Genomic DNA, 144,179 nt, shown 5'->3' on the forward strand with positions numbered 1-144,179 from the left:
CAGTTTTTTAATTCAGCTGTCCATTCTTCTTGGCTGTGTATATATGGCTTCATCTCAGCATCCCCTTCTTCTCCACATCCCTCTATTAAATGCCGGTCTACTTTTGAGAGGCATGAGCTTTCAGCTGCTGTTCCATTGTACAACAGAATCCATCGGCCCTCTGCCTGTTAAGCTGCCTTCGAAGAAAAGGGCACCGTACCTTTTCCGGATGCGAAGGCCACTTCAGGGATGGGGCCATATTGTCCTGGCCTCAGAAGATGCCTTTTGATAAAGCCATAACCACACTTGTTTTGGCAAGAATCAGTAGTTCCTTGTTTCGTGATCTGTCTGTCCATTTTGTCCTGTTGATTCGAGGATACTTTGTTGTCCAGTGGCTAACTTTTGCCAGAATGAAAGTTGACTCCATATGCAGTTTCTTCAATGCCCATATTTTCTCTAAAGTAGATTGGTACTGCCAGGAGCCGACATGTCTCAAAAAAGAAAAATTTTCTAAGTTATTAAAACATTTTAAATGCCATATTCTGTAGATCTCTGAAGGGTTTGAAGATGACCTGTCTAAAACATCTCTGCTCAATTTTTAAAACATATCTAATATGACTACAAGTTCTATGATAATGTCTAACTACTAGCTTTCATTTCTTTATATCCTAATAGTTAATAATAATAACATTCAAGGATCAGAAATTTGCATTACATTGTTAAATGGATGGAATAAATACAATTAGAAATATACATATAGCATTTTCTAACAATATCAGTTTCAAATTTGTGTACAATATAAAACAATTCAATCCAATGTAAAGTATTTAAAACTAGTAATTGTCTTTCTCTTTTCTTTCTTTTTTTTCTTTCTTTCCTTCTTTCTTTCTTTCTTTCTTTCTTTCTTTCTTTCTTTCTTTCTTTCTTTCTTTTTTTTTTTTTTAAACAAGAACCTTAAATCTAATCTCCTTTGCTTAGCCTTTTTCCTAACCCTTGACAATAACTTGTAACCAACCCCCCTAAATACTGAAAATTATCCCAGACCCAGAACCCATTAAAAAGACCAAAAAACCACCTGCCCCACACCACCTCTTTGGGAATGTGGGCGTCGTATTCTTAAAATTGCTTCCTGCTGGGTATGGGCGAAGTTTTCTTTATCCTGAAAGAAAAATTTTAGGTTAATTGTCAAATTCTAAGAGAGGTAACTATATCCTTCACTATCCAGTCTGTGTATAATGCCAAAGTTCAGGGTTTATCTCAAGTCCTTATTCAAGTAGTCTTTGAGACTGGATCATCTCAGCTAGTCATCTCAAATTTGCTCTGAGCACCTTGTAGTTCAAAGCTGATCTATGGATGATGTTTGTCAGCTTAATGATATTATTATTGTCCACGTGGAATTGTTGTTGTTGTGGGGCCCCATCTTCTTTCTGGAGACTTCAGTTGATGTTAGGCCTGGCCGTGATTTCCTGCAGAAAACTGATAAGAGACTCGAACACAAAAACATATATATGCAGCTAGCCTTTTTTCTAGAATTAGTTAGTACTCTATGTGACCATTCATATCTTAACAAAGTTTAAAATGTATATATATATATATTAATCTTGTAAATTTTGATATAAAATTTATACTTTGAGAAAAGTTTAAAGAATCAGAATAGAATCAAAGAGTTGAGATTAGTAATAGAATAGTCCCTTAATTAATTTTGCTTTTGTCCTGTACCATAGCAGAAGATGGCTCTTATTCTGGCATGATACAGGGAGTTTGCATTTTCCTTTTAACAACATGCTTGATTTTAAAGAAGGAGAGAGCCATTCTCCAACTCCAAAGTCAGCTTTAAATTTTAATTGAACTGGGACTGTTAGAAGACCAATAGTGTTAAATCTTTAGAGAAAAGCAGAAACAAACATTTAGGAAGACATAAATTTTTTTTTTTTTTTTTAGATAATATATACCCATACACCGTTTCACTCTGTTTCTTGGGATAGATGATTTGTCCCTTTTCTTCAGTTGTCTCATTTGTCCAGTGTTCTTCAGGTTCCTTAACCTTCATTCTCCTAAAAGACAAAAACAAAAACCTTTCCCCAAGACTAATTTTGGGGATGTTCCTTTTTGGCAAGTTATTATCTGATGAAATGAAAAGGCATGTTTTATTGATACAAGTTAGTTTAAATTGGATGTTCATGCTGGTTGATGAACTATCACCTCCTCTAATTAAGAGGTCTCTCTTGTTCCAATCGAACCTTTATCAATTTTGATGGTACCCACAGCTTATCTTCTCCTGTAGAAACAAAAGCAAAACCACGTCCCCAATGTAATACATACCCTGGTTTCCATTCTGAGGTCAGCACATCCTTAAAGTATATAGGCTGATTTAATTCTGTAGTTTTTTCTATTATCCAATGTCTCTCTGCAGCTGTTGTTCCTTTCTCATTGGCATTCAGAAAATTCAAAGTTAGAAGAGCATTATGTAGTCTATTTCTGGGGGTTTTTGTTACCCATTTCTGTTTATTTAGCATATCCTTTAGAGTTCTGTTTGATCTTTCTATAACTGCTTGACCTGTAGGATTATGTGGTATGCCTGTAATATGCTTTATATTGTAATAAGCAAAAAACTGTTTCATTTTAACAGAGACATATGATGGAGCATTGTCAGTTTTGATTTGTGCAGGTATACCCATGATGGCCATAACTTCTAGCAAATGAGTGATTACAGAATCAGCTTTTTCAGAACTCAAAGCAGTTGCCCATTGAAATCCTGAATAAGTATCGATAGTGTGGTGTACATATTTCAATTTTCCAAATTCTGCAAAGTGAAACACGTCCATCTGCCAGATTTCATTTCTCTGAGTACCCTTTGGGTTACATCCTGCTGGTAATGGCGTCTGATTGTAGAAGGAACAAGTAGGACATTTCTTTATTATTTCTTTGGCTTGTTGCCAGGTTATGGAAAAATCCTTTTTTAAACCTTTACTATTAACGTGATGTTTTTTATGAAATTCTGAGGCCTCCAGCACATTTCCTATCAATAATTTATCAATCTCTTCATTGCCTTGTGCTAGAGGGCCTGGCAGACCAGTATGGGATCGAATGTGAGTTATATATAAAGGATGATTCCTTTTCCTGATTGTATCTTGTAATTGAATAAATAGTGAAGTTAATTCTGAAGCATCAGGGATAAATTCTGCAGTCTCAATATGTAACACCACTCTTTCAGCATACTGAGAGTCAGTTACTATGTTGAGAGGTTCTGAAAAATCCATTAATACCAACAGAATAGCATACAATTCTGATTTTTGCACTGAATTATACGGACTTTGAACCACTTTACTTAAATTTTCTGATTTGTAACCTGCCTTTCCTTCTTTGTTGGCATCTGTATAAAATGTACGAACTCCAGATATGGGTTTTTGCCGTACAATTCGAGGCAAGATCCATTCAGCTCTCTTTATAAGATCAATTCTATTGCTTTTGGGATATTTGCTGTTAATTTCTCCCAAAAAATTACTGCAAGCTCTTTGCCAAGGTTCACTTTCTGTCCATAATTTTTCAATGTCCTCCTTAGTTAATGGTACGACAATTTCTGCTGGGTCTATGCCTGCTAATTGACGAAGTCTCATTTTTCCTTTGTAAATCAAGTCAGAGATTTTTTCCACATAAGTTTTTAATTTTTTATTTGGTTTATTTGGTAAAAATATCCATTCCAATATAATATCTTCCCTCTGCATTAATATTCCAGTAGGAGAACGCCTAGAAGGTAAGATAACCAAAATGCAATCCAGCTTTGGATCAATACGATTCACGTGTCCTTCATGCACTTTCTTTTCTACCAAGGCTAATTCTTTCTCAGCTTCAGGTGATAATTCTCTTGGACTATTTAAGTCCTTGTCACCTTCTAAGGTTTTGAACAAATTAGTCAGTTCATCATTTTTTACCCCAACAATAGTTCGTAGATGAGAAATATCTCCAAATAATCTTTGAAAGTCATTAAGAGTCTGTAGTCTATCTCTCCGAATTTGCACCTTTTGGGGTCTAATTTTTTGTAGCTCTATTTTATATCCTAAATAATTAATAGAATCTCCTCTTTGTATCTTTTCAGGAGCAATTTGTAATCCCCAGCGAGGCAAAATTTTCTTTACTTCTTCAAACATTATTTCTAAAGTATCTGCATTTGAGTCAGCTAGTAAAATATCGTCCATATAATGATAAATTATAGATTTAGGAAATTTTTTACGTATCACTTCCAATGGCTGTTGTACAAAATATTGGCACAGAGTTGGGCTATTCAACATTCCCTGTGGGAGGACCCTCCATTGAAATCTTTTAACCGGTTGAGAATTATTATAAGTAGGCACTGTAAAAGCAAATCTTTCTTTGTCTTTTTCTTGTAAGGGTATTGAAAAGAAACAGTCTTTTAAATCAATAACTATGAGAGGCCATCCTTTTGGTAACAGAGTAGGCAAAGGCATCCCAGATTGTAGAGAACCCATTGGCTGAATTACTTTGTTAATTGCCCTAAGGTCTGTTACCATTCTCCATTTACCAGATTTCTTTTTAATAACAAATACAGGAGAATTCCAAGGGCTGGTTGATTCTTCAATATGCTGAGCATTTAACTGTTCTTCTACCAGCTCTTCTAAAGCCTGGAGTTTCTCTGTTGTTAAAGGCCATTGCTGGACCCATACAGGCTTGTCTGTTAACCATTTTAAAGGTAGAGCTGTTGGTGTCTTTGGAAGATCATCAGTTATTGTGCCCTGTTCTTGTATAATATGGATGGCTGGTGACCACTCATTAGAACAGTATCTTCTAATATTTCTCTCAGTAACATGTGCTAGTTTATGATTTGTTTCTGAGATTGGAGGGATGTTAATCTGAGTATTCCATTGTTGCAACAAGTCTCGACCCCACAGGTTCATAGTTATGTTAGCCACATATGGTTTTAATTTTCCTCTCTGTCCTTCTGGACCTATACATTCGAGCCATCTTGCACTCTGTCTCACCTGAGATAATGTCCCAATTCCTAACAGTTGAACGTTTACCTCCTGAAGAGGCCAAGTTGGATGCCAAAATTCTGGTGCAATTATGGTAACGTCCGCACCTGTGTCTACCAGACCAGACAACAAAACACCATTTATTTTTATCGTTAATTTTGGTCTTTGTTCATTAATAGAAGTTTGCCAAAAAATTTTCTTTATGTTTTCTCCTGAATTTTCTATTCTCTCTGTTTCATCATTCTGACCAGCATGATTTATTCCAATAGGCATTTGGTTATTTAATCGCTCTCCAGAGCAGGCATTTCCTCTATGGCTGCCGGAAAGGTTTGAACTGGATTTGCACTGGGGGCCTGCCTGAGGCCCCTCTGGGAGTTTCCCGAAGACTGAGGCAAAGGATTACCCTGTCTGTCCTTTGTTGATCTACATTCGTTGGTCCAGTGTTTTCCCTTACCACACCTTCTGCATACTCCAGAAGGAAGGGGCATTCTGTTGCCATTGTTCCTTGAAGAAACATTGTTTCTGGAAATGACCTGTCTACAGTCCCTTTTCAAATGTCCTTGCTTTCCACATCCAAAACATCTAACACTCCTCAAACCTTTTGAAATTACTTCTCCTACCCATGTATCATCATGCTCATCAGCTTCAACATTAATTGTTTCTCTAATCCAATCTTCCATAGGTGCGGATCTTGCCCTTAATGGCCTGATTATTCTTTTGCATGCTGCATTCGAATTCTCAAAGGCCAAAGATTCAATTATTGCCTTACCAGCTTCTGAATCCGAGACCGTTCTCTTTACTGCTGAAGCCAGTCTTTGTAAAAAATCTGTAAAAGACTCTTTTGGGCCTTGCTTCACCTTTGTAAATGACTCAGATTTTTTTCCTGGTTCCTCAACTTTGTCCCATGCATTCAAGGCTGCCGTTCGACATAAAATTAGGGTTTGGACATCATATAAACATTGTGCTTGTGCTGAAGCATATTGGCCTTCGCCCATAAGCTGATCCTGGCAAACTTGTACTCCTTTATCCCTCCATTGTTTTTCTATGTTTTTAGCCTCCTCCTTAAACCAAGTCAGAAATTGAAGTCTCTGGCTGGGTTCCAGAACACCTTGTGCGAGGTCCCGCCAGTCCTGTGGTACTATCCTATTATATGTTGACCAAGTGTTTAACATTTGCTTTACATATGGGGAATGCATGCCATAAGATACTATTGCCTCCTTAAACCTTTTTAAATCCAACATTTCAATTGGAGCCCAAGTATTTTGTGTAGCCATTTGATCAGGCATCTGCTGTACTGTTACAGGATAAATTAAGGGTGACTGTGTGAAAACAGGCTTTCTTTCTGCAACCTTATGATCCCGACTTGAAACAACTTCACTGTTAATTTCTTCTGTCTGAATTTTTACAGGTTTAACAAGTTCTTCTAACGCTGTTATCCTGGCACTTAAATGGACTATCTTTTTAAATATTAAAATGTGGATTATTATAGTGATGAGGTGCATAATTCCACCAATACTAATATTATATAGTTGTTCCATTGCCAGACTGCCTAAAATTTCGAACAAAAACCAATTTTCTTCCAATGCACACATAAAACCCATTTGTTTTTTAATGTGGAAAAAAAAATCTCTTTTAGATAGTTTCCTTTAAAATATCTGATATATTATGACTTACCAAATCTGCGTAGAACAGTAGAAATCCGAGGGGATTTTCAAAGCAGCCACCTAGTGTCCCAGGTGTAAATCCAGAGAGAGAGAGAGAGAGACAGAGAGAGAGAGAGAGAGAGAGAGAGAGAGAGAGAGAGAGAGAGAGAGAGAAAAGAGAGAACGCACAAGAAAGCGTAGCCGGCTAAAGCTTAAATGCAGCCACGTGTTCCCTCTTGTGCCGAGTCAAGGCTTGGGTCTGGCTTCCTTAAGCTCCGACCACGTGCGTTGGCTTTACAGGCAGGACCCTGTTCGGCAGGGCAGGTCTGAGTTGTTTGTAGCACCGGCTTTAGGCAAGCTGCTCACAGACCTAGGCCTGGGCTAGAAGTTGCTACCCGGACTAGGACGCCAGCAGCTCGGACTAAGAAGCCGATCGCCGCCGGCCGCCGTGTGCCGCCGCTGCCGCCGCCGCCGGCCGCCTGCCGCCCTTGCGGGAAAGCGGACCTGCCGCCAAGCCAAGCAGTTTTTAATGGATTCTTGTCACGTTGGGCGCCAGATGTAGATGTAACCAACCGTCTTATTAAATAAGAAACACAGAAACAATGTAAAAGAGAAAGCCGAGAGGTCAGAGCTCAGAGCTAAAATCTCACCCTTCCTCCTGCTGTCCCAGCTTCACGAAAAGAGAGACCTACCTCCTGTCGGTTCGTATTTTTAAAGTATGTTGTTCTGCCTTCTCATTGGTTGTAAACCCAAACACATGACTGCCTCGTCACTGTCTGAATGTACAGCCCCCTAGGTCTTAAAGGCATATGTCTCCAATGCTGGCTGTATCCCTGAACGCACAGAGATCTTATGGGATTAAAGGCGTGTGCTGCCACCGCCACACTCTTGCTATGGCTCTAATAGCTCTGACCCTGAACACACAGATATCTATGGGATTAAAGGCGTGTGCCACCACCGCCACACTCTTGCTATGGCTCTAATAGCTCTGACCCCCAGACAACTTTATTTATTAACATACAATCAAATTAATATTTCAGTACAAATCAAAATAATATTTCAATACAATTAGATTACCACCACACTAAACCATAAACAGTAACTATTTTCTCAGCTATTTTATAAAAACACTTAATACATATATTATATTGGAGGTCATTTTACCTTATAGAATATATAACCTTACTTTAGAAAATGTGACCTATTGTAAAACATTCAGATTAGCAAGTGAATAACATCTTCTGCATTGTGTGACTTTAGTTCTATCAATGACATTGATTCTTAAAAAAAATAGCTTTATCTGTTGGCATTATTAGCTAGTAGCACTATGGGCTTATTATGTAAGTAATAATTAATTACATTTGTTTACAAATCATAATGCCAACGACTCTAGGGAGAAATACAACACTCTATAAAGAACACATTAAATTAATTTTATTTAATATTCAAATCTCTGGGCTTACGAGCTAACATGCACTGCTTATTACCCCTTTGGAATGAGTATTGGTATTCCTGAATGGTCCTTCTCTTCTTCCCTTCCTCCCTAGTCCTTACCTCCATTTTATCATCTCTGAGTTTCTCAGTTTTATCTTTCAGTGGTCCCAAAGTAAAAATGAGGTTAAGAGTTGGTCCAGGGGGCTGGAGAGATGGCTCAGAGGTTAAGAGCATTGGCTGCTCTTCCAAAGGTTCTGAGTTCAATTCCCAGCAACCACATGGTGGCTCACAACCATCTGTTATGAGATCTGGTTCCCTCTTCTGGCCTGTCTGGCATGTAAGCAGGCACAACACTGTACATATAATAAATAAATAAATCTTTTTTTTTTTTTTTTTAAAAGAGTTGGTCCAGAAGAAGCATTTCCTCAAGTGAGCAGAGGGCATGGCCAGTCTTGTGTTGGCCCCGGTGCTGAGACAGTCAGCTAGTCACTATGCTCGCTTGAGTAGTCCCTCCTCTTTGGAATTTGCTTCTCTTCTCGGTTCACAGAAGCCCAGGTCCCTGCCTCTTGGGACACAGTTCAATCTTTATCTACTTGGTCAGTTATTTACTTCATGATTATTGAGGTTATGGTTAATGAATGATGCCATCTTAAGCATTTGGGGGACTTGTGTTTGAATCTACAGTCTACATGGTAGATAATAGATAAATATTTATACTTCATTTTAAGAGATGGGATGTTGGCCTAGAAATTTGCCAGCATATATTTTATTTAGTTTTGAAGCAACATTTCACTCTATTGCCCATGTTACCTAGACTGTCCTGGAACTCATAATTCTCCTGTTTCAGCCTTCCCAATAGTTGGAACAAGTAATTATTAGTCATATAATATTACTGTCTATGTTTTGGTTTCATCAAGAGAATTTGGTTCATCTTAAAGCTTTGATTATGAACCTGGAGTAATTGAAAAGGCAAGGTAAATGCCAGGACTGCTAGATGTAGTGAGGGGGAAATGTCTTGTCTTAATGGCTTGTAAAATGTTTGGGAGATCAACTCACATACAACACTTCCTTTCCCCCATGCAATGACTAGAAGCTTTGAGATTTATTAAGATGTTTGGAATATATAAATAGGAACCTCAGCTGGTGAGACAGTTTGGCAGGTAAAGGCACCTGGTACTTCCTGAGCACAGTGAGTTCCGTTTTCAGTACCCACGTGGCCAAAGGAGAGAACTGGTGCCTGCACATTTGTCCTCTGATCTCTATACGTGTGCCATATTGTGGATGTGTTTGCCCAGTCATAAAACACAAAATAAATAAATTTTCAAAATAAATAAATAAAAATCCATCAGGAATGACACCCAGTTTGGGGGCTGTTGGAGGCTTAGGAACAAATGAACACCAGGAGAAATCCTGATTTTCAATTCCCTGACCAAAAGCCTCAATTGAAATTGACTAAGATTGATATGGATTTTATGCTCTAAAAGTTCAAAGAATAAAAACAGCAGTGTGACTGAAGTAGCTGCGGATTCACTAAGAGTAAAGGCATTTTGACTATTGGTGTGTTTTCCCCTCCTTGGCAAGTGCACATTAGTACACTGCTTTCTTTTTTTTTTAACTTAGAAGCCTTTGAAATGCCATGTATCTTTTGAAACCTGAACACTCTACTGATCAACACCATACTACATAAGCAATGTGTCTATTTGGCTCCATTTGATTACAATCACAGATAAGCAGAGAAGACCCATTGAGTATGTACTTATACCCAGAACTTTGCTAGAGACATGAGAGGTAAATGAATCCACCCCAACCCCCACTCAAATGATTAACAGTCTTACTGAGAATTTAAGAATCATTTGCATTAGTAAAATTACATATAAAGCTAACTAAACATGAATAGTCTTAAGACTTCTTTTGGTCCAGTGTTATAGTCATTTTCATTTAGGTCAAGCACTCCAGGATACATGGATACTTTTAGCCTAAGAGGCTTCCTCAGATGGATTTGTAAAGTAATGGATCGGGGACTTGGGCACAGATTGGAGTTATCATTATAGAGAAGCAGATTGGACATGAATCAGTAAGATCAAATTTCAAGATGGGTGGGATTGAAGGAGAGAAGAAAATCATTATTCTTAACAGGAAAGGCTTGAAGGAAAGCACAAATTTGACAATGAATATGTCATAAAGGAAAAGACAACCATAAAACAGGTATGAGGGAAACTTACTTCTACTCTGTTGCCACTGATGGTCTACACAAATATGATGGGCAATTGAAATGCCTTAAAATAGAAGGGGGAGGGGATTCTTCCATCTGTGCTCAAACCTTTCATATCACTTATGTTATCCATAATGCCCAAGAGTAAATGACAAAGATATGATCCTTAAGCTTATCAATCCACATACAAAGTCTATATTTGTTAATGAGTTGAATAATTAGTCAATATTGTAGATATATGATATAGTTAAAAAAAGAAAGCATTGCTTTAGGAGTCAGAAAGAGTTGGATTCAAGTTGTTATTATGTCACTTAATTGCTGGCACATCTTATCTGACCTCTTTAATTCTGAGTTTCCACAAAAACAAGTGGTAATAATAACAGCAAACAGCAATACAAATGTCATGACTTGTCTTTGTGTTTGTTCCTGTTACTAGAGACGGAACCTGGAGTCTTACACTTTCTAGGCAAGGGCTCTACCGCTGAGTTATTATTCCACCCCATTCCTCTTTTTTGCTTTTAAATACTGAGACAGGGTCTCACTAAATTATCTTAAGCTTACTTTGTAGCTCGGAATGTCCTTGAACTTCCAATCTTCCTCCCTGAGTCTCAAGAGTAGCTATATTTATAAGCCTGCACCACCTGCCTGCATTATATTGGGTTTTGAAAATTAAATGGGGTAGAAATTGCAAAATCCCTGGTGCACAGAAGACGGTGTGCAAGGCAACAATATTATTAATTTTTATATTTGAACAGAATGTGTTTTTAAATTAACTAATGTTCACCTGATATTACAACTTAATTCATATACAACACAACTGTTGTATGTTAAAATAACACAAATATAGTATGTCACAGAAGTTTCAGTGTGTTTCATGGGAATTACTTTGCCAGCTGGTTTCTGTCTGTGGCAGCCAGAGAACACAGCTGAGATTAGGTGAATGGCTGTGTGGGAGAGGTGAGGCAGAGGGTGGACACTTTGTAACTGTGGGCTGAAACTTCTTGTGTGGACGCCCACAGGGGAAAGGTGGAGTTGTAGCTTCAGGCCACAGAATGAGTCTCCTGAGAACCTTCAAGTGCTCTCCTCGGCCTCTGTGTCACTGAAGTGCCGCCTCGCTGAACACCGCATAGGTCCTTATTTCAGTTCAATGGCACACGAATGCCTTTTCCTTTTTTGATATCATTTCACAAAGTAATATCCTCTAAGATGAGAAAGTGAAGTTCAAATGGTCGCACCAGGTGGTCTAAGAAAATCAGAACAAAAGTTGGCTTCAAAAAATCGAAAAGAAAAAGATAAAGGAAAAAAAGCATGTGATGAACTAGTCAGTGACTTAGTGGGAAAAATAAGTATAATTCTGGCAACTCGGCTCCTTTAATCTGTTCTTAATGTTCTTTATTATTGCTACTTTGTGGATAGTCACTATTATATTACTGTCATTATTCAAATGGCAATCACCCTCTCTTTCATCTGTGAATTTTTTTATATGATGCACCATTCTTATCCAGAAACTTTTTTTTCTGTTTACTTGTCTAGTTTTCCTGAATCACTGTGTGTAATTTGCCTGGAATGTATTGTTTTAGCGGGAAAAAAAATTCTTATTTACATCAATACAGGGACTATTACTGAAATTTTTTTTTCCTTGACAGAAAGGTAAAGCAGAGTCAACACTAATATGTAATTAGAAGTCTGGTCTAAATAATAACCATACATTATATAACAGTGAAATCTGTATCAAGAGAAATTCACTATAAATTATAGGAGGTCTGGGAAGCGCTTTCTTAATATCTGGGGCTGAGTGCACAGGTGCTTAGTTGAGCCTTAGTGGATAATACATTTACAACTCAAAACACACTAGAAAAACCCTAGTCATTCCCTATTCCATGTTGTAACAGTTTTCGTCAACACACACACACACACACACACACACACACACACGTACACGCACACACACACGCACACACACACCTTGAATGGCCCCAGTGAATGATCTCTGTACAGCTCCCTTGATAATTATACAGCTAGTGCCAGGGCAATAATACCAATTCAAACCCATAAAGATCTTAAAGGTGAGGGTTTATATAAGGCTCATTTTTGTTTCTTACCAAAAAGAGCTATTAACATCTCCAAGAGGCACAGAGTACTTTGCTTTTATCAGTTTTTCCTAATGCTGACTCAGTACAGGACCTGAGAAGCCCCCGGAAAACTCACAAGCACCAAACACCCTTTCTCTTACCCACTCCCCCCCCCCCCCCCCCCCGCCTCCCCGCACTGAAATCCCTGCTGTTGGTGTTGCTATTTCAACTTAGTCTGTGGAGAAATACGGAAGGTATCACCACGATGGTGACAATTCCTGCTAGGAGAAGCCAGGCATCTTGCAAAGGGGGAGGGGGATAGAATGTGGACAGACTCAGTTAAATTCATGATCTTACCTTCTCCTGGTCACTCCAGGCTACAGTCCAGTCACTGTGCACTCAGAAAGAGAGGAAAGGAACCAGTATTTTTTTTCCCCCTACAAACCACACAAGCAAATGGTCTTTGAGTACTCAAGCACTTTTGGGCTTATCTCTCTGTTTTAATTATGATAGTAAAACAATAAAAATGAGATTTAATTTTAACTAACATTGGTGTGTCTGAGGCAGTAAGTAAAGGTGATAGGGTAGAAAAATATTAATCCAGGCTGGTTATTTAACATCTGCCTGAGCGTGAGGAGGACACTGTTGAACTACCTGCTCAGGACAATGAAACTCCTCAATTATGCTTTGGTCTATCGCCGCTTTCTCATTGTGGTTCTCAGTGTTCTCTTTTTATTGCCACTACCTCTCATCATCCGCACCAAGGTAAGTAAGTCTGGAGCACAGACTGGCACATTTCTTGAGCTATTTAGGTTGTCCTTCAGTATTGATAATGGTCTGGTTCAAAACTGAATGAACAGTAACAATCTATGCTTTGCTAACTATTACATTTGGTCTATTTTCTTTGTTTTTAATGGTTAGTCTTATTTGCTTCTCAGCATTATTAACTGGAATAATTAAACATAATGATCAATGAGAATTGTTCCCCACCTGTCAACTAGATGAAAGGAAGAACAAAAGAGACAGAGCCCTTTAGGTCTGATCTTTCAAGTTATCAACCTGTAAGGAGCACCATGGATAACAGTCCCTTCCCCTGAGAATAGGCAATAATAAATTTCTGTATAAAAGACTAACAGGGATGTCCAGTCTTGTGACATTGTGACAGGATGCTGTTGTCAGCTACAAATGTGTTGTGCTGTATTCTTAGTTATCCGAGGATACAGGAGGCCTGTGGGCTGCGAGTTAGACAGCCCTGGGCAGAACAAACAGCAGTGTAGGGTGTAGGGTCAGCCACAAAACTTCCCAGAAATTTAATTTCCTCCTGGAATAGCGACACCAAAACTGTGAAGTTGTTTTCCAGGTTAATCAGAAAATGTAATAAATCATCGTACCATGCTTTGATCATTTCAGATTTTAGCATACTTACTTCAGTGTGCTGATGACTATCTTTTCAGCTGGCTTTTTGAAAAGAATCAGTCTTTTAAGTCCAGAATATTAATCTCAATGAATTCCCCGTGTTTTGGTGACGTGATCTGAACTAGCAAACACTCAGCAAGCACCTCCTCTGTGCCAGACACACGTGTGATTTGGTGGTAGGAGAACAGGTGCTGGAGACAGGCTCTCTGCTTGAGATGCCGTATTTAGCATTTGCAAGCTGTGTGACCTGAACAACTTACATAACCTTCCTGTGCTTCTGTTTTCCCATGAGAGCAGAGTCACAGTGGGCTTGTTGTGAGGATGAAGTGAACAGTAAGCAGGGGACTCCACGTGTCCCTTGCTGTGTTGCCTGCCCAGGTAGGGTGATCCTTACCTCCTGTGTTGGGCGGTCCCTCTACTCAGTAGTAGAGAACCTACCTGATGCTCTTTTCTCATGAGTACCATTGGATTAATAAAACAGAGTAAGTAATTGCAATATCCTGGGTGCATCAGCTTCTCTCAGAAGTCTTAGCCACCTATTTGGAAATCTCTGAAGAAAGTTCATATGCAGTAATAGAGTATTTTATACTCAGCCAAGGCTCTCTTTACCTGCAAAGCCAGCAGAGCAACGACTGTTCCTGCTTCACAGCTGTGGGTGCTCCTCTGCCAGGCATGATCTTTCTATTGCAGCTTCCTACACTTAATTTCCACTCATGAGCATAGGCAGCTGTGTGGCACTGGTAGACAAACCAGATAACAGAACCGCCTCCCACACACAGAGCTCTAATTCAGCTCCTCCCCATTGCATTTGTAAGTCTGTCGGTCTATCTAGCGTACATAATAATCTCTTTTTAAGCCCCCTGATCTTACGACTCTCCAGATGTGGCAGAATCTTCTCATGGGCACATTTTGATTCACACATTGGTACTTGCCATATTTTAACATGTCTGCCTTTAACATTTCTCGACATAGGCCCTTAACTCATTGCAGAGAACACAGGAAATTAAACCAGAGTCAATCTTGTGCCATGGCTACACATCATCTGTGCTGTACTTCTGATGTACAAATGAATCTCACTCCATTTACCATCTATAATTTTAGGGGAAATAAATATGAGCTCACTGAGAAAGAAAACAAATACATAAATAAAAAGCAATAATATGAGTTCATGATTCACTAACTGGAAAGTGTGTTATTGCTAAGAAATGTACTCATTGATTTTTCTTTTCCAAACATGCAGTGATAAAATTATATTACATTTATACATTAGCCCAAGTACATTGAGTGCAAAGTGAAGAGCCCCATATCACACTGCCTTTATGAATGTATTCCTCTTTTGTTTCCTTCTAATCAACTCATTTGTTAAAATTCAATTAATGTTAATGAAAAAAATTTCCCAACAGTATTTCATTTTTTGGCTATTTTGAACAGATATTTTATCATTAACCAATTGCTAACTAAACTTAAAAGAGCATTATTTTAACTCTTGAAATGAAAGCAGGAAAAAAGGTATGAAATTTAATAGAGGCTTATATTGACAAGGATGTACATCAATTTGCTGTTAACATTTTGTTACTGAAGTGAGGAAGCCTACACTTGTAGAGACACAACAATAAGTTAATAGAAAAATCAAGCAAAACCAAGTCCAATTTGTCCTTTAAAAATACAATGAATCTATGTGACATAGAACCAAGAAGCAATGAAACACTGACTGATATTTTCATTCTTCTACTGGTTACTGGTGCTTTTAGGGACTGGCCTTGTCTCCTATCTCAATTCCATCTATAGCCAAGAAAGTGTCATCAACAAAGGGACCCTCAGAGAATTTTGAAGCAACGTTAAGAGGGAAAGAGAAAGGACATCTTTACAGCACACTCCTCTCTTCTAGGCGTTCTGCCAAATGCTTTGCTCAAATTGTCATATTTAACCTTCTAGCAAACCAACAGACGATGGCTGACATGCCAGCATTCTCATTTCACATTTGAAGGAATCTGTGCTCAGAGACACTGAATACAACAAAGGCTGAGAAACTTGTTTTGAACTTGGGTTTTGTCAAAACTCAGAATTCAAGTGTTAACAGGTGTTTCGGACTCTTCTCAATTTCGTGTTTTTGAAGGCTTATTCCCTGTGGATTGTTAATCATTTATCAACAGCTCAGGCAGTTCTAAACATGATAATGCTCCCAATAAGTCAAAGAGCAAAGGAGACTTATCCTAGCCATTTCCTTAATTAGCGTTATGCTATTTAGAGGCTTCAGGTAGAAAAATGTCATTGCATCCCAGCACTGGTGAAAGGTCTTTTGAGAAATGAAGCAATGAGCCCAGGGTGTGCCAGTTTCTGATGTCACAGAGTCCTGGCTGTATCACATGATTATGTCTGCTTGTTAGGTTATGGTGACCCTTTTCTTGGCAGTGCTCACTGAGTCATGGCACTGGACTGGTATCTTCATGCCGTTTTGTTGAAGAGAACTCGGGCCCATGTTTTTCAATGCTTTCACTGGAATGGTATTTTATAAGGGAGGAGATTGGGCCTTAATCCTGAAGCTTCTGGGCCTAAGTCAAATAGACGACCAGATTTAATTTTTAACCAATTGGGTATCACTATTATTCATTCACTCAAAGTTTTCAGATTAAAAATAAGAAAAAAAAATGTAAGGAGTTTGCCATAATCTGGTTGCTTGTGTTTCCAAATACTTGTCAGAGTCCATTGTCTGACAGCAATGTTAATTACAAGTGAATTTCTGCATCTCTATTACTTCTGTGTTGGTAAGAAGTTCAATTCCAATGCATTGCTGTAGATGCTCCTTTAGTAAATTATATCTTCTTATGAATCTGAAATACCAGAAACACTTCTAAATTCTCACCTAAACACAAAGGTACTCCCATTTCTTCCCCAATTAGTAGTCACTGATCAGTAAACAAACTTCGAATGCAACTGCTATTTATTTAAATTAAATAGTCACAGCAAATTTTTCTCACTTTAAAGGAGAAATTCCCTAAATATTCCCATACAGAAGTCTGTTAACACTGAACTAGGTGGTGTGCCACGGTTTCATTTATTTTCTCTATGTAACTGTATTCATTTATGACTATTTCTAGCCATTTGCTAATTTTAAACTCTTCAGTATGTGTTCAGTTTTATTTCCATTCTTATTTTTATAGTATTTTGGCTTTTCTTGCTATTACTATTTATGAAACAAACAAACAAAAAGATTAAAAGGAAGATCAGCTAAGGACATAGCTCAATCAGGGCAGTTCTTGTTTATCATCCATAAAATCCTGAGTTAAAGGCTCAGCATTTTTTATACAAGGTGTGGTAGTCCATGCCTATAATCCCAGTACTTGGGAAGTAGAGGCAGGAGGAGTAGAGGTCAAGGTTAAGACCAGCCCTGGCTTCACTAGATACTGTCTCTATAAATAAGTAAATAAATAAACAAGCCCAGATTGTTTGAGAAGCTGTAGGAAAAGCCCAAGCTACCATATATTATCCCACTGGGTGTATTTCTCCAAAGTATGCCTCACTCCATCCAGCTGATGCACTGGCTATTATTTTCACAATAAGGAGACAGGGAAACAATCATATGGGTACTGAGAAACATTTACTAGTTGATGGATTGTAAAATGCTGGTTACATTTCAGTTTTAGGTACTTCTGGCTTTTTTGTTTTTTTTTTGAAGAAATATTTTACAGCAAGATAGACTCAAAGGGAGAAGACAGTGGGAGGTCATGATACAAGTAGGAGCCCTACACCCACCCGTGTGTCCACTGATGCTTTCCCCTCCATCATTCTTCCATTCCCGAGGATGTTGTCTTTCCATCTAGACTTTCCATTCTCCGGTCTTGTTGTACTTTCATTGAGATGACAATCTCCATTTCTCCTTTTCATATATCATCTTTTCACACCCACTTTTCCAAATATCTCACCAGAGTACTAATTTCAAAATACCTGCTTGATCCAGTTATGATATCCAGTCAAGCATCTTTGACATTGGTGGAAAACAACTTCGACATGTGTCCTAATAACCTCCCAGATCCATCTTTCACAGTCACTATTTGCAGTCCCTAGAGTACCAGTGAGTATTCCTGACCCTTTCCCTTTGCACACGTTCTTCCTGGAATGCCCTTCTCCTTTGTCCTGCCCCCCTTGAGAAGACAGGCTCGGATTGATGCAAACTAAAAAGAATCATCATGGCTACTCTTCTTTTAAACATAGCTAAGTTGGCCCCTTTGTAGTGTGTATTCATGTGGCAGTTATCTTTCCTTTATAGACTGTAAGTGCTCTAACAGAACCATGCAGATTGTTAACCTGTGTCCTCTAGCCTCAAATACAGGGCTTGTCACACAGATAGTAGATGGCAATGTTGATTGAGATTTTCTTATGTGGCAGAAAGATTTGAGATTTAAGTTACATCTAATAGTAAAAATAGGATTCACATTTTCCCTATGAGCTATAAGGTGAGAGAGGGTGATGAGAGGAGAGGGTTTCTAATACAGAGAAAAGAGTAGAAAAGAGACAGAGCAAGAACATGGCTCTAACAGGAAGATGCCTGACCCATAAAGCTCATTTTGGGGTATTATGTATTTTTAAATTAACATACAATATATTAAACACACTATGGCATTTTCTTCTATTAAAATACACTTTGTTGCCTGGTGGTGGCAGCAGCGGCACACACCTTTAATCCCAGCACTCGAGAGGCAGAGCCAGGTGGATCTCTGTGAGTTCGAGGCCAGCCTGGTCTACAGAGCAAGATCCAGGACAGGCACCAAAACTACACAGGGAAAGCTTGTCTCAAAAAACAAAATAACAAAAACCAGAAAACCACTTTGTTATGAAACAACACTGATGCTGAATAGTCTTTCTATCAGATCTTGAACAGGTATGTTCACTTTGATTTAAGCCATTGTGTCCACATTTAAAACCAAGCAAGTACTCAATAAGATGCAGCTTCCCTGGACCTGTAGTAGTTGCTTGCACCAGAAACTTGACCCATGATGGACACTTAAGATGCCAAGAAATGCAGGTCATTTGCTTTAAGCTTCTGAGATAAGTGTAGCCTCACCTGTCTTCCCTTATCTAGATAATTCTAAGTTTTCTAAGAAAAAATTTTAAAAGATTTTTTTAAATTCATTTTACATACCAACCACAGATTCCCCTCTCATCCTTCTTCCTGCTCCTCCCAGGCTTATCCCGGCCCTCCTCAGTCCACCCCCCATCCCCTTCTCCCAAAGGGTAAGGCCTCCCATGGGGAGTCAGCAAAGCCTGGTACATTCAGTTGAGGCAGGTCCAAGCCTCTCCCTCCTGGCATCAAGGCTGGGCAAGGTGTCCCACAATAGGTAAAGGACTCCAGAAATCCAGCTCATGCACCAGGGATAGATCCTGATCCCACTGCCAGGGGCCCCTCAAACAGACCAAGCTACACAACTGTTTCCCACATGCAAAGGGCCTAGTCTGGTCCCATGCAGGCTCCACAGCTGTTGGTCCAAACTCTGTGAGCTCCTGTGATCCCAGGTTAGTTGTTTTTATGGGTTCTCCTGTGATGACCTTGATCCCCTGGCTGGTACAATCCTTCCTCCCTCTTTTCAACAGGATTCCTTGAGCTTGGCCCAGTGCTTGGCTGCGGGTCTCTGAATCTGTTTCCATCAGTTACTGGATGAAGGCTCTTTTATGACAATTGGGATATTCACCAATCTGATTACAAGAGATGGCCAGTGTAGGCTACCTATCCACTATTGCTGGGAGTCTTAGCTAGGGTCATCCTTGTAGATTTGTGGGAGTTTCCCTTGCACCAGGTTCTATCTGACCCTAACTAGATATGCCATGCTTTTTTGTCACTGTGGGAGGCCTGTATGTGGTGATATTTTATTTGTGCACCCCAATAAAGCTTGTCTGAGGTTCAGAGGAAGAACCAACCACTATATTAAGCATCCAAATCAGGCATTGGCAGCACACACCTTTAATCCCAGGAAGTAATATTACAGGACACAGAAAGGTATATAAGGCATGAGGACCAGGAACAGAAACTGAAGAGGAATGGATGGAAGTGGGGAAGGAATGGGAGGGGAGGAGGGAGAGGAAACTGCAGTTGGGATGTAAAACAAAGGAATAAATTTAATAAAAAAATAGTTAACTGCAGGACAAATCAACTTACCAAAATTAAATATATTTCGTGAAAAAAAAAAACAACTTGCCAAATGTTTCCAGAAGCTACCATTTAATGTTCAGACAATATTTAACTGTAAGCAACTGATGGAAACTATGAAAAATGAAAGTAAATAAAGAGAGCTCATGTGCTACAAATTAAAAAAAAACACACAGAAGTACAAGTAAGAATAGAAGACTGTTTAAAAAAATCCTAGGTAGATATGTTAAGCATGAATAAAGGTAGTCATAGAAACTGAAAACAACAAAAATAAAAAATCTTAACTGTGTTGGGGGTTTTGAGTTGTTCTAGGTAGCCAAATTCCCCAGAAGAAACTCCTCTTTTTTTGTTTGAATCCATTTCTCATTAAGGATGAATCTTACATATCAACTAATGTTTAAGCAACTTACTGTGACAACATCACACATGGTAAGATAAATAGCATGACCATATCAATATCATGGCTCAGGTTCAGTCAGGAGACACACTGATTAGGGAGTTATTTATTTGGAAGATTCTCCCTTCCTTATGCCTGAGTAAGCTGGGGTAATTTTGCAGTTGTTTCTTTAATACAGGGAGCTTAAGGTATTCTTTTGAGGGTAAGCCTTTTTCTAACTGTACTTTGTTTGCCTTGTCTCCTTGTCACCAGTTTACAGCAAGATTGGTAATAACAGCTCTACAAGATGTCTGAATTGGTCTCATGTCCATCATTAATTTTATATTTTCTTTTTTTTTTCTTTTTTTGGTTTTTCGAGACAGGGTTTCTCTGCGTAGCTTTGTGCCTTTCCTGGAACTCACTTGGTAGCCCAGGCTGGCCTCGAACTCACAGAGATCCGCCTGGCTCTGCCTCCCGAGTGCTGGGATTAAAGGCGTGTGCCACCACCGCCTGGCAATTTTATATTTTCTTAAGGTATACTACATTCTACATCCTGACCTTGAAGAGTCAATACACCAGTCTTCCAGTACTTGAAAATGTAGCCCAGTGGTCTGCCAAATATTAAGGAATAGATACCAGAAAGTGAGGAAATCTTGCTCCAAGGGCTCTGAGTGCAAGTTTTAAATGTCCTGGAGGCCATGGGGTCAATCAAGAGAGCAAATCAAGGGACAGATAAGCTTCTTGGGTTAGATAGCTTTGGTCTAGGTTTCTTAAGTATCTGGCAAGAATCATCTACCCACCAAGAGCAGAAGGCAAAATTCAAGGAACAAAATTCTCCAAGAATGTCAAAAGATAGCTAAGAACAATAGAACTATCTAAAACTATGACCCCCCCAACAACCAATGAGAGGGCAATGAAAATCTCAAGAGCTTTGTGTGTCAACTGTAGCAGGTAGGGTATTTCTCTTACCATCGCTATTCATGGACTCCAAGAATTATCTTTTTCTCATATAAGAAACATCTACTGTCCCCTAAGATTAGTCTCCATAACAACTACCACAATTGTCCTACCATACTTCTATGAATGGGAAGTGAAATAGTAAGGGCCTGCCTGCAACATTGGCTACACACATGCAAAAGAACTCAAGAAGAGGCAGGGTTGAGAGAATGCTCAGGAAGCCACAGTAGAGGCTCCAGTCTGAATTAGAGTATCCTGTAGGTTAGGGTATACGATTCCAGTGCTATCAACAGAGAAATGGTTATGATCCATAGAACAATCTAGTGGGACTAAACTACACAACTGTCATGGAGAGCAAAGTAGGTCCATCCAGCTGAGCACCTAGAGGACATGAGAGTTAAGCTCAGCTGTGGATCCAAAGCAGGCACCTGTGGTGAAGGAAGATCTGTTAACAGGCAATAAGCAGTTGTTTGGTTTGGGATATGGATGGAGTGTGACTTTCTTGGCCTCACATACTGGAAGGTTGGCCCCAGTGTGATGACATTAAGAAGTGATAACACTTTTAAGATGTAGAGACTAGTAGTTGATAATTACAAGGGCGAAGTCATATGAAAAGACTATTAATAGTTCTGTGGGGCCCTTATTAGTTCCCACAAGAATGAGTTGTAAAAAGACCAGGTCTGGACCCTCACTAGTCTCTGGTTTCTTACTTGGTCACATCATTTCCCTTTCCATTTGTTTCCCTATTGTGATATTAACCATCACAGGATAATCATGGCCTCCCAAAGTAGACCATCAATATTGGGTATTTCTAGTATAACAATGGAAAACAGAATAACACACAGGGTGTAGACCAGTGAGGGAAGTACAAGAAGGCCTAGCATGAACATATGATTCTAATTTTTATTTTTCAAGTAAAGCTCAAGCCTATTAAGGCAAGTTTGAGAAAAATAAAGTGCTTTACCACATAGATCAGAGCCCTTATTGAAAAACCATAGAAATTAAAAAAGAATGATAATATTGTAAGAAAGAATTTGAAAAAAACAGCAATAGAAAAGGAGGCTGGGATTGTTTTACATTGTTGTACCAACAACAATACTATAAATTAGCATAACCATCTTTTTAGAAAATAGAAATACCTAATAAATTTTAAATGAGCTTTTCCACCAAGAAATTTTGCTACTTGTTTTCTGTTCTAGGACTGAAAATCTTTTGCCTATGTCCCTATGGAACTTAGGCACAAAGATGTTTTTCAGCCATATATTATTGAAAAATTGGGAAGAATTAGAAATCTGTACACACAAATACTATTGTATTCTTTAACAGGAAAATTTGACCCACTTAAAATAAATTTAACAATAGTTATACATGTCAACATAAATGCATTTGCAATGTAAAATATTGAGTGAAAATGATACACAAGTAAAGCACTGTTTAATTTTAAAAGTGCATGTTGGGGTTGGGGAGTATCATTGGGTGTAGTGTTCACTGCACAAGAGTGATTATCTGTGTTTGGGTATCCGCACTCACGTGAAAGCCAGGTGTAGTGGTCTGTATCTGTAACCCCTGTGCTGGCAGGTGGAGACAGGAAAATTCTAGGGCTCACTGGCCATCTAGGTTAATTCAGATGTTGAGCTCTAGGTCCACTAAGAGCCTGTCAAAAAAACAGAAGAGAAGTGTTTGAGAAAGACATTCTAATGTGAGCCTTTGACACCCACTCCCATACATGACTACACAGCAAAGTGTACTCATACACAAATATGCAGACACCACACACAAAGAAAAGAAAAAAACATAGTTATTACAATATTAATAGTCTTGCTGACCTTCATTTCCAGCTGGAGCAAGCCTTCAATTCTAGCACTTGGGAGGCAGAGGCAGGTGGATCTCTGTGAGTTCGAGGCCACCCTGGTCTACAAAGCCAGCGCCAGTATAGCCAGGACTGTAAACAACACAGAGAAACCCTGTCTAGAAACACCAAAGAAGAAACACGGATGGAAAGTGACAAGCCATATGGTAGGCAGGGCACATCTCGGGGAGGAGTCCAGGGAAAGGGTACAAAGGAGCGACTGACGAGTTTTTTCACAGAAACATTCTGTATCTTAAAAAATAAAGTAAACGTGGCTGAAAGTCCATGCTTCTTCAATGTGATAAACAACTGCATCTGTTATGTAATTTTTTAACTGTTCTAAATATTTTAGAAACTTGAAGGCTCTTTTAAAACAGACTGTGCCAAAGCTTTAGCTTGATGTTTTTCCTGTAAAGGAACAGTGTCTTCCCATAACACTTCCATCACCCTTAGTGGGAGAGAACCTTCCTGCAGTAGGAAAAGGTAGAGGCAGACAAGAGCAGGCAAGGGAGACGCACAGGCAAGCATCCTAGGTTATGGGAGAGGGCGTCACTTCCATGTGATCTCGTGGAATGTCTTATGAGCGTATAATAAACAGCTTCCTCTCCCTGAACAAGTGTCATTTCCTCAAACCAATTATGTCTATGGAATCTAGAGACTTGAACAGGTGAGCGGCATTTTTAGTCCTGAGGAAGTTCATGAGCGTTTTCTGTCTTCCTTTTCCTTCCCTTCCTCCTTTCATTCCTTCTCTGCCTCCATTTTGCTCACTTCACATATGACATTTTGAAAAACCCATCATGGATTTTGAAGGCATTTTGTAACGTCTGTGATAGTCATAATTCCAAATAGGTCTTTTCTTCCTGTATCTTCTGTCATAATGTATAAACAAGATAAAAAGAGCCACTATGCTGGTTTCTGTCTCTCCGTTGAAGAATTTATAATAGTAAAGGACTTTTCTTGCTACAGTTGCAGTTTATTATAACAGCATCACAAGCATTGCACACTTCTGCCAGACTGTGGAGGGTGGCTTCAGGTGGGGAGAATAATTCCCTCACTCGACCTAGACAAGAGTGACTCTGTTCCCTCCTTATTCAGACCTTCAGTTTCATTCAGTCATGGAACATTCCTGTGATCAAGGAAAATTAGCTAACAGAGACAACAGAAATAGGGTACAATTATAATTCCATTAATTACTCACATGGAAAAATTAATGTTCAAATGCCATTGTGGGAAATTCCATGAATGAGATACAATTTTGAACTGCACATTGCAGGATAACAAGACTTTCCAAACAGCTTATAAATTCAGAGATTTCACCTGACAGAGAGATATTCCCTACAAGCAGGATTCTGGACCAAGACGTAAATATGAGAAGAAAAGACTGAGTGATCATATATCCCATAGCTTTTGAATCTTCACTCAACAAAAATATCACTTGGTTACCTTGAAATTGCTCATCTTGCTTCAGTATATCCAAGAACAAGCCAGCATTCTACATTTCTTGCAAATTCCCAGATAATCTCAATATTGCTGGTCCATGGATTATATGGGATATATGCAGAGAAAGCCAATGAGCAAATATGAAAACTCAGGGAGAAGGACACAAGTAGGAAAGTCAGAATGAAGAGGGAATGGATTGCTACTAGACATTGACTCAAATACTAAGGCCAGAAGGGAAGCAGATGAGTAGGCAGTATGGAAGTGCTATGTGGAACTAGAAAGCAGCTGTCACTCTGTAAGATACAAGTTCTTTTTGAATCTGGAGAATTGTTGCCATGTCACAATGTCATGCTAACATTACCCTGTCTCTCACTTGCTAAAATCATAAATTAACTGTATTTTAAGATAAAATCTACTTATTTATAAATCTTGAGTCAAACTTTTATATATATAGAAATTTATACATATATAGAGAAAGACACAAGTATTGTGAGGCAAACAAATTGAATTTGCTTGTTAGACTTTCAACTATTTCAAGTCATTCAATGAGGTCAAGAGTCCATAATTCAAGCAATGGGTAAAAAGAAGCACTTGGGGAGGTCCTGACTCTTCCCAGGAGACGACCTAGCTAAATGTTGTGAATTAGAGTTTGATGAAAAGTGAGCAGCAGGGATCAGATCCATACATCAAAATGGTCTAAAAAGGAGACTATTTTGAAACAGTTTTGCTATGTAGACCTGGCTAGTTTCAATCTCATGGTATCCCTCTTCCCCATGTCTCAGTCTCCCTAATGCTAGGACTAAGAGTGTGTGCCACCATGTCAAGAAGCATCTTTGCAAATAAAGAATTGATGTCAAGAAGTATTGGGATAAGTCTGATTGTTAAGTAAAGGTGATTGTAAGTTGAAAATCCTGAATTATCAAAAAAAAAAAGCAACTGAAAGGTGCCAATTCAATGAAGTCACAGCTGTGTTAGTTAAAATATAAAAATCTCCCCAAAAAGGTAATCATTCAGCAATTGAGATTTTGCTTATTGTTCTGTTACCAAAGCTGCCCCATCTGAGTAGATTGGGGCGGTTGAGGTAAAATGTCAAGCCCATGGCACAGGTTAGATGTGGTGACCAGAACTTGTCAGCCTCCTTTGGCTTTTCCTTTTATTTTTCTGATGCAGACTGTTATATGTGGATGCTTTAGAGTGTTGTCAGGGTGAATGGGCCTAAATCTAGCTTTATCAAAGAGAGTGATCAAATCAAGCTGAGTTCTTAGATGACAGTCTGGAAGCTTGCTTCTAATGGACATGGGTGGAGGCAGAGGGGCAGAGTTGAGGCTTAGTGTAAGAACAGTGAACAGCACCAGAAGACTGGTTGGTGGGAACTAGAGAGCATATGATAGTCAAGGGGTCCATGTTGTCTTTGAAACCTATCTTCTTGCAAGTACGGCAGAAAACATAAAGTTGTAAGAAAAGGTTTTGGGGCCATCTAAAACGAAATACACAGCCTTCCCTCTACACTGGCATTTTAAACTAAACTAGTGCCCACAGATTCTCTCTAGACCTGTTTAGAAGGATTCAGTCAAGGCTCTGCTTTATTTTGTTGTTTTTATTGTTTGTCAGAACTACAGAGGCAGGCCCTGTAAGAACTGTCAACATCAAATACCTTTATTCTTCTTCCTTTAAAAATGTAATGCAATGAAGATATGGCAGAGTCTGAGCTTATTAAGAATCTCTTAGATTCACTGAAAGAGCAAGGATGCTGGGGAGCAAATGCCCAGTCCAGAGGATTCAGACTGATGCCAGTGCATCATAGAGAGGAAAGCCACATAGTGCACAGGCCTGAAGAAAAGACCTCATCAAAACCCTAGCCACAGTCTCTCAGTAAATTTCCAAACAACTCTGAGTTCTCAGACAGCAAACAGCACTAGAACAAGCAGCAGCAATGTAATGGATGACAACATTTATTGATTGTTCAGCACGTTTCAGGTGATTTCATACCAAATTATACAGGTTACAGATGGTTATAAATTTAACCACTTCCTTTTAGTGCCCTAAAACAGAAACCTACAGTTTTCAACTAAGCAAAGCAACAGATTTCATTAAGATTAAGATTCCCTTTGAGCTTTCCTGTGCTGTTTGTAGTAACTCAGCTGCTTTCCTCAAAAAGCAAGTTTTTTTTCTAAGCACACGATCCTCTGCACCCCCAGATTCATGTGCTTAGAAACTGTATTCAGGCTCATCTGAATCAGCCACATATCTCATGTGCTTGCTCTGAGATTCACTACAGGAAGTCTTTTCTTCTAGGTTGATTTTCCACTTTTGTTTAGAAAGTATGGATGCAGTTCCTAGCCAAACACACACAGTTAAAAGAGAAAAACAATACAATTAAAAGAAAGACATATCATGAAGAAATGTCTACAGTCTTCCTTTTTCTGCACCCCAACAATACTCAGAGAACATTTGAGATGCCAAATGAGCGTGAAGACAGACATCTATATACACTAATTAGAGCACAGAAAATTGACTCTAAGATATTCTGTTTTGAAAGAAATATGAAAGAAAATAGGGAACTTTTTCTAGGTTTCCAGTTTTCATGTTTATTAACTTTTGCTCCAAAACCTTTAAAAACAACTATCTGGTGGAAACTTAACAACACAGAAATTTTCACAGCTCCCTCTCTCTCAGCTCCATCCAGCAAATGTGGTCATGATTTGAAGGGTAATTTCAGAGGCTACTTTTTTCAACTTATGCCTTGTCTTGATTCCTTGCAGGAAGCAGAATGTGCCTATGTCCTCTTCGTTGTTGCCATCCTTTGGATCACAGAATCCTTCCCACTGTCAATCACAGCTCTACTGCCTGGCTTAATGTTCCCCATGTTTGGGATCATGCCTTCTGCACGTGTAAGTTCCCCTTCAAATGTCAGAATTTGATTGCTTATTTTATGTGGTGACATGGTTTGAGAAAAGTTGCCTTTAAAAGGAGCCATAATCCTGAGGTAAAGGGGTCTTCATAAGTGCCCCAAATCTTCAGGTACTCCCTCTCTGACATTCTGCATGTTTTTTACCTCTAAGGGACCAACAGGTCAGAACTTCTTGAGTCACATGTGTCTGTAGAAGAGATGTGTGCCCATCTTCTCTTGCTGACATTTCTAGCTTGTGCCTTCCTCCTAACAAAAGGGGCTATTCATTCACATCCTGAATAATCTTGTACTATTCCTCAGAATTTGAACTGACAGCATCAAAAGAAAAGAAAAGAAAAGAAAAGAAAAGAAAAGAAAAGAAAAGAAAAGAAAAGAAAAGAAAAGAAAAGAAAAGAAACACTTTGTGCTTTTAATGAAGAAAAGCCTTCCCTGTTTTCTTTTCCAGAAACCTGGTATTTCAGAAGATAAAGCCAAATTAACTTTCATGGGTATTTCTGTTTTGTTCTTGCTGAGAAGAGTTTATTCATGCTGAGAGCTGTTTTTTACCTTTATGAAGTCTAAGAGTTCCCATATAAAGAAAAAAGATTCAGTTTTCCCTTAAATTCATGAAACACTCTGAAACCAAAGCTCTTATCTCCATGTAGTCTCCAGGCAGCATACAATTGCCTAGAGCAGCACATTCAGCAGAAGGAGTTCAAGTTCAAGTGGTTAGTTGGTGCCATCTACCTTTTCTCCCATCTTCTGCTTTGGTCCAAGGCTACTGTCTGGTCACTCACACATCTTTCATGTGGACAGAGGTTTTTTTCTTACTAGTCTTGGTTAAGTTCTTCCTAGGAGAGAAGTTGTTCCTACTTCATTTTCACATAGTTCTCTATTTTGGAGCCCAAATCTTTCTGTTCTTATGACCCTGTTTGTCCCTCTTTCCATATCATGTTTGTACCTTCCTTCTGACTGTTTCTGTTCTTACTCATTATGATTAGTTTGGAGGAGAGTGTGGCAAAGGTTAGCCTTCAATTCCTCTTACCTCTAGGCTGAGGTTCAGCTTTTAAGGAATTCAAGACCCAAGATCTAAGTTTCTTAAATGGTCTAACATGCTGAGGGGTGTGTAAGACCAACCAGAGACAGAAAATATGTTGTAGAGTTAATCTTATCGTACCACTGTGGCTGGCAGTATCTGTCCAGAACTCTTTATTCTCTAAGGTGACATCATCACCAGTCCTAGGGTCTGAGAGATGGAAAAGAGTTCTTCTGGGACAACTCTCACAGAGCAGGCATCTCCTCTGTTTATGACCTACAAATGACATCACTCCATGTCTTTCTGATTGTAGGTCTTCCGTTACTAACAAGGAGGGTAATTTTGACTTTCAAGAAATTAAGCTTCATTTAGACCAAGTCTGATGTTCAATTAAATTGACCCATGCAACTTTTACTTCACATCTATTCTGTAAATAAACGCCATCTTTCTTTTGCACATAACATTTCTTGGATTTTCAATTAATGTAATCCCTACGTCCAGTCTTTATGAGTTCTAGACTATAACTCTTCTTTTCAAACCTACCACCTTTAACTCTATCACCACTATTACCCCATATTCTTTTCTCATCCCAGAACTAACTCTAGTTTGTCAACAATACAGAAAATTAAGCCACGTAATGAATTAGCTATGTTTCCTATTGCTGTGGTTACATATCCTGACACGAGTAAGTTAAGGAAGGAATGGTATACTTTGGCTCACAGTTTGGATGCACAGTTCATCATTCTGGTGAAATATAAGCAGGAGGAATTTCAGGCAGCTGGTAACATTTTATCTGCAGTCAGGAAGCAGAGAACAATGAGTGCTAGTGTTCAGCTCATTTTCTCCTTTGTATTCAGTCCAGGATAGAAGTCCATAGCATGGTGTAGCCCATACTGGGCAAATCTTCTTGCCTCAACTAACTCAATCTAGAAAATCCCTCTCAGGTATGTCTAGAGGCTAACCTAACCTAAATAATTCCTTATAGGCATCTCCATGGGCTTTTATAGTAGATGAATCTAGATATCAAATTGACACTATTAACTACCACAGTTGGTAAATGTAAAATCTGCTACAGAGTAATTACTAAATAAATACTAGTTAATGTAGCTAGTAGACTGACAAAAACAGACCATTTTAGAAATATCTGGAGGGTTGCAAAGGCAAATAAATGTACCCTCTACATTCTGGTCTGATGTATTTCAGTCTTTTGAATCTTTTCACCTTGTAAGCAGAACTGGAGCCTACAGGAAGTAAAAATACTTAGGACTTTGAGTGGTGGTGTCTGTTCTTAATCTCATGGTACTTTTTCCACAAAGGACAATTAACTTTTAACAAATAAATGTCTGACCAAAGCTACTATGAACAGAGCTACAAATTTAGTAAAAAAGAAATAAGGTGAGTAGTTGATTTCATCCTATATAGGTGTATAATCTTTATCACGTCTCTTAGTTACTCTTTTTTATCATTTGTAAGTAGAACATGAAGCCATATGAGTAAAGGTTGTACAATCAAATAAAATATGTGAAACAGTGTTCAAATACTGATACAGCACCCATGAGTTTTCATATCAACAGTGTTGAGAGTGTTAACTATCATTGTACCCATACTGGCACTTTTAAATATCAGATCTATCATTGAATATGTGAAGATCTTCATCCAAGTGGAAAGCTCTAAGAATTTTTTTTTGGCAACCATAGTTATAATCTTACTTACACACTTTAAGGCCAACACTGAATATCTATATCTTGCTATGCATATGACTGTAACTGAAAACTACCAACAACTACTGAATTTTTTATACTCTTTGAATTACATCTAAACAGCTAAATAGTTTGGTGCAATCAATTTGATCTTCTATAATAGATACTAGTATTACTATTGTTGAAAATACTTTTTAAAATAAAATATATGAGAAAAAAATCTATGCATATGTAGATGTTATGTTATATACTTATTAAGTCATCCAATAAATATTTATGTGGTAGGGCCTGCCAGACACTTGGAAAACACTAATAAATAAAACTTGGGGACAATTTCATGAATAAAAATAGAGAAAAATTCCCTATTTTTAGGAGACTGGAGAGAGTGAAGAATATATCTGATAAATAGATGAGCTGAACAGTTTGTTAGAGAAGTAATTGATGTAACTAAAGAGATGGCCCAGGGTTCCATGTACTTGCTATGCAAACACCAGATATGAGTTCAGAGCCCCAGCACCCACACCGAAAGCCAGGTGTGCCAGCATCAGCCTGTCATGTTAACTCCAGGAAGGTAGGAGATAGAAGGCACATGCTGGGAAGTCAATCTACAGAGACAACTGCTGAGCCAAAAATTCAGTGAGAGAACCTGTCTCAGAAAATAACTTAGAGAGTGATAAATATATGGATGTCCACTTCTTGACTCCATATATGAATTCTCAGGCACAGGCACCTGCACACTCATGTGCACATACATGGATACATCATGGACTCTCTCCCACACACACCAGAAATGTAATTGATAATAAGGAAGATTCAAAAAGTTAATGAAGATGAGAAGGAGTGGCAATTTTAGATAGGGATGTCTACTCTAATAAGAGTTTGTTATCAGGGTAGAACAATCTATTTAACTGAACAAAGAGTCACTGGAGATGAGGAAGTTAGTCATTTGAGTATTGGGGAATGCCAACTTCTTAAGGGAGAAACACCAAGTACAAAGGCCTCAAGTCAGGCCAATACCTACAGTATGACTGTAGCCAAAGTAATAAGTGGGAAATCAACTACAGTGTTAGGGAGGTAATGAGATAAAATTTGGGCTGGCCATGATCAAAGGTCATAGTAAGCTTTAACCAATTGAGGAAGTAGAAACTTAATGGAGAATTTGGAGCAAAAAAGTAACATGATTAAACTGACTTTGATTTTCACAAAGTAATTTGAGAAATTAAACAGAAAGGAGACAGGCAAGCTACTGCAAGCTAGGTGGAGATCATGATAATGTAGGTGTCACACACATTGACTATCTTGATAGTGAAGTTTGAAAGAAAAGCCAACTGACTTCCTTTACTTGTTAGATATGGCATATGATTGCAAGAAAAGACTCAAGGATACTTCCCAGGTTTTTGACCTGTCAAGTGGAGAAATAGAATTGCATTCCATGAATTTGGAATAATTATGGGAGAAGCAGTCTGGCTGTGGAGAAGGGCTAAAGCATGGGGGTTCAGTACTAGATGTGTACATTTGAAATTTCTGTATCTAAGTGAAGAGATTGAGAATGGATATGCATATAGCTCAAAAGAAGTTCAGAGTTCATGAGAGATGGGCTCATATGGAGTTATTAGTTATCTAATAGTAATCAGCATATAGACATTTTTTAATGTTGATGACATGAGATCATTTAGGGAAGTAAGTGAAAACAGAAAATTAAAACAGAATCTTGGATGCTGCTACCTCCAGGGGTCGGTGAAGCTGGGTATGGATGGGACCATGAGCCTGTAATCCAAGCACTATGGAGACACTTTTGAGGCCAACTTGAGCTACCTTGTGAATCCAAGAGCATTCTAAGATGAATAGGATAAGCCAGTCTCAAACAGAGCAAAAGAGAACAACAAACGGTTAATGAGAAGAGAAGGAACTGGGCAAAGAGACCAGAAGAAAAGGTTATTGAGATAAAAGGGAAACCAGAATGGTGTGGAGTCCTAAAATCCAAGTGAAGTACATGTTTCAAGGATAAAGCAGGGATCAGGCTGTCAAGTTTGCTGGTAAGTCAGTTAATAAGAAGACAAGAAATTTTATCATTGTATTTAGCAGAACAGCATAAATATTTTTAAATGAACTATATAGTCATATTAATTTTAACCAACAAGACACATTTTTAAAAAACATTCTTATTTAGCTCACAGACAATGTGAAGAACTACTTCTTAAGATTTTATTGATTTGTGCAAAGGTTGCTCAGCTGATAAATTATATGGTTAGGCAGGAACCCAGGTGTTCTGATTGAAAAATTCCATATTTTTAGATGAAATCCCATTTAGGGGCAGGAATGGAACTATCTTGATCTTGTAAATAGACTTTAAATCTCATGAATTTCAATTGACATATCCATTTCTTCTCTCCAAATAGTTATATTTATCAGTGTCGTTTCTAAATCACCAGCATTTCCTCCATTTATTTATTTATTTATTTTACTGACTCATGCATCCAGTGTTGGCCTCAAGCTTAATATGTAGCCAAGTATCACCAGAACCTTCTTCTTATCTCCCTGTTTCTACATTCTGAGTGCAAGTTTGAGACTATAGGCATGCACCAGGCTCTGGTTCATTTGGTGCTAATATTAAAACCCAGGACTTTGTGCACTCCCAGAGCTCTGTGTATGCTAGGAAAGCACTCTACTGGATGAGTTATATCCCTAGTCCCTAAGATCATACTCTGCTATTATCCCTTGGGACAGTTAGTCTGTATACAATGTTCTTCCTCAAGTCTATTTGATCCTTATGAAAAACTAAAGAGTACAGAATCTACAATATTGAACAAAGAATATGAGCCTCCTAAATTAATCTCTAAGTTTGTTTACAAAGTATACCACACTTTCCTAGTAAAGGATTGGTAACTTATAGACCTGAGGGCAAATCCATCTTGGTACTTAATTTTCAAACTGAAGTTTTATTGCAATACCACATTGCCCATTTATTTATATATTGCTTTTGGCTCTAGCACGCCACAATAATTGTTATAGGGACCAAATAACTCCAAAAATCTAGAGCATTTACTATCTATCCTTTTAAAAGTATGACAGTCCTTCAAGAAACTAAATAGGTTGCAGGAATATCTTTCTAGACATTGGTGCATATCATTAATCTCAGCACTCCAGAGGCAGAGCCAGGTGGATAACTGTGAGTTTGAGGCCAGAATGGTCTACACACAGAATGCCAGAACAGTCAGGTCTACATAGAGACCCTTCTCAGTGCCCCACTTACCCATAAAAAAAAAAGATCATCTCATAGTCCTGAACTTGTGCTTAATCACTTATTAATGCAGTATTCCCCCCTCAATTTCAGGTATATATCCCAAGATGCCCAGAGATTGCCCTCAAACTGTTGGCAGTACTGAACCCCTTATGGACTATGATTTTTCCCATGTGATCTTCAGTGCTGTCACATAGTTCCAGAGTTAATCTGCCCTTTTGTATTTGATGCCCTGATGTTTTCTTTTGCTTGAGATCCACTAGTAATTAAAATACGAATAACTTTATATGAGTACTTTTGGTACTATAGTTATCAATATGATAACCAAGAAGGCTACTAATGACTAACTTGGAGGTAATATACATCATGGATACATTACAGAAAAGGTTGACTGATATCCCTATATGAATGGAGAAAGATAGTGTGAGATTTTATTATATATCTCTGAGCAAGAGGATAGTGTTAAATTTATGAATTATTCATTCATGCTTCTAAAACAAAATAACAAAATTCTCTTAAACTGGGAACTTACAAACAATTGAAATTTAGTTGCTTGTAGTTTTGGAGGCTGAAAATTACAAAACCAAAATACCAGTAAAGTGGCTGGAGAGATGGTTCAGCAGCAAAGAGCACTTGTTGCTCTTGTAGAGTTGAGAGTACAGTTCCCAGAACTGGCATTGGATAAATCACAATTGCTGGTAAATCCAGTTCTAGGGAAAACAACATCCTCTTCCAGCTTCTGTAAATACACACACACACACACACACTAAAATTTAAAATATTAATAGATTTGGTGTCTTTTAAGAGTTAACTTTCTGCCCTGTAGATGTTGCCTTGATGTTTCACTTACACTGAAGGAGGAGGGAGCTTCCACTGTTCTCTTTTATAAGAAAGTAGAGCTAATATTATGTTCATGTTACAATCCAAAATATACAGTTTGGGGAGCAACAGCATTATGCCATAGCAGTCACTGAGTTATTTCTATAAGCCAAACTCAAGAAGAGTTAAGAGCATCTTTCCAAATTTGAGTATCAGGTCTTGCAGAATGACTTCCCACATTTCCTAGGGAAAAGTGGTCCTTTCTTAACTTACTCTTTGAAAGTTAATTATACCTTGAAGAAGTTATCTCCAATATACCCATGACACGGTCTTGCTTTCTGTGCTAACTTGCTTCTTTTCATTTAATAACTTACAAGATTCTTGAACCTAGGGACTTGGTCATTAAATACCTATTAAACACAAACAATATGTGCTGTGTACATGCTAAATTCGTAACTACCTGATCAATATAATTCATTCTATCTTCAAAATTATCTGGTCAAATGAAGCGGACATTAAGTGAAAAAAATCAACATAATAGACACTGGTTTTTGTCATATCATGAAGAAATATGATGTAGTCCAACTTAGGGTCCCAGAGAAGGAATCTTTGGAGAGTTACCATCCATTTTAACACATGAAAGAAGATTAAGAGTTTGGAAGAAACATAAAAAGGCTATTTCTGTTTAAAACGGAAACAAATACCAAATTATTTTTGTGTTTGGGGAAATCTATACACAGAAAGCACTTGGGTGAAGGGATAGAATATTGAACTGGGGAGATAAAATGAACCTGAAGTTTGATGGGTTATGTATGTAGAATAAAGGATTTGGTCTCAGATACCATAGAATTAACTGAAAGGGTGTAAAAAAATCAATAACACAAACAGATTCACACTTTAGAAAAGTGAGTAGTGGTGGTTTAGGGTGTGTGAGAAAAAGAAAGGTGGGGGCCTTGATTAAGGTAATCATGTGTGAATGGAGAACACTCAATGCATTTAAAAATATAGAGAATATAAAAAGAACAGGGTACATATATTGAAAATGAAAAGTGAATCACAGATAACTCCGAAATTTGACTTAGGCAACAGAATAGATGTAGTTTTATTCTTCATGAAACAGGGAACAAGAAGAAGAAAATGTAGGATGTTTGAATTGAGAAAATGGGTGTCATTTTGCATTACTGTGATTTTAGGTGTTTGTGGAAAATAGAAGTGTCTGTTGGGTTCCTATTCTGGAACCTGGACTTCTCTATCAGGATACAAAGAGCATAGTGTTGTTCTCACTACTCATTCAGTAAGCATGTAGTTGATCTATCTCTACTATGCTAGATAGTATGAATGTTAGTCATGCAGAAAGGAATTTTATCTCCAGCATTTGCCATTGGATGTATGAAACAAGAAGAGCACACATGGAACCTTCTGGAGAAATGCAATTGTGAGATCAGATTTTAAACATTTCAAAGTAGGCAAGAAAAAAACTTGCCAATGAGCAAGGAACAAACTATTGAGGGAAAAAGTTGTTCACAAGTACAAACACACAAGAAAGTCAATATACTAACACAGTTATGTCCCAGAGTTAGGTGTCTGGAAGGCTTAGAACAGAATAACCACATTTGGAAGGGAGGTGGGAGCTTAAAAATCCTTTCCTTCATTTCCTCTTTAATTTATTTAATATTATTTACTGTTTTTACTTTGTGTCAGGACATATGATGATCTAAAAACATCAAGTTTCTGAAGCCTCAGGACATGTGGTTTCAGGGGTAAGACAGGGAGCATGGAGTTAAGAAAGCAGTTGCAAGATATGGAAAAGAAAAGAAGCAAGGTGGGTCAGAAAGACAGCATGATTTACGTAGAAATTCCAGACATTTCATCCCTGAAGACATTTAGAGGGGGGAGAACCTATTGAACGTCTTTCCTTTTGTCTCTGATGAGAGCTTCTCCAGCTCCTCAAATCGTTGTCAGTTCTTTGTGAGGTGAAACCTTGAATTCTTCTCTTTTAGTTTTTCTTAAAAAGATGTAATCAGTTATTGTGAACTCTAGTTAACCTTTTGTGCTTTAGAATATTTAAGTTTAAACCTCTATTCTAAAAGTTCTTGGTACCCAGCCTCTAACCCTCCTTCTTCCCATTCCCTATTGTAACTTCTAAGGACCACCAATCTCTGCTTCGATGAAATCATGTCTTAGCTTCCACCTGTGGGAACTCACACATCTTGTCTTCCTGTGCTTGACTTAGTTCCTTTAACCCGCTTTCAGTGCACTGATGTCAGACATTAACCTCCAATCCTCTGCTTCTTTAACACTATAGGATATACGACAGATACACTTTCAAGGTTACAGTAATACATAAAATAATACTATTATTTTTATTGCCTAATTACTACCAAATATAAATAAGTAACATACACTAAAATGAATTTTAAAAGTCAATGTTTTACAAAACATTATAAAGGTTTCTGCTTGTCTGCTTTTAATTTCAAGAATTAGCATCAGCTTTTTATTTTACTGAAATCAGGTCAGTTATAAGTGAAGACACAATTCAAAATAGCAAAATCATCACCAGAATTCATTTTTTGCTCTGTCCTTCATGGCATTGTAATCATTTTGCTCTGTCCCTCCTTTTCACATTGCCAGGGGTGTGAAAGGATATTTCCTCTGACAATCCCCTCCTTTCTGCACAGTTTGTGATTTAATTTTATAAGGCATTTCCTAATGTCAGTTCTCCTAAATATCAGTTGCATGAGAAGTTTCTTTTAACACATTTCAAGTTAATTTATTAAAAGTAAAGACATTATGAAAATGGGCAGTAAGCTATGCCACTTTTTGGGGAAAAAAGAGATAAATTATCATTTAAAGGTTTTATGAAAGCCTTTTGGGGGAAAATCTAGTATTTTAAGAGTTGACTGAACACACAATTCTCATGGAGTGGGAAGATTTGTACTTAACATATTAGAAGTTCTTTGGAATTACTCTGGCACATGGTCACTCAAAGTGCCTGGACAGAGTTCCTCTCTGAGTGATATTAAGTAAAAGTGGTTTAATGAAGCTGGATGTTTTCTTGTGTCCTGTCCAGTCCTGCAGCTGCTCAGACCCAAATAAACACATGGAGGTTTATATTATTTTCAAACTATATGACCTAATGACTCAGGCTTTTTGCTAGCTAGCTCTTAATTCTTAAATTAACCCATTTCTATAAATCTATACTTTGCCACTTGACTTGTGGCTTACTGGTACTTTACATCTTGCTTCTCCTAGTGGCAACTAGTAGCATCTTCTCAGCTCTGTCTTTCTCCTTCCTCTCTCTCTAGTTGGGATGTCCTGCATAACCTTATTCTGCTTCATCATTGGCCAAACAGCTTTATCTATCAACCAATCAGAGCAACATATATTCACAGCATACAGAAAGACATCCCACAGAGGTTTAAAGTGATAGCCTTTAGGTAAGGACTTTTAAAATATATAATAAATAATTTTGAAGATGAAATCATTCAAATATGCAGGAGGACTACAGTGATCAGAAAGCAGGTAGTAATAAAGATGTGTATTTGGTTGGTGAAAAAAAAGATTTGGAGGGGTGTGTGGCACAGCTATATCTGATGGGAACCACAAAAGTAAAAGGCCAGCACAGCTGCTTGACAAAGATCCAGCAAAGCTGAGTCGCATGATGGCCACTGTGCCACCTTTGGTTTTCATCTCCACCTGCTGTATACTTGGGGACTTCCAACATTTGTACAATTGAGGATATTGGATTGGTGGAAATTTTCTTACAATTCATTTATGCCTTCTCCCAGGAGTACTGTTTCTAAGCTTCCCCAGGAAAGTCCTGAGCATAGCAGACATCCTTTGGGAGATATCCTTATTTACTTGAAGGTCTTCCTTATGCCTTGGAGGTTGTGATGCACATAAAGAAGCCAGAGGTCTCTTTATGAGGTTCTGAGATATTCTTGAAACATCTGCCCCTGTACCTATTCAGGAACAAAATAATCAAAACAAAGTAAACTTAAAAAGGTCTACAATATTCAGTGGGCTAGAAGAGTTGGCCACAGATCAGATTACAAGGCTCTTCCTAGTATACACTCTGGAGATTACATGATATATACAATAACAAAGTTATATTAGCTACAGTTAACTCTACCTTACACAGGGACTTACATTGATGGACAAAGAATGATATAGAAAGATGATAAAAGAATGAGGTGTCAGGACCTCCCTTTCTTAGAAAAGTTAGCTTATGCAGGGCCACTGTAGAGTCTTATGGCCAAAAACCGAGATAGTGCCAGGATTAGACATATAAATAAATTCTATAAAGATATGAAATATAAAACATTATATTATGCTAGAAATTGAATAATAACTAAAGCACCTTTGGCCTGGAAATTCTTCTTGGACACTCATGCTTGAGACATGGCAATTTTCCCCCGGCTGGCTTGGAGATTTCATTTTGGTCTAGCCACAGAAACTACCAGCCTGAGAACAGGCTGTCATATGCTTCTAGATTCTTAAAAATTGGGTTATGGGGTTGATGAGTAAAAATGATTATAAAAGATAACTCTATTCTGTCATGGTTTATCAATGACAACTAAACTTATAACCCCAGATGTGCAAGAGAAAAAAGTTACACACATGTTCAGAAATAAAAGTGATATGAACTATGTTTTGGAACAACATGAATTTATTCCTGTTTACTAAATTCTATATAAATAAAGAAGCACTCTGTCTGCTAGTCAGTCATGCTGTAAGATTCTCTCAACCATCATGCCTGACTTATCCTTATCTTGCCTACTCCTTATCTCCTCTCTGGGACTTTGCCACAACCAGGGCTGACTCCCAGAAGGTGGAGAGTGATGGTGGAATTTCCTGACATTTCAGTTATTTGCACTCCACTATAGGATATTTTAAAAGTCACATCAGTTTATAGGAGGAGAAATTATAGCATAGGACCACTTGTATGAAGCAACTCTTATTTTAAAATCTAGCGTTCTGTGTACACATATTTCCCTGTATCCTTTTAAATAGCACTATTTCTGAATAAAATTATAGTTCATATTTGCATTCAAACACATTTTTGACACAATAGAAAATTACATAGTTTAAGGTCATGGTTAAGAATAGTAGCCTATGAATGTCTTTGTTGTACATCATTCTCCCAACCATGATACATAATCATGGGTTAAATGCAATTCCAGGTGGCCTCTTCTTATTTCAAAGACTTTCACCTGCTGTTAATTGGAGTCATCTGTTTAGCAACATCAATAGAAAAATGGAATTTACACAAGAGGATTGCTCTGAGGATGGTGATGATGGTGGGTGTGAATCCGGCTTGGTAAGTACTGTGTTCACTTCTTCCAGACTATATCCCAAGCAGACCATTTCATGTAGAGGAAATAACAAATAAGTAATGCAGACATGACTTGGGTAGCAGGGTGACTGAAAATATGAAAGGGATGTGAAATGTGCTTGAGGGGTAGGAAGAGAAGAAAACAGCTTTCCCTTCACTGCAGGTCAAATTTCAGGGAGATTGGAATAAATGCACACAACTCTCTCACCTTAAATGCACCATTGGAGTCAAAGATGAGAGGAGCCTTGAACCTCAACAAAGGAGACTGATATCTTCAGAGTAGATTTCAATCCCACTTTGTTTATTTGGCTGATTACACATTCAAAACTCATTCAAGAGCATCCTTCATCAACAGGGAGGATGTTCTGAACCAAAGACAAAGACATTACTGACAGAATACAAATCTGTGCAGAAAAATTTCAAGGTGAACACATTTTTCTTTTTAAATCAAGTATTGCAAAGAGAAACAATCAATTGAAAATTTTCTTCTAGACATGAAATTACTCATTTGACTGATTTCCCTTCACTGAAATGGATGCTTTTTTAAAATTCCATTAAATTAATTGGCTATTTGGGTTCTACTCCACCTCTTGTTATAAACACGAACATCAGCTAAGGAACATTTCCAGTGTCATAATCATTTGCATAATGTTTTACTTTAAAGCCTTAGGTGGTTTTTCTCCTTATCATTCTTTGGAAAATAAGAAGAAAAATTGACTTCTGTTGTGTAATTTCTTGAAGGGCATAGCAGATTCTCTGTTTACCACTGTGGAGTAAGTTTCTTTGCTAAAATACTAATACTATGTATGTATATTCATGCATACTTCTCTGTGTACATATGACACGTATGAGACAAATTTGACAAAATATCTTGCTTAGAAAATTTATTATACAAATGTATTTATAGTATATTTATTATATAAATACAGTAGAATAGTGTCTCTTCCTCTTGGGTACCATAGACATCTTTTCCTTGACTATCTGGCCATTGCTCCGGGAGAAAGGTTAGCACACTGCACAGTAAAGCAAGACTCCTGTCTGTTACATCACTATATGGCTCTTTTGTCTGAGGCATTTCCACCAGCAGAAGTTTTACCTGATGCTAATATTTTTGATATGGAATAACTACTTATTATACAGATAGTATATATTAAAAGTTTTCATTTTTAATTATTTCTTGTTCAAACAGATTTCTAAGATGTTTTATGTTGTTTCACAAATAGAAAGTATTCACCATACTCGAGTCTGAAACATTGTAAAGAACGGTTTATATAGATCTATTTTCAAAAAGAAGAGTCTATAATTGGCACTTCATAGAAATATCTGCTTCTGAATGATTTGGAGGGTCTCCTATCAGATCAAACTTCCCCCCAAGTATTATTTTGAAAGTTTATAGAAACGCTTGAAGTCCCAAAGTCTCAGATTTGTTATTTTAAGGATAAATTACTCTGTTTATAAGAGAAGACAAGTAATAAATCTAATTCTTGACAACAGGAAGAAATGCTAGGTTCAACAGAGCATAAATAATAGAATCTATAGAAAATTCTGAAACTTCATTTTATCAAGGGACTGTAACCATTTTCTCCACCCACTATATATTGAGCCAGGAGAGTGAATGAATGAATGGAAGATTTATAAATATTAATCCCGTTCCTGGTTCTGTTTGCTGCACACACTAACAGAGAAATGGTCAAAGGATGAAATAAAAGCAAGGGACTCTCATAGGTTGGCTGCACTGTCATTTTACTTGTGTCTAAAGATAACTAGCCATTCAAAGGAAAGTACTCAAGTATTGGGGTAACTGCAATCTGTTGTGCTATATGCCAATTTGCAGTTAGGTGTAAATTTAATCATTTATCTAATTTTTGGAAGAATGTTCTTCTAGTACCCTTAAAGGGATATATAAATCTTAATAACATGACCCTTACATATTTTATGTTGATTCTACCTGTCTATATAACTACACTCAGAGTTCCCCATCTGAGCAGAAACTTTATCCTCTGTGTTATTAAACACATAGTTTACAATTTGCAAACAATATCCTTTACAGTTAGAGAATATAGAGAGCTACATGAGCTAGACAGCACAGGTCCACACTAAAGACCCTCTCATTTCAGGCTGACGTTGGGGTTCATGAGCAGTACTGCCTTCTTATCTATGTGGCTTAGCAACACATCTACTGCTGCCATGGTGATGCCCATCGTGGAGGCTGTGGCACAGCAGATCATCAGTGCTGAAGCAGAGGCCGAGGCCACTCAGATGACTTATTTCAATGAATCTGCCACCCATGGACTGGAAGTTGATGGTATCATGTATTGATATGGCCACAGTGGGGTCCAATCATTTGGGCAGTAAGCATAAATTCAAGAATGCTGGGTTACATTCTGAATTAAGTATGCATAAATGCATGAGATGCATTTAGTCTCACTATTTTTGAAGTCTCCAGAACCTACAAATAAATTCTACAAATATTTTACTTTAAATTAACTGCTGAATATATTCTCTGGCATAAAAAGGAAGGATGCTTTTGTACCCTCCAGCTAGTCCAATGGAACACTCTCATGCTCTCATGTCCTATCACTTACATCCAGGTTAGTTTCCTTTTACCTGAATGGCTTTCCTGGATAAATTATAGATCTTTAAGTCCTATGTTCTACTTGGGTACAATACAGCATTAAATTCCAACATTGGTATTTCTTACTCTGATGAACTTCTCTGATGCAATGGAAGATGTTGCAGGATATTTGCACTTATAAAAGAAGAATGTTATATTGGTATAAGCTGAATTTGTTTACTTTTAATTTCAAATAAGCTTCCATCTTCTATTGCATACATGCATACATATGTAATACGTACATATTACACATGCACACATACACATTCATGCATACGCATGCAGACTCAATGATAACTCTTTACTTAAATGTTTTTTCTTTCATTTAATATTTTACAGAAACTATTATTGGACAAGAAACAAATGAGAGAAAAGAGAAAACAAAACCAATTCCAGGGTAAAAACTATTGATATTTTGATAAGGATTTTCCAAATTACATTTTAACAAAATTACAAACTGGGTCAATTTATGTTTCAGAAGCAGTAACGACACAGGGAAAGTTTCAAGCAAGATGGAGACAGAAAAGGTACATTACATTTGATTCCTTCTAAGTACTTATACATGAATTATATTAGAACTGTAATTGGTTACATATCTATTACATAAAATTACTTTGTATGACTACAAGTGTGGTCCAATGGTTTGATAAGTCTTTTTGGATAGGCACCCAGATAAGAATTACTTTAGGCTCTATAAACCAACATCATTACTTTTTTCCTTTTGTTAGAATATCAGTTGGCAATTATCCAACTGACTTTAAAGAAACACAGTTCTAATTGCAGAATACTGCTTTGGTTCTTATTAAATGTTGTTCACCTGGTATGCTGGTTTTCATTAGCATCATCCATGTTTCTTCAGGTTATGGGTTTAGAACACCTTTTCCCATATAATTACAAGTGATTGTGTAATTTTAGTTTTCCTGTTGTCACTAAAAATTCAGTGTGAAATTCATGAGTTGCTTCTGAAAAATACAGGCAAAGGAGTTGTAGTTGAAGAAAGGAAGGAAATGAATGGCAACATATAATTCATTTCCTTAGAGTAAATCAGTATGAAAACACTATACTGCATTGCACCGGCAGCAGAGTTTCTCAAGACTGCTGAAAATGATCCTACTTAGAAATAGTCCTACAGTAGCCATGGCATTAGGAGGAGGAGAGCAAGGTATATATTCCCTCTTTGGGCTGTATGATGTATTGGCATACAGCTCAATGGGAAAAGGAACATCATTGTTCATAGAAATTTCAAGGAAAGAGTGAGTTCTATGGAAAGAGGAAATAAATGCAAGATAAGGAACGATTAGTTATGTCCACCTGAAGATTTTTATGAGAAAATTTCATATATATTTGTTAAAACACTATTATCTTTGAGGATAGAACTATTCCTTATAAAACATTAAAAATTGAGAGTGAGGCTAGTGTGTTATAGAACCATACATTGGAAAATGAAGTTTGCATATGCTCCTGAAAACTGGTAAGTCTAAACAGAGGAATAAGAATAAATAAATAGCCTGTGAATTGCTTGGAGATATTTTTAGCAAGCTGGGTTTCTGGCACCATGCCTAAATTTTGAATTCAAATTGATTTGCTACCAGTTGTGTCCTGGGCCTTGTAGGGAGAGATGTTGAAAAATAGATTGCTCTTTATTATAACATTGCAGAATCTAGTGAATGTAAAACAACAAACAGGCACAAAAAAAGCTACAACAAAATTTGCCTTCCAAAAAGGCACAATTAGTTTAATATAGGCATGTCATGGAGAAGAGTAGGAGGTAAAGATGCTTGAGTCTGGGGAGATGACAGTCTGCATGAGAAGAGTGTGAATTCCTTGTGTTGAAGGATGGGTCTACTTTATTCTAATTTTGACCCCAGAATATCTCACAACCTGAAACACAGTAGGTATTAAATACTCCCCAATTCAGGAATAAGAGAATTCAAAGCATGAAAATAGGAAAGACACTCTAATTAGAGAGCATATTCATTAAAAGCTCAACTCAGCAAAACTCACTGGACACCTCTGCAGGACAGATGCTAGAGATGAGTGAAATGAAGGGGGAAGTTCCTTGAGCCTGTAGTGGAGCTGCTGAATCCTCTGTGAGAAGAAGCCTCAAAGCTAGTAGGCAATATGGCAAGTTCTGCTTTGGGATGCATTTTTCTGGTAATATTGTGAAAGGCAAGGGGGTATGGACCCTACTGTTTTTTGATTAATCACACCCTGGGAATGATAAACTTATTGAAAATATCTCCACTCTTCTAAACTAAGTAGGGTAGACTGGAATACAGAACACTGGGTTAGAGAGCATAGTGGGAGGAAAACCTTCCCATGGAGAAAAGTGAGGTAGTTGGAATTATATTGTAAACAACAAAGTCTGATATCTAAGTTTGGGAGAGAGAAACAAAACTTGAAGTGCTGATTCTATGGTCTCCTCAGACCCTAGTACTTTAAAATTCAAATATAATGGAAATAATTTCTTTTTTCTTTTTGCTGTAGAATGGGCTTTTAGAAAAAGAGAACAAATGTTTCTTTGTACATATAGAATATATTTTTATTTATCCTTTGAGATGGTCAGTGTTCCTTCTGTGTCTATTTTTTGGAACAATTTGAGGAGTATCGGTATTAGCTCTTCTTTGAAATTCTGGTAGAATTCTGCACTGGAACCATCTGACCCTGGACTTTTTTTGGTTGGGAGACTTTTAATGACTGTTTCTATTTCTTTAGGGGTTATAGGTTTATTTAAATTGTTTATCTGGTCTTGATTTAATTTTGGCATGTGGTACCTATCCATAAAATTGTCTGTTTCTTTTAGATTTTCCAATTTTGTAGAGTATAGGTTTTTGAAGTATGACCTAATGATTCTCTGGATTTCCTCAGTGTCTGTTGTTATGTCTCCTTTTTTATTTCTGATTTTGTTAATTTGGATATTCTCTCTCTGCCTTTTGGTTAGTTTGGATTAGGATTTGTCTATCTTGTTGATTTTCTCAAAGAACCAACTCTTTGATTCATTGATTCTTTGTATTGTTTTCTTTGTTTCCATTTCATGGATTTCGGCCCTCAATTTGATTATTTCCAGGCATTGATTTCTCCTGAGTGAGTTTTCTTCTTTTTGTTCTAGAGCTTTCAGGTGTGCTATTAAGTCACTAGTGTGAGATTTCTCCAACTTCTTTATGTGGGCTTTTAGTGCTATAAATTTTCCTCTTAGCACTGCTTTCATCATTTCCCATAAGTATGGATATATGTGGATTCACTTTCATTGAATTCTAGGAAGTCTTTAATTTCATTCTTTATTACTTCCTTGACCCAGTGGTGATTCAGTTGTGCATTGTTCAGTTTCCATGAGTTTGTAGGCTTTCTGTAATTTGTGTTGTTGATCAATTCTAACTTTAAGCTATGGTGATCCAGATACAGGAGGTTATACCAATTGTTTTGTATCTGTTGAGATTTGCTTTGTGACCGAGTATACAGTCAATTTTACAGAAGGTTCCACGAGGTGCTGAGAAGACGATGTATTCTTTTGTGTTTGGATGAAATGTTCTATAGATGTCTGTTAAGTCCATTTGAGTCATAACATCTGTTAGCTCCCTTATTTCTCTGTTAAGTTTCTGTCTGGCAGACTTGGCCATTGGTGACAGTGGGATGTTGAAGTCTCCCACTGTTAGTGTATGGGGTTTGATTTGTGATTTATGCTTTAGTAGTATTTCTTTTACAAATGTGGGTGTCCTTGTATTTGTGGCATAAATGTTTAGGATTGAGACTTCATTTTGATGGATTTTTCCTGTAATGAATATGAAATGTCCTTCTCCATCTCTTTGTTAAGTATAGTTTGAAGCTTATTTTGTTCAATATTATGATAGCTACCCATCAGCCTCTTTCTTAGGTCTATTTGGTTGGAAAATCTTTTCCCAACCCTTTACTCTGAAGTAATGTAAGTCTTTGAAGTGGAGGTGTGTTTCTTGTATGCAGTAGAAGGATGGATCCTGTTTTCATACCCATTCTGCTAGCCTGTGCCTTATAGGTCCATTGATGTTAAGAGATATTAATGACTAGTGATTGTTAATTCCTATTATTTTTTGGTTTTGTTAGTTGTGGTGATAATGTGTGTGTTTCCCTTCTTTGGGGTTTACTGGTGTGAGATAATCTATTGCCTGTATTTTTGTGGGTGCAGCTAACTTCCTTGGTTTGGAACTTTCCTTCTAGTTTTCAATAGGGCTGGATTTGTGGATAGGTATTATTTAAATCTGGTTTGTCATGGGATATCTTGTTTTCTCCATCTATGGTGGTTGAAAGTCTTGCTGGGTATAGCAGTCTGGGCTGGCATCGTGGTCTCTTAGTGTCTACTGATCATCTGTCCAGGACCTTCTGGCTTTCATAGTCTCCATTGAGAAGTCAGATGTAATTCTGGTAGGTCTGGCTTTATATGTTACTTAGCTCTTTTCCTTTGCAGCTCTTAATATTCTTTCTTTATTCTGTATGCTTAGTGTTTTGATTATTATGTGGTGAGGGAACTTTTTTTGGTCCAGTCTATTTGATGTTCTGTAAGGTTCTTGTATCATCATAGGCACGTCCTTCTTTAGGTTAGCGAAGTTTTCTTCTATGATTTTGTTGAATATATTTTCTGTGCCTTTGAGCTGCAATTCTTTTCTTTCTTCTATCCTTATTATTCTTAGGTTTGGTCTTTTCATGGTGTCCCAAATTTCCTGGATGTTTTGTGTTAAGAATTGGTTGGATTTAACATTTTCTTTGACTTATGAATTTACTTCCTCTATCAGACCTCCAACACCCAAGATTCTGTCTTTCATACATTTATGTAAAATATTTTGATCATATTGACTGCCACTTCCCCCTATTCCTTCCAACTCTCAGCCCAACCAGGTCTCTTAACCAATTTCATACTCCCACCTTTTAAAAATAAACAATTGAATCAAATTAGTGCTGCCTGTAATCATGAGTGTAGGATCATCCAGTGGAGCTGGAGCTACGCAGAAGAAAATTCTCCCTTTCTAGCAGCTATCAACTGTCAAGAGTTCCTCAGATGGTGGTTGGCCTCATGAGCCCCTCCCCCATCCATTCTGGAACTTTTACTGCCTTGATCTTTTACAGATCTTACATAAGCAGCTACAGCTATTATGAGTCCCACAGTTCTTTGCTCTGTTTACATCCAGAAAACAGTTGGGCAACAGTTCTCCCTAACCTCTGGCTCTTCCTTGATATTCACTGAGACTTTGGAAAAGAGGGTGGTGAGATAAAGATGTCATATTTAGAGATAAGCACTTCACAGTCACTTATGCTCTTGCCCTTTGGCCAGTTGTGAATCTCTTTATTAACCATGGTCCACTGGGGGTGGGAGGGCTTCTTTAATGAGGGCTGAGAAGTACACTTCTTTATGGGTATTTAGAAGGTAGAAGTTTGATACTATGTCTATTTAGCAAAATAATAATAGTAGGTCCTTCCTTACAGACTATAAACTGCCCAGCCATGCTGGTTTGGAGTACCATACATCAGTTCTGTCTTATGAAGTGAGCTTTAAATTCAACCAGAAAGTGGTTGGCTATCCCCATACTATACACACCACTCTTAATCTAGTAAGCATACCTTGTCAAACATGGTCATTACTATAGCTCACAGGGTTGACATCTGGGTAAGCCTTTTTGATTTTTCTCCCCAACAGCCTGAATAGCACCTTTTACCATTATGACAAATAGACAGTAGGGAGGAAGCTTCCAGGTCATTATCAGCTTGGTTTCTCCATGTTCTGTGCCCCAGCTATGTGGTATCTTCAGAGATAGGGTCTTACCTTCAAGTTCTGTTGAGTAACCAGGAGCAATGACTATAGAGTGAATTGCTTTGGAGGTCTATGACATGTTTCTGACCAACAAATCAAAGGGAGCCACACATGGTACTGGGTTCTTTGTTTGATAACCTATTGTATCTCGGAGAGCATCATCTCCCGTGTAGGAGAACTCTAAAACCTTTTTTAAGACTCATTTTTATTATGTTTAGTTATGTATATGTGTGTTTCTGTATTCTGTATATGGATATGCACACATGAGTTTGGGGCCTGAGGATACCAGGATATTGTGTCAGACCCCCTGGAGTTAGAGTTACAGGCAGATACATGCTGCCTGATGCTGGTGCTAGGGAAGAAACTTGGGTCATCTGCAAGAGCAATGTGTGTTCTTAATTGCTAAGCTCTCTTTCTAGTGCCCATTTACAAACACACAAACACACACACACTCTCTCTCTCTCTCTCTCTCTCTCTCTCTCTCTCTCTCTCTTTCAAAACTCCTTAATGTTAGTTTTCCCCTTCCCACCCCTTTGTCTGCCTTACTCCTCCTACCCCCTCTCCAGTTTATCCACAACCTCCCAATTATTCCACTTTCTGCCTTCATACCACATGTGCTCCACTGTTCCTACCCTTAAAAACAATCTTTCTTCACCACCCCCCATTAGCCCTCCCTTGTCTCCTGGGCACTAAAAATAAAACCTACAAATGTGAATTTATTTTGATTCAACAAATATACCTCTCTTTTAAGAATAAACAGGTCATATGGTTTATGTAGCAATTATAAAGAACTGCAGTTGTTCTTCATCAGGTTTACATTAGGCAATTTAACAGTAACGGATTATATGAAAGAATTTATTCCTAATTTATCTAGTTATGAAATATAAGGCATATTTGAGTTCATAATGTTTTGTTTGTCTGCATTCTTCTTGATTAAAATAAACCTAGTATAGTTTGACATTGCATTTTATCTACAAACCATAAAAGATGTATTTATTACTGGAGATGGTGATTACAATGAGCTGGAATTGAGGGTGATCGATATTCAGTTGTCCCTTGGGTTTCAGGAGCCGATTTAATAGTGCTCTAATCTAAGGGACACTTTCCTATGCTGCATACATAAGAAGGGAGAATTTTTATCCTATCAGGTTCTCCTCTCACTAGCATTAACAGGTGTCCTACTGATGCCTAGAAGGAAAGTGGCTGGCCCACGAATTCCACACTGCTCTCTAAACACAGTTGTCATATTTTTAGAGAAAGGAGCTGGAAAAAGAAATGGCGACCCCAAAGAACACTGGAATACATGGGGGATGATATTTCTCAGGTTCCACGTGACAGCTAGAAGACCAAACATCCCTTATAGGACTTTCATGAGAAATGAGTTATAGGCTTCCAGAAATGAAATCGTAGTCACCAAAGGAAGAAGCCACTGGTTCTTTTGCCTCTACTACAAGCATTAGCATTATTCAAAGAGACAGTTCAGAGTTTTATGTTCTCTTCAACTCTAAACCTTCAGGCAGCTTTGGATAAACAAAATTGGAAAATCAGTATGTTTTATGAAAATTTTGAGATAATTGTTTTTTCATTCATTCAATATAACTTGTTCCTCAAAGGTAAAAAAATAGTTTAAGAGAACAATATCATTGAGCAAATTGCATCAAGCTTTTAATTTGGTGTTGTTTGGTCTAGGGGTGAAAATCCTTATGGCTGAAAATTAAATTCTAGAAGGCAACACGTCTTAATACTTGCCAAGAATTTCAGAGTGGGTAAGCATAGTAATAAACAGTTCTTAACATTAGGAAAGAAGCACATTAGTTCTGCAAAGCAAGGCAAGAGCAATTTAGAACACCTGGCCCTAGACTAACTATAAAATTGGTACTTTAAGTTAAATTACAGTTGCTGAGTAGACATAACTTCTTCTTCGCCATCTCTTGACTGGATGAAATTCAGTCACCAGGTTAATTGTTGGACTAGTCAAGTCCTGCTCCATTCTCATTTGACTCTACTTAGATATCTCCCTTTACTTTGGAAATCTCATGGCCAAGAGACAATATTAACAGAGAAGGTGAGCATGCACAGAGGGAATAACCATGACCCTTTAGGAATTGCATCCACCATCTACAAACTCACTTTAGATATTTCTAAAATCTCAACCAAATTCAAAGTTCCAGATCCTTTGGTGGCTATACTTCACTGTGTTTCAATAAAATATTTTCTTGTTAAATTATTGCTGATTATATATTTTCCTAAAATTTTTCATTTTATGAATTTCAAAAATATTACTGAGTAGAGAACATAAGCACAGCCATATTGAAAGAATTTGCAGGTTAATTTAACTCACAAGAAGTCCTGCACAGGGAATCATTCACTTTAGAACTGTTACTTGAGAACAGGAGCAAAGAGAGACTGCTCATCTGCCTAAACCAGGCCTAAGTTTACTTCATTCTCAATTTGTTTTCTTTTATTAAATACATTTTGAGTAAAATGTTTCACAACTTATAGATATCTTTTAAAGTAATGGAACCTTTTAAATGTCAATAAAATAAATTAAATGACACATATTACATGCCAGATTTAGAAATCGTGATTAAGAATTTTAGAAGTTTCTGTGGACCCTTTATCTGGTTCTGCTTCTTCTTTACACAGTCACCCCTATGCCTTCGCAAAGACAGCTGTAGTCCAAAATTGTGTGTTTTTCTCGGTTTTCTCATGTGTACTAGTAAGAGTAAGGGTTTGAACACTACAACAAATCTCCAAAATACAAAGGGTTGCAAGAAGGTTGAAATAGGCTGCAGTGGTGGCTCCATGTCTACTTTCTGCTTTTCCTGCCCATCCTCAGCACCAAAGCTTTTCGTCTGTTACAGGCTTCCTGTCTCCCTCTGTTCTGTACTGTCGCTAGCAAGGACAAGAAAGAAGGCAAATGGATTCTTTTTTTTTCATTTAACAAATGGATTCCTATGATTGTCCTGGGCCTAGGACTATTCAGATTTTTCTATTTCATGTTTAATTAGCTATAGTTTACTACAAATAAATGCAAATGTGAAGTTATTCATAATGTCATTTATTTTCTACAATATTTGTATTTTTGTACACTATGTATATCTTTTGTCATTTCTAATATATTTCCCTTGTGCTTTTAAGCCTTAGTTTTTCTTTGAGATCTATTAAATTGGTCTTACAAAGTTAGCCAAGTTTAGAACTAGATTATACTTCAGAAGAGAGTTTTTGGTGTTGAATCTCTACTTTTTTGTTTAATAGAAAGCTATTTGAAATATATTTTAGTAATTATTCCCATACTTTAAAATTCTATTGCCTTTTGACAATTCTGTAAGAAGTCAGCTAGCTATCTGTCAAATTATCATTACTTTTAGCCAGTCTTTTGTCATTGGTTACTTTAGAGGTGTGTGTGTGTGTGTGTGTGTGTGTGTGTGTGTGTGTGTGTTAGAGAGAGAGAGACAGAGAAAGAGAGAATGAATGTGTGTGTCTTTAGAACATCATTTGGTATCTATATGAATATATGCTTCCTGTGTCTGAGCTGTCTCTTACAAACACAGTCGATCGTCAGTGTTCACTGGCCTCACCCTAGTCAGGCCAACCTCTAATTAAACACTCTCAGTAACCTTGTTTCCTAATGTTCTCTTTTGTTTTTTATATTTGTCTGTGGACTTGTGGATTATTTACAAATAATTTAGGTAAATCCTACTATAGTTCAGCAATTCTTCTTTAAAAATTTAAAAACTTTAGTTTCTGGTCCCTCTGTTGGTCACTTTCTGACCATTTTTGTTTTCTGGTCCTTCTCACACTGCTGCCCAATTTTCTTACATGTTTCATGCTTCCAAATGATGAAATGCTAATTTTCCTTGAAATCTCCACAGGAAAAATATCTGAGTTCAGGGTTGCAGCTGCCAACAGGAGTTTTCAATTATAGTACCACATTTCCCTTAACTTACAAGTAATGACAACTTATGTTTTAAAGTATGTATGATAAAAAATTTCAGGATATTTTATAGTTTTCTTTAGCTTAACTTGACATTTCCTTCTCTCTATAGAGGTTATAGGCATCACAAATGTTTTCCTATACTCATCCCCCCACACAGCTGGCCTTGGGCATTATCTTCCATTCCAAATTCCCTTTGTAACAAGATAAATGAAATCTCTTGAGCAAAGTCAGACATGTCACTCCCTTACACTTTATTTTATTTTATGGTTAATACAGATTTCTTCTTTCATACAGTTCAGTGAGATATTTTTCAAAATGATGTTTAATGTTTTTAATTTAAAATTGTTAAACAAGGAGCTTGATTTGCTATGATACTAAATAAATAATATGCTATTATCTATTTATTATTTCAGGCATTTTACCACTACAGAAAGAATATCTTTTATCTAGTACCACATATATTTTCCCTTAGCTACAAAATTGCAAAGAAAGCTTCCAAATAGTTAGCATTTAACTTAATACAAGTTTGTAAGTAAATATTGTATTGTGAAAACACATGGTTTTAAAAGAATTGCTGAAAAGCAGCATCTTTTCACACTGAAGAGCCTCCACACCCTGAATGCTAAATTTTAAAAACTGTTCTGTGCATCTCCCTATTGCTTTGTAAGCTGGTATTCCCATTCACAATGTGAAGCGTAGTCCTTTAGTAGCTTCAAAAGATGGAAACCCTATTCCAAAGACTATTTCGATAATTTCAGTTTTACTGAAACCCTGAGTCCCTCAAGTACTGCTGACTAGATCTTCAATAGATCTTCATGAAGTGTCCATTCCGTAGTTGGGGAAAGAATCCTCTCTTACCTTTCATCCTGCTCACTTGCTTATTAGCTACATGCTGTGATTTCTTTGCAGAAACCATTTCCTTACAGAAATTATTTCAAGCTATATGCACATTATGGAAAGTCAAGCTTAATTAAAACTAAATAACAGTATCTGATATTCATTGAACTGAGCACATGGAAACTCAATGTGCAAACAAAATGAGGCCCGATGTTTTCATTCTTCTGTGCCTTTGAACTTTCACTCTACCCGCGCTTCATTAGTTATATCATCCGCTGACATATGGAACATTAAGGCACCAAAGTTAATCTGTTCATTCATTATTAGTAAAGAGTAATTCATTAAAACAACAGCAACTAAGGGATTGCCCCAAGGTAGTGCACATAGTAAGCACACACTCTACCAATGAACTGTATCTCCAGCCTAATTTTTTTCTCTTATTTCCACACAAGGTCTCACTAAATTGCCCAGGTTGTTCTTGAACTTATTATGTAACCAAAGACTTGTCTGCCTCAGCCTTCTAGGTAGATAGCTGTCCTTGAACTCACTTTGTATAACAGAGACCTTCCTGCTTCAGCTTTCTAGGAAGATAGCATTACAGGCCTACATTACATTTTTGTTGTTGTTTTAATAGAAATATATACATCAGAACTTCATTGAAATGACATGTTAAACAATTCAGTTTACCTCAACTTTATCTGAATCTCCATTAAAATAAGAACAAGTAGATTTTTCAGCCATAATCACGATCATTTTGTAATTATAAAGGTAAGGGATAACAGCAAAATTATTCCAGAAGCTGGAATGCCAGTGAATGGGTGGGAAAGACTTGGCTATCTGTGGGCATGGAATTGAAAATCAGTAATGAAGAAGGCCAGTAGATCAATTTAAACAGTGCATACATCAAAGTATTTATGTTGAAAGGGGAGAGGGTTGACAAACCCTCTTTGCTTCTGAAGCCATTAAGATTCCAAATATCTTCCTCAAATCCACAAAGATGCTGCTCTTCCATCAAGGAGAAATGTGGTCATTGGATATGGCAACACAGAGAATAAAGAGAATCATAGATGGCTGTAAGTCAAGGGAGAGATCACAATGAGACTAAGGCCACCAAGTGAAAACTCATGCCAAGGCCATTAAGTAAAAGCTCATGCCCTGGGTGCAGGGAACCTGCAGTTCCAATGACCTCCAGAAGAGCAGGCAGTTGAGACCTGCTTTCTGTTCTGCTGGAGCCAGGTCTTACTCTGATGCCCTCCAGATGTCAACAGGCAGCAGTCCAGAAGATCTTCCCTGGGGAATGCAATCAGCACAACAGAATAAACATCAGCACCCTGACATTAGAACTTTCTGAGAAAAAGCCTGCCAGTGAAGCTCACAGCCAAGAGCGAGCCCCAAAGCACACATGCCGAGCTTCGGAGCAGTGTTTCACTGCTTTAAATATGAGCAGGCAACCCCAAATTCCTAGATGTCTGAAGAAAGCCTGAGGCATGAAGAAGAAGTTCCAAACAAACAAAGAAATCAGCTATGTGCAGGAAACAGTCAGTGCAAGGAGAGGAAAATATGAGAAAGGAAAACATCATTAATATGTTTAGAGAGGCAAAAGAAAAAATTGCATTTATAAGATATAATCAGCATTCTGGAGAAGAGAAAGAAGAGACAAGAATATAAAATATAGAAATATACAGTGCAAATAAATGTATAAAGTATAAATAAAAATGAAGATTTCAGAGCATACTGTAAAGGGAAAATTCAGATGATGAAATATGAGAAAACAAGAATAGGAAAGCAATGGGAGACTCAGGAAAAAGGTAGAGAATAAAGAGAGGAAGAACTCTGAGAAATTCAAGAGAACTTCCAGGCTGGAAGAACGAAACATTTATCATTAAAATCCCACTGATGGTAGCTCAGAGGCAGACCTCACAGGGCAGATCTCATTTGAAATCTGAGAGCTTGCAATACCATGGGTAGGAAGAGGACCCCACAAGCTTCCAGCTTTCAGAAAAGTAGAGGGACTGGGGACTGATTCCTTTTAAAAGACTTAAAAATATATGGTTAGTTAAATACCCCTCTCTATTTACACAGAATATTCAGAGACAGTAGAAAACCAAATAGTGCCTTCAAAATTCCAAATAATGCTTACTTCCAATCAGCACCAATGCCCAACCAAAAGAACAATGAAGTAAGAGTTACCTAGTTAACTCTGGTAATTCTAAGGGGGAAATAACCAGATGAAAATGTCCTGGCAGATATAATACCTAGACAATGAAAATGGAGAATATTTGATGTGTTTTAAGTAGCCTAGCATTTGATTGTAATGGGAGGAAATTTACAGAAGGGAATATTTAGAATTGAGTGGCTTGTCCACAAAATCCTGAGCAACTGAGTCTTGTATATCACTATATAAACTCCTTTGTCTACATCTATCTATCCATGTATCTATTCTTATTCAGCTATTTTCCTATTCACTGAAACACTGAATTCTACTTTCAGACAAATTATGTTGTTTTAATGTTAGGACCATGGAAGTATAGAAAGTCTGGGTGTGTTAGGAAAGGAAGCTATAGGAAAAGTGTTAAATGTTGCTTATGTGGTGTATAAAAATTGAATTGCAAGCCGGGCGATAGTGGCGCACGCCTTTAATCCCAGCACTTCGAAGGCAGAGCCAGGCAGATCTCTGTGAGTTCCAGGCCAGCTGGTCTACAGAGTGAGATCCAGGACAGACACCAAACTACATGGAGAAACCCTGTCTCGAAAAACAAAACAAAACAAAAATTGAATTGCAATTCTTGCATCTGAGAAACTAAGATAAGGCCTGAGTAGTGCAGGCATGTCTACTTGGGAAAATGAAGCAGGAGAATTTCCAGGTCAACGGCTGCCTGGGTGGGCTACAGAGTGACTTTAAGGCCAGCCTGAGTAGCTTAGTGTGACCTTGTCTCTAAGTAGAGAAGTAAAAGAGTTGCAGATGTATGGTCAAGGCTCTAGGTTCACTCTAGTACAAAAAGAATTGACAGTAGGTGAACACTAAGGTGAATGCACATCTACACAAAGAGATCTGCAAGGTTACAAGCTAGCTGTTGGCAAGCTGAAACTGCTGGGCAAGAACTAATAGCCTTCAGAATCATCCTTTTATAATGATGAAATATAAACAAAAGCTATAGTGTGTTCAAAACATATTCAATCCATTCTAGTAAACTGACTTGTGGGGCCTCTAGAGATGATTGGCTGGCTGTTGGTAATTCATACCTGTAATTTCAACATTCAGAGTTGGAAATGTGCATCTTGCCTCTGACATTTACCATCATTGCCACCAGGAGGCGTCACAAAGTGACACCTAGGCCTGAGGTTTCTTCTGACTTGTCTTTGATCATGTCACAGATTTCTGCATTTGGTCATGATCGAATTGAAACTATTTCAGTTACTCAGAAGATCTAGAAAAACACTAGCAAGTTCTTAGATGTCGTATTTCAGTGTGTATGACACTACTGTATGTCAATTATTAGAATTGGGTCAAATTCTTAGAAGTAGGTTTAAAACCTTACACAAATAAAAACAAATAACAAGGGAAGGTAGTAAAAAGGAAGTCACCGATAGGGAACTATGATGAAGGAACTGTGGCTTCAGTTCTGTGGTGAATGACTGTCACATTCAAGGCTTGTTTAAGGCTTATTCTGAAAAAAAATTGATGTTTGTTCCATATCAAATATAAATACTTGTCTGCTCTAGTAGTCTATAACCCTTTTACATGTTAAAAAATACATGTAAATTATTTATATAATTACAGAGGATACAAAATATATCAAGAAGGCAGCAGATACTATAATTACATTATCAAGAAATATATATCATCATTAACATTTTGCCATATCCTTTTAGCATTGTTTCTAGTCACCTATGCACATGTGGATATGTTATGTGTTTGATGACACACATCAACCTGTCTATGTAATTTCACAGAAGTCTTCACCTTATGACATAAGCAGTCTCCCATTCACAACACACTCATGGTACAAGAATCACCTGGCCACCCTGGTACAAGAGTCTTCCTGGCCACTTGTACCTCATACTTGTAGATGCTTCACATTTAATTTAAATCCTGATATTGGGGAAAATTATAAAGGCCACTCCACGTAGTTAAAAGGAAGATTTATTTAGTGGATGACTTACAAATGAAGGAATGGATAGGTCGCGGGGGTCTGGGGAAGGCGTATCGCAATCCAGCGGTGTTCTCTGGAGCTCTGCACAATCAATCTCCACCATCCAGGGTCCAGGCGCAGAGAGCGCACCCAGAGCGAGCGCTTGCCCATCCAGCTCTCAGGTTTCCAGCACCTCCCCTCGCCCCGCCTCGTAGGCGTGACAGTTGCCAGAGTCTCAATGGGGGTTGGAGCTTCCAGATCCAAGCTGGAATGGCTACCCACTACATCTCCCCCTTTTTGTCTAAATAAGAAGGTTCTAAACTAATACAAGACTATATACAAAGGAATGGTTATCAAATATTGTCCAGAAATAATGAGGGATAATGACCTAGATAAGATGTAACTACAACCAATGCAAACAATATCAAGCAAGAAACACATTCTAAAATCCAGAGAAGTATAGAGCATAGGTAAACGGCATGTTATAAAGATCATTCAAAGGTGTCCTATCCTAAAGAACCTGAATCTAATACTTAATATGTTCTATCTAAGATATTATATATACTAAGTTGTAACTATAACTGCTAGTCTTCAATCCCATCAAAGACCTGAGAAGGAACATTTCTTTGAAATGCTTATATTCATACTCTCCTCCCCCAACACCTGACTCAGTATGTAAAAAACATATACACAACACTTACCCAAATCCTCCACTATGAAGCCACACAGTGATGGTTTTCTCATTCCATATTTACAAACATGTGTATCCTTCTGGGCAGGGTCTTACTGTCTGTCCCAAGTGATCTAATCCGGCTTCTTCTTGCTCTGGTGTCAAACATTTCATTCTAGATTCAAACTATTGTCTTAAAAGGACACCAAAGATTTATTGCTGTGAAACTTTCTTTTTATTCATAATTTCTGTATTAGCAATTGGCGCTCCTTGCTTCAGCAAAACTACTTAACCTCAGCCTCCCATGCCCACCCAAAAAGAATGACAATAAATCTCAATTATGAGGATTATGGTCACAGGATGGGAAAAATATGCATCTCCCATTCTACACCAAAAATATTCTATGAAACATTTGATTAGTGTGATCAATTGATGTATAGATCTACTTATTGTGAAATTTGAATTGACCCTAAAATTTCTGTCTGTCTAAATCCATCATATCTACACGAATATCAGTTTATGTGCTCACACTGGAATTAATGCTGTTTTTACATTCTTTATGTAGAAAAAGACTCTGGCATCTCAGTATGAAGTTATTTTTATTACAAACTTTCCAGTGCATTTTAATCATTATGCCTATATATGCAAATATTTATAGTTCGTCTTTCATACAAAATCTATATTTTTATTTGTTTTTAATCTGTAAGCATTAGTGTCAATGGGGAACAATACATAAACTACATTTTCAAAAACCTACATCTACAGTTTAATAATGTCCAAATTATATATCACTTCTTGGATTGTTGGATGTCTTTTTATGTAGTAAAAATATTTAATGTGTAAGCTATGTTCCAAGTTTTACTTAGGTTCACTCATGAAATTTTTAATGAAATTTGCCATATTTTAATACCCTTTTGGGTAACTTTTAAATAGAAAAAACATAGAAAATACAAATCATTTCCATGTAGAAAACATAAGGCAAATGGAATCTTTATAAATTTCTTTCTTTTGGGTGAGGAGTAGATACCTGTGGGTGCTGACCCTTAAATTAATGAAAAAGTGTGAGCTAAATTATAGTCCATGGTGCTCGACCCTGCCATGCTACATGACATTTCTACATCCATGATGACTTTTAGAGAGCAGCAACTTTTTCCTTATCATCATTTTGTGAAAAGGCCTTACCTTGCCAATAGTGCAGACAGCATGCATATCTGCATGGAATACCAATGTACCCTGTTGTGCTTGGTGGGTGGGAATATACATTGTTACAGCATTATATAAAATACTATAAAGGTTATTTACAAAATGAACTGTAGAACTAACCTATGATCCACCAATACTACTTCTGGTCACGTATAAAAAAAATGCGATTCAGGTTAGAGATAATGTCTAGTCCCCAATAGTCATTATAGCACTATCATGACATGGATAAATGTATTTTTAAAATGTGTTCTTGGTTACCAAAATAACCCATGGATATCATTATAGCAATTCTTGACTATTTACAATGTGTCCCATATACTACAGATTTAAAAATACCCTTACATGTTAAAATACATGTAAATACGGCATGATAAAAGATGTCAAGTGCTAATATAGTTCTTAGATTTATTTGAAGACTGGAACGTATAGAACAAGTGTGAAACCATCAATGGTTGATCCATGGAGTCTCAAAGATATTACTAGATCAGCATAGGCTAGAGATAATATTGACTTAGACCAAGATGACATTATGGCTTTGGATATGGAGGAATCTAAACACATTCGTGGCACTTTAAGTAAAAAGAGATAAATGGAATTAAGTGAGTAGAGCAAAAGAATACTTTCAGGAGGACAAGTCACACAGAGTAAGGGCTGCAGCTCTGGGCTTTAAAGCACAACAACAATTTCATTGTCCAGCTTTGCCACTTTTAGGCACCAACACTGGATAATTCATTTGACATCTATGTGCCTTATGTCTTCATTAGTAATTTGGTATAATATTTCCCAGCTCACTATGATAGAAAACTTTCATGGATATAATGTGGTTCGGGGAATCCTGAACTGTACAGTGTGGAAAAGTGATGTTGAGCATAAACAAGTTGGATGTGACTAGCTTCTGCCCTGTGACTTCCCGACCATGCTGGACCGTAACCTAGAATTGTGAGCTGAGTCAACCCTTTCACTTCCTCCATTTTTGTCAGGATATTTTCTCACAAAACCAGAAATGAAACTACAGCATATGTTTTAGGCAAAGTGGAGAGACCAAGCAAGACAGAAGAATTACATGAAAGCACTAAATGACTACTTCAGAATATCATGGTCAAAAGTAGAGGGGAAAAAAAAAAGAATATCCAGTTTACATGATCCAGAGAGTGTGAGAGAGAAACAGTGTGTGTGTGTGTGTGTGTGTGTGTGAGAGAGAGAGAGAGAGAGAGAGAGAGAGAGAGAGAGAGAGAGAGAGAGAGAATGTGTGTGTGGACATGCAGGATGTTTTGGAAGATATAGTGAATAACAAGGATTCTGATTCCATCTCTCAATACTAAAGATCAGGAAGATGAAAACATTTGTTTGCTAGAGAGATGTCTTATTTACATCAACCATCAAAGGACCAAGGAAGGAAAATGCTCCCAAAGATGTTGAGGAACTTGCTGATGATGTGCCATCAATAACAGCAGGAAGTGATAGAAATCTTTGGAAGTTGTGATGAGAGGGAAGAGATGAAGGAAGAATTGGCTCAGAGACAGGAAAGAAGTATTAAAGAATGACTGAAATTATGTTTGGGAAGTATTTCAATGTCTTGCTTAAATGTTTATTGTATTGTTACATTTCTATGGACAAGAAGGTATTATGTTATTAGTTAGCCCAGGCTGCTATAACAAAATTCCACAATGCCCCATTTGTCACACTTATGTCTAGGATTCAAGTCTGGCAGGGTAATGGTGAAGGCGGCTTCCTGGGCACAAACATGGCCACCCCCCTGCATTTCCACTTGGTGGAGAGAAATCTTAATGTCTCCTTTTAAAGGGGCTTTGATCTCACTTTATGACATTAACTCTAATTAGCTACCAAAGATTCCATCTTCAAACACCATCATGTATATAAAACAGGAGAGTTGGAACACATTCATTATATAAGAAATGTAGCTATGACTGCAAATAGACTGTTCTCATAATGTATTTTTTTATTAACAGAACTCAGTTACAGGAACAAAATATCGGTCAAAGAAGGACCACATGATGTGTAAACTCATGTGCTTATCTATTGCCTACTCTTCAACCATTGGTGGGCTGACAACACTCACTGGTACCTCCACCAATCTGATCTTCTCTGAACATTTCAATACGTAAGTAATATGAGATTGGTGATTTAACAAGTGGACAGCAAATAAACCATAGAAATTGTTCTTACCTGACTCTTCAAATCCAGAAACTGAACTGTTACGCAGGATTTACATATATTTGCTTCTTATCAGGATTTCTCTAGATCTAGAGACCTTCCTTTGGATTGGGAATGAACTATGCAGGATCTAGTAAATTAACGTGTACTTGAAGATTCATTCTTCTGTTAATCTAAGATTAGATCATGTATTTGCAAAATGACCTTATTCTGCCAATATCACTGACAACATGCTTGTCTTCATGGGATGGAGCAGCATTCTGATCTGAGCCTCTTACCAGAGAGAGAAAAATTTTCATTGCGAAATAATTCAATAATGTGATAATGAGCAGACATGAAAATACACTGTTGCATCAGACAATTTATTCAGAGTTTGGTACTGAGCATTTGAACTTAAATGGTGAACTGTGAACAGAGGCTGAGGTTGGCAACTCCAAAAAAATCTGAAGAATTTGGTAGCTGCCAGAGATGAAAGCACTAGAATATCTTACTGGTGTATAGATGATTAAAGTTTATTGTTGTGATACCAGAACATTACAAAAATTGGGGAATCTGCAATTTCAGCCAAAGCAGTGTTTTAGTTAAAACTTCTACAACTTTACTTACTACTTAATAAAATTTAACTAAAGAATATTTCATGATGTAATTCTTCCTACATAAAATAGTCACATTTTGAAAAAGTACTATGAGAATTAAATGTGTAAATAATGCTAACATATTTTGTATTATGTAAAACTATTGAAGCAACCATTAGAAATACATGTTTTTCTTTGAGTTCAGAAACAAGGTCTAGTTCGAGTATTAAAGGTGCATTTTATACTTGCCATAGTATTAAGAAGATGTATGGCATTTAAGAAGCCTAAGAAGAGGAGATAGATTTTTCTCATAAAAAGTAGGGTTCAGAATTAGGGAATTAATTACACTTTAAAAATCAGGACCTCAGATTCTTTGGCCCTTCTTAAATTATTTGTAAAACATTTTTCATGCAAATTTTCTCCAACAAATCCATCACTAAGAATGCCATTTTCCATTCTCCAAAGAGAAGCATCTTGGGTACAAAGAACAATGATGTGGAAGTACAGGCTCAATATTAAAGACCTTCATGTGTATTTAATGTTTCTGGGAATACACATCCATTATACATTTATTTTTACTTATATATTATATATATATATATATATATTATTTTTATTATTTTAAAAACACTGTATTTTGATCATTTTTCCCCTTTCTCAACTCTTTTCAGATCCTTTCCTTCTCCCTATTCTCTCTCTCTCTCTCTCTCTCTCTCTCTCTCTCTCTCTCTCTTTCTCTCACCAAAATAAGACAAAAATGAAAATCAAAACAAATAAGCACACAAAAAGATAAATAAAAAGCCTTTAAAAATATGTAGTACATTCTTCATTGGTTAACTATACCTGGGTATGGGGCCTGCCCTGAAATACCCAATGCAATCCACTGGAGAAAATTGATTTTCCCTTTCCCCACAGGTATCAATTGCAAATAGCTTGTTGGTTAGGCATATAGCTTTGTGTCCACTTGCCCTTTTCAGTGATGCCCCATAGGTTTAAAAAATCACTTAGGAAGAAATGTTTGAAAGGTAATTGATTTATAAATGGAGGACTTCTGAAATTCAGTGTTGAAGGGCTATATTACATGAACAGCTAAACTCAGAACTAGAATTGCACCTGAATCATTTCTACAAGCTAGAATTATATCCACGGTTAAGAAAAGAGATTCTGCATCTCAGCCGGCTCTTCAGAATCCTCTTCCTAATGTTGAGACCCAATTCAAACAGTTTTACTATTGTTAGTGTCAGAGAACTGCTGTTATGTATAGAATAGTAAGACCATTCTAATGAAACCACTTTATACATTGAATCCATGCAGAGTTTGCCCCCAGCCTTCATATTCCTGTGTAGTGTATCAACCAGTTTTAAAAATTATTTTTATTTCATGTTTCTTTTGATTATTTACATGTACTAATCTATTTTTTAATACCAGGTCAAGAGCATTTTGACCATTTAAACAAATGTTTCAATAACTTTTCATGAATCTAATGTTTCTAATTGTGAAATTTGACTAAAATTTCCTTTAAATTTAGAAACTATTTAATGTATACCTGGAGATGCAGTGTTTTTCTTCAAAATGTTGCCTTTACATTAATAGTATATAGAAATCAGGATTAAAATAAAATCAGTTACACCATTTGATAAAAAAATGCTGTTGTAAAAGAGAAAAACATGTCATTTAAAAAATTTAATTTATATCATTAAATAAAAGTCACTTAGTAAGCTTTTCTTTGAATGCTTCTTTGCAAAATAAAGTAGTATCGTAAAACTATGATGGGGCAATGTTCACTCAATTTCATTGGAAAAATGTCAGACGCTTAAAGCTCTCCAATATTTATTATTTTATCATGTGTTTAGAGCTATAGCGATATTCTGCTTTATTTAGGAATTCACTAAGACAATACAATTTTTTCCTTTTTATAAGGCTTGCCATTGTTTTGAGAAATAATGAATTTGCAATGACTTTTTTCAATGCTGAAGGCTACAAAGTAACTTAAATATCAGCAATTTCTGTCATTGATATTTAAAGTAAAAGGCCATCTTCCAAGTGAACTATTGAAAGGAAAATATTGTATAACCTATTTTGAACCTGTCTATTTAATCTTCTAATTATTATCACCTATCTACTCATAAATCTGTATGTCATTTTTATAGATAGGTTGAGAGATAATGATAGAACGTCATCATAATAGAAATACTTCAAAAACTGCCTTCATGAAAACTCACCTCCCCAGAAACTGAAGGTGTGTTCTAAGGGAGGACTTTGGTTACATACTACAGAAAATTTGGTAGTGAAAATTTGACATGATTCAGAAAAACTTTAAAGGCAAACAGTATGTAAAGTGATTGAATTAGTGTGAATAACTCATAAACTAATGGAGCAATGTATGCAACATCTTTTTTGAGGACTGGAATAGGATCCATTTTTTTTTAACACAGCTTAGCATATACTATGCTCCCAGATTGGCTTTCTAAGAGTCTAGGGAAAGGAAACCAATTAGGAGTGCATTACTAATGTGCTGACAAATGATGAAAGGCAATTTCTGAGATGTTACGATTTAAATCTAAGACGCTGTACAGCCAGAAGGTCGTTATAATTAATCATGAGAGTTCCAGGTTAAAGCAGCTCTGGCGACATCGGACTAGAGAGTGGCGCATGAATTTCTATAACGGACATGGCAGATCCACTGGAAATATTAACAGACTGGATGTGGACAGACTGATGTGTGTAGCTGAAGCTTTCCTGTGTCCCGCCCAGTCTGCAGCCACTCAGACCCAAGTAAACACACAGAGGCTTATATTAATTAAAACTGCTCAGCCATTAGTCATGCTTACTACTGACTAGCTTTTATATTCAAACTCAGCCCATTTCTGTTAATCTATATGTTGCCATGTGTTCCATGGCTTTATCTGTGTGCCATGACATGCTGCTCCCTGGATGGTGGGCTGGCGTCTCCTGACTCAGCCTTCCTCTCCCAGAATTTTCCTTGCCAAGTTATCCCACCTATACTTCCTGCCTGGTTACTGGCCAATCAGCATTTTATTTATCAACCAATCAGAGCTACACATTTTCATAGCATACAAAACATCCACAGCACCTCCCCTTTTCTGTCTAAATGAAAGGAAGGTTTTAACTTTAACAGTAAAATTGCACATAACAAAACAGTTATCAAGCAAGAATTATAGTTATAATATCTAGTCTATTTATATTTGAAAGACAATAAAAGATAGTCTCTGTTAGTAATAGAAGTTAGGATAGAAAGTGAATCAGGTATATTTTTGACTTACCAAAATAAGATAGATAATGGAATATTTTCTCTGAGTTTGTCAAATGCAAATGGACTAGACAATGTTGATGTATTTATTGCTTATAAATATTGTATATAGTTTTTCTTATATTAGTTATAACTTTTTTATTTTTTTTATTTTTATTAGTAAAAGGGGGAAAATGTGGTGATATTTTATTTGTGCTAAAATGTGGTGATATTTTATTTGTATGTTAAAAATTAAAGTTTGCCTGAGATCAGAGGTCATAGCCAGCCATAAACAAAAGTCAGGCAGTGGTAGCACATGCCCTTAATCCCATCACATGGCAGGCAGAGTCTCTGTGTGTTCAAGGACACAGTCAAGCATGGTGACACGAGCCTTTAATCCCAGTACAAAACAGAGACCTGGAGGTCTGTACAGACAGGCAGTGACAAGGAGGTGAGGTGGCTGGATTAAGATCCAATGAGAAGGCAGAACAGCAAGGTGATAAAAGTGCAGGTTAGACAGGAAGAGGCTCTCTTGGGAAGCTACGGCAACGTGGTGAGCTAAGGTTAGTTGGTGGCTATCACTCTGATTTCTATGGCTTTCACCCCTGTATTTGGCTCTGTGTTTCTTACTTAATAAGACTGTTTAGAAATTTGTCTATAGACATGGCCTACTGAGAACCTATCCACAAGGAGATCTGTAGCAGGATTTGTAAGTGTATTCTCTGAGGTAACTATAAGTCAAATAGTATATCTCTAAGAGCAGAAATTATATTCTTGAACATGGAAATAGCCACAAAGACAGAAAAACATTAAAAGAATACAAATAGGAATATACTTCTGGGAAGTACTGTCAATAGAGAAAGGGAAGGAAGTTAGTTCAAGTAGGAGGAGAATCAGAAGCACACGTGTTCTGAGAGCCAAAAGTGAAGTCCACCTTCAAGTGAGGAGGTGGAACAGGGGCTCCTGAAGTGACAGAAGAGGCAAGAAGATGGCTGAGCAAGGCACAGTTCCCCTTGATGTGCTGGAAGAGGGTGGGTTCAATTAAGCAGTCAATGGTGCACACAATTCAGACTGATAAAAAGGAGGAAGTCCAGGGGTGGGGGGAGGCAGAAATTTGAAATTATTCAAGTTTGAAAAAGACAAGAATAAGTTTTGGCCTGATCAAAACTCAGGGGGAATTTTTTTAGAACAAAGGTAAGATGTCAGGCTGGTTTTAAGAGCTGAAAGAAATAGAAACGCTTGTAAATGGGAGGTTGAGGGGAGAAGTAAGGAGGAGAGAGCTAGGAGACAGGCATTGCTTGAGATCAACTGTGTCAAGATGTGCATGGAGTCCATAAAGTACTGGGAATTCTTGAGGAGTCCATAAAGTACTGGGAATTCTTGAGGCTTGTGCTAACAATGAAATAATCTTTATATCAAGATAAACTTGTGAAAGGAAATACACTATTGAGAATAATTGTTATTTTCATAGTAGTAGGGTGGTTTGATGTATTATTATCACAAAAAATATGACAGCTATTAGTCAGGAAAGAGCTAAAGAAATAGAAAATGGATTGTTATCCTAAGTAAAATTACATAGCTTGATAATTATAAAAACATATTATTCGGGTTTTAAAATTTAGCTGTAAAATTATGGGCATAGAAAGGAGTGTGGAAGGAAGCAGATTTTAAGATCATTACAGTCATTCTTACTAATTGTGTATCCAGTCGTTACAGCAGTCACCTTATCTACACAAGATAGGCTCCAAAAATCTCAGTGGATATCTAAACCTATTGACAGGATCCAACCACACATGTAGTATTTGTTACTACACATATATAGTACTGAATTTGTAATGTAGTCACTATAAGATATTTACAATATGAATCAAAACTTAAAAGAGCAACATCCTGTAATAAAGGTTAGAAAACCATAGCTAGTTTCTTTATTGAAAGAGTCAAGGAAAATATGATTATTTTTAGGTTGTGATTGATTGCTGACAGCTGCTCTGTAGCAAATGAAACTGTGGCCAAGGGGGGAGGGGAGTGCTCTGCATGGGCCAAGGTAGAGTAAAAGAAATGCGTTTGTACTTGCCTTGGTTCCAAAGCCTCCCTGGCTACCTTACTGTCTTTACTAATCAGAGATGAAGCAAGTAAACTTATTCCCTCCCAATACAGTACTTCAACAACTACCATGGCTCTCACGTTGGAAATGAGCAGTATCTCTTAGAACAAATTCCCTGACAACTATCAGAGAAGAAATGTGGGGACCATTAAAATGCCTAAGCAGGCAAAGGTGTTTGCCACCAAGGCTGGCAGCCTGAATTTAGTCCTTGGGACCAATGTGATAGAAGACAAAAGCCAACTGCTGTAGGATGTTCCGTGACCTCGATATATGCTCTGTGACATGAACACACACACACACACACACACACACACACACACACACACACACACACACACACACACACAGGCATGCCATGCATGCATGCATGCATATACAAACAAACCCCTCACACACAAATACAGAATCAATTTTTTTTATTTAAAAATGTAGTCATCACAGAATTTGGATCATATGTTGGTTCAGATTTTAATCCTGTCTTATATCAGCTTAACTTCTTTGAACACCAGGGTTCTTTTTATCTAAATAGGAGACATATTATAATTTATTATCATAAAGATTAAAAGTGTAGCTCTGCATAGAACCTGGGGATGGCAACACTGTCTACTACTCTCATTTGTTGCCACCTCTCTTCTGTCTCTCTTCTCTCTCTCTCTCTCTCTCTCTCTCTCTCTCTCTCTCTCTCTCTCTCAGATTTTCTTGAGAATTACATATACCTTGTTTTTGTCATATTCACATTCTTTCCCCCAACTTCCCCACATCTATGTGCCACATTTTGCCCACTCAACTTGGTGTCCTTTAAGTTTTTCCTTATCAAGGTCACTTTGTTCTACCCAAATATTCTAGGATGCGTGGTCTTCCACTGAAGCATGGTCGACTTCTCAGAGGCTACACTCCTATAAAGAAAATTGACCCTTCCCTCCAAGCAGTTGACAATTGCCAACAGCTCCCCAGCTAGAGCTGGGACTTCATGCTCACCCCCCCCCCATGCTGATGATGCTGGGATTTAGTCTGGCTTGGACTTGCCCAGGCCTTGTGTGCATGCTGTCACACCACTGTGCTTTCACATGTGCTGCCTTGTTCTTACTGTTAGAAATCATGCCTGACTTACGACAACAAAAAGAAGTCAACACTTTCAAACGTCTGTTAAAAATAAGTATCTCTCAGAGTCCTCAAATCCAAAGTGGAGAATTAACTTTGCCTCACACAATTGAAAAAATTCTAAATCAAATAGATTATAATAAAAAAGGATTATAATCGGTGTAGACACCAACTCATTATGACTGTTAATGATCCAAATCTTTAAGGCTATGGATTTCCATAACTGTGTTTCTTTTGAGGCTGTTTCTGTGTATTTTCCACTGGGATTAAAGTTGTTCATCTTGCTCGTAGTTGGGTCATAAGAATTGCAATAACAATGGTATCTTCTTCACTATCAGCATTTGGGGATATACATGTTTTAAGTCCAGGCATATCTGTTTTAGATGAAAAAATTGTGGCTATTTTAAATTCCCTTAAAATAAAAAGATTTCAAAAAAAATAAAAAATAAAAAGATTTCATGCTAGTTTATGGATATTTTATGATATATACAGAACTTTCAAGTTTTAGCAGGGAGCTGTACTTGAAGACACAGTGGATTAGTGATAAACAGTTTTGTTTTAAATTAAATTTCTCCTGGGTTGAAAATCCCACTTGATTACGCAATCTACGACCTTAAATAATACACTTAGTCCCTGAGACTTCAGTCTTTCCCCTGTAAAATAGAAGTTTAATGCCCTGCTTAGGGGATTTCAGTCAAATTGAAAGTGCTTCGTCTACCTGCTCATTCTTGCACATTTTCCTGACCTTTTCAAACACTGAGATTCAGTTTCACATCTAAATCACCATTTCATCCTTCACTGGTAATCCCTCCCTGGCTTAGAATCCCACCTAGGCACTAATTGCTCCCCATTTATGTCTGCATCTCTGCCCTCTCCACTTAACTTTAGCCTCACGTGTATAGAGGTCTATCCAACAAGATGACTTGGAAAACAAAAGGACATGTCGAGTCATTCTGAATCAGCTCCCCTCATGACCTGTTCCTCAGTCAACCTGTCCCGCAGAATTCACCATCTTAATATGCGGCACATTTTCTCCATATCTATAGAAAAGCTTCTTATGTTCATGGTTGGTAGAGTTAATATGGTGAAAATTGCCATCCTGCCAAAATCATTGTGTTTATTCAATACAATTCTCATGAAAATTCCAATGCAACTATTCACAGAATTTATTTTTTTGAAAATCTTAAAATTCATAAGGAATCACAAAAGACACCAGACACACAAAGCAATCCTGAAAAACAACAACAATCAAACATTGCTGGAGGTATCACCACACCTTGCCTCAAGCTAAACCACAGAGTCCCAGCAATAAAAATTTGCATGGAGGTGGCACAAAATCAGACGCATTGGTCAGTGGAACAGTGGCTACAACTGAGGACCCAGACACAGTCCACACACCGGCAACCACCTGATTCTCAACAAAGACACCAAAACTACACATTAGAGAAAGGACAGATCCTTTAATTTTTTTAATTAAAATATATAATTTTTCCCTTCCCTTTCCTCCCTCCCAACCTCCTCATGTACTCCCTCAAATTTATAGCCTCTATTTCTTTAATTATACATACAAAATATATTATAATTATATTCATAATATATAATATATAAACACATTCCTAAATATATCAATAAAACATGCTCAGTCAATATAATGTTACTTGTATGCATATTATTTCAGGGCTGACCATGTATTGGATAACCAATTGGAGGCTCTTCCCTGGGAAAGACTTTTTAGTGGCGTGCATACCTTGGAGGTAACCAATAGCCCTCTACTTGGACTTGAGGCCTACTCAGCAAGAGGGGAGTCATGCCTGGTACTGCAAACTTATCCAACCTCTCAGGGCTAGTGAAGTCATGGATCTTGGAGAAGAAGCTACAATGGCCACTTTACTAAGCCTGCATAATTCCTTACTATATTCTAAATATTTATCCTCATACCCACAGGTGAGACAGCACCTTTCACAAGTACTGCTGGAAAACTGGCTATTGATTGATATTCAGATGAATGAAATTTGATCCTAATCTCTTACCTTGTATACATTTATATAAGAAAATCAATTTATAAATGGATAAAGCCTCTTGCTTTCTTTTTATCTTTACTACCACCAACTAAAACATTAACTTGACAATTAAAATATTCTTTATATTTATGGGATGCAAAATTATGCTTCAGCACATAGTTTCAAGGTTCAAATTAGGGTAAACACCTCAAACATTTATCATTCTTTGAAGTGAAACATTCAAAAGCATTTCCTTTGTTATTATTACTTATATTATGATTGTGGTTATTATAGTTTATAATTAATAATAATTATTATTAGTAGTAGTAAATATAATCTATAATACAATGGACCAGAATTTGTTCCTCCTATCCCACTGCAGTTTCACACCTATAGTCCAGTCTTTGCTTATCTTCCTAACTCTCACTGTCTCCAGCCTCTGAGAACCATTATTCTGTGTTTCTAGGTTCCAAACGAGTGGGATCAGGCAGTGCTGGCTTGTCTTTTCGTGCCAGGAACATTTCACTCACTATTATATCTTTTATGATTATCCATAAATAAACTTTGTGGAAAATGAAAGGATTTCATCCTTTAGTGGCTGAATACTACTTCATTTGCATATCTGCCATATTTCCTTCCTTCATTCACTAGCTGGCAGACAGCTTGACCACACTTCATGGCTAGTGTGAAAATAAGAAGTACAATAAACATGGAATTTGTATTTTTTTTCTACTCACTTCATTTCTTTTGGATGTCTGTCCAGTAGTGAGATAGCCAGATCACGTAGAAGTTGTACTTTCAGCTGACTTAGAGGGCTCTATCATGTATGCTGTCATTTCCATTCCTACCAACAATGTGTAAGGGCTCCACATCCTTTCCAACACTTACCATTTGTCTTTCATCCTTGCTAATTCAGTTATACCTTAAACATCATTTCTCCACTTTTTATTTCACTGGTCAGCTTAATTCTCCACTTGTTGCCTGTATGTCATACTTTAGTGTGAGTTTCTTAAGAGCTTGGACCCCATCATGTTAATTTATCTTTGTATCACCAAGAGCTAGAAAAACTCCTACCACTAACACCCATGTTCAAACATAGCTCTACATCCCATAGTGTGAGGTAAAAATAAAAGAATTTTATCAAGACTGATTTTTTTAGCATAATCACAATAGGAAAAGATAAATGATTACTTTGGATATAAATTTGAATTTATCAAATTATAGAATATGAAGAGCCACAGGAAAACGAATGCCATAGGAAAATAAATCTTTGATAGTATATATACTATTTGGCATATTCATTCTAGGTATGTGTTACAGTGATGTTAATAGGGCCATATTCCTATGTAGTTATTTATAGCCTTCTTTACTACTCAAGAAAAGAAATAATCACAACAAATTTAGCTTTTCAGGGTTCCCTTGATTTTTCTTAATGAACTATCCCTCAAAGCAAACTTTTTAAAAGCTTATTTTTAGCCAAATATTCTCTATAGAAGTCTATCCAGTGGGAGTGGGAAGCAGCGCAGCCTGATTCAGGGTGTTAGGACAGACGGTAAAAGTGAGGTGAGGCTTTAGAGGGCATTACTCTGATCCTGATACATACAGTGCATACAAGGGCCAAAGGGCTGGACAGGAAAAAAAGTCATTCTGTAACCCAAGTTAAATACAATGTGAGTGATGCAATGTTCAGCTTGAGTATGTCTTCACATGCTTTATTTTCCAATTGAAAGCAATAGAACCTTCTGGACATGGTAAAGCATTTTCTTTTCATCTAGTCCTATATATTTTTAGACATTTTAAAAATTATCACTGGTCACTTTCTAATTATATAAACATAAACCAATCCTTGAATTTCTTCAAGGTAGATAAAAATATAAGTTGTGATTAAGTTGATAATGCTAGCTCCAGAGGTCAGAAGATTCAAGAGTTTTTATAAGCTCAAAGAAAACTAGGGGAAAAAAATCACAAGTCTAAAGTTGTGAACACCTAATTGCTTCATGGTAAAAGTATAGATTTATTAAAATTCATGGAAGCAGCACAAGCAAGGTGCCTCTGGGTCTTTACTTAGAAGCTATCTTCAAGAAAAAACTGAAGTATGTAACTTTACTACATACATATAACATAAAATATTTCATTTATTTATGTGTTTTATTTAAATTTTTTCATACACTATATTTTGATCATATTTTTCTTCTCCCAACTCCTCCCTGATCCTCCTCTCCTTACCTATCCAACTTCAAGTTCTTTCTGTCTCTCAAAAGCAAGAAAAAATCAAATCAAACAAACAAAAGAACCCAATAAGACAAAAGAATAACTTAGAAAACAAAAAGTCCACAGAGAACAAAACTAAAACCAAAACATGGAGTCCGTTTATGTTGGCCAACTACTCCTGGGCCCGAGGATGCCTTGTGGTGTTGTTGATATGCCCAATGACATTCCATTGGAAAAGACTGATTTTCCCTTTCCTAGCAGGAATCACTTGCAAAAACCTTCTTGGTTAGTTATGGGACTCTGTGTCTACCCCAAACAGGATGACCAAGATAAAAATTTATATGATTTTTTTTCTATTATTAAAAATAGATTTTTTTTCATACAATATATTCTGATTACAGTTTTCTCTCCCCCAAGCCCTCTCAGTTCCTCCAGATCCATACCCTTTCTGTCTCTCGTGGGCATGTAAGGAATAAAAACAAAATAAGATAAAACAAAAACAAACACATTAGAATAAGACAAACAAACAAATAGAAAAAAAAGAGACAAAGAAAAAGCATGACGAACACATATAGACACAGACACACAAGTTCACATACACAGGAATGGCATAAAAACACAAACTAGAAGCCATAATATATATGCAAAGTACCTGTAAGGTTAAAAAGAAGAGAAAAGAAAAGAAAAAAGAAAAAGCTCCAACACAGCACTATGACACAAAGACCCTCCAAAGATGCCTTTGAGTTTGTTTTATGCTGGCTATTTACTGCTGGGGCCTATCCTTAAGAGTGGTTCATTTCTTCAGTGAGACTCCCTTGGAGAAAACTAAATTTTCATTTGCAAGTGCATATTAATTGAAGCAGGATTCTAAGTTAGGGATAAAAGCATGTATCCACTTTCCTGCTCATCTCAAGTCCCATCTGATCCAGACCTAGGTAGGCCCTGGGCAGGCTGCCTGAATCTCTTTGAGTTCGTATATATATCAGTGGTGCTGTGTTTAGAAATCCTTGCCTCCTTGGTGTCCTCCATCCCTTCTGGCTCTTATACTCTTTCTGCCAAAGGGGTCCCATGGGAACCCACAACCAGCCCAGACTATTGCCAAGGCTTTTGGTTGCTCTCCACAAATTGATAGCAAAGCCCCATTGCTGAAGACAACACCTATGCAACTCATTGAACAGGGAGAAGTAGAGCTGGTGGCTCCGCAGTTTTCACTGCTATGGCTAGTGTTCATGCTACTGAAGGTCCTCTGCAGGCTACCAAAGGAGAAGGGTAAACACTAACACAGCTACAAACCCATCAGTCTAGAGTGATAATCTATACGTAAGATAAGCTGGTACAATAGTGGCACAAAGTTTGTGGGAGCAATCAACCAAGATCTGATTTTATTTAAGGCTCGTGCTGTGAGACAGAACCCATACCTGACATTGCTTGGGTGGCTAGATAACCAAGAGATCTAGAGTAAAACCAAAGTTTCTACTAAAGGACCATAGTAGTAAAATGACTCCTAATGACATTCTGCTATATTCACAAATCAGTGCCTTGTTCAGCCATCATCAGAGAAGCTTACTTCTGCAGTAGATGGGAACAAATACAGAGACCCACAGCCAGGCAATCTGCAGAAAGTGAGAGATCTTGGAACATTAGGCCCTAAGTGGGATGTCTCCATCAAAATTCATATGATTTTTAAAAAGTTATGGTCTTACTATGTAACCCAGACTGGCCTGGAACTTGAAATATTCCTATTGCAGCCTCTCAAGTGCTAGCTTATAAGCAGGCCTCTATGCCTGGATGTAAAATTTTCTTAAGCAACAAAATGCAAACTGTTATTTAAATATGTTTTGTGACTTTTCCTGAGGAGATCTGAACCAATGTCTACTCACACGAAATAGGGTACCCAGAACAGGCCAAATAGACAATTCTATTGAAGTTCAATTTAGAGAAACATATTGGAGTTACTTACTTATTGGAATTTACTCAGTGACAGCTGCACCACCAAAAAGCTCATGCTAGCATAAGTGATAACTCTGAAATGCTTCAACTCCAGAGATCTGGGCTGGATTTGCATGCAGCTCATGGGGTCCCAGAACCTCTCCCTGGCAACTGTTTTCCTGACCATAACCTTGAAGAAGGGCTCTGTGATTTAGTTTCAGTTTTCTGGATTTACATTTGTTTACTTTCTAAGTCCCATGAACTTCACTCCTCCCTTCAGGAAGTTATGCTTCAATTTGAAGGAAATTGCTATGAGACAATTATAACAAAAACTGAAAAATCTTTACTTTCACAAAGATTTCTGTATTTTGTCAATTCAATAAGCACTAAAAACAGATTGTTAATTTTTTTGTATATTTAGATTTTCAATGGCCTTTTGTTATTACATCAAGAGCAAATTAATCAAAACCAATTATTTTTCAGATTTCCAGATGTTCTTCTGTAGTTATAATGTAGAAATGATTGTGATATGATAATTTATTTTGTATTTAGGCCATATTTTAAAGTAATGAATGTAAAATCACCAAAAGAAGATGTTTGTTATCTTAGCATGTTTAATGGCTGATGTGTTGTTATTATGTTCATTTGAAAGTAAAAAAAGCTAGAAGATAAAGAAAAAATCAGATGTCTTACACAAAATATTTTCATCTGTCTCATTTGACTGAGCAAAAGCTAGATGAAATAGCCTCTTACATAGCCAAGATGGTACTATGCCTTTTGGTTAAAAAAACAAAAAACTGTAAAACACTGGAGGAGACAGTCTGAGCAGAGCATAAGTTCTTCATAGGTATGAGGATGCCTACCTACTACCTATGGGGAATGGTCCTCAACAGTGAGTTCTTCCCACCTCATCTGTTCCCAGCCTAGCTGATTAGTCTTTGCTTATTCCTAGTCTGATGACTTGAACAACAGCAAAACACACTGCTTCATGCACACTTGTTCATTTTGTATTTAACAAATATGAGCTACAGTGATAAGCATTTTTCACAAGTATTTCATTAGAGATTGATTAAAAAGAATAAAAATTAAAACATAACCATCCTACTTTTGTGGAGTGTAGTATAGTTATGTAGTTACAGAATGAGGGCAGGGAATAAAAAAGAATACTAGTTAGCATACATATTGTGAGTGCACTCCAGGGCAGCCTTCTCTGCCCGGAGGACAAGAATGATGTAGACTGCTGCTCCTTGCCTCATGACTGTCGGTGAAGACTCCCATGTCTCTCCTCCCTAACCCAGCATCCTCTTTCCATACAGACGTTACCCTGAGTGTCGTTGCCTCAACTTCGGATCCTGGTTTTTGTTTTCCTTCCCAATTGCTGTTATCCTCTTACTCTTGTCCTGGATCTGGCTTCAGTGGCTTTTCTTGGGATTCAAGTAAGTAGACATTTTACTGTCACGTGATAAAGGTTGTCTGTGACCCTTGCTTTTAGCTCTATATCCGGTGCTCTTTCTCCCCTATGCTGCACACAGTGTGTCTCCACATTTTTCACACTTAAAACATTAAGATACATGAACATATTTTTAGGATAGGCTGGGATAATTTAAACAATGTTGGCATTGGCAGATCCTACTAAATACAGATCCAATCGGGTGCCCTTTGAATCTTAAACCAATGGCATAGTAACTGCTCAGAAAGGCATAAGGAACTGATTACATTGTGGTCCCAATCCAACTATCACAGTGAGAAGCCATGGATGGCCTCTACTTGTTTTAGGATGAACGTCCGTCCTTGGATTATCAAGTTAGTTTCAACTATTCACATGCAGAGTCTCCTGCTTCATGCTAGTTCCAAAGTTGGTAATACCTTCAAAATGTAAAGTAAAATAAAACTTGAGAAGATTCTCTGTGAGGAGCTAGTAAGTAGGAGAAGTAATGTGTCTTTTTTTGTTTTTGTTTTTTTGTTTTTTGTTTGCTTGTTTGTTTTTTTAGTTTTTGTTTGTTTGTTTGTTTGTTTGTTTGTTTTTTGAAACAGGGTTTCTCTGTGTAGCTTTGTTCCTTTCCTGGATCTCACTCTGTAGACCAGGCTGGCCTTGAATTCACAAAGATCTGCCTGCCTCTGCCAGGATTAAAGTCATGCGCCACCACAGCCCAGCAAAGTGAGGTATCTTTATCACTGTTCTACTGCTATGTAGAGACACAATGACCATGGCAACTCCTAAAAAAGAAAGCATTTAATTGGTTGCTTACTTACTGTTTCACAGGTTAGTCCATTATCAACATGGTAGGAAGTATGGCAGCATGCATGGTGCTAGAGAAGTAGCTGAGAGCTATGTCCTAATCTGTAGGCTGAGAGAGAGGGAGAGGGAGAGGGAGAGGGAGAGGGAGAGGGAGAGGGAGAGGGAGAGGGAGAGGGAGAGGGAGAGGGAGAGGGAGAGGGAGAGGGAGAGGGAGAGGGAGAGGGAGAGGAGAGAGAGAGAGAGAGAGAGAGAGAGAGAGAGAGAGAGAGAGAGAGAGAGAGAGAGAGAGATTGGTATGGGTTTTTGAGAGACTGGTATGGGCTTTTGAAATCTCACAGTCCACCCCCAGTGACACATTTCCTTCAACAAAGCCACCCCTCCTAATCCTTCTAATCCTTTCAAAAAGTTCTACTCCCTGGCAACCAAGTTTTCAAAGATATGAGCCTATAGGGGCTGTGGTAGTTTGAATGTAATTATCCCCATAAGCTCATAAAGAATGGCAATATTAGGAGGTGTGGTTTTATTGGAGTAGGTTTAGCCTTGTTGGAGGAAGTATGTCACTGTGGGGGCAGGCTTTGATGTTTCCTATGCTCAAGATACCACCCAGTATCAGAGTCCATTTTCTGTTGCCTTCTAATCTAGACATAGCCATCACCATGTCTGCCTGCATGCCTCTATGCTCTCCACCATAATGGTAATGGACTAAACCTCTGAACTGTAAGCTGCCTCTTCAAGTAAATGTTTTCCTTTATAAGAGTTGCTGTGGTCATGGTGCCTCTTCACAGCAATAAAAACCATAATTATAATAATTATGACCATTATTATTCAAACCACCACAAGAGGTAACTCCAGCTTCTCACAGGACAGGTAACTTAGCTCTGCAAGCTCAGCCCATGATCAGTCTCAGCATCTCTCACTGTAAACATCAGGAATTACCTGTAAGTTTGGTAAGATCACTTCCAGCACCATGATGTCAACATTTAAGACTCCAAATTGAACATGAAGCAACCAAAGTAAGATGCACTGATCAATAAAGAACCACAATTGCCACTAAAATGTCAAATTCTGAATTCAAGAGAATTCTAGTATGCTGCTTTTCTAGGATTGAGGCTGGTAGTTTGGTAAACACTCAGTAGTTGTATGACTGCGATGACAGCCACCGTGAAAACCCCAAAGGGCTAAACAACAAAGCCTAAAGTGCAGCCTGCACTTTCAACTCCTTACACTCCATCAGGAATTAGTGTATCACAAATCACGAAAATACTTTCCTCAATAATAAAATATTTAAAATTCATTTTTATGGTTTAAATTAAATAACCTCAAGGACCTATGAACCAAGCAGCATGCTATTCTCTAAGACAGCTAAGGGGAGCTCTGCCACTGGGACTTCTTTTGAAAAATGCACAGTACGGTAGGGTGTGGTGTCTCATCAGCGGCTATAGTTTCCAGGTCTATCCAGGTAATGACCAACATTTTTCCCCTCTCCATTTTTCATCTTATTTTTTCTTCATAACTGCCCAATTGGGCTAGTAGTTGGGAGGTAGGACCGATGATTTTTAAAATGTTCTATCCAGATTGTGGAAGCAGCATGTGACAGTCCTCCTGCTGAAGCAAATGTGTGGAATGCCACTGACTTCAGCAGGTGGCCTTCAGTGTGACAGGCCAGCTGCATACTAACTGCCCCTCCCTGGAAATCCAAGCTTTGGGAGGCTGGTTCAGTTGCACAGGTAGCAAGATTGGAAGCAGGGAGAATGATCCCCACAGTGGACATGGACACACTGTCCAGTGACTAGCCACTGCTGCTTCATTCTTTGTTCTGATTTTAACGACTTTAAACAAATACATAGGCAACCTCCATTATTATTTTAATACAGCATGTCACTGAGGATTTAAAAAATTAAGACAGTAAAGAGCAGAAATATTAGTATGTGCTCCCAAAGAGGAACCAAAAAGTCTCTATGAAATGCACTCATTAGGCAAAGTCCATAAATCATGATCAGTGTTGTATTAAACAGTCCTCTTGCTGTCCACTACTGGTTAGACATGGCAGTTTCATGTTGCAGTTAATTTTTCAGAATCCTTTTCAGTTTGCCAGAGTGTTTACCTCTAAAGACTCCAGATTGACAAACAGAAATGAGCTGCCACCCCCCTGGCAGACTACCATACATTCTGATTAGTGCTCTGGCTGTTAGCACAGTTAACTCACTCATTGTAAACAACTCCAACATATAAGAGGCTCATCCATCAGTCTTCTGCATTTATTTCAATGGAGATGTAGACACATCCTCAAATGCTTTATTTGTTTCTTTGTTTAATATTAACTTTCATTTACAGCAGAGCAAATTTGGCTTGACCTAACTGTTTACCATCTGCAGCTGAAGGGACAAAGGATGTATGCAGTGTACGGGGTGGAAAGGGGTTTCTAAGGAAAAGTTTTATTTTTGACTATTGTTTTCTCTTCTACAGATAGTTCTCAAGGGGGTCCTCAGATTTGTTTCTTGGAATAACAGTTTTTGTGTTGTGATTAGGGATAAAAATTTGAGACTGGCATTAGAAACTTGATTGAAATGAAAATTTGTTAGCCCTTCTCTGATAATAAATGAAACAATAGCCAACCAATTACAGTCAGAGGTCATTGCGCTCGCATGGAGGTAACTGTGAATGCTTAGGATGGGTGCCTTAAGAATCACAGAAATACTGTTCACCCAGGTACTTGAGAGGCAGAGGCAAGTAGATTTCTCTGAGTTCAAGGCCAGCCTGGACTACATAATGAGTTCCAGGTCAGCCAGGAGTATTCAGAGAGACCCTGTCTTAAGCAAACAAACAGACAAACAACAACAGAAAAAAAAAAATCAAGGAAATCCTGCTCCTTCAAAAAGGAAGCATGGAACAATGTTTTATAACAGAGTGACATGGAAAATGATGACCAAGCATGAACTCCATCTGCGTTGGTAATTACTTTCTCACTGTTTCATCGTCCTTCTCACTTTCTCCGAAACTACAACTTTGCAGAAGATTGTTTCTGTGTTTACTGCTCACACAAAAGGACCTAACTGAACTCATCATCATTCCAAGAGATAATCCCTAAGAATCGATTTCCCCTTTTGATTCTTCCTCCAGGGGGATTTAAAAAATATTACATCTAGAGTTATGTCCCACAAATATTGTTTAAAGTTTTAAAGATCCTAGACCTTGAGACTAAATCATAATGATAATCACAGTGAAGAGAGGCTACAACTGCAAGCAGCTAAAGGTAGAAATGGAGCGGTACTTAGGCTGAAGAGAACATCTATGTTTCTTTTCTGTCCCTGCCCTCCATGCCTACATAACAAGATGGAACTTCCATGTGTTCAGAACGTAGCCACCAAGATGCTCCCTAAATACACATTTTAATGTAACAGAATTATCAAATATATAGCACATACTTATATTTATCATTGTACAGAGACTGATAGAGGTGAGTGGTACACGGAAATGTGTGAGTAGTACAAGAGGTCTTTGAAAGGGAGTAGATGGGTAGATGTCACAGAAAGCAAAGCAAAAATCAAACATCTAGCAGTGAGCAAGCCAGACAATACAGAGAACAGTCAATGAAATAGACACAGGCATGGGCACAGGACAAGGGCTCCTGGTGTCAGCAGAGAATCACAGCTATGAAACCCTCACAGACGTTCCTCCATGAAGGAAGGTGATGATAGAATAATTTCCTTAACTCAAAGTTTTCTTACCTGTTTCAGCTTTAAGGAGATGTTCAAATGTGGCAAAACCAAAACACTCAAAGAAAAGGCGTGTGCCGAGGTGATCAAGCAAGAATATGAAAAACTTGGGCCAATTAGGTAAGAAATGCATGAGTGCCCACCACACACACACACACACACACACACACACACACACACACACACACACACACACACACTACATGCATGCAAACTCACACAGATAAACACAAGAAGTTAAAGCAAATAATCACATATTTGCCAGCAAGGATGCCATAACGCTTGCCTAAGACCACAAACCTGTAAAGTTCAGTGACTATAAGCCACTAAAATGAAATACATACCAGTGCCCAAGTAAAATTTGCTAGGTAGAAAAACCAAAACAAAATCCAGAGAATCTGAGGAGAAAAGGTTTCTTCTAAGAGCACCCATACTCTCCAAGTAAGAACGTATCAAGTTCCCATAGCGGCCATGACCTGTGAAGATTAGCCTGACAACAAACAGCTCAGAGTTTTCCCAAATGTTGAGAAAATAAGAAATGACCGCAGCGGGTTTTTCTACAGGTATCAGGAAATCGTGACCTTGGTAATCTTCATCCTAATGGCCTTGCTATGGTTCAGTCGGGATCCTGGCTTTATTACTGGTTGGTCAGTCTTGTTTTCAAAGTAAGTATTAATGTGAGTCTGGCAGCCCTTCCTTCTGTTCAGTGCCGTGTCACGGCCACATATGTCCTACACCTTTGAAAAACTGCATGAGATGCTTTGTTCATTTCTTTGAAAAAAATATTTTTATGTCTAATCTTCTTGGGGGTGAGGTATTAAGGATAAGGTAAGAAAGCAAAAAAGGATGACCATCATACCCTGTATACATATGAGGGTCCATTAAACATGAGGCTATTCCCTCAGGACAAAGTTAGACATCTGAGCTGCATAGAGACGAGAATCTGCTCTGGTTAGGATGGTGGCTGTGAAACCCCGCACGCACCTGACTATGCTCTGGAAACTTCTGTTTATTCTGCACAAGCCACTGCACATGCTCTCACTTCTTTTACCTGGAAGTTGGAAGTTACAGTAGCACAGAGAATACTGCTATTTTTTTCTAGTAAAAGTGATAAATAAATATTGTGTGACATAAATGCTACACAGTGTGTTCTCAGTCTATTTTCAACCAATATGCTCTGGTTCTTAAATCTAGAAGAGTTTCATCTTGGACTTCTGGTCTCACACCCCCAACAAGAATCCATTTAGTTTGGGAGCACAAATCAAAACTGTTTGAGTCAGGTGTAATTTGGCCTGATGGAAGAGAGAAACACTACCTTATCTCAGCCTGAATTTTCTGTTTTCACAGGCATTGTCAGTATTTTTTTTAAGGTGCAAAGGATGAATTCAAATTTCTTATGACCAGCTTGCTCAAGCAATGCATGAGGTAGATAGTTTGAAAGATCAGCTTGGTCCTTTTGATTCCTTTAGGCAAAGAACTTCTCGTTTTGATGCAAAAGCATCATCAAATTATTTAAAACAAGCTATTGTCCAATAGAAAATTAGTACTTTGTATTTTTCTAATAGGATTTAGAGCAAAATAAATAAATAAACAAACTCCACCTCCCTTTAAAATCCAATGTCCACAGCATTATTCTCTCTCTCTCTCTCTCTCTCTCTCTCTCTCTCTCTCTCTCTCTCTCTCTCTCTCTCTCTCTCTCTCTCTCTCTCTCAACAGTAATATATTGAAAACATAGCAAATAATAGCAAATAAAAACTAGGAGAAAATCCCAATAGAATATTCAGTATAATCAGCATCTAATTTTTCTTCCTTACAGAAGGATACCGTAATTCAGGAGATGTTTTTTGTTTGTGGCAGACAAACAGGGCTGCTATGAGCAGTTGCCTCTTCTGTCACCCCGCACTGTGAGAGTCAGCAAAAGGAAAGGGGAAAGGCTTGAAAGAGGATAGAGCTTGAAAATATAAATAAAACAATCACAGTAAAATCTGTATAGGATTAATATTCGATAGTGCTGAGATAACCCAGTTCATAATGAATCAAAATTCAAAGTAATAAATAAAACAATTATAATTTAAAATGTTTTATGAAAATGTCTGTCAACATTTATACCTGGATTTATCTAAAGTGTGTATTCTGTAAAATATATGTATGACGTGCAGATTTTAGGCAGTAACAATTTCTAAAGCTGATATGATATATTAAGATTTATTGCTACCACCTAATGTTTTCATTCCATCTGTTTGAATCTGGACTGATTTCAATATGTCTTTTCATATAAAACAAAATTCAGTTACATGACACCTGGCCCAGTTTGGCAAAAGCTTAGCCAAGAACTGTAACTAAAATAGAATAATAAGAAAACAATATATTTAGAAGGATTGGTCAGGATTTTAGAAATAATTAAGCCACTGTAGGTTTTTAGTCAACAAGGAAAGAAAGTAAGCCTGTATTTAAGATAATTTTAAAAAATTATCAAATTGAGAAAAATAATGTACTTCCTTGATTATTTAGATTTTTTTATATATAAACTACAAGAGCATAAACACTTGCATAGCAAATAAGTAGACTGAGTTATAAGATAGAAAAACAAGCCTTATGATGTACATATTTCTTCAGGCTACAAAAATGCACATAGTTGATACTGCTGACATCTAAAGCTGTATTCTAATTATTTGTGTCTGTTTCATTTGTATAATATCCAGGTGCCTCTTAACTGCTGAGCTTCCAGGAACCTGTCTTTTTGCTAGAATGGTCTGGCAATTCTTAGCCCCATCTGTTCCCGAATTACTCTTAATTTGCACAGGGCTCATTTGTGAGCATCTCGTAAGCCATTCTGATAATTAATCTTCTTAAGTTTCTAGAAGGCAAAGTATCAAATGGGGTTGATTTCCTTTGTATGTAGGTCTAGTGCCCACTGCAGAAGCAGGTGTTTCATCCCAGAAACCAGATCAATTTGCTTTCACAGTTTATAGAGGAGTTTGAGGGGACACTAGCAACAGCATGTCTCCCTAAATTCAATAGAATGACGTTATAAATCAATTACACGGGTCTTTGCCAAACTCCAGCAACTGTTTAAACCTCAATTCTCTGACATTATAATAAAAAGCAATATTTCAAAGAGAAAATTGGTTAACACACCTGAAGGTTTACCTGAACATTTTGCTCTGTTGGTCTGATAAGGTGTCATCTGTTTATTTGGTATTGACAATATGAGAAATGTATTGAATTATTAGGAATGCATTCTGAAATGATTGGGCCTTATATGTTGCATCACTTCATTGGGAATCTGTGTGTTTTAGAACAGATTTTCCACAGTAAATGACCTATATTTATTATCACTTCTATTTAATTATTATTAACATAATTAACTGACATCTTATCTCATGTAACTTCTTCATACCATTTTTAATGTACACATTTGTTCATGTTTTTTAGGTACCCTGGTTATGTTACAGATTCAACTGTTGCTTTAGTTGCAGGACTACTTTTCTTTCTAATTCCAGCTAAGGAATTGACAAAAACTACATCTACTGGAAAAACTGGTTGAGTATCATTTCTAATACTGAATTTATAAAAGACCTTTTTGAAGAAATTAAAATTCCACAAGCTTCAGTTAGCACATAGGATATTAAAATGGCCATGCCAGCATAACCTCTATCTTAGCATATCTCACTTACATCCTGAACCCCCTACTTAGCCAGCCTTAATCTCTACCTACAGGAAGATTTACTAGAGTTTGCAGAAGTGAAAAGTAGATTTCCTTTTATACCCAGGTTCCAGTTCTTCTATAAGGGATACTACCACATACCCTGCCAAAATCAGAATTTGGCTAACAAGGAAAGAAGGATTTAGAGTCACTTTTTTTGCGATGTGACCTCAGTAATAATTTTGAGGACCCAGAAAAGGGTTTCATGAGAAAGATTACTTACAGTTTCACAGAAGTCCTTGAAGAAACAGAGAATAAGTCCCATGTGGACATTAACCTGGGGTCACAACTGGAAAAGTTATTCAGTAGGAGCACTGACTGTACTCACAACCCATGGACAAGGAAGTGCACACATCTGCAGAAGCATGCATTCTCCTACATGCACTGCTCATACACAATTCATTCATGCCTGTGCTTTATGTTAACATCAGCTTTCAGGAGCTGTATTCTTATGTTACATACATAGGAAAAATGGGTTATAACAGTTTGGAAATACAGTTTCATGTTGGCTGCTAACATAAATACCCTGACAACAGAACAACATAAAGAAGGGGAGGCTTTGGCTTACTCCCCTGGGTACAGTCCATCATTGAGTAGACATGAAGGCAGGAACTTCAGTCACATCACATCCACAGTCAAGAGCAAAAATACATTCATGATTTTGAAGCTTCTTCTACTCTTATAAAATCCAGGGCTCATCACATGAAATGGTATGATGCACAGTTGGCTGGGTCCTCCCACATCAATGAATGGTCAGGACAGCCCCCTACAGAAATACCCAAAGGCCAAACCAATCAAAATAATTTTTCATTGAGTCTCCCTTCTCTGCTGATTCTACATCATGTCAACTTGACAGATTTCAATACATTGTCCTATAGTAAGAGTAGAAAGATGAGTCAATGAATGAATGGCATTACTAATGACATCATAATAATTTATCTAAATGTACCTCAAATATTATCTGAAGCATTTGTCCAAGTTACTTTCTAATAGTTTATTGAAGTATTTTTTATGTGTGTTAGTGTCTCCCTGCACCTATGTGGATCCCTTGTGCCTGTAAAAGTCTGAAAAGAGTGTCAGATCAGTGTAGAATCAGAGTTACAGACAGCTGTGAGCCACCATGTAGATGCTAGGAATTGGACTCATGTCCTCTGGAAGAAGAGCCAATGGGCTTAACTGCTGAGCCATCTCCCCAGATGCAAAGTTATAGCATTTTTAATACAATATTCCACCTAAGGTCAGTGGAAACTCAAAGTCGAGATCTAATTGCTGCCTTGAAAACAGCATCATAATATTATAAGTTTCTTGTAAAATGACTATTCAGGATACTGATAAAATTGTCAGATTTTCTTATTTTCAACAATATTTAACTGTAGGGTTTTTGTTTTGCAGTTGCTTTTGATTACTCTCCCCTGATTACTTGGAAAGAATTCCAGTCATTCATGCCCTGGGACATAGCCATTCTTGTTGGTGGAGGTTTTGCCCTGGCAGATGGCTGTCAGGTAATGCTCAGTGTGTAAGATACTTAACAATTAACTAGGTGGTTGAAAAGAAGAATACAGACACACTCAAGCTTTGGGCATATTCACCTTTATCCTCTAATTTTAATAATGCAGAATTCAATAGCCATGCAGTATCCCACACAGAGGAGGTGAGTTCATAGTCCAAGAACTTTTACAGGCTGTAAGCATAAACATTAATGCTATGGTGTCTCATCATGTCAAAAAATAATGCAAAGAAGATTTAAATTTTTATTCCATGATATCATATTAGTAGCTTAGTAAGAGCAAAAACAGATTAAAAAACATGATTCCTAATGGAACATGTTTATTTGCTTGCTTATATTTTTACATTATTTCATTTGGAATTTGTGTGAATCTTGAGTTTCAATTCAATAAGCCATAATTTTGTCATTGTCAAATAAAGAGACTAAAACATAACACCATAAATAAATATATCTAGTGAATGAAGTCCAGAAAATTAATGTGACAATTTCTAATATATTATATCCACTGTGAGGAAGGAATGAAACCATCATGAGTTAGAGAGATGGCCATTGATCTGTTCACCAGCCGATAAAAAGCAAGCGCCTATCCCTTCTCATTGCCCTGGTCATTGTAGATATGCTAGAAGAAAATTATCCTCTCTAAAAATTCTTGGGCACATTTATATACAAACAATGTCGAATGGACTCAGGAAGTTGTATATCTATGTATATTTAGAAAAATAATACATATGAATAATAATACATAATTGAAAATGAGACCATGAATTTAGTGGGGGAGATATGGGAGAAGCTTGGGGAGGGGTGTGTAGGAGTGGTATTGATGCAGCATCATGTATGAAGCTCTCAAAAATTTTTCTGAAAAAGCCAAGAATATCCTTGTGTCTGACTACAAACTGTTCACTCACGGGTTTCATAGCTTTCTTTAAATACTCAGAGCTTGTTTGCATTCATCTCCATACTCAGTCACAAACAAGAGAATGGCAAGGGAGGAGTTGTGAAATGTCCCCTGGCCTCTTAGAAGTCATATGTTTATGTATTTATTTCAATTCTCGGGACAAATTGTTATCTTTTCTTCTTGATAATTTGTTAGGAGAATATCATTTGCTTCTAATTTACTAGTTTCTGTATAGTATTTAGATTCTGAGCTTTAGCAATAGGATTTAGTCATAACTGTAAGTTTTGGAAATCATCTCAATTCAGAGAGCCTTTTGCAAAATTGCTTTAGGCTTAGATTTGCCTTGCCTCATAACCTGTCCAGATAAAAATGGTAGAAATATAAGACAATAACAATTTTCTTTTCTACTATTTCAGCAGTAATGAGATCTGAATTCTCAGAATAAATAACTGCCATCTCTATGTCTGCTGATTTGAACTGTGAGGAAAGCAGAATCAGAAAGTCTGGCATTCATAAGAATTTTGCTCATCTCTCCTCAAAATATGTCTAGACTGGATTCTAGACACTCAAAGTGGCTTTGAAAGCATCGACCAGACCCTAGAACAGCCAAATCTGAGGAAATGAAAAGGTGTGGACTTAGTCGGATGCACATGGCTCTCTCAGTGGAAAAATTAGGGAAATCATGGAGGGAGGACTAATTCATTATAAAAATCCTAGTAACCAGAATCTGCATTATACAAGACTTTCCAGAAAAAACTATTCCTGAGTAACCAAACTGAAGTCATCAGTTTCCCAGAAAAAAGTCTGTACACAAATATGACCCCAAAGATTGGTTTTTTTTTCTTTTTAATACTAGGAGCCAACTTGAAAAACATTTGTTCAAAGTTATAATTTGTCTGGCAAGTGTCTCAAGCCAGGGAATATTTCTAATTGAAAAAAAAACATGAGATAGCAATTATGTACTATTTACCTCATGCTGTGACTCTCTCTTAAATGCCCTGATTTGTTTTATTTAAGATGATTGATGTCCCACAAAGTGATAGACACGGTCCAACTCTAACCAGTGAATAATTTCTTTATTATTGGTTTTTTACATATTCCTCAAATGCTTTTTTGAAGATAACTCTGAAAAATTAAATACTGTTTTCTCAAATATTCCTAAGCTCCCAAGAACATAATAATAATAATGACACAACTCCTACCAGTCTTTAAAGGTTAAAAACTCTATAGCACAGTCAAGAACAGGCAAAAGGTGTTCAAACCACACACAATAGAAGGAAAGTATTGTAGGAGTAAATGGTTTTGTGCAAGCAGATGAAGTATATAGGTCAGAAAATGGAGGAGTTCTCAAGAAATTAGGTGATTTAATAGTAAGATCCTGAAAGTGAGAAACAATTGTAAGCAACAGATCATATTGTAAGCATGGAAGAAGCCAGAGCTGGATATTAAAGATGGTTTTAAAAGCTTCCAAGGCTATGCGATTTCTTCAAATCTATCCCCACTCATGAAGGGCTACACAGCCTTTAGAAAATTGCCTTATTCTGTAGCAAAGTTGAAGCATCGTCTTCATCAACAGTCCTTGCTTATCACCAAGAGCTTTAAATCACCGCTTAATGATCTCTTTAAATAAAAATGAGTAGGTAGTCAAGAGTCACCAGATAGTTGGGGGAAACCCCACATACAATAACCAAAGACAGAAAAATAAAATGAACATAGAAACAAAAAGAAATGAAACAAAGAAAAGGTGAAGTAAATGAACAAAGCAAAAAACACTTTAAATTTTGTCATTGGTGCCTCAAAGAGATGTAAGAACTATTAATGATATGAAAAGTAAAAGAAAATATCATTTAAAAAATAATCACCAAGTAATCCTCTAAAATTTAGAATTATATCAACTTTATATTTAAAAGTCAGCAACACTGTTCAAAGATAAAATTGAAATATATCAGAAATACAAAAAAGGTATAAAAGACAGTAAATACTAAAAGGAGATGACTGTCCAGTGCCAAGTGATCAGCCTACAACATATACACACAAGCAACACTAACACTCTAATATATACATGTGTGTGTGTGTGTGTGTGTGTGCGCGCGCGCGCGTGTGTGTGCACCCACACACGCACGCAGTCATGTATGTGAGTCTGGGTATGTGTGTGTATAACAATAATAAAGAAGGGGGCATGGGAAGGGTTACAGAGAAGAGAGAGGAGGAAATGATGTAATTCCATTTTAATTAAAAAATAAAGTAAAATTGTGAAAAGATAACTAGAGCACTAGTCTACAAACTCCTCAAGAGTCTGTTTAGAAAGAGAAAAAAAGTAGAAAGGAAGGCCATTTCTAACAACAACACAAGTAAATTCTCAGAAGCAAAGCCTCCAAGATGCTTGGCTAAGAGCGCTATTAAGAGGTTCATGCTGGAGGAATTCAAGAAGAGTCTACATTTTAGATCTCAGAATCTTGAGGTGGAGATAGAATCATAATGGACTCCAGAAAGAATCCCAAACAAGTGGTGAATTACTCTCAATCAGACCTAGATAAAACACACTCTTCCTTCATCTGCTAGGAATCTATGTCCTTGTACTTCAGTTTTTATACTTCTAAACACTATATTCAGTATCTATACCCATATATGTATAAATCTATAAAACTAATATCCAAACCCATCTACAGCTCATTGGATAAAATGCTTCCTCTATGAGCTTGAGGAACAAAGTTCAAATCCCCAAGACCCATGTAAATGGCAGGTGGGTGTGGTAGCCCTCTGTAATTCCAGAGCAAGCTAGGTAGATAGATTAACCATGTCAGTGGACTATGGGTTCTTCTGAGAGAACTTGCCTCCACATATAGCATAAAGGGCAGACAAGACTCTTGGCATCAAACCAAGGCTTACACACACACACACAAACATGTGCCCAAACACATATAAACACACACAGCACAAACATACAAGTGCTAAAATACAAACAAATAAAATAGTTAATTCTGTATATGAATCAAAACAATGAACAATACAACTTATATCTAGTGTTCATGTCTGTGATGTTTGTATTCACTTTGGAACTGAATTTACTACTTATAATCAAAGTTTCTTCTGATGCATAGCCTAGTTTGTCATAAGTGTGATCTCATAAAAGGTAGATTTTTTTTCTTCTAGGGGGAAAAACAGAGTAACAAACCTATTAATTGGAGTGCAGGCAATTTTTTGGACTAAATGCAATCAAAGACCAGTATTCAATTAATCTAAAGAACTCCACAGTAAAACAAAGAAAATAGATTAATAGCTTAACATTGCTGAACAATTTCAATGATTTCAAAATTAGAATTCTCAAAATCAGAACTACAAAAAAAGTGTAAAGAGAAATGAAAGAATTTTCAGACCTATAGAGTCTGAAAAAGTGCCTTCCGTCCAACAATCTCAGCACATATGAAAGGATGTGCTTCTCCAAATGAATGGAATGAAGGAGGGGTTCCCACAAAGCAGAGTGGTGAGTCAAGGAGGAAGTTAAGTAAATTTAAAATGAATCTAGTCCAGATGGAGTGGAGGGAGGCTCTATTCCAGGACAGACAACTTGAAGGAACATGAACAAAACAAACCCACTTAATTCATGTGTTTGTTTGCTTGTTAGATAGGTCTCCAGATAGTTTGAAGAGCATGATGAATTAGTGATAGGTACTTAGAAAACTATGCAAACAGAATAATGTTTTCTTTGGAAAACAAAGAAAGTAAATATAATCTTAGATGGTTAAGTGGCTCAGCAATGAACAATATTTATATAATTACAGCAGTAAATATCAAATATTGATTTAACTAAAGTATTGCAATGTCATGGGGAATTAAAAGGTAGAAAATGTATGTATGATGAATGATATAAGAAAACAATCCTCAGGTAACATATTAAGAAATCAATCATTAATGTTTCAAGTTGAAAATTTAAGAAAAAGCATAATTAGAATATTAATTTGAAAGATAACTATATTAATACATAAATATCAGTGTAAATAGCTAACAGCAATTTAAAGTTCTTGCTCTGGGGGTGGGGTACAGCTTAGGAAAAGAGAGAGGAGCCTGAGGGCTTCCCTTTTCTTAAAGCTCTATAGTCTATCATGACTCATCAAGACATTTATATATGTTAACTACATAAAATTAAAATATAATAGAAAAAAGCATAGAGAGACCATTTAAACTTCTTAAAGCATGGCAATAGTATTAAAATAATTCTGAAAATTTGTCCATATCAAAACTATCCATATTTACCAAAAAACAAGAATATGGGAAATGATATTTCAGAAACTAACTCAGTAAACACTTTGTGTGTGTGTGTGTATGTGTGTGTGTGTGTGTGTGTGTGTGTGTGATTAAATTGCAGTTCATTAAAATGAATGGAACAGATGTGTCTCTTGGTCTATTTGTGGGACTCCTAGAAGTGAGATCAGGACCTGTCCCTAACTCTTGGGCTGGCTCTTGGGAACCTATCACTCATACTAGGTCACTTCATCCAGCCTCAATACAAAGAGAGGAGCTTAGTTCTACCTTAACTTGATATGCCATGCTTTATTGACACTCAGGGGAGGCCTGCCCCTTTCTGACCAGAAACAGAGAAGGAGTGGATCGGGGAGCAGAGAGAAGGCAGAGGGAAGGAACAGGAGGAGAAGAGGGAGAGGAATCTGTGGTCGGGATGTAAAATTAATGAAAAAATAATAATTAAAAAATGAATTATATGAATAATAAATACTGCAAATTTGTTTTTTTTAGGAATCAGGACTATCTAGCTGGATAGGAAGTAAATTATCTCCTTTAGGTTCATTACCAATTTGGCTAATAATTCTGATATCTTCTTTGATGGTCACATCTTTGACAGAGGTAGCCAGCAACCCAGCTACCATCACCATTCTTTTCCCTATATTATCTCCTTTGGTGAGTATTACATTTGTATTGTTTTCCTCTAGAGTAGGTTTTGTTGTTGTTTTGACTGTAAGTTCTCATCCTGTGGTATGGAGCTTCTTTTGGCCCAAATGGACCTTCTGTAAGCAACTTATATATGGTCTTTACCTGCACCAGGTGACATTTGCTCAAGGGAACTATGTTTCACATTCAAGCAGTATGTGAATCTATGTAATAGTATGTAATACTATGTAATCTATGTAGTAGTATGTAAATCTTTAGTCAACAATTTACCTTCTCTCTTTCTGGGTTTTTGTTTTGTTTTGTTTGAGTTTGCAAATGTGAAACCATTCTGGATCCATTGCAGCTATAAGATGATTCATAGTTCCTGGCACTTTAAAATATCTCCCTTCAGAACAGTGTTCCTAAGTTTTTAAAAAGTTCTTCCTATAAGAGATGGACAGATGAATGAGAATGAGAAATAGTCTTAACCATGGCCTAAATACCTTAGGCAGGTCTCTGATGCCCAGGAAATAAATGAGACAATTTGCTAAGAGAGGTGGAAAGACCCCATTTTCCTTGCTCCATAGCAATTACATGAGATAGCTTTGTGTGAAATGTTTTTTCTGATTTAAGTGGGTTATTTTGGTGAAAAGAAAGCACTTTAAATTAAGAATTGTTTTAAAGAAACAACCAGGATAGTCTCTCTGAACATGCTTTCCAGACACTCCACAGGGTTATTTACTCATAGACTTGAGTTGCTGCTTCAAATTAGAAATGAACATAAAGATTGTTTATCAATTGTTTATTGGCAAGAAATCACAGGCAAAATACCATCTCAGCTTTCTGTTTTTATTTAGAGAAATTAAGTTTTTAGAAAGTTATGCGATGAGTTTCAGATAATAACAATTCTTCTTAAGTAATTATCACTGAGGAATTTCACATTTCTCATAGAAATGATTGAGCTAGTAGTACACTGAAAATCTCTAGAGCCATAGACACCCAGGCCTCCTCCAGATTCTCTTGGATGTCAGCTGCATGCTTGATAATTTCTTTGGTGTCTCTGACCTCAGTAACATCATCTATTATTTTGAGCTAGACTAGCCAGCTTATAATATTCTAAAATGTTTAAGAATACACAAAGAGCCGGGCGGTGGTGGCGCACGCCTTTAATCCCAGCACTCGGGAGGCAGAGCCAGGCGGATCTCTGTGAGTTCGAGGCCAGCCTGGGCTACCAAGTGAGTTCCAGGAAAGGCGCAAAGCTACACAGAGAAACCCTGTCTCGAAAAACCAAAAAAAAAAAAAAAAAAAAAAAAGAATACACAAAGATATTATATTATATGGTATATCATGTGCATGCATATACACTAATTATATAATAAATCACTTTGGTTTTATGTAGTTTCTGAGATAAGTGGTACTTCACTTTCTAAATGAATAATAATATAAAGGTCTAAATACATAGCAATAACTATAGAAATAAGAGACACTTTAAAATTCTCCAAAAAGTTATAAATTATGCAAAATTTTATGCCTTTAGGTTTCAACTTGATTCTGGGAAAATATTTTACAATAAGTTTGTTCATTTTCATGTTTGGTGCCCACCCTCAGTGTTTTAATTCAACTCTCTTTGGCTTTTTCCACAGTCTGAAGCCATTCATGTGAACCCTCTGCATATTCTGCTGCCTTCCACACTCTGCACATCATTTGCATTCCTTCTGCCAGTTGCAAATCCACCCAATGCTATTGTTTTTTCATATGGCCACCTGAAAGTCATCGACATGGTAAGTTAGCAGCTGAAAAAACAGGGTGTCCCCCAATGCACCACTCTACCTGCTGGCCCAAACAAGCACTACCCTTGCACTCTAATCAACCACTGAGAAAATTAGGGTTCGAAGTCTGTTTCTAAAACTATGTGCATGACTGGTCATAGAATTATTTTTAAAAAGTGGACATGCCATTAGAGTTTATGGTCACAAATAAAGATGTGGAATACATGAGCACAGGTCTGGGGAAAAGAAAAAGAACACAGAATTTCTTAACATGACTTCTTCAAATTATGGCAAGATTAGGATGCAACCTAAGGCAAGAAGAAACAGGGTCAAAAACCTTCATCAATCAAAACAACACTACGGTTCTTTACTACAATTGTTTATGAAATATTTGCTCTGAATAAGACACTGCCCAGTGCCTGAGGAAAAGTCTCTTTCCTTTAGATTCTAACACTTGTAGGGTCTCTGTGAGAAACAAAGGCAAATTTAAGTGATAGAACATACATTTTGTCTCCAAACACAAAAATCATGGTATCTGAGAACCAATATGAGCATATTCTAGTTTTAAACCAAACTCATCACCAATTTCCAACACAACCCAAACAAGAATACAGTCAAAGTCAATTCTCTGAGTTTGCTACATACATGGAGTTAAAAGATGTTTTCCTGTTCCTTCTTCCCACCCAGATTGCTATCCCTGCCTCCAAGCAAAATAAAACTTCTGGGAATGTTTCTATATACAAGGCACATAACATCTTGTTGGAAAATAGAATATATTTAACATAAAATATGATACATATGTATACATGTGCGTGTGTGTGTCAATACAAAAAGACATGTAATAAATGAGTGGCTTGCATGGATAGAGAAAAGGGTCTCCATAGTAATCACGTTAAATATTTCCCTTTTGCTTTGGAAAGCTATTTTTTAATGCAGAGAATCAGGAGTAGCTAAACATTCAGTGTGAGGGGACAAACCATGACTATTTCAGGCTTTGCAGGCCATAGAGTCTTTGTCACAATTACCCTCCTCCACTATTGTATCGTAGAACCAGCCAAAGATATTATATAGACAAATGAGCAAGGTTATGGTATAGGGAAAAAAACAAACGGTAGTGAGAAAAGCAATTTAAGAGCTGAAGTTGACAATATCTAATGTGTAAAAAACTATTTTGAGATTGTCCAATGGACACTAGAAGTATTATGTAAGAGTTTCAAAAAGAGCACCACTAAAGAAGAGGAATATCAGTGACAGTACAACTTTTCCAATAAAGAATGGCTTCGTGGGAAACCAATAATGTCAGGCGATCCTGAAGAATAGTTATCACATGGCTTTCTGAAACCTGTCCACTGAGAAAGAAGATCATCAATCTCCAATTATAACTTGACATACAAGGGCAAATTGACTTACATATATTCCTAAGAGAAACCCCTCTGGTGCTGTCAAAATGATAGTTGGGGACAGATTCTCATTTGACGTGAAAGGAAGAATATCCCTAGCTGATGATAATCACAAGTTATATAGGTCATTGAGGATGCATGGAAATCAGGTTTATGCTTTGTGTGTTGCAATTCTGAAATATTTGTACATTTTTTCCCCTGGGAGACTGAAATTTATGCTTTCTCCGTTTCCTAGGTTAAAGCTGGACTTGGAGTAAATATTTTGGGAGTTGCTGTGGTGATGCTGGGCATGTTCACCTGGATCGAACCTATGTTTAACCTCCACGAGTACCCTTCCTGGGCTCCTGACTTTCTTAATCAGACCATACCATGACAAGCACAAAATTGCCACCTACTTCATGGTGACTTTTGGACTTGCTAAGAATTCATTGTAAAATGTAGCTGTATATAACTGACACATATAAATCAGTGATATAGTCATTACAGTTCCAATGCATGCTTCCCACTCGCTGTCATAGAGTATATGTCTTTTGAAATACAACCAAAGAGCATCTGCATGCCTTCCTCCAGAAACCCAAGGTAGAAATTGTGTTGGCAGACCGACTAAATGCTCTTTCTCCATAAAAATGATGCCAATAACCTTTAAAGCATTTAGGCCATTTGCCACATCTTAAACTTGGAGTTCAATGTAATATTTCAAACATCAATTTATTATTTGAAAATCTTCTTATAAAACTAAAAGCAGAAAATAAAATATAAAAGTAAATGAGATACTTGGATAAATCATTTCTATAGTGTTTGTCAAGGGAATTTGCTAAAGAATCAAGCTGTGGTCATTTGGTGTAATCAAAGTAAAATGTGTATTTTTTATTTATTTATTGAAAAGTCCAACTGCATTATTACTAAGTTGTAGGCAAGACTAATTGAAATTATAATAATTACAAATTCCAAAATCCATGCATCCATTTGGTAGTGGAAAATTCATAATGATTAATTTATGTGTCCATATAAACAGGCTACTATTTTATGCTTCTGTGCCGAGCAATGCATTTTGAATAGTTATGAATAAGTGAGTTATGGGTTGTAGTATTTTTGCAGTATAGTTAGAAAGCTATGCATTAGGGCTATCTACACATTGATGCAATGTATAACTTTTGCATCTGTCAGCACAAAATCACAGTCCTTTGGATTCTCTCCTGCTTAGTCTCATAGAGAAAAAAAACTAAATAAAGGCCCCAGTTTCACAAACCCTGGGTTGACATAAAGATTATAAAAACTACTGTAACACAAATCTTTTTTTTTTTTTGGTTTTTCGAGACAGGGTTTCTCTCTGTAGCTTTGCGCCTTTCCTGGAACTCACTTGGTAGCCCAGGCTGGCCTCGAACTCACAGAGATCCGCCTGCCTCTGCCTCCTGAGTGCTGGGATTAAAGGCGAGCACCACCACCGCCCGGCTGTAACAAGAATTTTAAAGGTCTTATTAATAAAATCAAACCTGAAGCCAGATATTGGGGTGAATGCTGGAAGATCAGAGAAGCAGAACAAACCACAGCTTCCTCACCTCGCCAGTTCCTCAACTGATACTGTTTCCTCAGACTGGAAGCCTCTTAGTCCTCATCCAAATGGATCTCAGCTGAACTGTTGCTTAAAAGCCTAAAAGTTTAACCAGACTCTTGTCCTGGGTCCTCATGCCTTATATACCTTTCTAATTCCTGCCATCACTTCCTGGGATTAAAGGAATGTGTCACCATGCCTGACTGTTTCCAGTGTGGCTTTGAACTCACAGAGATCTGGATGGATCTCTGCCTTAGAAATGCTAGAATTAAAGGTGTGTGTGCCACCATATCTGGCCTCTATGTCTATCTAGTGGCTGTTCTGTCCTCTGACCCCAGAGAAGTTTATTAGGATGCACAATATTTTGAGGGACACAATATATCACCACAATTACAAAGTTCGAAGATCATAACCAGAAGCATACTAATTTATCTCTAGTACTATGATAATGTTGCTTAACTTCCTTTGGAGGGACCTGTAGCCACCTTTGTTATAAATATTACTCTTCACTTGGGTTAACAGATGTCTAGTAGGTGACCATAGCAGGATAAAAACAATTAAAATCCCGTCTTCAGATTGTTTCCATTATTTTATTCTAATTAAATTTAGTTTTATTTTAAAAAGAAAACAATATTTGAAAAATGAGCCATTAGTTAAAAATATTACTGCATATAGAAGAAAGTCACATAATTTCATTGTATAAATACTAAAATGAGATAGAAGTAAAATACAGAATAAAAAATTAAAATTATGTACTTGACAAAAGAGAAAAACTACTTATGATCAGAGGAAAAAGAAAACCAACCTCGAAGTATATAGACAGACATGCAATAAGATGGAAAAAAAGAAGAAAAATCTTTGGCATTCCAAACCTGGACTAACAAAAAAATTATCAAAACCAAATAATCTGCCCAGTTAGGAAAAGATTGAGTTGTTAGAAAATGGAATTATCCTGATAAAAGTGAAATAGAGGACAAAAATACACCCTTGCTTTTTAATTCTCATAAGCATATTTCTTGATGTTAAAGACCTTGTTTGGAAATTTTTTTAAAAGATACTTGAAATTAAATATCAAGAGAGTTCTAAAAATTGATATATCTTTTTACTAAATTTTTATTATTTACACTAATTTTTAAATTTAAATATATTTTGATCATATTCTTCTCCTCCAAGTTCTCCCAGATTCTCTTCTCCTCCCTACCCACCCAACTTTAAGTTCTTTTTCAAGAAACAAACAAAAACCCAATACAACAAAAGCCCCAAAACTAAGTGGGGAAACAAAAACATTTACTACCCCCCCCCAAGAAAAAAACCAAACCACCCATCAAATTGTAACCAAACAAAAGCACGCAAAACAAATGAACAAACAAAAAAATGTGGAGTCGGTTATATGTTCGTCATCTACCCCTGAACATGAAGCCTGTCCTGGAGTGGTTGATATAGCCACTGTCACTCTCTTAGAGAAAAAAAGATTTGCCCTCTTCCAGAAAATGTAAGTGACAGTTCAGTTGTTAACCTTTACCCTAGTGGTGAGGTTTTCATTCATGCATTCGTTCATTCATTCATTCATGATTTATTCATTTATTTTTTGAAATATAACAAAAAACAATATAATAAGATAAAACAAACACTATCACATTGAAGTTGGGCAAGACAAATCCACAAAAGAACCCAAGAGAAGGTTCAAGAACCAGATGCCCGCTTTTTTACGTGCTTAGAACTGGAAGCCATTGTATGTACACAGAAAACCGGGTGCAGACTTTGGCTGGCCCCGTGTTTGCTGCTTCAGTCTCTGTGAGTTCATATGAATTTTGACCATGTCGATTTAGAGGCCGCTTTTCTCTTCGTGTCCTCCAACCCTTCTGGCTCTTACATTCTTTCTGCTTTCTATTCCATGCCCTGAGCTCTGAGGGGAAGAATTTGAAGGGAGATCCCATTTAGCACTAAGCGTTTCAAGGTCTCCCTCACCCTCTGTATAATGTCTGACTGTGGGCCTCTATAATTGTCCACTTGCTTCAGGAGGGAGCTTCTGTGATGATGGCTGAACAGGATACTGATATATGAGTACAGCTGAAAATCATCATTTTATCCCAACTTTTGTTTTCTATGTTTAGACCAGTAGTGTTTGATTTTAGCCTAGGTCCCTGGGTTATCCAGTCTCAGGTTCTTGGTCACTCAAACTGTCAGGTATTTCTTCTAAAATAATGTACAATTAATTGTCTATCTTCATTACTTGTGGTTATTAATCAATGAAAAATTAATGATCTTTTCAAATAAAAATTTGTTCTTTTTCAATCTTAAAATTTATTACTGCTGCTTTGTGAAAATCATCTATGTTCAATAATTTATTTATTCCTTTATTCTTTTTTCTATTATATGTTACATTTTTATTTATGATCTGGAATATTGATTAAATTCTGCTCACTTCTTGTCATTTAATTTATCACTGCCGAATTATATTATATGATAGGTACATTTTTATTATGAAAAACTAAAATGAATTTTCAAATTATCATGGATAAGTTTCGGTCTCAAGAAAATGTTATCAGCATTTCAACTCGAAGAATTTTAATGTAACACTTTCAGCAGCTGCCATCTGGGTACAAGAATGGTAATACTTAGCCCAAAATTGTTTAATTGAGCCATCCTATTTTTTTGCCACATCTTTATGTTTGGTTGATATATGAGAACTGACTGATTAATTTCACATTAATCTATTTTCTATCAAAGTTCTCAAGCTTTTGAAATCTGAGCATTGCATCCTGTCTTTGAAATTTCTAAAAGGTATTCCTAAACAGATGATCAAACACATCTTTGTCCTCCCACTCTGTAGCAGATAGTGTTATTGCTATTATCTTGAGCATTGCTTAAAGGTTAACTAGAAATCGTTGTCATTTTCAATTCTAGTATCTTACTTGGGATCAGATCCTGTCTGGATAATAGTAGCAATTTCACTAAGTACCCCTTCACTGTTCATGCCACTACTTTGAAGGCTCTGCTGACATATGGATTTCTTTTACTTGCCCCAGTTGCTGATGTACATGGCAGTGTCTTGAGAATCCAAACTTCTCTTTTCTGTACTGTGTGGGATGTCTTCTCCTACTTGGTTTCCATGTCTTTAATTTTTAGCCTTAGAGGTGGAGAAATTGACTTTCAACAAATGCTACTAATTAGCATTATTGCATACAGTTGACAAAATAATATTATGGCATGTTGTTTGTGTCATGACATCCTTTCTATATGTAGGATATTGTTTCATTTATTTCTGTATCTCTGCCTCAGCTAATTTGGTAAGAACCTTTGTGATAACTGGTCAAAGTGCAGAGAATAAGTTACTATGGAGTCCTTAGCCCTGTATGTGACATTTATATCACACTCCATCCCAAATTCAGAGGACATCACTGAAGGAGGAGTAGAAAAAGTGTAAGAACCAGAGGTTAGAGAAGACTGCTGTTGACTAGATCGAGCCAGTTAACTTTTCCAACATCCTTCAGGCGGGGTTTACAAGGCCCTACCCCTAGCTGGAGACTTAACACCACTTGATGGCTGCTGGAGGAGGGGGAGTTAGTTTTCTTCAGTGGTGTTATCCATAGTAGACTGGCCATGCCCTAGTGGATGGTCCTTTACTAGCTCACATAGGAACAACAATAAATTGGCCTTAGTGAATTAAGAAAAGGAGGAGGAGGAGGAGGAGGAGGAGGAGGAGGAGGAGGAGGAGGAGGAGGAGGAGGAAGAACAGGAAGAGGAATAGGAAAAAGATTAGGAGGAGGAGGAGGAGGAACAGGAAGAGGAAGAGGAAAAAGAAGATTAGGAGGAGGGGGAAGGGGAGATAAACTTGAGTAGTGGGGCCTAGGAGAGTTAGACATGGGTAATGGGTGGTTATGATAAAAATATGTTGGATTAGTATATGAATTTGTCAAAGAATAAATAAAAATAGTATGCCAATAAAAACGAGTCCGTATGATGATACTTTTATTCCAAAATTGTATTGATTTCTTTGATGAGTAACTATTATTTGTACTTGAGTGTTTATTTTACCAAAGTAATTTACCAAATTAAATGGATTTTCCCACTTATTTTTGGTAGGAGGTGGGTGCTAGGAAAGAAACAGTAAAACCAAGGGAAATGAGCCAATTTTACTAGTGGAACCTAGCCTAAAAGAGAAAAATCATTAAAACTGTTATCCAGAGCAGCGCTAATGATCTTACACCCAAACAAACCACTTTAATTCAGCAAAAATGTACTAGATAAGTTCTGGGAATGCAAATATCAAAAGGATGGATGGTCACTGTGTGAAGGTGACCCACATTAGTAGAGTTGTCAATTCAGCAAAAATGCACTAGATAAGTTCTGGGAATGCAAATATGAAAAGGATGGATGGTCACTGTGTGAAGGTGACCCACATTAGTAGAGTTGTCACCAGAAACAGCCAACAAGCGAGGATAAAAGGATTTTTGGAAGTATGAGAACCTTTGGCTGTCTAACAAGCCTGAAAATCCCCCTGTCAGTCTGCCTTCCCCAGCACTGGGGTTACAGCTACATATGACCATGCTTTTCACATGGGTGCTAGAGGTTTGAACTAATGCTTCCACAGCAAGCACTCTTAACTTCTTAGCTATCTCTCCAGCCCTACTTTGTGTGGTGTTGTAATAAAAACTGACAAATTACGCCAATGTGGAAGTAATAATGTGCATGACCCAACATGAACAGAATAAGTAGAATCCAATGACAAAGAGATCGGGTATTATTATTATTAAATATAGGATATAAAATCATGAGAACTAACATGTGAAAACACTGAAGAGAGTTTTGGAAACAGTGTAAAGATAGTAAGCATGATCTGACAATATTCCCTTAAGATATCAGTACCTAGATATTTTGTTTGTGCTCTAACAAATAAAGCTTGCCTGGGAAATAGGAGCTAGGACCCCCTTTCATTCTGAGGATTTGGTAGAGGTAAGAAGTCTTTCTAGTGGCTGGCTCCTTTACTTCTCTGATCTTTCAGCATTTACTCGAAAAAAGAAAGATTTCAGTACCTAGATGTTCAAGGAAACATTAATATAGTTATTGATGTGAAGGAACTTTGAAGACGGATATTATCAGTTTAAAAGAGCAGCTGATTTTAAAATAGATAGATCATGACAGATTATTCAATTGTACCCAGGAAAATTGCATCAGCCCTTAAAGGCAGAAGAGGAAGGCAGAGAGGAGAGAACACGAAGACGAGTGGAAATCAGAATGAGAACTCAGCCACTTTGATGGTTGTGGGTGAAACAGATCTCAAGCCAGGTAGTGCAGGCAGCTTATAGTGGCTGAGGTTGGTCCTCAATAAAAACTCAACTAGGAAAAATGGCAACCTCTGCCCTACAGCTGTGCAGAACTGAACTCTATCAAAAGCCAGTGTGATCCATGGAACACCTGTGAGGGTTGTTGATGTAGTCCTGAGAAGACAATAAATTTGTCCTTCAAGATTTTTATTTGGCCATCAATTCCACAAAATTTCTGATTATGATGGGTGTAATTTTTAGCCACTAAATTTATAGTATTGTGTTGTGGTAACAAGAAAAACAAATACAATAAGGAACATGAGACTGTAAACCCCAGCAGAGAGAGAGCAGAAGATGTATCAAATAGAAAATTTAGAAGTAGGAAGTATCACATTGTTAAAAACCATAAGAGGTTAAGTAATACATCTTACAAACCAGAAGTGTGACCTGGAAGAAAAACTCCAAAAATGTGAAATGTATAGCATGGCAGCTGGGCATGGTACAGCTGCTCACACTGCATGCACAGGCAGAAAGCTGAGAGAAATGCATGGCTCAGCTCGCATTCTCCTTCATATTCAGTTTAGGATTCTGGTCCATGAGATAGCACTACCAACATTCAGGGTGAGTCCTCCCTCTTCAGTTAAACTTTTCTCAAAAGCTTCACAGAAATACCAGGGGGTATGTTTCAAAACAATTATAAATGCCATCAAGTAAACAGTGATGATTCGTTGCCACAGAGAGTTAGGAAAAATCAACTTAAAATGAGAAACATACCTTCAATCATTATAGGAGTAGATAATACAAGAAAGAGGTGAGACTTGGGAAATATACCTGTAATCATAGCACTTGGGAGCATGAGATAGGAAGATCAGGAAGACCAGGAGTTCCAAGCCATCTTGAGATATATAGTGAGCCCTATTTTACCAAGAGGGGCTGGACTGGGAATATAATTTAATGGGAAAGTGCTCACTAAGTATGCCAAAGATCTAGAACAAAGAACCATCAACCCATAATTACATGTTTCAAGAATGAAAGACAAAAGGAGATTTCAAACCAACAAAACTGACCTTAACAGCAAATGCTCACTGAAGGTCTTCTAATAGATATATCATGAAAGAAAAAAAATTAGAAGAAATGTACATGACCTAATGAGGAAGGAGTAAAAAACTGTCAAACATCAATTTAAAAAAAATAAAACTGGAAAATTATAATGTATAAGTTCAAAGGACAATGATTTCTCTATCTATCTTCAGAAGGGTAGAAACAATACTCAATATTGGTAGCTATTAATTTAGAGTCAGCACTTTTCAGGAAGCTATGATAGCCTGTGGACAAGACTCAATGACTGGCGGCTTGAATGAAAAACATCCCCATAGGTTCAAGAGTTTGAATGCTTAACCTCAGTTCTTGGTGCTATTAAGGGAGGCTATAGCCAAGATGTAAACTTACTTGTTCTACAGGTTAATAGGCCAAAGAATAGTAAAATAAAGGTTGGAGGGTCATCTACCCTGTTTCTGGGCCCCTCCTTCACTGGCATTAGAACCTACTTCTTTGGAAATCCATTGTAGACTAAAGAGCAGCAGCTCATGAAGAATCCCCTAGGAATCCAGCAGCACACTGGAAGTGCTGAGACATCCAGTTTTGTAGGCTGGACAATTATTAGATTCTTAGCCTGTCTGTTAGGAGACAGCCACTACTGGACTACTTAGACCATACCCTGGAAGCCACTCTAATAAATCCCCTCTTTTATATTTTCATTCTATCATTTCTGTCCCTTTGGAGAACCATGACTAATAGAGGAGGGAATTTTGACATAGGGAGGTAGATGTTATGTTTCTGTTCCAGAATTTTACACACACATACATGACCAACAAGACAAAGAATGCCCAATCCAACTATATGAGACAAAATGTTTACAAAAAATACCATTGAGTTTATTTTGTCTTGACCAACTACTCCTGGTCATGAGGCTTTCCCTTAAATGTGGTTAATATACCCAACGAGACTCCATTAGAGAAGACTAATTTTTCCTTTGCAGATGGCTACCAATGGAAGACAGCTTCTTGGTTAGGGTTGGGAGCTAGTGTTCACTTTGCTCTTTCAGCACTGGGAAGGCATTCTTCCTTAGCATTCAAACTTACATTTTCCCATAGGAAGTGTTTTCAACTCTTGCTTTTTCTACGATAGATATTTTGTCTTCCCTCTGTGCTAGCTAGGCTGCTTCAAATTTTTTCTTTATTGCTTGTTTTAAGAAATTTCTTTGAAAAAGAAATTGAATGCTATTTTTGTTGTTTCTCTGTCAGGAGTTTATTAAGATAAATCTGTTTGTTTCTTTTGTCCTCAGTCATTTTCTCTCTATCAAAATTATCCAAATATTTATTTTACACAATTTCTAATGTTGTTCTTTAGAATCAGTGGTTGTTTTTGTTGTGTCTAATCTGTTGTTAATTCTATTTAATTCCACATATAGTCACATTAATCTCTAGAAATTTGATTTGGCCTTAGGGTATAGCTCAGATTATAGAGTACTTGCCTAGCATGCATGAAGCTCTGGGTTCCACCCTGAGCACTAAATGAAACAGATGTGATGGTACATACTTATAATACTAGCACTCAGGGGATGGAAGAAGGAGGATCAGAAGTTGGAGCTGTTCTTGGATAAATAATGAATTTGAGGCCAGTCTAAGATAAAGGCGACAATATCTAAAAGGAAGCAAAAAAGAAAAAGAAAAGAAAAAAAGAAAGAAAGAGAGAGAGAGAGAGAGAGAGAGAGAGAGAGAGAGAAAGAAAGAAAGAAAGAAAGGAAGGAAGGAAGGAAGGAAGGAAGGAAGGAAGGAAGGAAGGAAGGAAGGAAGGAAGGAAGGAAGGAAGAAAGGAAGGAAGAAAGGAAGAAAGGAAGAAAGAAAGGAAGAAAGGAAGAAAGAAAAATTGCGTTTGGCTTTCACTCCCAGATTTCCCAGGAATTCATAAAAACGCTTCTGTACTCGGTCTTCTTTGATATGTATAAACAGGATATGTGATTGCTTCATGTCTTTGTCAAGGATCGATCGGTGTCATTTCAGCCACTATCCTTACTAATGGTTCTTTTTCTACTTTGAGTCATATATTTTTTTTTGTATTCTACCTCAGTATTTGTTTTGTAATTGAGGCCTAACCATTGTTAATTCTATGTTATCTTTGGTACTGGACTTTATGTCTATATTGTTCTTGGATATTCTGGACCTTTTAAAGTTATTTGGGAACAGTCTGATCTTCTTGAGATTTGCTTCTAAGATCTGTTGGTTTATTTGGCTCCTTTTTTTTGAAAATTTTATACATGAGTACATGATATTTACATGATTTTCACCCCTTCCCTCTCCCATCTGTAACTCCTCCTGCCTCCCACTGAGATTCCCGACCTTTTATTATTATTATTATTTAGCTATCTAGACCAGTGTTTCCCAACTTTTCTCATGTTGTGGTGACCCCCAACCATAAAATTATTTTCATCGTTACTTTATAGCTGTAATTTTGCTACTGTTATGAATCATAACGTAAGTATTTGTGTTTTCCGATGACCTTAGGTGACCGCTGTGAAAGGGTTGTTTGACCCCCAAAGGGGTCATGACAGGTTGAGCAACACCGATATAGATGTGCACACACACACACACACACACACACACACACACACACACACACAGACACACACACACTGCGGCGAGCTCCTCGGCCAGCGAGGAAGAATGACCACAACTCGAGGATTCTTCTCAGATCACACTTTATTGGAGCACCTCTTGATTAAGGGAGAGCGGGAGGTGAGGGGCCCCGAGAACTAAATTGCAGCTGCTTATATGAGGATTCAAGCAAACGGGTCAGTCCGTGATTGGATCCCGCCAGAATGCGAGCACGGGGAGCCACGGGATAGGCTGAGGACATGGAGTCAATTACCATACATGCACATGTGCAGGCCTCGGGACACGTAGTCCTAGGAGCATAGCCAAATATGGAGTTGTTTACAGCTAGGCTACCAGGAAGTCGGCGCCATCTTAGAATGGCGGCTCCCTACATCTCCCCCCTCTTTATTAATTAAGCAGCAGGAGAGAGTATAGGTCTGATTTCTGCAACACAAGTATTTCATCCAATCAGGTCCCCACCTCATGATGTGTCGACCGATCGAAGATGAATAACACAGCCATTTCACCCAATCAGGTCCCCACCTCATGATGTGTTGACCGATCGAAGGTGAGTAACTGTGATAATTGTCCACATACCTTCCCAAGTGCAATGGACTAACCTGTCCTAAGGGTGCAAAGGCTATGTGACTCCATATGCAATCAGACTTGCTCTCCTTGAAGGAAGGAAAATGTCCTACACTTCAAGTGCAGTGCACGAGCCTGGCATCCTGTGCTCAATACAAGTAATATGTGAAAGCTGTCCACACACCTTCCCGAGTGCAATGGAGTAACCAGTCCTAGGGGTGCAAAGGCTATGTGTATATTATGTGCTCTTTAAGGCAGAAAGCCAGATCTGAGGGGAGGAGCCACCACTCCAAAGCGGCTAATGCTTGAGTGATAATGACCTTGTCCTTTTTTGTACGTGTTCGCAAACGGCAGACCAACCACAGACAAAACACGCATCCTCCAAGGCAGCATGCCAAAAATATACCCACCCGCGCCCATTCTTTAAACAGGGAAAAGATAGAAGCGATCCAGGAGGACAGTCCCTCTGCTAGGCTGAGATCCACTCGTGTGGAGTTGATGGTTACCACTGCCACTCTCAGTTTCTCCAGGGTCTCTTCAAATTCTCCGGACCAATTTCCTATAAGATAACTGGACAATCGTTTAGACAAATTCGCTGCTCAGGAACCATTTTGGAACTGCACACTAGTGACACACAGACCAGGCATTCTCTACTCACAGCCCAATTGGGCTAGCTGCCAAAGGATGTCCACTTGTTCTTGTACCAAGTCAATGCGCTGGTTAAGCACCATAATGCCGCCTTTCAACTGTGCATTTAGAGAAGTAGAGGTATGAAGGATGGTTTGGAGCCATTAACTCCTTCCACCTGAAGAGGCTGAAATGGCCAAGCCTGCATCTCTGGAGACAGGGACCAGCTGCAGCAGTTTGAACCTCCACTGCAAAGGTGATGCCTAGCACCTGGCCCCCAGCCAGCACAAGGATTCCCCATAACCTCTCTGAGAATGATTAGAATAACAAGTAAATGTGTGAACGCCATGATTCCCTCCTTGGAACATAACTAAAGGAGCTACGTCAGAGCAGCTAGCATTAATACCACACAGCATCCATTTATTAAATGGATTCATACGAGTGTCCTGGAGGAAGAGTAGCATAGGAAATTGTTTTCTTATAGGTTGTAGGGCCATGTCAACATACAGTTGACACATAGTGGGGCTATTAGCCATTCCTTGGGGGAGGACCCTCCATTGGTAACGCTCATCAGGTTGCTCATGATTGACAGATGGTAAGGTAAATGCGAATCTCTCTCTATCATTAGGATGTAATGGAATAGAGAAGAAACAATCCTTAATATCTAATACCATAATGGGCCATGCCCGGGGAAGAGCGGACAACAGAGGTAGTCCCTTCTGTATGGCTCCCATAACTTGCATTTGATTATTCACTGCTCTTAAATCATGTAGTAACCTCCACTTTCCTGATTTCTTCTTGATTACAAATATAGGAGTATTCCATGGGGATATAGAGGGCTCCACATGTCCTAATTGCAACTGTTCTAACACTAACTGTTTTGCTGCTCCTAATTTTTTTTTTTTTTGTGATAAGGGCCACTGAGGGACCCACACTGCCTTTTCCGTCAGCCATGGTATTAGGATTGCATCCTCAGTGGCCCCTAGAAAAAACCCAATCCCTTCCTATCTTTCTTAATAACGGGTTCTACAGGGACTTATCTACCTTGTAAATGCTTTCCTAATCCTTTTGAGGGAACATATCCTTGCAGCTTCATGATATTTTTGCTTGCCTCTGAATAATCATTAGTTAACCTTAATTGTAATTGTTGCTGAATATCTCTGCCCCATAAATTAATGGGGATATCTACTACAAAAGGTTGAACAGTTCCTTGCTGATCCTCCGTCCTCCAAATCAACTCTTTTGCACTGATGGAGGGAGTATGAGCATAGCCTCGTCCTTGCAATGTTTGAGAGGAGATTTGTAAAGGCCAATGCTTAGGCCAGATATTGGACTGGATAATACTTCGGTCTGCACCTGTATCTAATAGTCCTGAGAATGCCTTTCCTTCTATCTCTAATTCCAGCATGGGTCTTTGATCTAAATCCATGGATAAACATGCCAAATCTATTCCTGTGGAACCAAAACCACCATCTTTCCTCTCTTTATCCTTGGCCTGAAACCGCTCATGCATGGAGGGCAAGATAAGTAATTGAGCAATTCTATCTCCTGGAGCTATGGATATAATACCGTGGGGGAGAATGGCACAGTACTTTAACTACTCCTGTATGATCTGAGTCTATAACCCCAGGAAATATAAACAATCCTCTCATGGTGGAAGAAGACCGTCCCAATACTATCCCTACAGTTCCCTTTTCTAGTGGTCTGGACATATCAGTTTCAATTGCTTGTACTCCCATTTTCTGAGTCAATACCAGTTCTGTGGTGGCACGGAGGTCCAACCCTGCGGAGCCTGGGGTTGCTCTCCTTGCTGAGGAGGGGGCCTCATGTTGGGACCCTGTATTGCCCCAAAAACTTTCCGGCCCTGGGGACGTGGGCCCCTCACCCCGTTTTTTGGCTCTTGGTCAGTAGACTGAGGGATAGGTTGACCATTGATGTCCTTGACCGACCTACATTCATTTGCCCAATGTTTTCTCTTTTTGCACTTAGGACACAGGCCAGGCTGCCTCACTGTAGAATTCTGAGCCGAGGACAGGCGTTCCCTTGTTCTAGGGCACTGCCTCTTAAAGTGTCCCTTCTGGCCACAGTTGAAACATCCTTCATTCTTTCTCCCTTATGCAGCTCGTGTGGCCGCGAGGACTGCCACTAGGCCAGCATTACTTAGTGGTCCCCCAATTTCCCGACAGGCTTTTAGCCAAGCTTCCAGTCCCTTTCCTTTCCATGGGGTAATGGCTCTTCTACATTCTTTTGTGCTCTGCTCATACACTAGTTGTTGAACCAGAGGCATAGCTGTTTCTACGTCTCTGAATATCTTTCCTGCTGCCTCCATCATTCTAGCTACAAAATCTGAAAAAGGTTCATTAGGTCCTTGAATGATCTTAGTCAAATTCCCTGAAATTTCTCCTTTATTTGGTAATGATTTCCAAGCCTTAGAATAAATCTCATTTATTTGTTGATAAACTTCAATAGGATATGCCGTCTGATTCACAGTCCATTGTCCTTGACCCAGTAGCATGTCAGCCGTCCACTGTGGTCGATTATTCTGAAGGTTAATTCTAGCTTGTGCCTGCGCTCTATCTGTGACTATAGATTTGAAATCCAAGTACTGTCCTGTAGTTAAACAGGCTCTGGCTATTTCAAACCAATCTGTTGGAGTCATAGCCTGAGTAGTAAGCCTAGTCAATAATGTTAAGGTATAACTGGCTGTTACTCCGTAGGCTCGAGCAGCCTCTACCAGGTCTTTTAATTGATTATAAGGCACAGGTTCATGATATCTGTTGTTTGATTGCGGATCTTCAAAAACTGGAAATGCGGATGCTAGCCGCGCCCAGGTGTCCCTCCTGATAAAATGACAACCTCCACCTGTTTGCAGATACGAAGGTGGTGCCAGGGGTGGATGTGGTCCCGAAGGCGCCATTGGTTCCACATTCACCCAAACAGAAACATTATAAGGAGGTGGTCGCCGCCGCCCATATCTCTCTTCCTCATATTCAGCAGCGGCTTCCTCTAAATTTTCCTCCTCATCTGAATCTAATTCATTATCAGATAAATCAAGTTTTGCAAATTCCTCTAATACTAGATACAAAGGGTTCCCTTTCTTTTCTGAATTTTCTTCCTTCTCTGGTTTATTTTCTTTAATTTCCTTTTCTTTATTCTTTTCTTTCTTCTTTTTAGGCCTACTTAAGTTCTCTCCTTTAGAGTCTGACTCTGATAGACTATCCTGATGCTTAATTAATGCCTTGCGTCCCTCTCTAATGATTTCCACATTCATAAGAATGAACACAAGAGCAAACACAAGCCGATTAATCCCAGCAATCAGCATACCTGGAGAACTTACCAACGTCGCCGCTCCGTGTGTTGAGTTCTGAATCCTCTTCGACCCCTCACCTGGTGTCCGAAGATTCCCAGGTTTCGGCACCAGTTGCGGCGAGCTCCTCGGCCAGCGAGGAAGAACGACCACCACTCGAGGATTCTTCTCAGATCACACTTTATTGGAGTGCCTCTTGATTAAGGGAGAGCTGGAGATGAGGGGCCCCGAGAACTAAATTGCAGCTGCTTATATGAGGATTCAAGCAAACGGGTCAGTCCGTGATTGGATCCCACCAGAATGCGAGCACGGGGAGCCACGGGATAGGCTGAGGACATAGAGTCAATTACCATACACGCACATGTGCAGGCCTCTGGACACGTAGTCCTAGGAGCATAGCCAAATATGGAGTTGTTTACAGCTAGGCTACCAGGAAGTCAGCGCCATCTTAGAATGGCGGCTCCCCACACACACACACCTTACTAAGTTCATTTAGTATTGCTCATATGCACATATACTTTGAGATGACCACTTAGGATTATTGAACAATCTATCAGGGTTCTCTTCTCTGGAGAAAATTCTCATCTCTTTCATCAGCCATTGATTGCCTGTAGTTCTTTACCTCTGGGTAAAGCCTTGTTAGGCAACTATATTTGTTGTGAGTTCATGGGCACAGAATCCCTGTATTATCTAGAAGGGGCTATGTCATGGCAAACATCTTGGTCCTCTGGCTTTCACAATCTTCCTTGATATTCCCTGAGTTTGAGGTGTAGGGCTAGTACTATAGATGTACCAAATGGGTTTAGTACCCCACAGTCACTTATTCTCTAAATTTTGACTAGCTGTGGATCTATGTTGTAACCCATATGCTACAGAAAGAAGCTTCTTTGATGGGGGTTGAGAGTGACATGACATTTATATCCAAATTTAAATTACTACAGCCAAAATACCTGATTTAAACAACTTAAGGGAGAAAAGATGCATTTTGGCTCAGTTTCAAGGGATTCAGACCATGATTCTTGACACAATGTGCTTGGACAGCACATTACTGACATGAGTGTGTTTGTTGGAATAGAGCTACTCACTTCATGACCACCCCAACCAGAAAGCATTGTGAACTTAGAGAAGCTAGGAACATCATACCCTAGGGACCTTCTTCCTTCAACTAGGTTCCTTAAGTTTCCCCAACATCTCAAATTTGCACAATAAGCTAGATACCAGGAGTTCCGATCATTAGTTTGTGGTAACAATTTGTATTCAACACATGACAAGTAAGAATGGTCTAAGTTTTGATTGATTCACTCCTGAGGCAATGTATCAGCATTGCAGCTGAGTATTGTGCCTGGTGCTCCATGGGTTTAGAAGTTTTCCACTCTGAATAGCAAGCTATTTTCAGTCCTGCATGAGCCCTGAGAATTGCCTTGTCTGGAATTTTTATGGTGATCACTGTTCAATAGATTATATGGGATAAGGGAATGGGGTACTTCATATTTCTGATGATCTTATTTATGGCCTGGGTCTATGCATTTTTCTCCTCTACGATTCTCTGATCTGCAATCTTTCATCACTTCAAGCTCTCATCTCCACAGTGAACAGTGGGATCAGGCTGAATTCCCTTGGATGAACTTTTTCCTAAAACCTATCTCCATAGAATAATCTAGAACCATTATAACACTTATTTATTTCTATGTTGCCGTCCTGTGTTGCCTGGAGTTTAAACTGTGGAAATATTGTTTCATATAATTTGATAATTTGTTCTGCTTCCTAGTTGTTTCAGACAAAAGAGTAAATTTTGTTCCTAATTTTCTATCCTGGCAAATGCAGAATGAAGTTCCTAGAACAGTCCAACTTAATTATAATGTTTTAAAAATTTTTCCTAGGAAGCTTGGAATCGGGACAAACTGAGTTAATGGAGTAATTACGGACTATCTTATTATAATTGGTGGTGCCTAAGAAAGTCCTTAAATAAGAGAATAAAATCACTGAAAACCTTTATGGTAGCAATGAGAAGTGGGAAAGATGGCTTCATGAGTTGAAATGTGAATCCTGTTCAGTCTGAGATGTGTTTAGCATTTATCAGCAAAAAATTAGGACTACCTATAAATATTTACATGTGGCATGAGAACAGTGACCACATAAACATTTTAAATTTGAAATACAGTGTTTTTATAGGGAGAAGTGAGTATGCCCTTTGCAAATTTTTATTTTATTTTATAATTTAATTTAATTTTACATATCAGCCACGGATTCCCTTGTCTTCCTCCACCCTGCCTACCCCTCAGCCCACTCCCCATTCCCATCTCCTCCAGGGCAATGACTCACCTGGGGATTGAGTTCAACCTGGTAGATTCAGTTCAGGCAGGTCCAGTCCCCTCATCCCAGGCTAAGCTAAGTGTCCCTGCATAAGCCCCAGGTTCCAAACACCCAGCTCATACACTAAGGACAGGTCCCGGTCCCACTGCCTGGATGCCTCTCAAACAGTTCAAGCTAATCAATCAACTGTCTCACTTATCCAGAGGGCCTGATCCAGTTGGGGACTCCTCAGCTATTGGTTCATAGTTCATGTGTTTCCATTCGTTTGGCTATTTGTCCCTGTGCTTTTTCCAATCTTGGTCTCAACAATTCTCGCTCATACAAACCCTTCTCTTTCTTGCCAATTGGACTCCTGGAGCTCCACCAGAGGCCTGGCCATGGATCTCTGCATCAGGTTCCCTCAGTCATTGGATGAGATTTCAAGCACGACAGTTAGGCTGTCTGGCCATCCTATCACCAGAGTACGTCAGTTTGGGTTTTCTTTCACCCATTGCCAGTAGTGTATTGTGGGGGTATCTTTGTGGATTTCTGTGGCCCTCTCTAGCACTTTGCTTCTTCCTGTTCTCATGTGGTCTTCACTTATCATGGTCTCTTATTTCTTGTTCTCCCTCTCTGTTCTTGATTCAGCTGGGATCTCCTGCTCCCCTAAATTCTCTTTCCCTCAACCCTTGCCCTTCATTATCCCCACTCATGTCCAGGTTGTTCATGTAGATCTCATCCATTTCTCTGTCATTGGGCGATCCCTGTGTCTTTCTTAGGGTCCTGTTTTCTAAGGTAGCCTCCCTAGAGTTGTGAGTAGCAGTTTAGTCATCTTTGTTTTGCATCTAGTATCCTCCTATGAGTGAGTACATACCATGTTTGTCTTTCTGAGTCTGGGTTACCTCACTCAGGATGATTTTTTGTTCTAGATCCATTCATTCGCCTGCAAACCTCATGATGTCATTGTTTTTCTCTGCATTTTTTGACATTATTCATTATAGTTACTTAGTATTTTTATTCTGTGTATTTTATTCAGTAGTTATCCAAGTGTATTAAAGTGCACAGTCTACAAGAAGTTATATGTGGAATGTTTTAAGTTTGGACACACACTCGATTGTGTCACTACCACCCTAATCCAGGTAATATCTACAGCTATCATCTCTAAGTCTTCTTGTGTCCTCATTTTCTGTTGTTGCTGACATTGTTTTTGGTGCTTGTGATATTCTGATCTCAGAGAGGAAAGAAATTGTTTCTGGACAGCATGGCATTAGAGGATACTGAAAGCTGTGGGTCCTGACCTCAGGAAAACTTGCAAGTTTCTTGGGGGAATTTTTTTTCATCCTCTTTCAGGATGAAGTGACCCATGGGTCATCTTCACACTTAGAACAGGGACAGAATCTATCAGTAAATCTAGGACTTGACTGTCTTAGTTATAGTTCTATTGCTGTAAAGAGATAGGGTAACCAAGGCAACTCTTAAAAAAGAAAGCATTTAATTAGGCATTTGATTACAGTTTTGGAAGTTTGTCTATGATCATCATAGTAGGAAGCAGACGCCTATGGCACTGGAGCAGTAGCTGAGAGCCTTACATTCTCATTACCAATTAGCAGGAAGAGAAAGACAGACACTTGGGCTGTCATGGGCTATAGAAACTTCAAAGCACACCCCAGTGACATGCTTCCTCCACAAGGCCACACCTCCTAATCCTTCTCAAATTGTTCCACCAACCTTGGACTAAGCATTCAAACATAGGAGCCCATGGGGTCATCCTCATTCATTGACATTCTATTATATTGCAACTATACTCATAATTACATGTCAAGCTTCATGATAGATGATTTGTGCTGTGGGTTAAAGTCATATTAAAAGTTAATACTTGAAAAGGTTAGTGTTATTTATGTTTATTTATTTTCCTTAATTCAAGAGCTGAGATTTTTTTTAATGTATCAATTCATATTGAAGAGCTGAGAGTCAGTTCTTTTACAGTTTGACCCGTGTGTTTTACTGTAATGATGTCCCATCTACTGCAAAAAGAAGCTTATTTGATGAAGAGTGAAAAATACACCTATCTGTGGATATAAAGATAAACATTTAGAATGCATGTAGGGATTATACTTATTTAGAAAAGGAACATTAGTTAGGTTCTCCTACAGGATCTATGACCTCACGAACCACAGATTCCATATGATGTATGTATGTATGAGGCATGACTCCATAAGCAAAGTGCCTGGTGAGCGATAAAGGGAACCTGATTTCTCATGCAGAGTACCCACATGGAAGCCCAGCAATGAGGCATGCATCTGTAATTCAATAGGCAGAGCTATATGGGTCCTTAAAGCTTATTGTCTAACCAGAATAGCCAACTTGATGCAACCCAGGTTCATTGAGACACTTGTTGCAAAAAGAGAAGGTAGAGAATGGTTGAGAGGGCTGTGTGGGAAAGACTGGAGGAAGAGAAGGAAGGCTAAAATGATGTAATTATGTCCTAATTTTGAATTTTTATAAACTCAAAATAAATGAGTGAGTGAAATAAAAAGATAATGTGGAAGCAAGAAATGAACATGCCCAAAATCTATCTCTGATTTCCACATACACTTACATATGTATACATACCTGCATACATACACACAAATATGTATCCAATATACACACAATAGCATTAATCAAGGACTTTGTGAAACATAAGCCAATGGTCAAGAAGGAGTATTTTTATTAAAAAATTCACAAAAACATTGTATGCATTTTAAGAAAACACATATAAAAAGCAGAGATGATAAGAATACATGTAAATACTTGTTGCTATAATGTACTATTACACTTTCTGCAACAAGCTCTGAATCTATGTTCCAAATACTGTACATATTGAAACAGTGACTCAGTAATAACTCTTACACACAAGTTTAAATAAGCTTTAAATTTAGATTTTTGAGTGTCCACAAATAGTTATAAATTAATAGTCTACACATTTCAGGAGTACACAGATATATATGTACAGTGATCAAGACTGTATTGTATAAAAATATAAAATATATACATACATGTACTATATATGTATATATCTATATCCATGTATATATGTGTGAAGATAACAGAAGTTTCAGAAACAATCCCATAAAAATGTGCCTTGCTGATTTTTTTGAAAATAGATTATCCTCTCAAACAATACATCCAGACCACAATTTCCCCTCCCTCCATTCTTCCCAGCTTCCCCACCTCACCTCTCACCTCGATCCCCTTCTCTATTTCCCTTCAGAAAGGAGCAAGACTCCAAGAGGCAACAACCAAACGTGACAAAGCAAGATAAAGATACAATAAGACAAGACAAGAGCCATCATATCAAGGCTGGACAATGGAACCCAATAGGAGTAAAAGAGTCCCCAGAGCAGGCAAAAGAGTCAGACACAGCTGCTCCCACTGTTAGGAGATCCACAAAAACACCAAGCTAACCGGTATAAGATACACGCATAGGCCTCATTTTTTATGAAGTTCTGAATGCACTTCATTGCAGGAATAATTATCTTTCTCATAATAGAGTGCCAGAACAAGTATGCATCTATATGCCACAAAAATAAAAGAAGAAAAACTTCAACTGTCATATCTTAGGCAAAAAATGACTAAAAATATATTGTGGGGGACTTGCTCCTACTTTTTTACCCAGAGTACTCTTGAAGAATGAGGTATAAGAGATTTAGATAGAAATATAGAGGGAAGAGAGACAGATAGAAACACAGGATAGCCTTGGGAGGGCCTGAATCCTTAACCACGGGCCCCTTCTGTCTCTTCTAAAGGGCTTTTAAAGGAATGCCAAGGGGTGAAACAAAAGACCTCCCCCTAGCACAGCCAAGTGCAGACCCTCCCAAACACCTGATAACCACACACGTGGTCAATCCATCCCCTTATGCAGCCCTGCTGGGTCAAGCAAGCTCAGAGATCTCACTAGGAAACCTCTGTGGGCTCCAATAATGGGTCTAAATGTAAAATAGAAGATTATACAACTATTAGAAAAACTCAGAAAAGGCATCTGGAGCTGTGATTGGTGAGGACCTCACAGACTTCATACTAAATATTAGTCCCCCTACCCCCCAAAAAATAATTAAATTGACTTCATCAAAATTAAAAACTTGCCCTCATCAAAAGACTTCATTAAAGAATAAAAATACAAGTACAGGAGTAAAGAAACTATTTCCAAACCACGTTTAACAAAAATCACTATCTAAAATACATATTGAAGCCTTAAAACTCAATAAGCAATCAATGCAACTTAATGAGCAAAGGACATTTCACAGAGAAGAAAATATGGATGTCAAGTAAATTCATGAAAAGATACTCAACACAGGAGCCAGGGCACTCTGTTTAGTGGCAGGTCTCTTGCCTGATATGTACAAAGCTCTGAGTTTGATCCCAGCCCTGCAAAGCAATTTAAAGAACTTAAAATACATATCACACTGTCAACCATAATGTAAACACAAATAAAAATCATGAGCTATTGCTACACACTTGCTGGAATAGCTATCAGAAAGGACAATGGAAGCAACCATGGGAGATGAGGAGAAACTCAATCACTTAGACAGCACTGTTGAGATTGTAATAGCTACAGCTAGAGTGGGAAACAATAGCACTCTGAAAGCAAAACTACCATAAGACCCGCAATTATTGTGGTGATATTTTATTTGTGCTGAAATGTAGTGATATTTTATTTGTATGTTAATAAATAAAATTTGTCTGGAGATCAGAGGAAATAGCAATCCATTAAAACAAGTCAGGCAGGGCTAGCACATGCCCTTAACCCAATCACTTGGCAGGCAGGGTCTCTGTGTATTCAAGGACACACTAGGGAACAGCCATGTGTGGTGACACATGCCTTTAATCCCAGTACCAACCATAGAGACCTGGAGGCAGTGACAAGAAAGTGAGGTCGCTGGGTTAAGAGCCAATGAGATGGCAGAACAGCAAGGCAATAAAGGCGTGGGTAGACAGAAAGTAACCTACTTTTTGGGAGATGCAGAGCTGGTGAGGTAAGGATGGTGGCTATCACTATTTCACTGATCTCTAAGGTTTTCACTCCCATATTTGGCTCCATGTTTTTTAATTCATAAGACTGTTTAGAAATTTGTCTACAAATTATAGTCTTGAGAAAGGAAAATTTATGTTCAACAAAAAAAACCTATATTTGAATATTTGTAGACACTTACTAGTAAATGTGAAAAATCAGAAATCTGGATTCTCTAAACATATCAAGTTAATCATAAATTATAGGCCACATCTATGTTCTTACCAAGTTCTCTTATTATGTCATGTGCAATTGAACTCATAAAGTGTTTCTGGCCGCACATATTGACTGGGATTATCTGGAGCATCTTCAGTGTTTTTGCCATTTAGGGAGAAACTGTAAATATTCTTGTGTAATCTCTAATGCTTCTCACTACAATTGCAAATGCCACAAAAAAAGGAAAAGAAAGAAAAGAAAGCTTGAAGATGGAGGCTTGGAAAGCAAATCTGATGTTGTGGATGGGAATGCTCCTGGCACACAGGCTCATAGAGGTGCTTCCCAGTTATTGTTGAAACTTGGGTTAGCTGAAAGGACAGACTTGATACTCTGAACATGTGGGCATGACACTGATGCTTCTTTTTTCTTCTCCGACTTGCATGCTTCTCAGTCCACCTGTTTTTCATTCCTATTGTCAGAATGGCTGATGGAGTACCTCTTTAACACACTCAGCACACCAGTGTGTTAATTGATAGATGCATCGCAGCGTAATTGCACATTCTCAGAGAACAGTCACACTGTTCAATTTTATTACAGTCTGATGAAGTACTCTCTAAGAAATAAAGTGGCAGCATACGAGATATCAGTGTAGACACTCCCTGTCTATTTCTGTGTCTTTTCTATGAAGAGCTACCAATCTGCTTATTAGGATATTTTTCAAAAAAAAATATTTGTTGACATGTTCTAATCCATGTCTTTATTCTGTCAGGGAAAGACTGATAACTTAATAGTGCTGTCATAATTTCAGTTATTGCTCTAAATTCTTGAGAGTGTATGCTCAAGACTTCTCAAGAGAACTGGAAGATTCAGAAATCTCCAGTCACTCAGCGGCTGATTCAAATCACTATGAAAAGCATTATTTAAAATCAAAAGTCTATAATGGACTGTAAGCTTTCTCTGCTAATCCTTGTTTCATTCTTTCATGAAAATGTACTACCATAACAAACATTCCTATTGCAATAAGGAAAGAGTATATGAAAAATTGACAGAGATATTTGGGAGGAAAGTTATCCTGTGGTTTTGTTAATATGAGTTCATAAATACCTTTGATTATGAAAAGTTATGCTCAGTTGATTCTAAAGAAAGTATGAGTCAGACATTGTTTTGAAGGTTTAAGTGAAGTTAAGAGGACCTCAGAATGGAAATGATAGTGGAGAAAAATGTCTTAAAATTATGTAGGATGAAGACTTAGGTGCAATATTATCTAACATTATATTACATTAGGTAATTTGCTGGGGTACTGTTATCTAATTTAATAGTAGGGGGAAATTTTAAAGTACTAAGAGCCTGGGTTAGGCATAGAAAAAATGCCCAGGTCTGAATATTCCTGCTGCATTAACTTTGGCTCAGTTATTTAATTCTTAAAACCTTTTTCCTGCTCTGTAAAATGTCATAAGACTAGTGCACACCTCATTATGACTCCTGATTTAATCCTGATTCATGTGTCCAATTTTTTCATTTAAAATTTAATTTTAAAGAGTGCTCATTATGTTATCATGTTTTATAAGATGTGCTTTTGCCTACATGGAACATATTTTTATGCAAGAGGAGGACTGAGGATTCAAGACCTTGTGTAATCCTCTTGGTGACTTGCCTTTTCAGGTTTTTTGTTTTTTCCTGTTTGCTTATCAAAAATCTTTAAAATTAAGATATTTATTTTTATTTCATCACACACTTTCACTGTGTAATATACGTTATTTTTAAATTAATAAATGTATTCATCAATATTCATGTTGGATTTAGGTTCCCAAAATGTATTCATTTTATGGCTGAAAGTTTGTGCTGTCTGGTTGGGGTCTCTCCATCTCTCCCATGCTCATCCACAGCTAGCCACTGTTAGACTCACCATTCCTATGAATTCAATGTTTTAGATTCTACCTGTATGGAGAGCCTACAGTGCATGTTTTTCTGTGTCTGGCTGATTTATCCTAGCATAATGTTCTCTGGTTTCATCAGTGTTATTTCAAAATGGCTTAATTTCCTTCCTTTTGACCTATAAATGGTGTTCATTTATTAGAAGATATTTAGGTCATTTCTATACAATAGCTATCATAAATTATGTTGCCAAAAATATACAGGTGCAGATATTTCTTTTTGAGATATCAATTTCATATTCTTTAGATACAAACACAAAAATGAAATTGCTATGTCAGATGGGCATTCTATTTTTTTTTAAAGAACTTCAGTGATCTTTTCAAACTGACTGTATCAATGTGCATGCCGACTAGAGGAGAAGAGTTCTATTTCCCCTGTAGCCTCAGCACTTGCTACTGTTGTCTTTCTGATAGTGGCCATCCTAACAGAGAGGGATGATACCTCCCTGAACTTCAAATTTTCATGTCTCAGACAACCAAAAATTTGAGTATGTTTTCATTTACCTATGGGCCAATTGTACAGATTTCTTGGAAATGTGTCAAATCATGTTTTTCTGTCAATTTTTTAAAATTACTCTACACATTTTTTCTTTTTAGTGTTATTATTGTTCTTTAAAAATGTAACCCTATTACTTCCTTCCTCTCTCTCTTCTGTCCTACCCCGTGCAAGTCCACCACCCCTCCAAATTTCATGGCCTCCCCCGTTGTCATTTTACACACACACACACACACACACACACACACACACACACACACACACACACACACACGTATAGCTCATCTAGGGATGGAGCCCTACAAGATTTCTCCCAGACAGGTTAGAATGTCAACATTTATGGGTCTTGCTCGGGTTCTGTCTAGGAAGCCAAGTAATTGAGATTTCATAGGTATAGCTAGATAATACAACCTTACAGCCAACTTCCTGGCTCTTTCGATCTTTCCTCTCCCTCTTCCACAGTGTTCCCTCAGCACTGGGTGCAGGAGTCGTGTTGCAGATGTATCAACAGGGGCTCAGCACCCCACAGTCATTTATTCTCTGCATTTTGACTACTTGTGGTTTTCTGTACTTGTCTCCTTCAGCTTCAAAAAGAAGGTTCTTTGATGAAGGGTGAAAGCTACATTCATCTATGGGTATAAAGATAAGTGTTTAGGATACAGTTAGAAATTATTCTGGTTTTGGAAAGCGGTAGTAGTTTCTCCTATAAGATACATGACCTTAATACCCATATGTTCACTAGGTGTAGAGTACCAGGCATGATTTCTCACCTGTTAGGTGGGCCCTGAGTCAAATTAGACATCAATTGGTTACCACTAAGATGTAAGTGTCACTATTGCAGCGTTAGGGAGAGCTTGTCATGTGGTTGTGGTTCATCGATAACATGGCCTGGTAGGAGAACTATTTCTTGTTTTCCTCTTGTTTTCTGCTCTAGATGGTGGCAGGAACCTGTGAGAGCAGGGCCTAAAAATGAAGTAGACTAAAGTCTCATGTAATAGCCAACTTTATTGAGAGCATCAGGCAATTTGTACTCTGAAGGTTAAGAAGAATCACATGAGTTAGGTGTTCAATCACAAAGACAAGCTACACATGGCAAGAATATGTTTGCTCACAGAGGCACATAAACAACAGCAGAAGTAAACTATATCCTATACTCTACACCTGAGAGAAGCTGTATGGTAAACAAAAACACATTCTATAAGACCTGTCCCTAGCGCATGAGCCTGCTTTTTTGGATCCTAGTGCCTATGGTGAGACACTTTGCGCAGCCTTGGTACAGGGAAGAGGGGCTTGGACCTGCCTCAACTAAATGTACCAGGCTCTGCTGACTCCCCATAGGAGACCTTGCCTTGGAGGAGGTAGGAATGGGGTGTGGGTTGTGGGGGAATGGGGGGGCAGGAGGAGGGAGGACAGGGGAATCTGTGGTTGGTATGTAAAATGAATAGAAAGTCTCTTAATAAAAGAAAAGGAAAGAAATAACAATTCCGTGTTTTTGAAGAAACTGAGGTCACAAGACTCTTATTTTCTTTGAGTTTTCCACAAGCACTCAGAATTCTCTGCACACAATTCCATTCTTGGGCTGTGTTCCAACATCTTCCCTGAGCAGCTTGCATAGCATCTTCTGACCCTATAAAGGCTAGCCCTCACCAGCTGAAGAGCAAATGTGCAACACATGAGGTTATGGGAGAGATTTACTATTAAAACAATACTATCAGCAAAAGGAATTAAGACAATGGTCGCATTTATAATTACATCAGGAATAAAGAGCTGAAGAACAAATCAGAGGCAAAAAGGCTTTTACAATTAAAACTATGAGCCACTGGAGACTAGAGAAATGACCCTGCAGGTAAGAGCATGTACTTCTTCCCAGGACCTGAGTCTGGTTCACAGTACTCACACTGGGCAGCTCACAACCACCTGCAACCCCAGCTCCAGCAGATTTGCTCTCATCTGGCCTCCATAATTACTGCATTTACATGTGCAAATTCAGATTCAGATTCACATACACATAATTTAAAACGCACATTTAAAGCATGTGCTACCGGTGAAAGAAACTGTAAAAGACAAATAAATAGAAAGTTACCCTAATAATAACTAGCAGAGTCAATACTGTTACAACAACCATATGATCCAAAGCAATCTTCAGCTTCAATATAATCCCAATCAAAATTACAATGATATTTTTCACTGAAAAATATTCTTAAAATTTGTAAGGAACAATCTTGAGAAAAAGCAAAGTTAAAAGCATCTTTTTTTTTTTTTTACATTAAACATATTATGAAGTAACAGTAATCTAGGTAGCATGATTCAGGCATTAATAGAGAGTGATAGAATAATGGAACAGAATAGATAAGCCCCCGCAATAACCCACACTTAACTACAGTGAACTAAGCTTTTGACCCAGTACCAAGAGTATTATGCTGACTAGTTTTTGTCAACTTGACACAAATTAGAGTCACCAAGGAAGAGGCAACCTCGACTAAAGAATTGTCACCCTCAGATTGTCCTGTGAGCATGTCTGTTAGGGCACTTTCTTAATTAATAATTGATATAGGTGATACTACTCCTGATCAAGTGTTCCTGAGTCTCATGAGAAAGCAACCTGGGGATATAAAAGTGATCTGTCACCCATTGATTGTCAGGATTGATTCAGTAGATGTGGCCCTCTAGGCAGATGTTTTCCTCCTTCACCATTCCATGTGAATCCCTCCAGGTAGAAGACGATGACCTCACTGAAATGGAGGAGGATGGCTCTTTGGTCAAGGACATACAAGTCGCCGAACACCCCTGCTAGAACCTCCAAGAAAGCTCTCATCAGTGCAAGCTGGGCAAGCCAGGAAGAGCAAGCCAGTAAACAGCTCCTTATGATCCTTATGACCTCTGCTTCAGTTCCTGCCTTCAGATTCCTACCTTGGGTTCCTGACTTGGCTTCCTTCAATGGTGGACTGTAACCTGTAAGCCAAATAAATCCTTTGCTTTCCCAAGTTGTTTTTGGCCAGTGTTTTATCACAGCAATAGAAAGTAAACTAGGCAAATATATAATAGAGGGAGAAAAGCCTTTTCAGTAAATAATGCTGGGAAAACTGGGTATGCATATTCAGAAGAACAGAATAAGAAGCTGTCATATCATATGAAAACTTGCCTCAAAATGGTTATGATCTCAAAAGCACAAGCAACAAAAGTAAAACCTAAACCTAGCTTAGTGGTATGGGCTCTAATTACAGCAACAAGGGAGGTTGAGGCAGGAAGATTAATAGTTCAAGGTCAACCTGGAAAATGGAATAAGGCCAAAATTAGATTGAGTAACTTAGCCAGAAACTGTCTGAAGAATTTTAAAGCAAGGCAGAGGGTGAGCATGTAACTTGGTGGTACAACACTTGCCTAGCATGAATGAGGTCCTATCTTTCTTACCAAGCAATTCTTTTCTTTTTGAGATTGTAGTTATAACATTTCTCCTTTCCCTTTCCTCCCCCCAAACCCTCCCATATACACCTCCACACTCTCTTTCAAATTCATGGCCTCTTTTTCATCAATTATTATTGCATGCATACATGTATTTATACATATATATATATATATATATATATATATATATATATATATATATATATATATTCCTATAACCTGTTGAGTTGATGTCATGTTTCTTGAATGTATGTTTTTAGTGCTAATCATTTGGCACTGAACAACCAATCATTATGCTCTTCCCTGGGAAGGACAACAAACAATTTTTAAATGGCAGAGTTACATCACACTCAAATTCTTCTGCATCACAAAGAAATCCACCAATAGAATCTAAAGGGTAAGAGAAAATATTCCCCATTCCTTTCACAAAGGGAATGTAACTCCCTCATTCTCTCAACTTATATATTTATAACTTTTAATCTGATCCTTCGCAAGGAGGATTCCATGTAGATAGTCTAACAAATTAGGATTATTTGTACAATAGAGGAAGGAAAAATGTGGGGAAACAAGTGAAGGAAAAGCAATTGACGTTAGCTGTAATACAGTGCATTAAGCATGCTTCCGTACAGCCACAGGTGTCTTCATGTACATCCTTAACTATATTGTTACAATGGCCAAGTTCCTGAGTTATTCCTTTTAATTTCTTATGATTTAAAGCCACAAAATAATAAAAATTGTCAATAAAGTAAAACAGGTCCCACAATGGCCCTGGGTGTTGTTAGGATGGCAGCAATGAAGCCAGGGCCACAGCGTGAAGAGTAGAAAACATCGTGATTCAGCTCAGGAATCTAGGACCTAACTGACTGGATTTTAAATACTGTATCTAGAAAAAAATTAGCCTTATGGTATTTCAAAGCCACTCAATAAATATGAATTCCTTTGATATTTAATAAATAAAACTACAAAATACCTCAAAAATACAAAAAATAGCAATGTCAAGTTATCTACTTTCCTATGTGCCAACCATGCATAAAATGTGTTTCAAATCATTTTCCTCCAAAATAAATATTCTATATAGCAACTGAAATCCCCTAATTCATTATGATCAACTCTTTTGCTAGAGGTAGTCACTATTCTGAATTTTGAATATACTGTTTCCATTCATCCACATTTTACCACTTTTCCAACATTTGTAAATATGTGTAAATAATTTATGGTGTTACTTTTAGAGCTTTAAAAGTTTCATACAGCTTGGGGCTAGAGATATGGCTTAGTGGTTAAAAGCACAGGCTGCTCTTCGAAGGACCTGGATTCAGTTTCTAGCACCCACATCATTGTTCATAAATTCTAACTATAGTTCCAGGGGATGGTATGCCTTCTTCTTGTCTCCATGAGCACCAGGAATACACACAGTACACAGATATATACAAGCAAAATACTCATACATATAAAGTAATACTTGTTTGATAAACATTTTTAGATGGCTCATTTAGGTGTATTTTTACAGTTTATTTCTTTCTTTTAAAGTTTTACTAATTTGATTTATGTGTATGGGTTTTTTTCCTCCATATATGCCTGTATACCATAAACATGTATGATGCCGATAGAGGCTAGAAGAATGGATCAGATCACTTGGAACTGGAGTTACAGAAGGTTGTAAGTCATATTGTAGGCACTGGGAATTGAACCCAGGTATTCTGGAAGAGCAGCCAGTGACCTAGAGACTGTTATTGTGAGAGCTTTACAAATAATGCAGCTGCTTTCTGCCTTTTCCAAAATAATCTTCCTGAAACTAAATTGAAGAGTTTTAGATTAATGTTATTAGCAGAGGAGATTTCAAGACAACCTGGTATTGACTCTATAGTGTAGTTCCTAGTGGCCACTCTTATGTAGATCTATAATGAAAAGGAGCAAGCTGAACAAGGAAAAATATAAAATGTACAGTTTGAGGAAAAAAATGAGCACCAGGAAGTTTAGTGGAACTAAGTATAGTGCTCAAAGAGATTAAAAGTTTAAAGAGAAGACTGATGCTAAATGAAATAACAAGAGGCATGACCTCGGGGCAAGACTCAACATAGCTAACCTTCCAATTTGTGGAAAGTAATTAAAGAAAAGCTTACACAATGAAAGAAACCATCAACAACAAAAATTAGTACAAATGTAATTGAAGGAGGAAACCAAGTTTCAGCACCAGAAAGCAGAAAAAAATGGCATCTTTGGCCACATAGTTCTGGCTTTAGAGTCACCTATACAAGAATGGAGATGTGGAATCTCCTTCTGGGGTTAAGGAAAGTCACTGAGGCCTGGAGAATGTTAGGGATGTCACTGCACAGAGACTCAGAGAGACCATTTCATGAAGTTGTGACAGAGAAGCCTGGATCCCAAGATGCTGGAGATGTCAGAGTCATGAGGACACCTGCCAAGGAAGCTGCAGATTGGGTATGGAACCTGCCCAAGAGAAGTTTGTTGCAGTAGACAAAGCTGAAAGGATTTGGAGATTTAAAGAGAGCTTTGATATCAGACATACAGATGCAAAGATTGGAGTTTGTCCAGCTAGTTTTCAGTCTTGCTTTGGTCCAGTGTTTTCTCATTATGCTCCCTTTCCTCCTGTTTAGAATAGTAATGTAAATCCTGTGACGCTGTATGTTGGAAGTATGTGATCTGCTTTTTCCATCTTGATTTTTACAGTGTTAACAGTTAGATTGCCATGAGTCTCAGAAGAGACTTTGAACTTTTGACTTCCAAACAGTGTTGAGACTGTCATAGACTATGAAAACCTTTGAAGATGGACTAAAAGCAGATTTTCATTATGATATGTCTACAAGCCTATAAGGACCAGGGAGTAAAAAGGGGGTAATTTGGATAAGAATGGTCCCCGTAGATTCATATATTTGAGTGCTTAGGGAGTGGTGCTATTTGAAAGGATTAGGAGATATGGCCTTGTTGGAGTAGGTGTGGCCTTGTTGGTAGAAATGTGTCACTGAGGGTGGGCTTTGAGGTTTTCAAAAGCCCATGCCAGGCCCAGTGTCTCTCTTTTCCTGATGTCTATGGATCTAGATGTAAAACTCTCAGCTACTTCTCCAGCACCTTGTCTGCTGCATGCTGCTATTCTCTCCACCATGGTGACAATGGACTAAACCTCTGAAACTGTAAACAAGCCCTAATTAAATGTTTTCCTTTATAAGAGTTGCCATGATCATGGTGTTTCTTCACAGCAATAGAACAGTGTCTAAAACACTATCCATTAATGGCAAAACTATGTTTAGAGATTAAAAGCATTTCTAGTAAACTTTAATATGCATGTGTTTATTTATGATTAGTTATTGGTTCATGTTTTATCAATTACTTGCTACTAGTATCATCTGTGCTCATAGCATTTGAGTATTTGAGTATATGCAGCATGCACTCTTCTTTTATATTACATTAAAATGTCCTTCATTTTATGTCCTTTTATAATATGCTACAGTATTATTTCCATGGGTACTATGCTGGTCCCATCAGCATATGGCTGACGTTATCCTCAAGAGAACTATGCTTTCCTTCCAACCTCTTCCACTGTGGAATTCTACATAGGTTTCAATGAGATCACTATACTCAGTATGTCTCCCCTCACTTGTTTCATCATGTCTAAAAACTGTCACCCATCTGTTCTTGCTGAGTGTCATTGATTTTTATTACTAGGATTTGTTTCTATTCAGATTTCTCATTCTGTTTCTGACTCTGAAGAGTAGGGCTTCAGGAACTGGCCACTCAGGCTGATGTGTTTCTGTAATGTATGTCTGTACTGCAGAAGACTACTTTCCTTTTCAACTAGATAAGTTTTCTCTAGATCATTTCCCCTGCTGTTCAGAACCAGTAATATGAAAACTTGTGCCCTGAGAACACTCTATGCCATGAAGAGACAAACATCTACCTTTGCCAGATATGGCACTAACAACAGATTTTTTTTTTAAAAAAAAATATGATTTCACTCAAGGTTAGCCCCATAAAACAATGAGTTTAACTAAATTTGTGAACAGGAGAGTGGGTGAAGGGTTATTTACAGGAGTATGGGCAAATCATGAGCTACTATACCAATGCGGGGGGAGGGGGAACCTCTCTACCCCCAACTTTAAACTCTTCTTTGATCCATATACATTGAGCCCTCTCCCTGGTAACCATTCATGGCTTGTAGATGTTTGGAGAGGGGAAAGGGGTTTTGTAAGACACACACACATCCAACTCCTTAATGGAAAATCAATAAGCCCAGTCTTCTGCAGGTCTTCTTGGAGTAAGCAGAGATACTAATAGTTCAAAAAGATAACGTCCATGCCATGCCCAAAGAACAGCACTCCCCAATGCTATAATATTTTTTTCATTTCCTTACTTGCAATATTTATAACAAATATAATTCTGGAAGATTTATGTGTATTTAATTACATAGATTGTATATATATGTATATATATATATATATATATTATTTAAAAGTAACATTTTAGCCTTCATTCTTCATATATATGCTCAATGTTTGTCTCCACAATGTGTTTAAGGTGAAAAAAATTAATTTAGTTCAGATTCAGCATTAGCAAGGTTAATAATAAACAGGTTTTCAGCTTTTCCTCTTGCCCTTGATGTTAAAATTAAATTAAGATTGCCACAATACATTAAATTTGCATAATTTCAGTTACTATTTGCATAGACTATGGAAAATATGCAAAGATATCTGAATGTAATTTACAATTTGGCTTTTAATGCACTTAACTTTTTCTATTGACTATATAAATTTTAAAATGATCTTTGCAGTTTGTTTTGTTATTTTCCTTCTCCATTCATTTGGTGGCATTTATAAAAGTTATATCTGCTGCTTTTGCATATTTATTGGCAAGTTTTGCTAATGTTTAAATAGCTGAGAGGAAAGTACACATACAGTTTTTATACAGTCTATGGAAACAGAATTTTTATTATGTTTTATGACCAAATGGGATTTCCAATAGACTGTTGTTTACAGATGCTGGTAACCATTCACTCATGCTTTGTTTTGTGGCTCCGTGACGTAGCCATAGGTCACAGAACTCACTCATTCAGCTTTTAATGCTCCTTTGACCTAAATTGCCTTAGCTTGTCCTTGCTCTTCTCTATGATGAGCAAATTGCCGTCCTAATCACTCTATATATACACATAAGTTTTTGCCTTATTTTCAGTCTTTTAACATACACTGGGGAATGCAGGATTATTTCTGCCAACTGTTATTCAGGAAGAGAAGGACATCAAACAAAAAAAAATTAGAGCCTTCAATGTGTATTGAAATCCGGTGTGCTAAGAGGTTCTGATTTCTGTTCCACATTTGTTCACTTGGGAGGACAAACTTGTTAATCACTGAAAACTTCCTTTCCTCCGTCCTTTCAGTTCAGATAATGGTGTGCAAGTGACCTTATTGACATATTTGTACATTTCTCTGTAATGAGTTTGTTCTGCACATAGTAGAGTACTTAGCAGCATACCTGTCCTTTACCTTCTCAATGCCAGGAACAGCTCCCTCTAATTCTGACAACAAAAAATATATCTGAGCCTCTAGTTGCTTCCTTGAGGACCAAAATAACTTCCAGATCAGAAAACTGATATGTGCCATATTTAATTGAATATACATTGCATCTAATAAAAGTTATACCTTCAACTGACCAAATATACAGAAAATATAGAAATAAAGAGGTCATTATATAATAAAATGTTCTTAAAATCTATATTTTAAAAGAATCGAGTATTTTCAAGTATTGATCAAATTTGTTAAAATAAATAATTCCAACATGGAACTAATGTTAACAGTAGCAAGAGTATATTATTATAGCCTCCTGGGCACAGCAGCTTCCTATAAGGCATTTTTATTATACCACTTGAAATGTACTATTTATTTTCTTTTTCAGTAATTCTGAAATGATTATTAGATTCTAGAGACTGCTCAAAGCAACAGACACAGAAATAAAAAAAAACATAGAATCTTATTTTCAGGTAAAATGCACAACAAATAGTTTTCCTGAGCATACAAACATCATAAAGTTTAAGAATGTAGCCACAGCAGGAAAAACATGTATCATTATTTTGCTAAACCACTGCCTACTTTTGCATATGTCCCCAAAAAAAGTAAAATTTCTGTGACTGTGAGGCCATCCTGATCTACAAAAATCATTCCAGGCCATCCATGATAACATACAGTGAGACCTTGTCTTGACAAAACAAAATAACAAAAATAAAATTTTGTTGTAGTCAACAAAAGAAAATTTCAAAGTACCAAAAAAAAATGTTATAACCCCCTCTTTGACCTTTTGTTACTCAAACACAATTATTTTAAATGACCTGCTTAGGTACTTTAGACATCAGTCTTTATGACTGGGTTGAATTATTTCTGAGGGTTTTCTGAAGAATGTTATTCTTTAGTGAATTAATATTATTATGTTTTCATTCATGTATTTTGATGATAATCTTTCTCCCCTCTAATTCCTCCCAGATCCTCACCTGCCCCCTCCCAACATATGCCCCTCTCAAAATAGCAACAATAACAACAAAAACCAAAATCCAAAAAAAACCCAGTAGATTAAACACACCACAACAAAGCAAAAGCTTGTGTACATGCACAAACAAAAATAGACAAACGAAACATAAAGTCTATTTTGTGTTGGGCAACTACTTCTAAGCATAAGGCCTACACCAGAGTGTAATTAATATACTCACACACTCGTTGGAGAAAACCGGTTTTCCCTTTCCCAAAAGACATTAATTACAAATATTTTCTTGACTAGGGGTAAGGCTTTGTATCCAGTTTCCCTCCTTTTTTGCAGGAATTTTGTTTGGTTTGAACCTGTGCAGTGCTTATATATGCTGTCATAGTCTCTGTGAGTTTCTATGTGTATTAGTCCTGTTGTGTCTAGAAGGCAGAATTTCTTTGGAGTCATCTACCACCTCTAGCTCTTAAAATCTCTCTGCCTCCTCTTCTGCATAGATCCCTAAGCCCACAGAAGAGGTTCTTGGTAAAGCCATTCCATTTAGGGCTGATTGCTCTGAAGTCTCTCACTCTCTGCATGTTGTCCAGTGGTGGGTTTCTGTGATAATTACAATCTAATGCCAGAAAATTATCTATTGAGGGTTGAGAAATGCCCCATCTATGAGTATAGAAACTGAAGGAAGCCATTATTATCTTGAAACCAAACTACATAAAGACTTAATAAAAAGAAAAAGTATAGATCAATATCTCTTATGCACATAGATGCAAAATCTCTCAAAAATACTTGCAAATAAATTTAAGAACACATAAAAATTATACATTATGATCAAGTTGACTTCATCTTGGAGATGCAGAGATGATTCAACACATGTAAATAAATAAACATAAGCATCACATAAAGAGATTATAAGACAAAACACACATGATCATCTCATTAGATGCAGAAACTACCTTTGACAAAATCCAACCTCCTTTCATGATAAAAGTACTATAGAAACTAGGAATGTGAAGAGTCATACTTCAACATGATAAAGGCAATTGATAACAAAAGCCCACAAACATCATCCTAAATGGAAAGAAACTCAAAGTATTTTCACTAAAATCAGAAACATGACAAAGAGATCCCCTCTCTCCATACAAATTCAATATAGTTCTTGAAGTCTTAGCTAGAACAATAAGACAACTGAAGGAGATCAAAAGGATACAAATAGGAAAGGAAGAAGTCAAAGCATTCATATTTACAGATGATTTTATACATAAGAGACTCTAAAAATCCACTAGGAAACTTATACAGTGGATTAACACCTTAAGCAATGTAGCAGGATACAAAATTAATGCACACAAATATCAGTAACTTACTATATACAAATGATAGAAATACTGAGAAAGAAATCAGAGAAAAGGTACCTTTCACAATAGCTTCAAAAAAATTGTGATATCTCTTTCAAAACAAGTAAAAGACTTGTATAATAAAAAAAAAATCTTAAGACACTGAAGAAAGAATTGAGGAAAACACTAGAATATAAAAATGTCTTCCATGCTCAAGGATCAGTAGGATTAATATTGTGAAAATGGCCATACTACCAAGAGCAATTTGCATATTCAATGTAATCGCCATCAAAATTACAACACCATTCTTCACTGAAACAGAAAAACAAATCCTCCACTTTATATGCAAACACAAAAATCCAGGATAGCTAAAACAATCCTGAAAAATAAATTCTAGAGGCATTACCATTCCAGATTTCTGTTTATATCTGGAAACATTTTTATTGTCACATCTGGAAGGAAAGATTACTCATGCATGGAGAGAGACCAGGAATGCTACTAGACATCCTACAGTTCAAAAAAAAAGCCCACGAGAGACTTACTGGCCTCAAAAGCTGAAGGTGAGGAACCCTACTTCATAAATGCAAGGAAATGAACATCACACTGATGTATGTGTACACATGAGCACCTGTATGCTCATATGGGTGCTCCTGTATGGTAATTATTTTCTAGTTAGCTACCTTCCATGTCAGTGTTCTTCATTTCATACTTCCATAGCAATTCACTAGCATTACAATGTTGGCCTTGGCCTTGTGCCCTAGAAAGAGACAACAATGTGATTGAATTCTCAAGTAATTCAGAACCACAAAATTTTCCTTGGGGGCTGCACAGAGAAGGTTATTTCTCAAAGTCTTTTGCTTCAACCATTATGTAATGGTTGATTGTCTTTTGTTGCTGTGTTCTTTTGCTTATAGATTGTGGATAACTTTTCCTAAGCAACAACACGCTTCTTATTTTTTAACATGGTATTGATTTCTAAGCACCTCATTCTAAGCATAGAGAAGAATTCACCTTCATATTCATTTTAACACTTCACTTGGGAGGCAGATGTCTTTCTCTGCTTGGAATAGAAGCTAAGGGAAAAACTTATAAAATATTGTAATGATTTAATGTCACAGAACCACCTCACAACCCATTTTTGTGAAGAAATTTGCAATCACAACAGGATGCCATTAAGTCTTAGACCCAGTGTCTAGCAGTAAACTGTTCTGCGACACTTTTTTTTTCTACTAAAATAATTGATTTTTAAGGAATTACAAAACAGGATATGGCTTGTGGCCACATGCTGAAGGCACAAGGGCAAGTCCATTCCTTTGCTCAGACCTAGTGGAGTTATGCTTGAGTGTATAAATAAATGGTTTACTGATTATGTGTCAACAACATTCAGAAAGACAGATTGACTGACATGCCTTGCTCTAAGTGTGGTTGTTATGCAGTTCTAAGTAGCTGATTTGATTTTCTTTGTCATCGCCCCTACTTCCAGATTTCATTTCTGTGCTGTAAATATCGGAAGTGTGCTGAGCTAAATTCTACCGACCCATTTCCTGGGTAGTAAGCCAGAATGAGGTAGGCCCATATGAATAGTCTTTCTTGGTTACAGAAATTCGAGTAGAAATGGCAGGTGTGTCTATTATGATGAATCCACATGAGTCTATTTAACGAGTAATAGGGATTTATTAAGATATAAATTGAGAAAATACACTCACAAATTTCAGAATAGAATAGACAGCTGCAGCTGTCCTCTGATCTGACCTGAAGCGAATCCACCTAGCAGGCAGGAGCAGAGAGAAGGGGCATGTGACCCTTTTCCCTCTCCTTTAAAGAGGTCACTTAAAAGGGCAGGAAGCACCACCTCCTTTAGGCTCAACAGCCCAAGATCATGGGCAGAACAAATACGACTAGATGTGTCCTCTAGACTTGAACAGGAAACAAAGTCTATGTAATCCCCCAGTCCTTTCTCCCCGACCCCTACTGCCTTGTATTGTGATATCAGTTCTTCCCTTAACTGAGACCTTTGAATGACTCTGACATGTCCTACTATGAGCATAAAATGTTACTAAAACAAACCTATAATGCAATGCTATAATTCATGTTAATGTCACTACCACAGCATAACCTTGTTTATATGACTAATATGTAGTACAATGCTTCCTTGCTTGTGCTGGGAGAAAAGAAATGTTGATTGTAACTATATTTTAATGAATCAGATCCCGTCACTGTAAAATTAATAATTGGAATTCATAATTAATACATATAAATTCTGCTATTAACACTAGTATTATTTTCTGATACTGTAGCTCGATCAAAATGTAATTTAATTCAGCTTGTGTGTACAGATATTATCTAAGTCATTTGTTTTCTTACCACTATAGCTTATAGAAATTAGGATTGAGTATATCAAGTCTGAACTGGCCATCTTTTGTAGCCAGGCAAGACTTTCAGGGGTGGGACTGGGTTATATTCTGTTGGCCAAGGAGGTCCTGTGGAGATCCCTTAACAACCCAGGCTGATGCTAGGACAGAAAGCTGACATCACTACCCTGTTGTCAAGGGCAACTTGGACTCAGCTCATTGAGCACAGAGAGGTCAAGCTGAACCGGGTTTGGAACCTTCATCCCTACATTCTCGTCTCCTTGGAACTAGATGGTACTCTGCAGGCTACAGAAAGAGAAACCTGGACACCAACCCAGCTACAAAACCCTCGACCTACAATCTGTCCTGCCTGCAAGACATGCAGGGGCAATAGTGGAGCAGAACATGTGAGAGTAGCCATCTAATGCTTGGTTTAACTTGCTGCCCATGCCACATGAGGAAGCCCATGCCCTACACACTGCTGGATAGCCCAGAGACCTAGGGTAGAACCAAACACAACTGGAAAAAAATCAAAGAAATGATTTCCAATGATATTCTGCTATACTCATAGATCGATACCTTGTCCATTCATCAGAAAGGCTTCCTCCAGCAGCAGATGGGAGTAGGTGCAGAGACCAACAACCAGAAATTATGTGGAGAGAGAGTCTAAATTGGAGGTCTCCATCAGGTCCCTTCCTTCAGAGATTGAAGAACCCCATGAAAGATGGGGAGAAAAGATTGTAGGAGTCAGAGGGAATGGAGGACACCAGGAGAACATGGCCCACCAAATCAACTAAGCAAGGCTCACATGGGCTCACAGAACCTCATAGGGCCTGAATGGGTCTGCACCAGGTCCTCTGTATATATGCTCTGACAGTTAGCTTCGTGTTCTTATGTGACTCCAAACAGAGGGAGCAGGTGTATCTCTGACTTTTTTTGCCTGCTCTTGGGACTCTTCTTCTCCTATTGAGTTGTCTTGTCCAGCCTCAATATGAGAGCTTACGCCTTGTCTTATTGTATCTTTTTTTTTTTTTTTTTTTTTGTCATGTTTGGCTGTCATCTCTTGGAGACCTGCTCTTTTCTGAAGAAAGAATGGAAATAGAGTATATTTTGGGGCCAGAAGAGGTGGAATAAATAGGAGGAATGGAGGGAGGGGAAACTATGGTTGGGATGTATTATATGAGAGAAGAATCTATTTTCAATGAAAGAGAAAAGAAAAGCAATTAGGAATGATGACTGTTTAGAACAGGGTAAGCTTCTTGTGTGATATATTTAAATATAGGCCAGATTTCACCAGATCTTTGAGGGCACATACAATCAAGCAGTGATGTTTACATAGCCTCGTATCTGGGAATGTAACATAAGGTGATATGAATTGACATTGTGTACCTAATCTAGTTCTTCTACTTCATTTCTTGACAGTGATGAAATATGGAGCTATCTGGTATTTCTATAGTTCCTGGGTAGAGGTCTCACCTACATTTCAAGGGGAATTCTTTTAAATTTACATTTCATTTGCATTGAAAAAATCTTTACATTTCAAACACTCTAACATCAACAGGGACCAGATCTCGGTCATTTGCACAGCCTGAGTAATCCCTCTTCCAAATCTCAGATGAAAAGGGATTTGTCTTCCTGCTCACAGCAAGCTCCAGATCTTTAAAAGTACCAGATTGTTATGCTGAACAAATCACTGAGTCTTCTTTACCATCAATATCCTCAACAGGAAGTGTGTTTGTAGATATTTAACTCAAGGAGTCTGTGCTACTTAATTGCTCAAAATTACTTATTAAATAGATACAAAAATAGATGAGTAGAAGGCAAGTATGAGTTTAGATAAAAATAATATTGATAAGAAGTTATCTTCTAAATGGGCAACTGATACAAGGATACAAAATATTATCAATAAAGTATTTTTCTTTTTAAAATTTTATTTATTTTTCCCTTTTATTAAAGATAGATTCTTTTTTCATACAGTTATAATCAGAATTCGATTTCCCCTCCCTCTACTCTTCCAAGTTCCTCCCTGCCTCCTCTCCCATCAGATCTACTCCCTTTCTATGTCTCATTAGAAAACAACAGGCTTCTAGGAGAAAACAACAAAACATAACAAAATAAAATATAATACAATGAAATAAATACCATCATATCGATGTTGGATAAGATAAGCCAACAGAAGAATAAAAGAGCCCCAAGAGAAGGCACAACAATCAGAGATCCACTTGTTTATACATTCAAGAATTGCATAAAAGCACAAAACTGAAAGCTATGGTACATATGCAGGGAGGGGAACTGGTGCAGACCCATGTAGGCCCTGTGCATGCTGCTTCCATCTCTGCAAATTCATATGGGCTTTGCTTAGTTGAACAAATACAATATTTAAAAGCTGTGTGTGTGTGTGTGTGTGTGTGTGTGTGTGTGTGTGTGTGTGTGTGTGTGTGTGTGTTTGTGTGTGTTACTATTTATGCTGGTGCATATTTGTGCAGGTAAATGTGAAGGCCTGAGGTCAACCTTAGGTGCTATTCCTCAGGTACTGTCCATTTTAGGTTGTTGTTTTGTTGGTTGTTTTTAGGCAGAGTCTCACTATGTAGGCCTGACTGGTCTAGAACTCATTATATAGACCAAGATAGCCTTAACCTCATAGAGATCCACCTGCCTCTCCCTCTCAGTTCTAAGATTAATAGTTTGTGCCACTCAACCTGTTTCTGTTTTTGTTTTATATAAACTTGGTCACTGAGTGACCTGAAAGTCACTAATTGAGCTAGGAAAGCTGTCCAGTGAGCCCTAGGGATCCTTTTGTCTCCACATTCTGGGGCTAGAATAATTAGTGTGTGCCACTATGCATGGCATTTTAGGTGGGTACTCGAGATCAAGTTCATGTCCTTATGCTTGTATGGTTGTGGGGAGCTAGATCAAACAAGACTTGCTCAGAGACCCTGATTAAAGAAAACTTGGTATGCCAGTCCATGTTGACTACCCAAGGGAGGCCTTACCCTCTATGAGGAGGGGATGGGGGTGGGATGATGGGTGGTAGGAGTGGGAGAAGAGGAGAGAGGAGGAACAGGGGTTGGTATGTAAAAGGAAAGAATTTTTTTTTTAAATAATAAAAAGAAAATATAAAAAAAATGAAAGGACAAAGGGGAGGGTGCCTGAGCTGGTTTACCTTGGTAATCAGATTGGTGAATACCTTAACTGTCATCATAGAGCCTTCATCCAGTAATTGATGAAAGCAGATGTAGAGATCCACAGCCAAACACCAGGATCAGCTCCAGGAGTCCAGTCAAAGAGAGGAAAAAAGGATTCTATGAGCAAGGGGCATCAAGATTATAATGGGGAAACCTACAGAAACAAACCAACCAACCTAGTGGCAACTCATAAACTTTAGGCCAACAGCTGTGGAGCCTCCATGGGATAGGACTAGGCTCTCTGCTTACGGGAAACGGTTGTGTAGCTTGATCTGCTTAAAGGCCCTGTAGCTGGAGTTTTCTCCAGTCACATCTGGGCCCACAGCCACTCAGACCCAAATAAATACACAGAGGCTTATATTAATTAAAACTGTATGGCCTAATGGCTCAGGCTTCTTGCTAGCTAGATCTTATATCTTAAATTAACCCACAATTCTTATTTATGTTTAGCCACATGGCTTTGTACCTTTTTCCAATTCTGCCTTCACATCTTGCTTCCTCTGTGTTTGGCTGGCTGACTCAGCCTTTCTGTTCCCAGAATTCTCCTCTCTCTCTGTCCCACCTATACTTCTTGCCTGGCTACTGGCCAATCAGCACTTTATTTATTAACCAATCAGAGCAACACATTCACAGCATGCAGAGTGATATCCACAGCAGGGCCCCTCTGGCAGTAGGCTCAGGATCCATCCCAGGTGTATGAGCTGGCTTTTTGGAGTCCATTACCTGTGGTGGGACACTGCACAGCCTTGATGCAGGTGGAGGGGCCTGGACCTGCCTCAACTGAATGTACCAGCCTCTGCTGACCCCCTATGGGAAGCCTTACCTTTTCAAAGGAGGGGATGGGGGAATACATTGGGAGAAAGGCTGAGGGGGCAGGAGGAGGGAAGAGAGGGACATATGTGATTAGGATGTAAAATGAATAAAACAAATCTTAATTTAAAAAGAAAGGACAAAGGGAACTTTAGTTCTGTGTTCTTGTCCAGGGGTAGACATGACAAGGTCAGTCTGACACTGGAACTGGTGCCTTAGAAGAGTCAAGGTTGCAGTTTCTGAAGTCCCAACTCTTCCCCCTGGGCTGTGGTTACCAGTCCTTAGGCACCTGTGTCTGAGGTATCTTGTGTTCTCTTTGCCAACATTGTTCGACTTAGCTCCCTGTTGACCTTGGCCATTCTGCCCTCTACAAATAGTATATATGATGCTGTACTTCTTCATAAACTTGCTTGGCACAAGTTATCAACTTATGCAAGACCTTCTGGTTGCTTCTTTCTTCTTTACTTCTCATTTCCTTTATTTCTCACCCCTGGTTGGCCCACTCAACACCTCACCATTAGGGACCCTTCTTCCTTCTGGTCCGGAGTATGCTGCAAGCACTTTACTGGCTAAATCATCTCACAACCAAAAGCGTAATACTTGGCTAGGTGTGTGCTCAGAATTTGAGTTGATAACACGGAAGAATCTATCTGAGCCATATCAGCATGTAGTGGACTACTCAAAAACTGAGATCCTTTTCTTAACAAGAGAGGATCAGGTGTTTCTGCCACCTGTTCATGGTATTCTGGGAAAAGCTTGCTCACAGCATGCTTGGACTTCCTAGCAAAGTGGGGTTATGCATTAGGAGGGTAACGGAGGATGCTTCTCTGTCTTTTAGGAGGAATTATGCAGCTACATTTAGACTTCACCTTCCTACACTCACCCCTCATGGAGGAGGCTGCTAGCAGAACATCCACTCCTCCTTGGGGCTCCTGAGGTGTATTTTTCTCAACACTATGGATACACGCTAAAGACTTTTCACCCTAAAGTGGCACAAGGGTTTATTTAACCTGTGGTATAGCTGAGGGTGTTGTTATCACTGGAATGTCTAACACTTACAATCATTACTTCAAATCAGATCTCCAAAGAGTGGCTCTCCACCCAGACCTCAAATCTAACCCCAGCCTCCCAGGTTCTCTCAGAATCCCAAAGCATTTTATCACCGTGACTGGTTTTAATATTCTTATAATTTTAGATGCAATTGGCAATTTACTGTTATTTGTGAAATTCATCTGCAGCAGCTATTAAACTATTTTCATCTCTAAAAAAAGGACAGAATCCAGCCAGATAATGACTAGTGATTAAATTGCTACCACTTACCACTTCTTCGATATTTTATTCATGTTGCTTGTTGCTGTTCCAAACTCTGTATCTCTCCTCTGGACACAGACACCCACCCCCATGTTTGACATCTGCATTACCTGGTTTTAATTAGGTTGTCTTTGTGATGTGCTGTAAAATGAAGAGCATTTTTAAATTTTTCAATTAAAATTGATTAATTATGTATTTTAATGTCTTCTTAAGACAGCATATTAGGTAGTCTTGGTTGTTAATTTGTTTGAAACTGGAATCAACTAAGAGGGGAAACCTCCAGGAAAATCTGCCACAGCATTTCCTAGAAGGTTGTGCCAAGTGGAGAAGGCTTTCCCCGCAGTGTGATTGGACCACAGTGCAGCTGGACCAGGCACAAGGAGGCTTCAAAGGGAACACTTTCACTTTTTGTCTGTTTGCTTTCACCTCTTGGTGGTCGGCACATCTAACCATTAGCTGTCACTGCCACTACTGCTTGTTGATATTGGAGCCCAGCTTCTTTATCCTTCCAGTGCCTTCCAATATGGGATGAAGACCAGAAGCCCCATGAAGTCATCAGTGCTGGAGTGCCGCACTTTGGCTACCGAAGCATACAGCCTCATGGGCTGGAAAAGTATTTTTTTTTTGTCAGCCTTTCCTGTATGAAGACAGGACTACCATGTAGGCCAATCTAATGTATCCTCTTTTAATATATATTCATTCTAACAGTTCTGTTCCGCTAAAGAACCCTGACTAATATTGGTAGTTTTTAATAACAGTTGTAAAGATCTAGAATTGTAATAGTCCCTGGACAGTTCATAATAGGAAGTGTATAAATGATTGTGGTCTTTTCTGCATCCAAAGATTTTTTTTAATTAAGGACAGGAATTTTGCCCTCAATCTCTGTCATTCTAACACTCAGGAGGATGTGGTCTCATTTCTCAGCAAGTAATGGTCCTGAAAGGAAATGAGCAGAAGCCATCACTAACACTAGAAAGTGCCAAAATATTTGTGAGAAAGTAACACATTATAAAAAGTGGTTCATAGTTTTATGCTGTTCATTTCTTTAAGGTTATGAATATGGTGGCGAATCTTGGTTGTTTACTTGGCACACCTGGTAAGAGAGAACAGCAATTGCATAGTTTCTTCCATCAGATTAGGTGGCCTGTGGGCCTGTCTGTGGGGCACCACAGTCCAATGTGGGCAGAGACAGCCCTGGGAAAGAGGGCTTCTTTGTATGTGAAAGGTAGCTTCCCTGGTCTCTGCCTCAGTTCCTGTCTCCAGGTTTCTGTCTGGAGTCCAGACCCGGCTTCCCTTGATGGTGAACCTTACTTACATAGAAGATGAAACAAATCCTTTCCTCCTCAAATCGCTTTTGGTCATATTTGTCAAAGCAACAGAACTAGGACAAACTAGGACAGAAATTGGTTAGGATGTCTCCGTCATCCCAGGGCATCTTCAAATGAAGCTTTATCTTCACTGGGGGCCTCTCCTGAACTCTTATATTGTCAAGCCTTAGCTTCTCTCCATCAACCTCTCAGTTCTGCAGCCCTTTTTCTGCCCAAACTAGTACAATTTGGGAGATCTTCACGCATTTCTAAGTTTGACTCTCAACTTGAGATATACCTTTGACCCCCTTTTGGACCACTGCTTCTGTGTGTTGACTCTGAAGAAATTCCAGAAGAGTTAACCTTAGTGGTGTTGGTCTATTCTTAATCACAGCTGATTTTCTAGACCTAACTGACCAGGAAACCACAGATTCTTAATTCACAATATCACATGAGTGGCCCTGATAGAGTTTCTGAGGGACTGTCAAACTTTCCCCTGAAGCTTCACAAGCCAGGCCTCCATAATCTGCATTTCTCTCAAAATTGTCTTCCAAGTGCTCACATAAGCTCCAAATATATAATGGGTTTTCCTTAACAGAACTCCAAAGTCCTCCACCTTCCTTGCACAAAACAGTCAAACATCAAAGCAAAATCCCATGTTTCTGGAGAGGTCATTGGTGAATATAAAGTTTCAGCTGAAGTAGATGCCCCAGGGTACTGGAGATATCAAGACCGCAGTATGATTATGATTCATAGCCAGTAAGCAGCACGTCTCCATGCTCTCTACTTCAGGTCCTACCTGGAGTTCCTGACCAGCTTCCCTTGATGATGAGCAGCAAATTAAAAGCTTCAATAGGTAAAATTGCTGCATCTTAAACCAGGTTCCAAGCTAGTTAGTTGAAACTGAATGAAAATCATCTTTCATCTCTACAATTGTAACACCTGTCATAACAAATGAAGATTCCTTAAAGGCCTTTTTTTTTCTGTTTATAAATCCCTCAGTATCTTTTCAATCATATTCAACATCTTATAACCAGAGAATTAATTAGAGGGATGTTCCATTTGTAGGATTATGATCTTCACTTCCTAACATTCATCCACCATGCCTCAGTTGGATGCTGTATTTACTGTTCCTCTTAGTAGTTCTGGTTATACTGACAGCCACCAACATTACCCAAACACTGTACTAAAATTCTGCCTACTTTCTCTTTTCTATGGCTTTCTCAGTGGCAAACAGTGAAAGGACATCTCTTTTCTAAGAGGGATGGTTTCTTGGATGTTCTATATACTCTCTGAGGAAGAAATTCCCTTCTGTAATATATGAATGGCCACCCAGCTGGATTCATGAACACAGCCTTCAATTTCATAAAGGCTCCAATTACCCCTATTTCCCCCCTAACACAAATCTAGATGCTTCTAAACAAATGATAAAAATGGGAATCTTAGCAGAATAAAATAATAACTGGGCTTAATTTCTGCAAGACATTTGTTAGGGGCTGTTAGAATTCCACCTGCAGAATGTGGGGCATGTGTTTTTATTTGCTTCTCATTGAACATCGTCCTTTCCATTTTTTTTGTTTCATTCTCATGACTTTTACCAATTGTAAAGTTTATGATGGTTTTTAAAAATTCTTTTTATGATATATTTTTAATCAAAATAGAATTATACAATTTTTCCTACTCCCAATACCTGTCTAGCTAGAAATCCCTCCCATGTCTTCCCAACTCTCGTTGATAACCTGCTTTTCATTGATTATTATTGCTGCATACACACACACACACACACACACACACACACACACACACACACACATATTCCTAGGGGATCCGTGTGTGTGTGTGTGTGTGTGTGTGTGTGTGTGTGTGTGTGTGGTCTTTGATATTCTAATACATCAATTACACGTCTTGCCAATTTCTAACATAGTTACACATTTTAATACACACTCTTATTCTCTAGGTCCTTCCAAAGGGGAGCTGAAAAACATACAAAAAATACAAATTTGCTCACTTCTATTCCAATTTATGTGGGTGCATTCTAACTTATTTTCTCAATATCTTTCCATTTTTTGTTTGAATGTAATTTGAACAGCCAAAATAAAAGCACCTTTGATTGTTTCATGGAAGTAAACTACACACACATGCACACACAGATGTATTTGCACACCTATCCTATAGAAGTTCAGATGTAGCAGTATTTAGTTATTATTAATTTTTCCTAATTCTTGTGCCTTTGTGGAACACCTTATATATTTCTTAGCATTGTATAGCAGCAAATTTTCAACATTCTTTGGAATATGTGTACTATTAGAAACAAACATTGTTCAGGCTAGAGCACACTGTTGAGATGAAAACAGAAAGTCTTTTTGAGCAAAATATTCTTAGAAAAGCAATTTTCATCCACAGGTCATCCCAGTAAAACTGTGACTCTGATGCTTTTCTCAGGGCGGCAAGACCTGCAGTGGTGGTTTCTCAGATATCCCAGGTTGGTAAATGACCACGGAGCAACCCTCACTTCACACAGATGTCTATGAGCCATTTCTCCACCCTGTAGCTTCTCAAGCATCCTTATCCTTTTCTCTAACTCGGAAGATCACAGGAGCATCTGAGAGTGGCAAAGAGACTCTAAGAACAGAAAGTCATACTGCTATTCGCTTTCTCTGAGATGTCAAATAATAGGATGGAAGACAAAACTTGCACAGACTATTTAGTGGAGAAAGAAAGAAAAACTCTGCAGGTAAAATGGCCACACATAAGACTGTGAGTTCCTTGAGGGGATGAATGGCATACATCACACAAACGGCTGTCTGTGTTCCAGCGTATTCTTTGGTACTTATCGGGTGCTCAAATATGCAGGAACCACATCAATTTTTTTTAGTGGTTCATATTCAGCCTGTAGAAACTAACAGTCAAATGTGTAATTGAACAGAGTTCTTAATGACTACAAGCAATGCTTTCCATTTAATTGAATGGCTATTAAATGAAAATAAACTAAAGGTCTTTAAAGGGAAGAAAATGAAACATTTAAAATTCCACTCTGTTTTAAGTGATTTGTTAAGAAGTCTCCATTATGTGCAGCACTTTAATTTTTAAAACATTTTAATATTACTCATTATATATTCAAAGAAAACATAAAAATAAGCAGAATGATTCATACCACTTTTCTCTGTTGTGAACCACAAGATGGAGAGTTGATGCAGCCCAAACTGCTAACCTTAAAATCTCAAGTGTTATATGTTCAATTCAGGATCATCTATTGTTAATTATTAATGACATTTTCTGATATACACTGTTTCTGGCTCCCCTCCAGAAATACAAGTCAAAACAATTGCAAATGATTCAAAGGAAAATAAAACTAAATTAGAGCTAACAAAATAAAACAACTGAAAGTATAGTCCCAATTTATCTGATTTGAGACAACTGTTTGATCAGCTTCACAATGCTCTCACCAACCAAATTCTGATCCAATAAAAGAATAGTACAAATTCCTAACATAACACGAAACTTTCTACCACTATAATTTAAGGAAACAAAAAAATGGCTAAAATTATTTCTAATAATATCTTTTATTTAATCCAAAATACTGTACAATTGCACCATGTATCAATCCTGTTTTTAATGTTAATTTAAATACAGCTCATGTGCTAAAGAGAAAAATAATAGTTCATTTTGACCAACAGCAGGAACGTGGATTTAGATTGCCTTCTATTGTGGAAGAAGTTATATGAATAGGCGCAGAACAAAAGAAGGTAATAAACCAATGCACTTAACCATATACTTTGGTGGGAGCATTGAGTAGGCAGGTTATAGCAGAACAGGGAAATCTCATCTATGGGTTTTACATGCTGTCCTGCATCATTCTTAGTGGTAGAGTTGGTCAAAGTGAGTAGTCTGCTAAGTAAATACATTCTAAGTGTTTTACCTAAGTGTCACCAGGTGTTGGGTCAAGCATAAAGGTTGTGAATACATTATTTTTAGGAGTCTAAAGATAGATAGGCCAAGATATTTTGTCCCTCAGTCTTCGCTGCTCCTTTCCTCCACAATCACAATGTTCTAGTTTATTTCAAACCCGGCTGGAGAATCTTTAGTACATATCCAATGCCTTCAGAGAACAAAGTTCTCAAAAGCCACACGTGGCTAATGGCTACCCTTTGCTTAATACAGACCTAGACTGTTAAGATGGCAGGGCCTACGGCATACTTAAATATGCATTCCTCCTCATTTAAAAGAACTCGTGCAGAAGAAGCACCCTGTATCAGCAGCTAGAAGAACACCCTGCTTCAGCTGACTGGCCTTCTTGTATTTAGGCCTCCACTAGATTTGAGGGACTTTTTTACTATTGTTTTCAAAGATTTCCTTTTTTATTCATCCTGGGGACTTGAAGTAACGTGTATGTCAGGTGATTTGATATTGCTATACACGCCCCATCCCTACGTAGGAACCTTCTGTTTTCAAGCACCTCTGTCAAGAGTCACCCAACATGCATTACGTTCTGGAAGCGTATCTCTCCCCGGTTTAATCTCTCTGTATTCTTCTGACAGAAAGTGTCTCAAATGTGTTCCAGATCCTTCTACCCTCACTGTTCCACCCTCTCAATCTCATGTTAAATTTATGCAGTAAATTCTTCATTTCAGTGTGGAATATTCCTTCACACTGTGTGAATATATGTTGTTGTGATTGGTTTAATAAAGAAGCTGACTGGCCAATAGCTGGACAGGATAAGTCAGGTGAGAGAACCAGACTAAGAACACTGAGAAGAAGGGCAGCGTCAGAGGAGTCACCTACCAGACACAGAGAGGAAACAGGAGGTACAAGATGAAAGAGAGGTAATGCCACTTGGCAGAATGTAGATTAATAAAAATGGGTTGATTTAAGTTGTATGAGTTAGCTAGTAGCAAGCCTAAACTATTCGCTGAGCATTTGTAA

General features: G+C 37.8%; 1 protein-coding gene across 1 annotated transcript; it reads left to right on the forward strand.

Annotated features, from left to right (window-relative positions):
* The first annotated feature begins 12,939 nt into the window (after positions 1 to 12,939).
* On the forward strand, positions 12,940 to 95,026 carry Slc13a1 (solute carrier family 13 member 1). The gene is made up of 15 exons (XM_006988395.4): positions 12,940 to 13,093; positions 27,271 to 27,399; positions 39,378 to 39,514; positions 41,647 to 41,834; positions 42,483 to 42,540; positions 42,622 to 42,670; positions 60,673 to 60,824; positions 75,364 to 75,483; positions 80,024 to 80,122; positions 80,566 to 80,667; positions 83,438 to 83,544; positions 85,101 to 85,210; positions 90,863 to 91,024; positions 92,638 to 92,775; positions 94,399 to 95,026. Exons 1-15 carry the CDS (start codon positions 12,995 to 12,997, stop codon positions 94,534 to 94,536), a joined length of 1,788 nt encoding a protein of 595 aa, XP_006988457.1. The 5' UTR covers positions 12,940 to 12,994; the 3' UTR covers positions 94,537 to 95,026.
* Positions 95,027 to 144,179: the final 49,153 nt, after the last annotated feature.

Source organism: Peromyscus maniculatus, chromosome 3, assembly GCF_049852395.1.
Source record: "Peromyscus maniculatus bairdii isolate BWxNUB_F1_BW_parent chromosome 3, HU_Pman_BW_mat_3.1, whole genome shotgun sequence".
Taxonomy (NCBI): domain Eukaryota; kingdom Metazoa; phylum Chordata; class Mammalia; order Rodentia; family Cricetidae; genus Peromyscus; species Peromyscus maniculatus.

What these genes read in the sequence shown, in the direction of transcription:
- Slc13a1 (XM_006988395.4), top strand. Translation starts at nt 12,995, where the DNA reads ATGAAACTCCTCAATTATGCTTTGGTCTATCGCCGCTTTCTCATTGTG. An exon ending in GGATCATGCCTTCTGCACGT is followed by an intron (nt 27,400 to 39,377) that starts GTAAGTTCCCCT and finishes ATGCAATTCCAG; the next exon opens with GTGGCCTCTTCTTATTTCAA. An exon ending in TCCCTATATTATCTCCTTTG is followed by an intron (nt 91,025 to 92,637) that starts GTGAGTATTACA and finishes CTTTTTCCACAG; the next exon opens with TCTGAAGCCATTCATGTGAA.